The sequence below is a fragment of the Toxotes jaculatrix genome, chromosome 12 (assembly GCF_017976425.1).
Source record: "Toxotes jaculatrix isolate fToxJac2 chromosome 12, fToxJac2.pri, whole genome shotgun sequence".
NCBI lineage: Eukaryota > Metazoa > Chordata > Actinopteri > Toxotidae > Toxotes > Toxotes jaculatrix.
Genome location: NC_054405.1, coordinates 9,586,620 through 9,730,798, shown reverse-complemented (window position 1 = coordinate 9,730,798; position 144,179 = coordinate 9,586,620). Strand labels below are relative to the sequence as shown.

At 38.0% G+C, this 144,179-nt stretch overlaps 2 protein-coding genes across 2 annotated transcripts; one reads left to right on the top strand and one right to left on the bottom strand.

The window, feature by feature from the left end:
- Nucleotides 1-12,061: 12,061 nt before the first annotated feature.
- LOC121191181 (protein phosphatase 1D-like) lies at nt 12,062-19,815 on the bottom strand. The gene is made up of 6 exons (XM_041052301.1): nt 19,156-19,815; nt 16,971-17,199; nt 16,639-16,763; nt 16,334-16,515; nt 15,840-16,067; nt 12,062-14,383 (listed from the first exon to the last, which is right to left on the bottom strand). Exons 1-6 carry the CDS (start codon nt 19,670-19,672, stop codon nt 13,943-13,945), a joined length of 1,722 nt encoding a protein of 573 aa, XP_040908235.1. The 5' UTR covers nt 19,673-19,815; the 3' UTR covers nt 12,062-13,942.
- Nucleotides 19,816-25,681: 5,866 nt separating this feature from the next.
- Nucleotides 25,682-112,843, top strand: LOC121190774 (roundabout homolog 1-like). The gene is made up of 32 exons (XM_041051770.1): nt 25,682-25,765; nt 30,915-31,051; nt 32,970-33,062; nt 56,366-56,692; nt 92,170-92,327; nt 95,957-96,077; nt 97,055-97,193; nt 97,296-97,423; nt 99,410-99,418; nt 99,725-99,849; nt 99,927-100,098; nt 102,081-102,286; nt 102,390-102,471; nt 102,560-102,728; nt 102,841-103,007; nt 103,172-103,293; nt 104,236-104,470; nt 104,692-104,813; nt 104,993-105,164; nt 105,397-105,594; nt 106,342-106,368; nt 107,193-107,232; nt 107,427-107,581; nt 107,768-108,133; nt 108,216-108,335; nt 108,429-108,564; nt 109,322-109,474; nt 109,587-110,032; nt 110,736-110,876; nt 110,980-111,201; nt 111,311-111,465; nt 111,593-112,843. The coding sequence occupies exons 1-32, from the start codon at nt 25,749-25,751 to the stop codon at nt 111,605-111,607; spliced, it is 4,875 nt and encodes a 1,624-aa protein (XP_040907704.1). The 5' UTR covers nt 25,682-25,748; the 3' UTR covers nt 111,608-112,843.
- The last annotated feature ends 31,336 nt before the right edge of the window (nt 112,844-144,179 follow it).

Below are 144,179 nucleotides of genomic sequence, written 5' to 3'. Positions count from 1 at the left end.
TCAACACTTTGTGTGTGTTATTTTTTTCCCCCAAAGCAGAAAGGACCTTTCATAGCCAAACAAGCCCGCTTCCATGCCTAAGGGCATCTGACAGTGGTGGATAGGCCCTGAGAGGACAAAAGGACTCCACAATGCTCAATATTACATGAAACTCTGAGTAGCTGCATGGCACTGCAGCTCACTTTACAGAGGAAAAGCTGCAATGATATAGTCTCTGATTATGCTGTACACTTTTGCAAGATTATTCTTTCAAACTTCTCTTTGTGATTCTTTGTCAAAGTACAAGAAGTTTTTATGAAGTAATACATTTATTCTACTTGCTGAGTTACAGGCTATAAGACTGTAAGACCAGGAAGACAACAACAGAAGTGCAATCAAAAGTGAACCCATTCAAAAAAAGGTATCCAGCAAAAGAACCTGTGAATGAACACGACCAAGAGTGTACAGCCATGCAGCTCTGTGAGGCAGCACGTGATCTTTTTCACGCGATTTTTTTCAGGTATTTGGTCCTTTTATCACTCACATTATCAGAATCAGAATCAGAATTAGAAAAACTTTATTAATCCCCGGAGGGAAATTCTTTGGTTATGGACAAACTCCCAATTGAAAATGAAGAAAATATTACGGACAAACTCCTAATTGAGTTATCATTCTCGTGTTATAATTCACATATCATTCAGAACCATAATTGTGAACCTCATGGAGCATTAGAAATAAAAAGTCAGGGTCATTAGAATTTATCCTCTTGGCACCATGGATGTCTGTACAATATTTCATGGCATTTGCTAGATATTTCAGTCTGGATCAAAGTAGTGGACCTATTGACCAAACAGCTTCCCCCACAGAGCCATGCTACTAGTGTCACCAAAAGAGGCAAAGAGATGAAATCAGATTGGAAAATAAATCTAAATCATATCAAAAAGAGCTGCCGTGAGTTGTAATGCACAGCAGAGGCTAGAGGACTGAATAATATGTTTTCCTCTGTCCTTGATGAGTGAAGTGACTTTGGAATGTAGTTAGCTGCCATGAGCAGCATCATCTGCTGTGCCACCCACTGTGCATGCTTCAGAGTGAGAGAGGCATGGATACAAACACATAGAGAGCAACACCACCTGTTTTAAGGCACCACATTTACATTTGCCTACCTTACTACCTTGTCCTTGATAATTTTCTTGTAACTCCTACAGCAGTATTGACCCAGAGCCAGGCTTGTACAGGTCACCCCCTCTTGCCTCCCGTCTGTCCCATCTTACCTGAAAGCCACGTGAAACTCTGAACCACTGTGAGCCTGTGATCACACAAACAATGAAGGTAAGGTTCAACCTAGCTTGCCCTGCATTGAGTGTGTGGGATTAGGGAATTGGTTTGTTGAGCTAAAGAAATTTGGGATGGCCAATCAGATGTCAAGGGTGACTTGCACCAGCCTGGCCAACGCATTGCATGAGCAGTGTTCTTGGAAAAATTCAGTCTTTCCTTGAACTTCAATTTAACAGTTCTGGTTGGTTTGCTAATCCCTCTTCCTGGCTTTCACACTGTAAAGACTATTAAGCTATTGGCATCATTGTGGCCTTTTGCTGAGTAACCCATACCAAAGTTGGTATAGTTGCTGTGACGCTGCTGTGGCACTCTGGCACTGACATATATTAGTTCTGGCACTGACACGCACTAATCTTATCTGTCACATGTATCAGATGACAAAACCGAATGGTTTGCATGCGTGGCTGTGTGTTTGAGCATGTGTGTTTTATCAGTTGGCTGGATAGATGTCAGAAGTGCAGAGGCTGTTTCGGGATTGGCTAAGTGCCTCTGCTGACTTGGCTTGGTTGGCTTTGTTTACAGTGAATTTAATCCTTTGTCACCGCTCTTTTGCCTGTTGCAGGCAGCAGGGTTTGGAATCACTACCCTTCCTAACAATCCTATAGGTATTATATTACTCAGAACTGTAAAATTATCAGTACTATGTGGAGCATGACAGTGCTGTTCTTAAGGTGTCACCTCATGCTGAATAAAAGAGGTCTTGTTGCTAATGACTTGTAGAACTGTGGAACTCTTTTTTTTATAGCATTAAGTGTGGAGACTTAATGTGTGGAGACCCCTTCATCAAAAACACCATGTAATGAAGCAGTTTTTCAAACCGACAAAGGGAGCAGCCATGCGGAAATATATTAGTATAGCCCACAATTGAGGCTGTGAGGCTAAGTGAAGCTAATCACAATGGGTCCCGAGATTAGGGCTGCAAGGATGCAGACGTATCAAACCACGGTGGGATAGAAAGAACTGAGCCAAGGAAAGCCTTGATTTAGCAAGGCAACTTAATTCGGACTTGGATATAATAAGATCACTGACACTGGCAGTTAAAATTAGGTGTCTTTGTAAAGTACCTGATCCTCCTGCTCCATTACAGGATCAAGAGCTCAGTAAACTGAGAGGATCTCAGAATTGAGTTGTTGTCTACATGGGTCATTTTAGGATATTTAGATAATGAATGGTGTATTGTCCTCGATTTTGAGGGAATTGGACTGATAAGTATTCAGTCGTTGTGTGACTTGTAAGTGTGCCATGAGATTATTTGTGTCGTGCCACGCCTAATTTCTGTCCCATTTTGACCCTTCTTAACTTTGTTCCACATTTAAGGTTACATCTGTGCTCCAGGGATTGACCATTGGCGACCTTATACCCCAGACAAGATTACCTCAAGATTCACACGAACGGCAAATATTCAGTCAGCTGCGAGGATGCGAAAAGTTTTGTTGCCACCAAACATTTGAAGTATTTTATCACAAAGTACGCAATTCCAAAAAAATATACTTCAAAATGGAGTATATTCAACCTGTAGTTTAGCTGAAGTTCAAACAGGCTGACATGAAAATTCACTTAGACCAATCTGATTTTGACACTTTGTTTCCGTTAAATTGTCTTGTTGCTGTCAAATGTCAAATTGTTTTCTTTCTGGGTCCATGTTAGATGTCACGTCCGTGCTCGATGCAACCCACCGCTACACCTGTACCTCTAGTGCTCCCAGCATGAGATCCTGCTCAGGTCCAGTCCAATGAGCTTCTCGGGAATCCCACTCTGGTTCACGTGTACCTCCAGGTCACAAGTCAGATGCTCCATCTGTCTCTAGACGTATGAGACTCATTCTGCTTTGTGTGCCGATGGGGTGGAAGGAGTGGACAATGTGTGGTCAGGGAATCATCTAAGCCTCTGTGATGCAGAGCCAGAACCACGCAAGTCTACAGAATTTCATGGCAAACCATCTTATAGCTGTCAAGACACGTGACCGGTTTGGATTTAAACACTGATGAATCTTGAAGTATCCTAAACTGTCAGGAATTGAATTTGTTGGATTATCAGTCAGACGTTCCATCTGGTTGTCTTATACATAACCATTTTCTCAGCTGATGTTGTACAAAATTTACTATATCACCTGATTCAATAAACCAGGATACGAAATTATGGTGACATTATATTTCAAGTCCCCCTAGTTAGCAGTTGTAAGGAAGTAAAACATCTAATTAAACATTTGATAAATGCTTTACAACACAACATAATGTAGTTATACACAGCTAGAAGGACATTTGTTTATTAATGTACAGTATTTGTCAGCATCTATAACTTATCATTTTCTTTATTTTGGCTAATCCAGCAAATTAATTACCTGGCAGATTTACTAATTCTTAATTCTTTCACTGAATTATTAGACAGATCAGGTATCCTAATGACTTGTGGTTCTGAGTGAAATGCCTTGACAACCACTTCACTCTTGTATGTGTCCCTTAACGTTTGTGCTTTCTCTCTTTTATGTGGTTTGTCCTTTGGGGCCACCGTATGTCACACATAAATTGCTCAAATAAATTTGTATCATGATTAACTCTGAAGTCATTGTCCTTGGCATCTTTGCCACTTTGTCAAAATCTTGTGTGAGGACATGTGGCACCAGACTGCAGTCCACACTCAGTCGCACCCTGTCACCAGCTCTTGGGCTAGTCTGCATTTGAGGCTGTGCCAATGTCAACCTCTTAGTAGTCTTTACAGGCTAACTGGAGTTGTGTGTGTTGTGTTTATGTTTGTTGTTTGGCTCTGTACAGCTGGTGTCTGCTTTCCTTTACAGGGGGTTGACTTGAGTATGTGAAAGTGTTGGAGTCAAAAGCAGCAGACACGCTGACAGTGACAGAGGAGGCATTGGCTCCCAGGCTTCTAGCACTTCCTCCTGCCTTCACTCTCACCTTAATCCAAACTGAAAAGACAACGCATTCTAGTGATACAAATTCAGTGACTTGAGAGCTGCCTCCATCGCCAGCAGGGAATTAGAAATGAGATGAGTCAACTGTTTCTTTTCAATAGTCCCCTCTGTGTTTTTGCATCTGTGAGTGTCTGTGTGTTTGCGCACGTACTCAGATTTGGCACAATGACAAAAACAGTAAAGGACAAACAAGCAGTAACAAGGAAGATCAGACAGTCCTGTCTCAAATCAGCTCCTCTGTACAATTATTAAACAGAGGCTTTAAGAATTGAAACAACATGATCATATGCCAGATTTACAGTAATACAGAGTACAGAATGAGAGCATTCATAGTTTGTTTTTTTTTTCATTTATACAAGTGCAATTCATAGTTTTACTTCTGAGAATCTGGTTACAATTTTCTTACGGACAGTTACACATGTATACACATGTATACACATGTATCATTCCCTTTTTCTTTTCCTTTAAAACCAAGACTTGCAAACTCCTGAAAGACAGGACACTGCTATATATTTTAGTCTTTCTATTTAATCAGCAAAAATCATGGTCTTTTTCTTGATAATCCTCAGATAACATAATCTAAAATAAATTTTAAAAACTCACTTATTAAGTAACACCATGACTCAATGGATCTAAACAGGAAAGGTAGCTGTGGTTAAGCCTGAATCCTTTAACTGGTTGATGGTCGGCTAAGTCGACTTGAACCCGAGCTATATAACAGCTTTATTGTGAGCCGGAGCTCTTTAAAGCTTTCATAGGCCCCTGGGCTTGACTAAGCCAGTAGGCTCTTTTGCTCCTGGCAACTACATATCCAACATGAAAACCACAACCAAACTTAGCACTGCACATAGTGATAAACGTTATGCCTCAACATAACAAACATACCATTTATTGATTCACTTTACTTATACTTTATTACATCTTTCTTTCAAATAAGACAAACTTCTCTCTCCTACAGTTTGACATGTCACACCACAAAATTTCAGCTCAACTACAAATACTATCTTCAATACATTTCTATACCACTTCAAACACTACAATCTATACAACAGACCACACCACACCACATACGATGTAAGGTACATATACAGTCTAGAACATATTTAAGGCCATAGTAAGAAGCATTAAATTAATCTCTGACTCACCCTTAGAAGTGTCTATTTCCCTGATTCCTGATTAACTCCTCTGATCGTAGAATGTCCTGAAGTGGGCCTACGTCACTCACACACGGGCATGGTTAGTGTATGGATCTTCTGGTTGTGTGCTTACAGCAGCTGAGGCACCCTCAGTGTCATCTGTGACTTCAGTTTGCTCATGCAGCAGCAGAAGCTGCCATTCACTGTCTTCAACAGCAAGCGAACCTGCTATGGACGTGGCCTACTTGTTTCAGTCGTTTCCCATCAACGTCTGACCCTGGCAGTGCCAGTATTTGGTCTTCTACACAATACGCATCACCAAGCTCCACATTAGTGCGAGCTGCCAACAGACTTGTCTGGACTTCCATTTGCCTTGCACCCGTTCTGAGCCTTTTTGAAAAACAGAATTCAATTGTGTGTTTCTTCTCACAAAATTTATCTCACTTTTTTTCTTTTTCTTTTTCTTTTTCTTTTTGAGCCTTTGAGCTTTTGAGCACCACTCTCATTTTACCCAAATTGCCACCGGCTGTTTAGAGGTCACCAGGGCAACTAATAGCGTGATAGTGCCATGACACCAAACTGACCAATTAATGTCAACAAATATCACCATACAAACACAGGCCAATAAATCAGTACAAATCAGTATGAAACTGTACTTCCCTAAAACTACCATCATTATTATATTATTAGTGTTGCTGAGATTCAGGAGTCTTCTGTAATTCTGTGCCCCTGAGTCTCAGCCATAGAAAGCCTTTGCATGTGTGAGGAATAATGGCAACAGCAGTATTGACAGAGTAAGGGTGAGTGAGTGTGTTCACCTTTTACTCTGGGAAGTAAGAAAGTGAAATGTAGGTCAGGGGAGTCAGTTTTAATTCTGCCAGCGGATCTATGAAACAAAAACTAAAATAGATTCATAATTTCCAGAAGCTTGTCGCCTCCTCTTGACACACAAAATGCGTTGCCACTGATTTGTGAGATTAAGGTCTGCACACTGTTTAATGAGGTCAGTGAGATTCCGAACAGAACTTTTGACAAAACACAGTGCTCTCACTGGGTGCTGGGCAGGATAACACTTCTCACTGCTTATTTATAATGACGACCCTTCATGGCATTAAAATCCAGGCTTTAAAGGTTTGATAAGAGTAAGAGCCTTATAAGCTATGGGAGGTCAGATGGACATCTGGCAGCAAGGATGGCCTAGGAGGTCACATTAGCCAGGGATTAAACACAGTTTTCTGCCATGTTTACATACGGTGACAAAAGTGCCTTGACAAAAAGAAGAGTGCTCCCTTCACAAGCCATACACTTCTCAGCAGGTCACTTCTAAGTGGCTAATCATTGTGTCACACCAATCTCCATGCAATCTCATTTGGTTTGACAGTTGAAAACTATGCCCTGGACTTAGCCTAGATAGATTCTATCTCATACAATTTCCTCAAAACCTGACAAAACATATTGGCTCTTGTTGTAATCAGTAAATAAAAAAATGAGTAAAATCTACCAGAAAGAAACTTTTGTTTTATAGCTTTTACATATGATTTTTTTTGTCTTATCCTTTGTTAAATCAATTAACAAAGAATTCAATTCAGCTCAATACACCAGAGACAAAACGTTTTATTATGTTTGTGCAATCAAATGTTTTCCCAAATGCTGGTAGAATGCCATCCTAAAACCATCCTTACACCTGGACATGTCAGTCTGTCTTGAACCTGCTCCTTATGTCTTTGAGGTGAAATAGATTTTGCGAGGAAAGGATTTAAAGACAGTTAAGAATCTTAACCTCATCAAACCTCTAAATCCAGCTCCAAAATGAGAACATACAACCTCTCACTCTAAAAATGCACGCTTGTTGTCACAACATTCGACTAAAATTTTCCAATGCAACGGGCTCAAAGGACCCGGGGAGATTGCTTTCGCTGTAGAGTTTTTGCCATTCTTGAAGGTTACTGCTTATACCTGTGCTTGACAAGTCCAAGGTCATTGTGTTGGCACACTTCAAATAGATGGAGTTATTGATAAATAGAGACAATACAAGTAAAATAGTCAAATGTAGTATGTAAATTGATCTCATGTGATTTAACATTTTCTGTTTAAAACTGAGCATTTCACAGATGGAGGTTTGTCCTAAACTATTAGTACCCAGTATTCACTGCAGTAATCAATTTCTTAGAATTCATCTAAAACCCATCTGATCCTAATATGATAAACGCATTGTGATTGTGATACTCGGGTGTCTGAACACGTTGAAAACCTGGCTCACAATTAAATGGATTTAGTGATCAGCAGGCAAACCTTCTTTCCTGTTCACTCATTCCTGGAAAAGGGAACATGCCCAGAGAGCCAGAGGATTGCAAGTAGGCCACTTGAAGCCATCTGTATCTTACTGGGTGTCCCCTTTAAGAGCAGCAAACCATCAGCTTTTGACATCAGCTGAATGGGAGGAATCAATTTTCACAATTTTTCATGTAGGAATTTTTATCAGTATCTATGATTATATTAGGTAAATGTCATTCACATGTCAAAAATGCATCCCTACAGATGCCAGTAAGTTGCCTTTTCATTGTCATGTAATGCTCATCAGATGTACTGTCTGAAAAAGCAAGTTCAAACACACAGTAAGTCTATTGAGTTGGTTTATTCAACAACTTGAACAAAAAAGAGCGGCAAAAAGGGATTTGCAAAAGTTATTTGAAAAGCATTTACATTTTAACACCATGGTGTACAGCTGCGCTCACTGGCATTTTTAACAAGATTGGGTCACTGCCAGTGGAGTGGCATAGTGGGAATAATCACCTTAATTAACAGAGTAATTAACTTATTACATTAATCCATGTCTGGAGGTCTGGTTTGCACTGTGATGGGATCTCAGCCAGGTGTCAATGCATTTCACACAACAAGACCATGTTCTTGAGAACAAGATCCGCTCAGCAAGTTGAAAGGTCTCACTCCAACTCTTCCTCTTAGCATAATCAAGCCCAGGAAAAGCTGATTTCCATCTCTGAACTAGGATATGCCCTAACTGTTTTGGCTAATTTGTATACTGAGATCTCATCAATGCAGGCAGAATGGAGATAACAAGGATGCTTATCAGTATCAGATAATATGTCGTTATCCAGATAATGTATCAAGATATAGAGCATGCCAGTATCTGGTGTAACTGAGGGCAAAGAAAATGTCACATCTCTGACCAAATCTTCATGGGCAGCTGTTCAGTAGGGTGCTCACCAAAGTCAAGTTTACTCTACCTGCCTGCAGCACCACAGCAAAGAGCAAAAAAGCATCTGGCTAAAGACCATGACTGTTTTTTGGTGAACCAACCAAACCTAAGACAAAAAGAGACTGAATATTGGACTTACACTCATCAGTCAGAAACACAACTCCAGTGAGATTAAAATGTCCCTTTGTGTGTGCTGGATGTTAAAGTAAAGACAATTGTTCACTAACTTGTTTCTTAGTCATAACAACTTTATAAGTCAGAGGAGATTTGAGCTAGCCCATACAGAGGACAGCTCTCTCACACTAACATCATTAGCATAGCTCCACCCAATTTCAAACTGGCTTTAGATCTACTTAGCTGGGTTCACTGAAAGGTCTGTGCAGCCATGCAGGGCCCTTAAAGACTGTATTCAATTATCAAAACGCAATGCCAAATTAAAATCCATAACATAATATAAAACTAAAAGAAAGAATGAAGAAGAAGTTCATTCCATAACACTTTCTCACATTGCGTTCACTTTATGGATGTGTTCTGAAAAGTGCAGAAAAGGGTGACTTTGAGCTGCAGGCAGTTGGGTTGAGTGTCTCTGTTTTTGTCCATGAACAAGTCCGTGACTAAGTGAGTGGACTGAGACACGAGAGAAAGAAGGAGATTGTGGAGGAAGACGCTGGACATGAAGCGTAAAACGAGGGTGATGACTGTATGAGGGCTGAAGGTGCCATCTGTGACCGTGTTGTCTGGAGGCGTTAATGTGGAGCCAGACCTCATGACCTACCACCAAGGGAAGTCATTGTGTTGCAACAAGTCCCCCTATTCATCAACTATCATCAAGATCAGTTAATGAACATAACTAGAAACATTCTGATTCACCACGAGATGCCCATAAACCAGACCAGTGCCATCAGCACCAGAAAGGCAGAATTTAATTACAACAGAACATTTGTCGCATAAATAAAATAATAATGAAAAGAGAATTGAAAGCCTAGGAACTGTTGTGAGTCTAATCTTTTATATAAGTGAAATATGTATTTACAAAAATAAAAAAATAAAAAATATTTTCATCATGAAAACAATTTTCATGATGAAAATAGTATTTGATCACAATCCTGCCTGCCTTATTTGAGTCACAGCAAGGGAGGAAAGGAGGGCACGTCACCTCCCATCATCTGGAGAAGTCTTTCTCTTCATAGCACTTACTCTAGAGCCTCCCAAGAGTGACAGAGGGCAAGCCATTAAAAGGCTGTGGAAACACTACTGATACTGTCAGAGGGAGACAGAAGAACGTCTCTAAAGGCTGTGACATGCTCACACTCACAGCCGTCACTGCTCCTATCTGCACTAAGACTGTGAAGGTGTCAGATGAATTTCAGTCTAATTTAATCATTGAAAATTTATGGGACGCTCTTACTGGGGAGAAGGAAGGCTGGAAGCTGCATGTGAATGTTGCTTGTTTAAGTTATGGAGACAGAAGAAAGAGTGAGAGTGGTAGTCAGAACAGGTGGGGGACAAATTAAAGGAAATATCTACATAAAGTGTCTAAAAAGATGTTAGGCCACAGGCTCTAAAACCTCTTGAATCTCATGTCTTTGACCTGTCATGTCCTGCGTGGAAACATCTGTTTGTTCACTCATTCATTCAGGTCTTTCCTTAAATTTGTCACCAGTCTGTATCTGCTTGAGGAAACATGGCTTGGATGATTAGAGGATGAAAGTGAAAACTTGTAGATGTAAACCTACTCAAATTAAAGCTCAGCACTTTAATTATTTTATTTCAAATTGACTGTGTGATCTTCTGATCGAAGGATGTAATCATCATCGTCATTAAACCTCCCAACCCTTCACACAAACACACAAAGTCCGCTGACCTCAGCTGGGGATATTTTTTGTTTGTTTAGAAACATCAAGGTGAACCAGGGGGCGTGGGCTTTATTTAGTGCATGTGTGTGAAATTCACCATTTAGCTATAAACTGAAAACACTGGGTATTCTGAAGCAGGGAAAGTAGAAGGCCATTAAACATTTTGCTGGGGTTAGTTGCTTCTCAGTTCCAACCTCTTCTGATCTGGGTTCTGATGCATTCGTCTACATGTATATTTCCAGTGAATGCATCATAATGTCATGAATATGAGAGAAACTAGAGATTTAACAACACTGGCATGTAAGAAACAGGGTGTCAGAAGCGTACGTATATTTGTCACATTCAGTTTGCTTTCCGAAGTCCCTACCAGGGTGCTGTGATGATTCTTATTTGTTGGAAAGATGAGGAGGGGGAGTGGAAGGAGAGGTGTTGGACACTGTGACGCTCCACTGGCTGATGTACAGTGACAGACTGTCTGCAGTAAGAGGGGAAGGTTGCATGTTAGGCAGGTCAGCTTGAAATATTCAAGTCAAGACATTGCAATCATAGACCTGAAGTCTGTACGTCTCATACAGACCGTGAGTAAGCACAAGAAACGTGTTCTTTAATTACAGTAAATGTCACAGCAAAAAAAAAAAAGAAAATACCAGGGAGGTTTTTCCTTTACCTCGAAAGTGAGTTTTAGATACAAAGTGGGGGTGAATGAGGGACAAACTTGTTAGCACTGGTGATAATGACAATGATAATACCTTTCTCTTTCGAAAGGGTACATGTTAAAAGAAGTACAACAGACAAAGATCTATTAGTGTTGCTAAATCCATCTCATCCATATCCTATAGTGGGTAATTAATAATCAGCATAAATACAAAACTCACACCACTATTCCTAGTTTGGGGTTGTATTTGAATAGAGATATGGCCAGTAGGAGGAATGTCAAATTTTAAAAATGGTCAGCAAATACTGAAAATTTTAGAAAACAATCTAAACCTAAAGTTAACTTACTTAGTTGATCTAGAACTTCTGCCCATTTCATATGATCTTCATCAGTAGATGGGGTTTGCTCAGTTGTCATGTAACTATAAATGTCAACTTTCCATTATTCTCAGCACTCTCTGGATTTCTCTCCCATGCTGGCCTAAAAGTTGAGCTTCACCATGGAAATGGTCAAGTGGTTTAGAAATGAGTCTCAACCCAACGTCCTCTTACTTCCTTGCTGAAAAAAATTATATAAACAAAAGGAAACAAGCTATGACTGATTTACACATTTTAAAGTTAAACTCATGTAATTAGTGAGTCATTTTCAACCCCATTTTATGTAAAAGTTTAAAATAAACTGCTATGTATGCTAATGACCTAGATCTATTAAATTCAAATAGCAGATGCTGGATTTTCTGATGAACTGAAAGCTAAAGCGTATTGAAGAAGCTAGTTATTGCAAACGCAACTGTTCAAACCCTTCACATCACTGCCATCTCCTGGAACATGCAAAAATTTGCCTCTATATTCAAACTGCACAGTAGCTCCATTTGCAAAGTTCATATAGTTACTGAACAGAAAAATGCTGAAACGAAAGTCGGGGCGTAGAACACAGACACCACGACAGACATGCTAGCACCAACTGGAAAATGAGAACTTTTATTACAACACACAGACACTGTATATCCAGTCACTTTCAAAGCATGTAACGTATATAGTTATACCTGAAAACTGGCTGCAGTGACTATGAAGCCAGACCCAAGTATTGTAACTGTCAAAACACACCACATGCTCTTTAATATCCATTACCTCTGGACACTTCACAACATACAGAGTAGATCTGAGCATGCCAGACTCCTGAAAAACAATTACTTTGCATAATAATGTACTGTACAAACTTCTATTGCATATTGACGTACTGTACAAAAATGAACAGACTGCTCCGTAGTATAGTTGGAAAACATTAACCACGTGGGGAAGGTTAAGTATGCTGTGGTGTGAATGGTAAAATGACACTGGTGTAGAACAAAAGGTGCATGACAAACGGTTGAGGCTGGGCCACGGCCACACTTACATTGACATATCCTAGAGGTTCTCACCTGTCTCGGTCCCAAACATGTAAAAACATGTGAAAAGCACCTCTGACTCATTTGTGCTAAGGCAACCATGACACTTTTATGTAAAAATAAGGCAAACAAATCAGCTAGAACAGTAAGTGAGCTGCCATATTAACATAAATTAGAACTTTCTGTAATTTGCTATATACCATGAATCGGGCACTTACTGTATTCCATATACGTGCCTTTTTATGTGTGGATTAAAACACAAGGTACAGATGCAAACCATATGAAGTGGAAGACATAGTTCCAATTGTGATAGTGCCCAGTGGACACTTCAAATGAGCTGGGTTATACAAATAACATCAAGGGCAGAGCAGACTCTAATCCACCTCCCACTGAGGTACAGGTATTAATCCCCGCTTTTACAGTACGTAGACACCCAATACAGCCAATAACTTATATTTTTCCCTCCACTACTTAAACAAATGTCCTTGTAGAAAGGCCCAAGGATTCAGACGATGAATGGAGGCGCTTGGAATGGAACAATAGGACTATCCAGTAAAGAAAAAGTATCAGTAAAGGGCCAGTTCACACAAATCAGATACCTATATGCATATGGATACATACCACTATGGTTAGTAAGTTGTATTTTTTTTTTTGATTTGGGTGAACTGACCCTAAGACCTCCTCACAACCTATGCATAAGATCCACCAAGCTGAGCAACAACTGTGACCATGACAGTACATAATTAGCCACCGATAAAAAAAAAAAAAAAAAAAAAAAGATAAAACAAGTGATACAAACTTAAAATCAATACCCGCATAATTACTTCAGACTCACACTATTACTGGGGGCTTCCATTGCAACTGAAAAATATGAGATGACAGTTAGCCATCAATAATAGTAGCATATTTCATCCAAGAGGAAAGATCCCAAACAACTGGTCTGAGTTATTATTTCACCCCCCCACCCCCCGCAGTCAAGGACAGACTGATGCTGTTACAGCATTCAACAAGTCAGAACAATCTAAATTAATTAATTCATTTAATAAAAATCTTGACTGGAAGATCGCGTGCGTCACAATTCTGGTGAGTTGATGCTAGATGTCAGATTGTATTGATCCATCTTCTTCAAAATACATATTTTGGATATACTGTACATACTTATAAGTATGAAAATAGATTGTGCAGATTGAACAAATCTAAAATTTTAACTTTAAATTTCCAAACACTAACAATTAAAGAGGGGGCTGGAAGAAGAGCAAGAGGAAAGGGTTAAAACATCAACACGTTTGCAATCTCAAATTTCTCACATATTTACAAAAACAAAGACTTTGTATAAAAGTATACATCTAGGAATAGGCCTGTGGCACACCCGGTACGTAAGCATAAGTTGACATGATGCAAATTATCCTTCTAGTCTCAGGGCTAAAACACTTTATATAAGACAAAATTCAGCACACACACAAGGCAGCGTTGTGGTGCTGTGAGAGGATACTGCGTTCCTCAGAGGAGCTTCTTTCTCTTTTCTGAGCACGAGTTTGGCGGGACTGTTCACTTGGTACTTTGCCATGAGGCGTCTTCTGGGGCAAACTTTTGATGGGGGGCCGGCCAAGCCGAGGGTGAGGACCTTCGAGTTCAGGGGACATGTGCAGAGAGCGACGAGACCTTTTTAACGGAGGAGCAGAGGTACCACAGTCCATTTGGGTTGTCGAGTCTTGCTTTTCGAAAACATTCTCGATACCATCTGAAGGGGGCAGCGTAGCCCTCACAGAGTCAACGTCAGGTAAGAGCTGCGCGGTGGCACAGAAGGCTGCTTCATACAGCCCAAATGCCTGCTCCAGAGTTGTGGAACTTTCTCTGAATGGGGAGGGAGCATTCACTGCATCGCCCCGCTGAAACAAAGAAAATCCAAATATGTCATTTTATTCAAACATCAAGTGAGTACATTTAGTTACAAATAAATTACACGTTTTATAAATATAAATTAATTGAAATTCCGCATTTTTTTAATGCCAAGAATAAAGAAACACAACTTGCCATTCATCAGTCTAACATTAAAAATGAGACACACAGATGAAAGCAGTTACAAATGACTCATGGACTAAAGTCATGGAAATAAACAATAGTTTAAAACAATACTGGATTAAGATATGTTCAAATGGTTTGACATTAAGTTTTAGATGTGCTGCATGCACAAGTGATCATGGGGATTATAGAGAATGTAGGCAGTAAATATAGACATATGACTTTAAACTGAAGAATGCTAAAGGTGGGTAAGGTTAGACACAGTCATAAAGTTCTCTGGCTTTTATCTATTCACCTTAATAATAATAATAAAAAAAAACGAAATCAACAATGTTCTTCTTTGGTAGAAACCTGTAATATAATTTCTTAGACTGATGTCAGCTATTAGGTATTGTACGTGGGAATAATAGTTTTATGTTGTGCATCAGTGAATAAGGCCAGACAGTTTGTGTTTTTAAATAAGCAAAGCAGCCTTTTCACTGTCTCCCTCTACTGGCACCAGTGATATTATGTTGCCTTTAGCCTTTAAATTATAAAGCGAGAGGAAAGTTCAGGGCACTTGTGGTATCTTTAACTATCAAAGATATTCAATATTTTTGAATTGTTATTGAATCACTCTGCTGAACAGTGGGCAACGCATTTAAAGAAGTAAATGATCTGCAGCTCTGTTGTGGGACTACAACACTAAGACGAATTCTAATAATACCAACGTTTCCAAGCACATTGGACGAACCAACTTTAAAAGGATTTTTTTTTTTTTTTTTACATCCCAACAACTGAATTTTAGCCACCAGGTTTAACAAGATGAGCCTGGCTATTCACCTAGTAAGTAATTTAAGTCAGTGGCTGGTCATGTTGCTGACACTTTTTTTTGTTACTGAGCAGTCACCTCACTACCACTCCAGGCATGTCCATCCCTCATGTTCTTCTCCATATATCTCATCTTCTTCATAAAACATGCCATCCTCATGCTCCGCCTGTTGGCCCCGAAAACAAAGAGTGATTTGGTGAACCGGTGGTCCACAGATGGAAATCGTTGGTGTGACCGTTGGGGTCTATGAACCATCATATTTTAACAGTGAAAAGTATTAAAATGACAATAAAAATGGGCTGGAATATATAAAGGACGATACAGTGAATAGCAAACAACAAACAAAACACACAAAAATATTCAGTATATGTTTCCATTGTCAGAGTGGTCCTGAGGTGCTTTGCCCAGCAGTGACCGACTCTGCGTTTGGAAAATATCTGTCATTTTGCTGTATGATTTATATGGTTCATCCTAATGAAACATTACAAATGCAACAAAGCCATGGCACTGACCTTTGGGATTTCACATGTGTTATAAGGAGTTCCTGGGTATGGAACATGGTCGATTCCAGTAGCCATGTCGACAACAATCTCATCTCGATGCATAGGGATAGGTGGTCCTCCACGCTCCTGCAGGGCCAGGACAATAACGGTTGTGTTGTCTGCGCGGAGCATGCGTTCTTTCCAAAACAGCAGCGCTGTGCATCCCAGCCGGCGGGCGCAAGACATTCCCTTTGGTCCCTTAAGAAATCAGAACAGAAGGAGAAATAAAATTCGCGTTTTCATAAATTCTTGTTGCATTTTGTTCATTTTGCAATTGATTCCAGCCTATGAAATATGAAAATCCAGAAAAAAAATCATTCTATTCTGATAAACATTGGGGACATTTTATTCTATCGAAATTGAAATTGTTTAAAACATAAAACCACATATGACACTGTGTGAAGAAATGCCCCCCCCCAAAAAAAAAAAAAATCATACTGTTTATTACTTGTGCCATTACGTACCACCATTTTGTCGTGGCTATAACACATATTAACAGCATTCTTGGGTGGCATCATATTCCATAGCCCATCGCTGCCGAGGATAATGTAGCGATGGCGTTTGGGGTCAAGGGTCATCACGGTGGTATCAGGCTCTGGAGAAACCACAAACTCCCCACTGTAGAAATCATAACTCCAAAGATCACCTGTCAGCAAATAAGAAAATATGTCACTTCAGGAGGAATAATCACACAAAGAAACATTAATTTCCATATATGCAGTGTAATTTTTTTGGACACTGATCCTGAGGAGAACGGTACAATATTCACCCAGGGATCGGGCCACAGCCAGGAAGGGGATCTGGTCGATGACTGTACTCCTTCTCACAGGGCCGTTATGGGTCAGTCTGGGCCTCTTCCACACGACACGGTTCACCCCAGATTTCTTCATTACACTACAGCCACAAGAGCAAAACAGCAAGCTTCAATGCAATCCAAAGCTTTTAAGTCTGACAGCAATATTAAAGAAAGAAGTTCAAGTAAATACCTGGCCTCCATGTCATCTTATTTGGCTATCAGCCATATTACCTTGTAATATCATGCAAACTTGAAAAATGCCACCACAGAAGAAGTCGTCTATGAAGTCCTCTCCACCAACTCACCTGCCACCCAGTCGTTCAATCCTTTCTTTCTCTTTAGGAAGTTCAGGTTTATGGTCTTGTGTTACTTCAAGCGCCTGGAGTGTGATATCAGAATCATTTTCTTTCACTCCAACCACGACTGCTGAATCTCCTACATGGGCGACATACATGTGAACTCCACGGATCACGATCACGCTGGCTGTGGTGCCTGATGTGCTGGGCAGACCAGTAATAGTCTTTGGCCACTCCGCTGAGAGAGAAAAAATATAAACAAAAACAATTCAGGATGATTAATGGTACTCATAGATCAAAAGGTCACAGTTCAAACTATCACTACAAACAACCAGTGACGAGGGTACACTGAAGATAAGTAGAAGGTAGATTTAAGGTGGAATTACCTTTTTGAACTCACGAACTTGACTTGCTACATGCAACACCTGTGATGACTTAAGAGACAGTTAAGAAGCCTTTCCATCTGTCATAGAGGTGTTATTTAACACTTCACTCAATTACACTGAAGCTTCTAACTGCATCAGGGGTTAAATAAAAGTTAAACAATTGCTATGGTTTTAAGTAAATGCACAAAGGGAAAGAAATCCAAATTAAAACAATGTGCTTCATCTAACTACAAACTCTGCTCCTATCACATAGCACTGCATGAGGACAGATTCTGCTGGTCACTGATCGGGGTTCTGTTTCATAAAACATGATAATCACTTCACCAAGCTTACTGGAATAATTTGGGCTTATTTTTGAGAAATTCTGATTCATAAAGCAGGATTAAATAGCTTTGACCCACGTTACCATAGAAACATATCCCTGCAGAGTAGCCTCGGGCTATTCAGGCTAGGTTTTTGACTTAGCTTCACCTCACGCTTTACAAGCATTTGCATTCTACCAGAGAGACTGAAACTGTGTTTTCTAAAATAAAAAAGTAACCCCAACTGTGCCTCACTGCTGCAGACAGCTCTTTTACACTTATCACTGGTGATCCAAAACATGCTCTCAAAGGTTCTCTTTGGGTTTGTGGTTCTGTCCATATTTAATTACCTACATCATAACAGGTTTAATATGTGCTGCTCTGTGGCTGTGCACAGTTTGCTTTACCTCTCTCTTTTCTTCATAGTGAACTGCTGTGATCTGAGCTTCATGACTCAGGTCTGTGTATTAAAGCGCTAAATTAAGAGTTCTTAAAGCCGGATTGAATTTGCGCCAAGTTGGCTATATTAGTGCCATGCAAAACTTTTAGAGACTTCAGAAGTGATTCTTATCCATCATGTGACACTATCCGGAAGGAGTCTGATCTGTCCCAAATCCATTCTGCAGCATGACAGTGACCCCAAACCTACAGCCAGAGACATGAAAAACTATCTTTAGCTACAAGAGGAGCCCTGCAGCAGATGGTATGGGCCCTGAAGAGCCCTGATCTCCGTATCATTCAGTCAGTCCGGGATTACATGAAAAGACAAAAGGAATTAGGGCTGCAACTAATGATTCTTTTCACTGTCAATTAATCTGCCAATTATTTTCTCCATTAATTATTTTTTCAGTCTATTAATCATCAGAAAAGAGTTAAAATGCCTGTTATAATTTCCCACAGCCCTATATGATATCTTCAGATGTCTTGTTTTGTCTGACGAACAGTCCAAAACTGAAAGATATTGCATTTATTACTCTGAAAACCATCAAATCGTCATGTTTGAGAAGCTGGAAACAACAATATATTTTTTTTTGCTAAGAAGATGATTATAACGCTTAGTTATCAAAATAATTTCCGATTTTTCTGTTGATAAACTAATTAATTAGTTGACACTTGATCACTGCAACTCTAGAGGCAACTGTGACAAGTCCTCTGAGATGCTTGGAACGACCTACCTGCCAAATATCTTGAAAAACAGTGTGCAAAGGTACTGTTTAACCTGGAGTCGACTCTTATGTACCACTGTGATAAAAACTCATCACTTGTATTGGTGGGGTCATGTCAACTCTGACCGCTGAGTCGTGGTCAGATGAGGACTCAGCGTGTTCATCTGTGATGGGGGCGAGCAGTGGGCAGGGGACCTGCATCGGATACTGTGACACAGTCATGTGACACAGCTTTCTATCGACAAACTATTTTGAGCAATAGGCAGCGATAAATATAGACAGCAATACATTTGAGGGTAAACAAACCCAATAACGGGTGAGCTTGAGTTTGATGACTTACGTAGCTCTTTCCACATCGCATGGTGACAGGCGATGAACCCTTTCCGAAGCGCAGCACACACTTCGCCGTGATCCTTCGACCAAAACCCCCGCTGCCTTTTCAACAAATCCCACAGATTTTCCCGTGCGAAATGTGCGGCTTCCCGGCCCCCGTGGCCGTCAAACACGGCGAAAAACGCCACAGACCTGCGAGTGTCGACTACACGCTCTGCGACTTTTTCGTCTGATACCGGCGCACTGTTGTTGCCACTGTCCTCATTTGATAGACTCTCCACCCACACTGCAGAAGCTGGACCAGATTCGGCAGCAACGTCATGCTCATGTGTCTCGTTTTCAGTCTGTTTGGTAGGTTCACTCTCCGTTTTTCCCTGTCCTCCATGTCTCTGCGACTTTGGATAATCTTCGGCTGGCGACGCCGTCGGCTCGTACTCGATTCGTATCTCGACAACATCCTCCATGTATTTCCTCCCCCCTTGCTCGGAAAATGCACTCATACGAAATATTATTGCCTCGTCCATGATTGTGAACGCCTACTGGTATTTAACTAAGCGATTAAATAGCACATGTAGTCGCTAACCGTTGCCAGCAACCTAAATTTTTGAACCGATTTTGCCGCGATTGTGTAGCCGAAGGCTTCCTTCCTTTTTGTTTATCTTCTCCGAGACGTCCCGCTGTACGTAATGACGTCCTGTTTTTCCACCTATCAATTTAGCAACTACGTATGGGACGCTTGACTGCAACGCTGCATTTACAGGCGTCCGAAAAGATAGGGAATGTATGCAGCGATCACGTTACAGACCACAGGAAAAAAAAAAAAAAAAAAAAAAAACTTCAAGTAGTCTTGAATATGGCCTCTTCCGTGTGTCACGTGATGATAACATGACCAATTTGCCACAGACGAGTCCCAGCTTCTGTTTCATGTGCTTTCTATATGATAACTCAAGAGAACTTAACCTAAACCGACTCTTGAAGAGACGAGGAGACATTAATGTAGCACATTTTTCACAGAATTCAGTCCAGTATGGCAGCACGACGGTCAAAGTAAGCAAACATCATTTAAATATTTTGTTTTGTGACCACAGACTGTATGGTTGTGACAGTTATGAATCTATCATCCACAAATGTATCCAGTATTATATAAGAAGCTGTACTACAGCTTGCACGCAGCTTTTAAATAATGGGAAAAATGACCATTTATCATGACGGTAAATTAAGCTAACTCAAAACCAAGCTAAACCTCTCTACTCAAACTCACTGTAATGGTAAACTCATTGCCAGGGCAACACGTTTTTGTTTAATATTTTAAAATTTATTGCAAGGTGTTATCATGTAAAATAGGTTTGAAATTAAAATGTTTAAAAGCCCTGTCATTCTAAACATGTAGGCACTTTAAAGACTTGCATCTTGATTTTCAGTTTGCTTAACCTGAGCTTGAGCCTTGACAACTTGCACTGAAAGAGTGTTTTCTTTTCACACGTCAGAGCAGGAAAAGCACAGGTGTAAATAATGAAATTTCAGGGTCCTGGTGTTGTGTATGCTGGCTTACTGTCACACTGTCATGGCTTTTGAGAGTACTTAAACAGAATGAAGCCATTGTTAACGTGGCTTGTTCTTTTCCTGTGCTGCCAAATTAAAAATTCTGTTGTGTAAAAGGCCAATCATGCTTCTCTGTTGTTGAGGTGTGTTGGCCTGCCTATAAAGCTATTTTGAATTTGCTTGTAGCTGTGCTTTTAATTGCACTCTTCTAGAACGGCATTTGCCTTCGATCTGGGGTTGCGTTTCTTGTTGGACTTTGTGGTAGGGGTTTGTGTCCGTGCGCGTGTATCTGTTCTGTAGCTGTGCAGTAAAACATCACATCCCACAAAGGGGGTGCATGAAACTCCACAGCAAATGACAACAGCACTTCAGCACACATATGAACCCACTGTGTTGTACATTTGCTTCTGTTGTAGATTGACATGGCGAACACCACTGTGAAGTGTTACAGTCAGCTGAAAGTAAACATTCATATAAAATCACAGTAATTCATTTTGACTGTGGAATTCAGCACAGGTGTGTTCATTTAACACCACACTTGTTGCCCTGTAGATAATGTTAATTTTTCATGTTTTAAGTGGCATTTACTGGGGAAATGCTAGCAGGATGAATATGATACATGCTATGTTATGTATGGAAGCGTGATTTACTTTGTTAAAAATTTGATTGTTTTCAGAAAATCACACCACAAGAACTGGCGTGCTTAATTTGGGAGTTATCATCACACATTTTGATTCATATGCATGAGCTCTTTATCAAGTAGTGCTACGGTAAAGCCAGATGGTGGCAGTGTTAATCCAGTCAAATAAACTTTTATTTTTAACCTTTTACCCCAGTTTTCACAGAACTTAGAACATACTGTATATTTTACTGTATGCTGTTTGTACATGCTGTTTATTTAACTTTTCATAAATGGCATGATGGCAGCACTCATACATCTATTTTATCATGCATAAAGCCATACCTATTAGAATTTTGTTATTGTAATGTATAGATTTCATATGGAAACAACATTTGCATTCACTATCATACCACACAAACTGCATTATGACTGGACAAGATAATTGCAAATGCACTACACATTGTTGGGTATATTTGTGTATGCGCTGTTAATGTGTGTGTCAGCAAGCAATGCCTGAGGTCACAAGTAACAGTATGAAAGTTTGTGCACTGTATGTGGAGATGTAGTGCAGTGTGAATGCCTTTTTAGACCTTGGGAGTTGTGGTTGTTGTGACTGCACTGAAATAGTGCTTTTTATCCCAGAAACAGGCTTTTGTGGATGTTCACAGAAATTTTTTAAATTTTTGGTTTGCTTTGTAATGACCACTACAGAGAAATGATTGATGTCTTACAAAATAAAATGAATGCGAGATAATCGAATCTCTTTCCAACAGAAAAAAAATTGTATTCAAATATTCCTCGTTGCGACGTAACATAATCCCGAAACCTATATGGATTCCTCTCAGCACCTACTCAGCGATGTGCTTTCCAGTTTTCTCTCTTCTGGGTTTCTCATCTTCTTTCAGGGAAAACCTTTACATCTCTTTCTCTTGGGAATGTGTGAGAGAGAAAGACAGAGAGAGCTAGAAAGAGTAATAGAGGGATGGAGAGGATACACATGTTTAAGTGGAGAAATCGGAATTTCTCACATTATGCTTTCCCTCAGTACCTCCATCCCTTCATCCCTTAATACCCAAGGCTCTGACCTTGACTTTAACCCCGAAAAACCCATGTTTTAGTATCCACTCACCTTTTCTTTTTTCTTTTTCTTTCTTTCTTTCTTTCTTTCTTTCTTTCTTTCTTTCTTTACTGTTTATGGCCATTAATAGTCCAGTCCTCAGAGAGGTCCTGTCTGCACACAGGCCACCATTACAGATGAAGAGGCAAAGTGATTTCCATGTAAATGGTGTCAGAATGTCATTTTGAAGTGAAGCTGCTGAGAAAATGAATTCCTGAAGACGAAAGAGATTACCAAGGGGCAATGACACCTGGATTGCATTCTCACAGATTCCCCATACAGCTCTTGTATAATGGTCCGTCCATAAAAATAGCTTTGTTTGGCTTCCTGACTGCGTAGATGCTGAACTGTCAGTCAGCCCAGCCAGAGACAGGAAAGGAAAAGCGACTCAAATATTACCATATAAATGTGTGGTAATATAACCACTGGTTATTCTTTGATATGAGCAAATCACAGTTCAACTTAATGTGTGTGTGTGTGTCTGTGTGGGAGACAGCAATACACTGAAGGAATTTGTTTCCTCATCAGTCTATAGGCACAGTGTAATGATTAATTGGTGAAGGTACAAGGTGTCCAGGCTAAATAAATTAAATTTGGAGCTCCGTAGACCTCAGGGCTGGCCATCAGTCTATGTGACAGATTCACCATACAGCTAAAGAAACAAATATTAAGACCACGGCCAATAATGGAACAGGGCAAAAAGCAGCTATAGGAAGAAGGGTCAACAGGTTGACATCAACCCAAACCTCTTTCTTTTTTTCTTTTTCTAACAGAGAGAAGACACAGCAGGAAAATGCCCATTGCCAACACTCTCACAGAGGTTAGTACAGTGTGAAGACTTAACATCTCACTGTTGTTATTCTTAAGTAACTTGCTTGTGAGAATTGAAATTAATTTGAGATTCTATTGGTGGATTATGTAATACTATTATCATTCCATACTAATGAGCCATATTTCTCTGCATAAATATGTAAGTAATATGAAGAGGTGATCTTCATTAGCTTATATAAATCATTTTATTTATGTTCTTAGAAGGTCATGGGTGATATAGGGCAAATGCTTAAGAATGGACTGTTTCCTTCATTTAATAGATATAAATATTTAAATTGGATTTTGCAAATGGAAAATTATTGCCACTGAATATCGCTGATAACACAACGTTTGTCCTCATCTAGAGTTTAATGTAAATGCAGAGCTATCATTCATGTGGCAACATGTTATTGTAGGAACCATGATAATGGGATACATTAAATAATGAAGGTGAGAATGAGAACGCATATGTCAAAGGTGACAGAGCAGAAATATATTAAGTGAAATAAATATATAATGTTGCTACTAAATTGATTTATAAAGCCAGTGTTTCATTGTTTAAACACTGGATAAATTGATATGCTCTGGTGAACAAGGAAGCCCATAGAAAGGGGGGTGGGGGTAATGGTCATTTGCTTCACAACAAAATATTAAGAAATATCCCGAATCCTCCAAATACAAAACACAAGTTTTTATGATTTGCAGTCACATACTGTTCGTCTTTGACTGTCTTACCTGAGATTCAAACCTCTAGTGACTTGGTCATTCTGACCAGTAAAGCAACATTCTCGCTACAGAAGACCATGTTTCCTCTTGAGATTATTATCTGTCCAATGTCACACTCAGAAGTCTGCTCCCGTCAGCATGATAGATGACCATGATATTGACTTGAGGTTAATTCAAAACCGCGCTGCCGAGTTAGATGAAGGATCTCGATAAGAGCGCTGCTGATAAGAATGCTGCTGAAAAGAAAATTGTTTTGGGTCACATGCCCTGATGCTCCTCCACTGCAGCAACAGAGTCTATACTTTTACCCATCATTACTTCACGGCACAATTACAGCTGAGAATACCTAAAAGCCAGACAGCTAAGTATTCCCCTTTATGAATTTAGAAACACTGTTAACCTTTCTGATGTGTGTTTGGAGTCTGCAGTATATAATAGCATAGACTGATCTCTCCACAAACTAAATACAAGAAGGAATTAGAAGACAGGCGTCTTGTTCTCTTTTATGCTGAGAACAGTATTGAAACTAACACAATGATACCTAGATAAACGGTGTGTTTGCCTGATTTGTGTAATCCATTGAGCCCCTCACACTGCTGTATGTGGTAGACTGCATTGAATAAATAGCTGCAGAGCAATGTTGCGGATCAATTCTCCTTTTGTTACACAGATCATTGCGCAGAAGAAGATGCGTTCATCAGTCATTGTGGACACTGTTTTCAATAAAATCAAAAATAAAACTATTAATTCAGTGTGAGCACAGGTGAACTGGTGGCGTGGATAGAGGGAGACAGTGGAGTTCCACAAACATGCAAGTCAGGTTGATGGAGAACTCTAACATTTCTGTTGGTGTAAATGTGTTTGTCTTCCCTATCTCTATGATGAATTGGGTATTTTATTTTTTTTGCACCTCCACTATATGTGCCTGAACAGGAATAAGGGCAACAACAATTGCAATCTCTCTCAGTGAAAGAGAGGGAGGCAGGCTGGTTTTGCTGCAGGTAACTGTAGACCCTGTGGGATACCTTTCTGCAGATTGTGAACCATAACACGGGGATGTTTCCCCATGTTGCAGTAACACACTGTGATTCTCTACTCATTGTTGTAGGGAGCTTGAGCTGTGTGACGCTTCGTTTAGAAAGCCATTGAAAATATACTGTATATAAAACATAGTATATACACATATGCATATTGTGTCAAGCTGTGCAATACAATGTTGGTGCTGTTACACAGACACAATAAATATTCAGATACACTGAAATGTACATTAACACACTGTTTTACCAGAACACTCAGTGAAAGCATTTAGGATAATCATGTTCCCGGTGACTGAAAAAAAGGGACAAACTGGAAAACGAGAATATTTCTTTGTTTTTTTAATCAAAATGATAATTTCTATTGTTGAAATTCAGCCTTTTCTCATGTCCTTCAGTGTGTGAGTTGTCAGGCTTAATCTGTAAGAGTAAATTGTCTGAGTACAGCCTTAGGACCCTGAGGATATTGGACCTAGGTTGCTGCAGAGGTAGGTTTGTGATTTGTATGCACCCCATCTGATAGCGTCTCCTGGATCACAGATGGATTATTTAGGCTTTTCCTTCGGCATAGGCTCCTTCTTTTGATTTTTTTTTTCTTTACTTGGGTTTTTTTTTTTTTTTTTTACAGGTCAACAACGTATCTTTTTCTTTTTCTTTCTGCTCTCATTGTTAGGTGCTTGGATTCCTAAAAAACACACACTGGGAGAGATTTGGCTTTACCAGAAAAAAAAATGGAACAATAATACTGGATGGATAACCAAGAGGGGTAAGTTGGAAACTTGTCCTCATTCATATTAGCGAGGCTTGGTTAGTAATTTCACCATTGTCAGTGCACATGTTTTTGCCATAGGTGGCTTCAGGAAGAATTGAATCCTTTCCCTGGCCATTGATTCTTGCAGGAGCAGATGCTGTCCACGTGCTGAGGTATTGAAAGTTATATGTGGCTAACACAAATTGCCATGAATGTTATTTGTACTCTGATGATTGAATGTTGCCAAACAAGCAGGAACTGCAGGGTGTACCTCTAATTCTTTAATGTTCTCAATCCATGTATTTACTACGATTGAAGAGACTTTTAAAGTCAAGTCCGGTTCATAAAATGATATGATGTTTTACTCTTTTCTGTGTTAAAGTTTAGAAAATAGCAGAATTATAATTTAATTTCATCTTATAAGATCTTAAATAATAAAAGTCAGTCATCAATTAATTTGAATTGGAGGGGTGAAATATGGTGACAGGGATATACTGAATGAATATAATAACCACATAATAAAAATGTGTTATACAAACTATAAATTTATTTTTAAAAAAGGTAAAATACTTCACAGTTCGCATTTCTACATAATCGAGATCTTTAGCTTCTTCTCCCTCTATGGTCTCTGTTTTTCATTTTATTTCTCTGGTTTCTGGTTCTGAAAATCCTTCAGTGGTTTTGAAAACCCTAAAGGGATTAAGCTACGGATGTGCACAAGTAACAGTCGCTAGAATTTTACATTCAAACAAATCCAACACTGGTGGATTTAGTGTGTTTGGCTAAACTATGAATTCAAAAACCTTCACTGTGAATGTGAAGTTGCTCTTAACATACTTGTCCAACCAAATAAAGGGAAGGTATGAAGTTTTTTTTTCTCAGTGAGCAGTGAGAACATGTGATGAGCATCCTGTAGTGCTGCACTATGGATGAGTATTATGAGTGCAGTAAAAAAAAATCACTTGTCAAGTTGAGTGGAGTCATTTTCTATCAAATGCCTTAATCTGTAAATGCCTTCAACTGACCCTGAGGTGTTTATCAAGGGGAAGAAACAGTGGTTTGCTTTTTCTTCTCCTTTATTTTCTCCTTTACTCCTGACACTCATGTTCTTTATGAGGTATTTATAATGCTATTTATACCACATACCAAATGTATTATTTTTGCTGTTTGTTGGTAGAAAGTTCAAATGCAGATAGCAGCCTCTTACATGTAAAGTTCTGATGCTGACATATGAGTGTTAGGGTTAGCCGTCCATCCTCTGGGGCCAAAGGTTGCTGCCCCTCGTGGCTGGTCTGTGGGATCATCTGTTACTCCTCAGGCCACTTTTTCTTTTCCACAATGCCTACTCAGCCGACAATGACTTGTCACTATGAGCCCTGACAGAGCTCCAGACATTTCCTCTCATACTTTTAATATCCTTTGTCTTGGTCTGATAGCTCCCTTAATGTATTATAGTGGCAGTGATGAAAGCCTGTACTTGCCCCCCCCCCAATCCATTTCCCCAAAAGACACAACCATATGTCAGCGATAACCGCCAGGTGTTGATAAGAACTCTTCAGGCTTACATGAGGAGACAGTGAGCCTCATATAATGTTGAAGTATGTGCCTTTACTCGATTGGCAGTAATTTATGCAGGTGGTTGGTGTGTACATCAAAAATCCGAGTCTGTCCGTCTCAATAGTCCAAGCCTCTTCCTCCACATGCCTCCCACTGTGGCCTTGATTTAGACTCCTGTTCCTGCACAGAGAATAGTCAGTGAATCATGCTTCCTGGTTGTGCCCCCTGCTTTCCCTCAGCATCCAGTGGTGTTGTACCACAGAGCTTTTGATTAACCATCACAGAGTTTACATTGTGCATATAGATGTACACAGATTTGAATAAGTTTGGCCTTAAACATGACCATGTATATAGCTAATACAGTATTACATTTGTAGTGGTGCGGCATGAAATATTTACACCAAGCATATAAAAATCCATAAATGTTTGTGGGAATAGGCAGTGTGTTAGTGTTATATTCCTGCAAATGCTACAGGTGCATTGAAATATGTCTGCTTTTTGTTGCAATTTGCGTCCAAAGTAAATATATCCACTTTAATTATCCTTCCTGCACCTTCTGAAATGGCACACTTAGTATGAAATATAGCATTGCACATGTTTGTCTCTATGAGTGCAGGGAATAGCACTTAGGAGGGAGAAAAAAATGAGGTGGAGAGACACTGAGAGCTGATTCTGTTCATGCTCCAGTGCTTTCTACAGTATGTGATCTGTCTGCGGTGGTATAGGCAGAGTTCCTGCTCTGGCTTATTGACAGTATGTTAGATGGTAAGCTGTGATTATTCCCCAGTAGACAGAGGAAGGAAGGGGAAATCAGCAGTCCTGTCTCCTTTGATCTGCAGACTCTCACCATTAGCTCAGAGCCTGTGCTGATGAGTCGAACAGATTTTCATGTCTTTCAGTGGAGGCAACTTTGCAAACGTTGGGTGCCAGTGCATGCACGTGTGTACAGTTAACATAGATAGTATCTCCATGACACAGTATGCTCACAGAGTGGGTGCATGTTATTTCCATTATACTAATTGGACAGCACGATCAGCACAAAATTAAATGGAAATTTACTGAAGTTACTGAACCGCATACAACAAAGAGGAGCATTATACTATGTGTTGACTACACATACTGCTAACATACATACTGCTAATCTTTTCATAGTCCATCCCTGATCTGATTTTCTTTGTTTTTACTAGAACCATTCCTATTGCACATTTTTCATTTCAGGTTTTATATTTCCTAGTGTGACAGTAACACTTCTCCACTGGAGATATCAGCATATTACGCATATGCTCAGGTGCTTTTTCTGTTTCACTCATATAATTTTTTTCTCCCACAGGCATATTGGATTTATTGTTTATTGTGTTTTTTCCCCTTCTACACATATTCTACACCCATTTGCTGCCAATATTCTATCTGTATTCCCCATAAGATATGTTAAATAAAACCAAACAACGCAATGTTATTAATTACCACCTACATTTAATATTCAGTGCTCAACAAAATGCAATTCTTCACTCATTATGTTGGTAATATATCCGTGAGAAGAGCTTTATAACCACAGATTTCAATATGAATGTTGTTCATATTGAAGATTATATTACTGTAGAATATTATTGTTTCTGGCTTTCATAGCTTCTGAAACATCAGCATCTTTTACTAGATTGAGCAAACACTGTTCAGTCTGTAGTAGAAGTTATTTTACCCACCGATCACGATAGGATAGTTTTAAAGTTTATTTACTGGCTTATAAGATTCAACAAATTAATATAAACCAGATCCAGATGAAGCAGATACAGAATAAATAAAAATAAAATTCAATGAAGCAAATATAATACAACCAAGCTCTTAGTCTAACAAGACTAAGAGTCAGCAGCAATTCCAGTGTCTCTAGACATTGAGATGTTCCGCTGGATTAGTGAAAACTTTGACGTGCTTGCATTGCTAGATGAAAAGTTAGAGAATTTCATGGCAATCCATTCAACAGTTGTGGAGATGTTTCACTGAAAATCAAAAATACCAACCTCACGATGGTGCTAGATGAAAAGTCAGGGGATCATCAAAGTCACTAGGACTCAGACTCACTAGGGGCCATGAAAGTGAAAATTTTCATGACAATCCAATTATTAGCCACTGAGATAGTTCAGTCTGGACCAGAGAGCGGGACTGACCAACTGACAGACTGTCATTGCCATCCAAAGAATACTAAATCACAGACCTTATATAATGAAATTTCAGACCTATCGACAGTAAAATTCATACCAGTGGATTACTAATGCAATATAATATTTACATAGTGTAATTATATATGATCTTGTAACCCTGTATGTATGTAACCTTGTTTTCCAAGGTTTTGCAATAATGCCAGCTGTCTTAAGCTTCAACAATTTCAATTTTTGATTATCTGTATACCACATTTTTTTTTCATTTCATTAAAGATTGAATGGCCCACCCCCTGTGAAGAAGACAAAAACCGAACCCAAAACTTTAAACATCTTGGAGTTTAATCTAAATCCCCTGAAAAATAAGGCTCCCTATCCATCTCCTATCACTGTGTGCAAAACACGTTCACTTTTTGCTCAAGTTTTGGCATATTTACAATTGTTGGCTGTTGGTGTACATTTCTCAGAACAATTAAAGTGGCGCATTGAGCTGGTGGCCACAGGGTGCCAAGCCATCCCAGGAATCTGGCTGTCCATCAGACAGCTAGGATGAGTTGCAAAGCTGTTTGTACCACAGATGGCTGATCAGTAGAACTGACTTCCTATTCCTCTCGCTTGGCGTTGTCACCGATTCTCATCAAAATTCCCACTTGAGAGCAAGTGTGTGTTTTCTGTTGTGTGCTTATGCATGTGTGAAGGTGTGTATTTGTTCGGGGGGCTTAGGTTGGGATGTGCAGCAGGTAAATGTGAGCATGTTTGCACGGTGTTTGACTTGGATTATGTATGAGCGCATGAAATTTTGACGGGGCACTTGAACACAAAGCATACACATACCCAGTTTTGCACTAGGCACACAGGGAGCATGTTTCAGATGTACTGTAAAAGCTCATGCGTGTGTTGGAATTTGGTTGGAAAAGCAGCGCTGAAGCAATAGTAATCTGCATTCCCTCGCTATGTGTGGATTGGATCAGACTGAAACAAACAGACTCAGAGTTTGGCAGCATGCTGGACGGGTTTCAGAGGAAAGTCCATCTGTCTGCCTTTCCTCTTTATAGTGGAATTTCACACAGGAACATGGTTTCATTTACTCGCCAGCAGGGCAGACAGAGTTTGTTTTATGGTCATAATGCAATGGTATTTCTGTGGAGTGACACAATAATTGTAAGTTACATATACAGAACAGAAAAACATTTACAAAACGGGCTTAATGGATCCTAACAATAAAGCTGATTCACAGCAAAATGCAAAACAGTTTTTTTCCTCTTTTTTGTCAAATGTCTTAATATAAAATAAAAAAATCGTGAAGTCAAAATAAAAACTGTTTTGCTGTCTTCCTAACTTTGAACTGTAGTGTAAAATGAACTCTTTTTTCCTGCAGCATGTCTCAAGCTCAGCTCACCTGTTCAAACTACGGTATATGTGATGTTTTGATTTCACCTGTCTCTCTCTCCCAGGTTTATTAAGGCCTTTTTAAGGCACTCTGAGCCATCAGGGACCATGAGGGCTGTACAGTCGCCCATCACAGTCCTTCTCATCAGCCTGCTTTATGTCAGCCAGCTGCAGCAGGGCCACACCATGGACATTTCATCAGGTGAGAATCTCTTGTGTGGATGAGAGAAGGGTGAAGAGAGGGAAATACATTTGACAATACTATCTTAATAGCAGAACTTCAGCACCTTGTAGGTGCAGTAATGCTGTCCTCTTGTGGCTGAGAAGTTTAAGACAGAACTCAGAGGATGTGTTTAGTTCTTTTCTTTCTTTAATTTAAAAATGTTCATAAAACAGAGAATCCAGATTATTCCTGAGGGAGAGTTTGCAGACCCAATGCCACCGGGATGTGAAATTACAGTTACAACTTAATCAATATGCATTACTTCATGCTCCTCAAAAACATTTTGTGCATGCAAACTCTTTTTTTGGACTTGCTGGACTTGTAGGACTTTGACTAATTATACAAACCTTGAGTTGGCTCTTACTTTTGGCTGAGTTCAAAGTTTTTATTCCTCTGCCTGCACTGATTTCAAATAAAATAGGCAGCAGTATTACAGTAATGTGTATGATGATACAGGGATATAGGGTAAATATCCATGGGCAACACTGAATGCTTTCATGAGTAGTTCATCAACATGAGTAGTTTAATAATGTCCCTCTTTTTTTTTTATTTATTTATTCATTTATTTATCTCAGTTTAGTCATTCTTTTAGTTTATTCAGGTCTTATCTGCAGTCAAACCTTTTGCCCTCTGTACTGAAGTCCATGTAAACCTTCACAGTCACAGCTTTATTAGTACTCTGAAATGTTTACATTTGCAAATATATAAATATAGTGTGAAGTCTTCACATTCCACTGGATGTATCAATAATCAGTATGGTTATTATTTCATAAGTCTATGTGGACTTTAAATTCAAACACATTTTTATTACCTGTACTCCAACAGGACAATGTTTGGTTCATCATGTCATTCCAGTGACATGATGAAGTGGTGGCACCCTCTAGTGGTAACATCATGGCACTTCACATTATGGGTGGTGCATGTTAAATGCTATTTTGGATTCATTACTTTAAAAAATAAATGAAAAATTGACTGACCTAAATTTCTAGTAAAGTTTACTGGTTGCTCAGCTGAATTTTCTTCAGCACTCTGTCATTTCAGAAGTGTGTTTGGTTTCTGCTTTCACAGAACAGAACATGTTCCTCTTGTGTCCAGGACATTAAGGCCTTCGTACATTTCACCTTTCTGTGACTTCATGATTAAATTTAATTTCACCTCACAGTATTGATGTTCCTCAAATATGCCTCCAAAGCAATATTTATTCATCTTCTGGCAAGGGAAATAACTCTTTAAGTTAATTTGTTTCTAAAAAAACTTCAAAACTTGAGCTCGGTGAGTCATCATCCAAGTTGTGATGTTTTTTTTTTTTTTTTTTAATAATGCCAAAAGAAGTTCATAAAACTGCTTTGTTGACACAAAGGGTACTCATACACTGCAGTATAATAAAATGTATTCGGGCAACTTCAGCAACTAGTTATGTCATTGTAATTGCAGCCATTCTGCAGCACTTTTCAGTATCTTTAGAAATTCTGTATTTCATCCATGTAACATGAAATAAGAATATCAGCTTGCAGGACGTGGCTGCATTGTCTGTTCCACTGCTGATACTGAACACATTTGCTAAAACAAATAAATGAATCAATGAAAATCACTGAAAACGTTTTCTTTTGCCTTAGTGGTTCTGAATTAATAATGAAGAAGTTATAAATCTGCTCGTCCAATTAGCCACAAATTATAGTACAGGATGATCTATCCACAAGCCAGCTGCCTGTTATTTGTCTGCAAATCCTACTAATCAAATACCCTTGTGCTCCCTTTATGTAACAGTCAGTCATTAGTGAGATTTACTTTGTTTCCTGTTGATAGTAAAACTTCCATGCTGCAAATAGAAAAGCTGTGCAGTTTGCTGTAAAACATTTAACAGCATAACCCACTGTTATTGTTCCCATACAAACAGATACAGATAAACACAGAGAGCACCTCGAGGTCATCACCCAAACACCTGCATCTGAACCTGCAGCTGAACAAGACAACAGCCTTGGGTACAAAGGTACGGTCCATTTGCTAAATGTGATTTGTGCAGACCTGGTCGATGTGAAGCACTAATGTTTAGTATAGTACACTACGCTGCTGTTACTGCTGTATGTATTATTAGTCAAAAGTGCCCTCCACTCTTGAACCTTCGAGTCAAAGAATATACTTGAGAGTAGAAGATGCTGTTTAGTATCTTGTTTCTTTTTTGTCCTTTCTAATTTTGCCATTAGTCAAAATGAAATGATCTATTTTATAACATGCATTCATCCTATTTCTTAGGTGTCTCGTTTTGTCTGGGTTTTAACTTGTGAAAAAGGTTTTAAGGAAATCTCTAAAGTAAGCCTCGACAAAGCCAGCAGTCAGTAAAGTGGTTCTCTAGGTTGTGCTGATTCTGTGTTTGTCCTTTGAAAGATACAATGTTGAATCCAATTCCCAAGAAGGGGACTATGTTTCCTTTTGCTGACAAAGACTCTAATACCACTTAATGCCAGTTCAGCAGCTGTAGACCTCAAGTGCTGTGTCCAAAGCCAACACACTTCAATGCCCTCTCCCTTTGCTTTGATATTTTATGGTAAGGGCTCTGACATGGGATGTACTGAGACAGAACAAAGATAAATGTTTAAGAGCTCTTCTCTCCCTGTGGCCTCCATGGTCCGGAGATTACAAAATCCAACTTATATGCCGAACAGTCTTTCTGACACCTGGAGCTCATTTAAGTTAACACAAAGAAAGAAAATTAGATGCTAAAATAATGACATCTTTGGCCTTTTATCTTTAATGGGCACCATAAAGATGTTTTCTTTTCTTTACCTTCATAGGATCTAAATTGGAGCTTTTTGGCTTCCATCTGATGTAGTTTATGTGAATTTAATGGTTGAAAGTTTGTTTCTTCATCTGTTTGTTTCCTCTCTCAACATAAAACGCCTTTATTTTTTTTCACATGTGAAATCTTTGTGGCCCAGTGGGGGGATAAAAAAAAAGAAAAGATGACAGTGAGATTGTGAGAAGTTGAAAGGATGTCCAAGTCTTAACGGCTAATAAGACCATCCGGGTGGCTGCCAGTTTGCCAATTTGGAGGGAGATGCATGACGGTGAATGTGAAGGCTGATTCTGATTTTGCGTCAACACTTTGTATGACCCTGAGCAAGTGTACTGATGTGGAGTGAGAGGCGCTGACAAATAGGAAAAGATGTCAACAAGTGGGGAGAAATGATAGAGCCAAAGAGCTTTCACAAATAATAGGAAATGGGGAGAGTGGACTATCAGCATGGAAAATAAAAGCTAGAATGGAGGACATTATGTAGTGAGAGAAGCCGCTAATGGCAATGATGTGTTACATACACACTTATCCATTAATACATCCACACAGTTCATACAGTCCACTTGCCTGATATTCTGATATCAGGTATGAAGAGATAATTTCAGTAAGGATGATTTGAAACCAGTCTGTATTTTTCATGGACAGAACAGTGACTAATAGAAGAGTGGCCGAGGCCAAGTTTGTTGCTCTGTGGAGATTCCAAATTATTTATTCCTTCATAAATGTTTTTTGGATTTGGCTTTGTGCTTTTTGGAGATATTTTCTCCCCTGGCTCAGAACCAACTGGAGAACTAATTTGGAGTGAAATAAATAAATAAAAATGGGTCTCAGCGCTTGGCACTGTCTCCTTGAAATCCTTGCCATTTTATGTGTTGTGTTGCTATGAAGCCGTGCATGTCTTTGTGTCCATTTTTTACCATCTGTTCCTCGAAATATTGGTGTTGGAAGAATTGGAAGAGTTGGAAGAGAGGGTCACTGGTAAACCCTCTCCTCTTGTTATTTGTGTTTTAGCCCCGCTGTTTTCGTAGCCAGCTTATTCCTATTAATTATATGAATTTAGACTAATTATGCAGTTATTGCATGACCAGGTCCATATTGTTCTCCACACTACTATTGTACCATTGCAGTCTTTCGGTCTCAGCCAACTGGGCTGCCAGAGAGTCGTATAGTGGGGATAATATTTACTTGGAAGGCATGAAAAAATGTGAACAAACAGAGACTCCGTAGGGAAAAATAAACACAAGAGCAATGTGCAGCGAAGATTTAAGACTGAATAATAGTGGAAATGGCAAGAACCATGGCACAACTGTACATATATTTCAGTCACTGTGTGGCTGCAGACATGATGAGTAGGGCATAGAAACTGGAGAAAAAAGAGGAAAATGCAAGAAGGCAAAGAGAGGAGAAGGTGTTCCTGAATGAAAAAAGGCAGTAGAGCGCTTGTGATGAAACTATAATTTCCCATATTTTACTGGTTGTTTACAAGCTGTGATGGCTCTGCTTAGAGAGCTGACTGGATCCAGCAGCACCAGCAGTGGTCCACAATGGCCAATTAAAGGATTTAAGGCAAGAGGGCCGAGAGGGCTGAGTAAGTAAACTTTGCTCAGTTTAAATGTGACTTAAAAGACCCGCGGCATCACTGTTTTTTTTTTTCTGTGGCGTGTCATTTAAACAGAGAGTTTGAATTTAAGTACATACATACAGTTTCAATACATAATTATTGTCTCTTTTCTTCTGTTGCTAACTTTGGTTGGACGTGTGAAGGAATTTTCAAGAGTATACTTTTCAATGTAGAATTTATGCATGTTCTAAACTTGGCAATTTTTTTTGTAGTATCATGCATCCTGCCTGCTTGCTCTTATATGGCCTTGTCGATCTTTGCAGTTCTGCGGAGAGGGAAGAAATAGGATGCAAAAAGAATTTTAAAAGTATATCAGTAATGTATTTCAAAACAAAAACCCACAAAGAATTTGACCATTTGTAACAGCAGTGGTTTTGCTACTGAAGACTCGGGGGATGTCATAGCAGGCCAAACTGCTAAGGAGAAATCCAGTTGTGTAGGCAATGCACAGTGAAAAAAACAGCCTTAAATGAAAGGATGAGCTTTTCCTATTACACCAGACTGTACTGTAGCTGTGCAGCCAGCAGAGGGAGTGCTGACCTGCTCAGACAACAAAAGACATGTCTTCAGGTTCAGTCTGTGATGGAACTGTTAACTAGTAACTTTAAAATGGATTAATCTCTCTCAACTCAAACTATATTTAATTTGAGTGGAATATCACAGAGGATTTGTGATTATTACTTCAACATGTTTGATGTAAGGACATAAAACGTTTGGTAGTTCATTTCTAATACACTTAAAATGTCATTTAATTTCCCAGTGGTATGCTGAGGGGTCACAAAGAGAAGACCTGATTGATTTTTGTCATGGAAAGAAGAAGCGCAGTGCTGCTGCTGCCCTGTGTGGATAAAAGCACACGTTACCGGCTCATTAAGAATACATTTTTCTTTTTTTGTGTGAGCTGCCTGATGTGGTCCCTTTAGGTTTTAATAAGGACACACTGAAAGTTCACATCTCTCTGTCTTGATAGGAAGATAAAAATAGTATAAACCATTTATCAAGGTCATACATTCACTTTCAGCAGTAGACACACATTAAATTATTAAGTAGGTTTTTGGTTGGAATCTGCATTGGCTATCATGGCTCTTAACACGCCTGATCATGATGATCATCTACAACAAAGTGTTTCACTGGCTCAGCCAGTTGGATTCATACTCTACTGCAGGCTGCTGCCATGCACTAAACTAGAAACGGCTTGACTTACATTGGTGGGACTGGACATTGTTACAAATTGCAGTATTTAATGTATCAGACATTAAACCACTAGCATCCGCATTTAGTAGTTTGCAGTACTTTGCAGTGCAATTATTAGGCTGCTGTAGCGAGTCTTATTCAAAATGCAAAACCTAGGAGAGCCTCGCGTTGTGAATGCATCCTTGTGCGGTTAAATGGTGCCTGACTCGCAGGAATCTCCTCTACACAGCAGAAAAGCCTCTGACTGGGTAGGAAAACCAAAGCAGCGCTGAGCGCAGAGACGCACGGCGCCTCATCCAACCAGCGCCAGTCCCACCAAACCGGGGGCAAAAGAGGGGGAAAACTACACATTCAAACCATTAAAGTGAGTGCAACTGGACGCTTCTGCTCTTTGGATTCTTGCTCTCTGCTCTTCTCCCGAAGTGGAACTAACTGCGTATCTGATGACCGATGAATTCCGCGAAGTTATCAGCAGTTGGAAGTGAGGAGCTCGACAGGAGTGGAGAAAATCCAAGTGGCGCTGAGTGGATTAGTTCTCGAGTAACCCGCAACGATGCGTCCGACTGATGTGAACTTTGGTTCCAATAGAAATCCCCTCTCCGAGGAGCAGTTCTGAACATTATTATCTGTATTGCTGCAGGAGTTCAGGAACTCTCCTCCAACCTGATCCCCCACACCATCATCGGCTCCGCAGTAAGAAGTTGCGATTTAGATGAAACAGGCACCAAACAAAGCGCATTCTAACTGGATTTACACCGTTTGCAGCTGCTCTTGAATGATGCCTGCCTGTTTGACGGCAATTTACTGTCTACTGGCATTTCTACAGATTTGTTCAGGTACGAGTTACTTATTACCAAAACATCTTTTCCTGTGTCTCGGGGCTGAGAAATGTCCAACTAATGTGCTGCATGTTTATGTGTAGAAAGAGTAATTTCTATAGCGGTAGTGGAACAGAGAGAAGTGAGAGGGGGGTGATACATTTTAAAGTTGTGATCACTTGCCGTAGCACCCTGTGGGTATCTCGGTCACATTTTCCTCTGTATAGCCAGTAGGATCAGTACGTGCCCCCCTGACCCAGGCTACTCGCTGCCTGGTTGCTGATGAGAGTGACTCATCTATCTGTAATTGCTTCAGATCAGTGAAGTACAGCCTTTATCAGCAACGCTTATCACACCAGTGGAAATTAATTGCCACCAGTGTCTGAAAGGGTAAAAAAAAGGGAGTCAGGTTTATGTTAGAGCATGGTGTTTTATGCATGTGATAAAATCAATTGCATCAGTAGGTGTATACATCACATGAGCTGCAGGTTAATGAGGAACAGAGAGACTTCACTTGGATTTTGCACCAGTCAGAGCAGTGAAGATGTGTTATTTTCATTGGATGAAAATAAGACTGCTTACACTGACAATGCTGCCATTCTGAAAATTGGGTTAATTACTAGACGAGTCTCATTGTAAGGGTTGAAAAATGAAAGTTACATTTTTGGATGTGCCAGCTCCAAATTACAAACCAGTATTTTCATTTAGTTTATTTATTTATTTTTAAGGACGAAACACATTTTGCAATAAATCTGTAAATGTTCCAGTGTTAACCAGCAGGCTCATTTTCAACTGTAGTCCTTGGGTTAGATGTTCTGAAACCTAGAAATGATGGTTTAAAATTACAGATAAAAAAACAAGAAACCCTAGAGACAGTAATAGCAACAAAAGCATTGTCAAAACAGGCCGTGCATGTTTAGATGTGACAAAAAAACTGGGACTTGTATGTTGGAAAATTTGCCTTTGTCAAATAGCATGCTTATTGAGTGAAATCTGAGACAGAGAAGAGCTTTGTGTTATACACATTGTGTAGTAGGTGCTATGTTTCTTTTGGAGGGTCACGGTTCACTCCAGGAAAAGTAACTTAAGCACAACATAGATGTAACACTAATAGCGCAGATGGAGGTTGGGGTGCACATCGAGCGCTGACAACATACTTACTTTTCACTAGGCTTAAATATGCTTGCACATATTTGTCATTAGCATTTTGTCACAGCTGATATTAGCCACTTTGTTCCAGTCAAGCACCATACTTTTCAGGCGTAGCCACTGAAGGAGCCCCAGGAGAAATCTTCCACCCACCACGACTTAAAATGCATACAAAGCAGTATGATTTAAAATACAGTGACACCAAGTACAGTCACATAGAGTAATAGTTTGGAAAGGCTGGGTAGCTTTGGCCCAGATAAGACTAGATAACAGCATTTTTCTATATGCACCTGGTGTTGGGAACAAGCTGGTTAAGCCTAGATGGTGTTTAGCGTTTTGAATGGCTCCACCAATAAGGGAGGAGTTTATTCATCGCCCACAAAAAATACATTAATTTCAACACAAGGTAGCAAGCTAACAGTGCACCAGATAGAGCATAATGACAAAATCCCCCCACCATTAAAAAAAAACAAAAAAAACCCCAATATTTTTACTACTACTATATGGATTTTAGACTAAAGTATTGTCTAATTAAATATATATATATATTTTTATATTTACCAGTAATCTAAGAAAAGCACATATTCTTAGAACTCCAGGCTAAGGTGCACAAGAAAACCCAAATGTTTTTAAAAATTTCAAGAGTCCCTCAAAATTCCCTACTGGCGCCAGTGTTGTTCACTGTGTAAGAAAAAGACAGCTGTCAGTAACATTAGCAGTGGCCACAGACTGAAAAAGAACAATATGCTTTTAGTACTAGAGCTTCCATACATGTCTGACACTGAGTGATGGCTTTATTTGGTAGTGGAACTGTGTTTGACAGTATAGAGAACCATGTTATGACAAGGCTTATTTATATTAACGCTTTACAAACCTTAGATAATGCACCAAATGTTCTTTCTAGCTTCTTTGACCAGAGCAGAAGTGGTACAGTTAACATGTGGGCATAATACAGCCTTTTACCAGCTCTTTTCTTAAACTTCAGTGGTGACTCCAAAAAGGAAACACTGTAAGTCTTGCCTATCCACATGAAGAGCACAAAAATACATATGACACCAATTTTCCAGTTCGTTGTCTCTAAATTTCCAAACTGACAAACTTGGTAACCACGGAATTCAGGGAGTTTCAAGAGGACTCGAGGGAGGTTTGTGCCTGTGTTGGAAAATATTGTCCTGTTTTTCTGCTTTTTAAGTACGGTGTCTGGTCCTTTACCATCATGAAATATGTTGATTTGCAATTGAAGTTGCACTGTAGGCACCTGCTCATCACATTTTGTCTCAAACTGCAAGCAGCAGACTGGAAACCCAGACTTCAAAGTTCAATAAAACCTTTAAATTACTCCCAACAATTATGTTATTCACACGAAGAGCCCTGACACGAAACTAACCCTTTACTGGAAGCCCGGAGAGTAAGAGTAATCAGTGCTTGTCTTTACCATTGTAAACTAGGCACTTTTTTTCTTTTTTTGACTTTTGACAACTGCCTAATACTGCAGTTTTTAGCCAAAATACATGAGGTGGTAGAGGTGATAAGGTGCACAGTAAATGTACGTAGCAATGACCCCGTTTGAACCTATGAGTATATGTGTGTACCAAATCCTTATCCCACCATAGATTACAGGGATTTCTAGACATTAAAGCTGGGATAGCTGCCAGGTTTTACATGCTCATCCTTGAAAATGATCCCCTCTTAACAAATTACAGTCAGAATGATTACATGTTTTTTCCACTGTATTTGTGTTTGATGTATACCAACTCATCGCCTTGTACAGTAACTGTAGCATAAAAAGTTACCGTGGTCCATCATTAAAACATTGAGCTCTAAGAGCTGCTCTGTTAAGTGACTCCATCATACTCAGAGCTAAGGGGAAGCTGGAACTCCCCTTTGTCGAGTTTAAGCTCTGCATAATAAATCTGTCAACGGTAATTGGATAATACATAATAATCTAAATGATGGCCATTAAAAGCATACGCTCGTGTCGAGATGGCTTTGTCCTTTTCATCCCACAGATCTTAATTATGCATCCCCAGAGTGATGCTGCAACTTGGCTCGCCATTCTACCTGCTTTGTTCGATGCTCTGTAAACAACAGCTGAAAAAGGAACCATGGGAGACTAAAAGAAAGGCCCATCCTGTTATTTGTTATTTGTCCCGTTATTCTTTCTTATGATGGTTGTCTCACAACTGCGCTTTCAAAAAAAAAAAAAAAAAAATCTAATATCTTTATAACTGTACTAGCTAAGCTAATAACTAGGCTAATTACTTCAGCAATAAGTGAACCACGGTCCTCTGAGGCTTATTTTACCTTTATAGACCCTGTCATCCATGTATTATCAGTAGAGAAGTACAAGAGGGGCTCAGAGACCAGGAGAACACAGCCTAATTCCATCACTAGTGTGTGCAGCAACCCCATAGGGAACAGTTTAACTGAGACATCTGGCTGGCCTGCTGGAGTTAGTTGTACACAGGTCAGAGTTCACGTGTACTTACTCAGGCTGCTTTGGCGACTGACACTCATGGCTTCAAGAGGTTGACTGTTGTGACCCAAAATACTACGGGACACTTGTTACAGAATGCTGGACCTTAAGTAATGATGGCTTGATTGGGGGAAGCTGGCCTGCTGTGTCGTCCCCTTAGCTAACAAGACTCCTTACAGTCTTTGTGATGGTGACAGTGATGAGCAGAGTCTCGCTACTAATGAGGACTTCTTCGCTATGGATGATGGGGCTGATAGGACATCTTTGTGTGCCGTTGAGGCTTCCTTTGTTTGTTGGATGAAATTGTCAGGTTCCCTCTGTTCTTCCTTAGAAATAATGCATCTAATAAGCTTCACCGGAGACCAGTATGGTAGGAGAGCCTCTCCAGTGAGTTTTGTTTTTTTTTTTTTTTGCTGGAAACACACCAACATGTCGGGCAGGAATAAGAAATAGAGTTAGAGAAATGTATTCACAGTGTAGCCCCTCACGGCTTCATTCATACTGATTGAGAATCTGCTGAAACCCCTGTTTTTTAAAGAAATGTGGCATTAAGGTTTTCGGTTTTCTCACCCATCCATGGGATCCATCAAACTTGATTTGAGGTTCATGATTGTATCTGTATTACTCATGTTTTGAAAGAGTCGGATGAACAATGAACACCTTAAACCTTAAATTATACGTTCATCAACATACAGAGCATCCACCAAGTCATAACAAATGAACATTGTTTGACATTTTGGTTTTTAGATCATTATGACCTGAAAAATGTTCATAACAACTGTTGAGGCAAAATAACTGAGACTATATCTCTCTTGTCTCTCAGACCCCTGCAGACGTTGCTGGCATTGTTTGATTCTGACTGAATGTGCATAAATGCATATGTAATGGTGCTAGCGAAAGCTTGTTTTTAATGTGTTTTCGAATTGTGTGCAGAAAGCTGTGATTCATGATTGCTTCCCTTGTTTACTCACTGTTTTCCTGTGGTGCTGTGAGGCTGAGCACGGTTGCCAACCCTGGGGAAGGGAAGCTACTGAGAGCTTTAACAAGTGCCTGTGGGCCCAGAGTTCACAGGTCATCACACCTTCACACAGGCATGCACATACATTCACACCCTTCTGCACACACATACACACATAATGCCTCATTTTGAGAAGGATCAATAACTATCTGCCTCGCCTGCAATGGTAGCAGGTTGCTTGCCTGAGGGATCCTCCCACACCCCTGCTACTTTCTTTAACCTTTTTTACTCATCTCTTAAAAAGAACCACAGCATAGTTAATTTATTCAGTCAGTATTTTCAATTCTTTAGATTGACACGCTCTTATTAAAGCACTGTAAGGTCTTGTTTGGGTGCAACAGCAACTCAAGCATGACCCGAAAACAGATAATATAATAAATATAATAAACAACTTGATTTTATTAAATAAGTATAAAAGCAAAAAGTTAAACTTAAACTATCAAACATGAAATCCTGTGGTCACTTCTGTGTTAGTTACACTGATAGGAATCTGGTTTTGTCTACTGTATCAGATCATACCACAGAGAAAACAAAATTAAGGTTGCAGACTAACACCACACATAGCTAAATTATTTGTGATCTTAAGAGATCCTAAATAGTGAACCTTTAGCAGTGCTCATCTGGACAGACGAGCTTGGAAGCTCAGAAATTCCCGTGGGTTTGTGGTTTTCTCCGGGCTGTTTGTTCTACTTTGGCCTTAGTTTCCAGTTCTGAGGTCAGTGTCCAGCTATGGCTGTGTGCTGAGGTACTTTGGATAATTACTTCTGTAAATAAATCTCTCCATAGTCTTGAGATTTTATAAGTAATTGCAAAGACATCACACATTTGAATTTTGTGGTTAATATGCAAATCCATGTTTTTTCATCATCTGATAAAGAAGATAAGCTGAGGCGGGCTAATTATTTTTTCTTAGACGAACCGTGTGTCTGAAACAAACTGTTGTACCCATGCAACCCTCCAACTTGTCCATCTGTGCTAGCAATGATTGAAGTGCTGCAGTGGTTGCAGTGCTTTTAGAGCGATTATGTATTCCTCAAGGATTTGGGTTTGGGAATAATTGGGAGAATTGCTGTTTTGAAAGGACGGCTTTAAAGGTCACTGTGATGGTATGACCTCAGAGATGCTTCTCAAGGATACGTCTGTGTGAGTCATCTCCTCTCCAGTCATGCGACTAATAATCAATATTATCAATATGCTCTCTGGTAGGTCTTTTGCAGTTTGTTTTTTTCCTTCACGCTTAAACAATCACAGAAATTAGATGTATCTCACACCTATCATCAATTAGGCAGGCTGTGACTATTAAACTCAAGATTAGCTAATAAAAGATTGGTATTGTGAGAGAACACATCAGTGGTGCACATTATCCCTCTGCTTTTTCCTCAGTCCTTCTCATCTTTCTCCTTCATTCATCTCCCATCTCTGCCCATCATTACTGACAGGGTTCAGAGCCCCCCATGTGAAGATTGCAGCATAAAGAACTGTTTTCCCACCAGAGCATCTCTCACTGAAAAGCCCAAAACATGCATAAATTGCTTTAATTAGCGGATCTATTATTAGCTAGCATTTGAAATGTTGTAGGATGGAATTCACTGATAAGCAGCAGGAATGACTGAAGCTGATGGTTTCGATAGCTTTGAATTATACAGCTGCAATGCCTTTATCTGAACCTGTAATAAGGCAGTATGGCACTATGGCAGCATTAGATAATTACCAGATAATATAATAATTACCTCAACTACTGAATAATTAGCGCAGTGGTAGCTAAACACTTCATGTTGTATTATTGTTTTCTAATGTATGTGGCATGTTGTTGCCATTCTTGTTATAATTCGAAAGTCTCTTTGCAATAAAAAAAAAGTTTGAATCGAGTTTGAAAAAAGACTGACATTTAAATGAAAACCGTATATTTGACATACTGTATTACAAATTGACCTAAGACCGTATGGACAATGCATATTAAAAATATCTAGAGCATAGATGCGGTCTGAAAAAGAGTTAGTGTCCCTTCGTGGTGATGAATATGATTATTCTCAAACGTCCTGGAAGAAGAGTTAAGAGGAGGCTCTCATTCTAATATTAAAATTGATTCTGACAGCCTTGATCTGAACACATCTAAACCAAACCTTCACTTGGCTTTTGACATCACAGTAAGCCTTTAGTGAAAGATAAAAAGAGCAGGTGGATCAGCGGGCCAATGTGATTGTGATGCCCACAGGACTGACCTTTTCTTATTACAGGGAGCGGACCTATCTCACTTTACCTTCATTAACCAGAAGCTCATGTTGAAATTCAAACGCTCAAGGCATCTCAAGAATTTTGACATACAGTCTCATTAGCCAGAGGGTGATATTTGTACTATACAGGAATCCCACTGATTTAAAGGGAGATTGTTCACCAAGACAGAGACCTGCAGTCTGGTTGTATCAGTTTGGTTTAATTCTTAGCATCTAAAGCTAATTTCTCTCATTCACCATGATAAATGTAGGAAACATTTCAGTCCCCTAAAAGGGATTTTTATGTTTAGCTTGTTTGATACAAGGACTGACAGCATTTGACAATTAATATAATATATTGTAACAGCTAAACATACAGTGTTTAACATGATTATTATATGCTGTTAAGTATGCCATTGTAGTAATGGCCATCAATGCAATATCCGAACCTAGTTTGTATAAATTTTGAGTCTGTCACAGTTTTTATTACTTTTTATTACTTTACCCTCATGCCACTTTTGATGTTGCACTGACCAGTTCATAAGAAAGAATGAATCTTTTTATTTTTGTCACACTATGATCAAGAATGTTCTAATTTTCCATCTACAGATTCAACTCCAGAGTTCATATAATTAAATCAATTCCAAAAAAAAAATGAAAAAGAAAGCATCTTGGCTCTGGCCTTCTTTTGGAAGCCTGTGTAAATGGAGGTTGCACAGTGGCATGATAGAAAATGAAATCTTGTCATATTTTAAAAAAATTGCCCCAGGTTAATAAGGGAGTAAGAATTGTGGACCTGTTAGGGAGAAGGAAGTACTGTGATATCTGCAGTCTTTGGTGGCTGTGTTTTGAATTACAGTAATTAATCAGAATCTATATGTATGAACACAGATAAAAAGAAACTTCAGACCGTCATTCATCTCACAAACATTTTGTGCTCATTGCCTATGATTTTCCTTTGGAATAAGAACTAAGGGAGCAGACTTAAGCTTTACTTCCAATCAACCAAAGTACCTGCACTGTTTCCTCACTTCAAACAGCAGCTTTATTGTGACATGCAAGATTGCTATCAGGTGTTGACTGTAGCCAGATTTTTAAAGCTGGTTTATTACAATCAGTGTTGGTTGCTTGTAGCCCTTGAATAGAACCTCTCTTCAACCAGCAGATAATCACAACTTTTGCCAAGATTTTCAAATTGAATGCAATATGTTGTATTCTTAACATATTTATTATAGCACACAAAATAACGATTTGCCTCAGAAACACCACTTAAAGCATTTTTTTCCTTAATAATCATGAAAGGCACAGAAAGACTTTTGGATCCATACCATCAAACTCATTCCAAACTACGTAGCAAATTAAGCTGGAAAGGTTTAACGGTATACTCTATGTCAACAACCAACAGAGCCCTGCCCCAGTGTGTGATCAACAGCAGCACTGCAAATGGAGCCAAACAAAAAGCTGTTCATACAGATAAATTCTCAAATGGCTGCCAGATGAGCGGCTTTAATCACTTTCTGAAAAGCTTATCGAAGGGTAAACTATTATCTATCCCTAGAAAAAAGGATTGAAGTCTCTTCATAAAGGCCTCCGTCCTTCATAGCAAAAAGGAAAAGCAATCTGTCAGGAACACAGCTAGAATGATATTTGCCCAGTGGAAGTGATTGACACAAGCAGGTTTCTAGTGAAAAAAGAGGTCAGGATATTATGGAGTTCCAGAAGCTGGTTCTCATCCATGTTGAACTCTGACTCCTTGGCTGCTCCGTTCCCAATGCTTCATTGCAACTTGTGGTATTACTGCTCCCTTCAGGTAGTGTTAGTGTCTGAAAAACAGACACACACTGTATAAGAATGGGGTTTCCTCTTAAACGATACATTTATGAATTAAGCTCTTGACTTTATGTATGTATTTTGTGATTCATGTGACTTAAATATTACCGTCAACATTTCAACATAAATCTTTGCAATAGGTAAAGTCATGAGCAACCCTCCCATTTGTTATTTCTGTAGCCACTGTGTGCTGTCACATAATTAGCAAACTGCATCAGAATTTCTTTAAAAAAAAGTTTTATACTTAGGCTTTGTAGGCACAAGTAAATGTCTTATCAAATGTACATTTTTCATAACAAATGCAATACATAACATTGTGGCATCAGCAGCAGCAGCAGCAGCAACGGCAGCAGCAACAGCTGTGTTTTGATAAGATTTGCATTTGGTTCCTTGGCTTGACTGCTGCCAATGTGTCAGACACCCGTTGCTGTTTTTAAAACAGTCAAACTGCTGCCTCAAGATCTGAAACCATTTTGAGAAACAACAGAACACATGTGAGCGTTCCTTTTTCATTCACAATGTTAGGTCGGAGTGTTAATTTGTGAAGATTCAAGTAACATGACACACTTTCATAAATCGATTTCTGGTTAATACATCTTGCAAATTACTTGTTAATGATAGAGTCTGATAAGCTTAATTGCAAGGACACTAAAAGAAGAAGAAATCAGTCAAACTAACTTTGATGTGGACAGAGGCATTTGTAAATAGTTTTTATCCTGCATAAAGTCTTTGTGCATTGATGTTACCAATAAGCACACATAAGTCAAACAGGTGGCAGGCAGCTCAGATAGCTGGACGTCAGTATTGTGAAAGGGACTCCGATTTGGTTCAGTATTTATAGTATTTTACAAAATATACGTAATGACTTTTTTACCAAGAGTTAAATGAGAAGAGTAATACCATTCACAACATGTCAGTTAGTGAGCTTTAGAGGTGCTGGTAAGTGAATTTTTGTTACCTTTGGACAGAACTGTTTCCCCTTGGTTCCAGTCATTATGCTAAGCAAAGCCACTTACGTCTGGGCTCTAGCTTTGTACTTAAGAGACACACATGAAAATGGTATTGATCTTCACCATTTCCCAAAAAATGGTGAACTATTCCTTTAAAGTCAGATGTAAATGTAATCCAACTAGATGGGTATTGATACCATCAAGTGGGTATTTTCCTTCTCTCCCACAGTGGACCTTTTTTTATTGCAGAGCTAAATGAAACCCATTCCTCTTTTAACACGCGGGTTATTAGCAGTGGCAGCAAAATCGGAGTGAATCTACACAGCACTGACCTTTAATCCCCTGTGGCTCAATGTACCCTTTTATTAATGTCCTCTCGAACTATTAAGCTAATGCCATGATTGCTTTTAGTGTCAGTGCAGTCCAGAAACATCCAGAACTGTAGCCACTTATTCCGCCTCTTCATTACAGAGATAGTAATCGAGAGTTAGGAGATTGGTTGAGAGTCAAATCTGGCTTGTGTTTGAGTTTTTGTTTATATTATGATATTATCTAACGGGCATGTCCAGTGCATGTTTCCGTATCTTGCGTGCACACATGTATGAAACTAGAGTTCAGTCCCATGAGAGGGCTTCGGTTTTGTAGATAGGTTCGGTGCTCAGGGCAAACTCTCTCTCCCTTCACAGTATGACAGTCAGTTCACATCTGGGCTGTCACTACCAGAGGCGCAATTAAGACAGAAAAGAAATTTAGGTCATGCAGACATGCCCTTGTGACATGCAATGACACAGCATGATGCTAATGTAATATTAATGTATCAAATCGGTTAGTTTAGCAAAAATGTTTTACATGTCAGTTTTATAACTTACAAGCCTCAGAGGAGATGAAGAAAACATGATAAACTACAGATGGTCAAACATACATTATACAGACTGTTTAACTGATTATACTAATGACTGTGGAGTTCACAGTGACTTGTAACAGCTTGCCGTACACTAAAACAGTAAATCACATATCAAACTAGTATACAAGATTAACCCAGGGTGGATTTTTTTTTCCTTTAACAACAAACAACCTCTTTGCCATTTCACTGTCTGCTCTATTCATGGGAAGTTTGACTTTCAAGCTCTGCCTGAGTGATAATCAATGGCCTATACAACCACTTTACTTTCCACTGAACATTTAATGGAGTGAGGATAAGCCTCTCAGATGGGCTGCTGGCCTTTCCAGGCAGTTGTGCTCCAAAGGTGTGTTTCATCACAAATGCAGGAGGTAAGCCCCTGACTGTCAGCAACCTCAGTTTACCTGTTCACTATGTCAGATCAATATACAGGATTTAGTCAGTATATAAAAAGCAAAACATGTGGAGTTTGCTGACAATATTTGACATAATCTGGCATTGCCGGCATTAGCATAGCTGGGAATATGCCATGTATACTAAGCTATTATAAGAATATTAGACGAGAGGTGCAATATGTTTAGCCCTCAATTATACAGTTCGTGTTTTGGGTTTTAAAAACAAAACCATGGCTTGTGTGTATTAGAGTCAGCCTGATGGATTTATTCTCCAGTTTAAGTGTCCTGGTGACCTAGTTGGCTCTCACCAGCAATGTTCTGGTTTGAGTGTGCCCTGGGGACTTTGTTGCTTGTTACCTTCCCAGTGAGCATTTAACAGATGGCAACCCAAAGTAGATTTTTTTTTCATAGTATTGTGCTATGACACTGTTTAACAGATAACAACAACAAAACAAAAATCTCAATCAGTATTTGCACAACTCTCGCTGAAATTTAATTAAAAAAATTAATCAATGATTTCATTGACAGTTAAATAACTGTCAACAATTTTAATTATAAAACTAGCTGACAGATTAATCAATAAAGAAAACAGTTGTTAGTCTACCTTTGTATTATGAGTTCTTCAGTCTTTTTTTAAGCATATTCCTCTTGCTTACATTTCCACTCAGCTCATATCTTGCCCTGAACATCTGGGTGCTGCAGTTAGGAGGTGTTATCATTGCCCATGACCTTGACTCTGTTTTCTGGAGACTGCACCAGTACATTGCACATTGTGTTGTTATAAAGGTGGCAGAAGAAAGAACCACAGACTGAATAACTTCAATGTGATTAAGATCACCTGTACAAATGCAATTTAAGGAGATTTGTTTTAGCACAGTGTAAGAGAGAGTGTGGTTGCGGACACCTTGTCCCGGCCACACACAGGCATAGAAACACACTCACATTCCTTCCCCCACATACTTGAGTGAATGACAGTGTTCAACTGTTCCACTTAATTGTAGTTTATACTGCCTGAGAAAGAATGTCTGGCATTTATTGGTTCCCTGTGTTTTACTTTACAAATGAATGAGTGTGTGTGTGTATGTTTGGAATACGTGTCTCCAAGAGATGAGCAACACAAATGGTTTATTTTCCAATGAGTTTTTTTTTTCTTTGTTACAGGAGTAGTTTGAAATTTTGACAAGTAGGCGTATTTGCTTTCTTGCTGGGAAGATCGATATCACTCTCACATATTTGCAATAAATATGAAGCTAAAGCCAGAAGACATAAAGACTGGAAAAAGGTGGAAAAAATGGTGGTTTTATGGGGGGACTGTATGCTGCACTGTTTCTATGCCAGGCAAGCTAAGCTAAGCTAAGCTAAGCTAAGCTAAGCTAAGCTAACTGTCTCCTTGCCTGTAGCTTCACATTATCATGCAGATGTGAGTTTGAGTGATCTTGATCTCTTCTTGTCTAACTCTCAGTAAGAAAGCAAATAAGCGCATTTTCCCCAAAAAGTCGAACCATCCTTTTAATGTGGAAACATAAAAGGCTTTTCACTCAAATGTATAATTTTGAGTGACATGGTGTGTTTCAGTGCCATCATTAAAACTACTGTTCTTATCAGGACTGTACCAACAAACAATAGCACATCTAGACCTAAGGCGCCCTCTAAAAAAAAGCATTCTGCATTTTTTGAAAACATCCTCCTAAAACCCGAAGGTTTTCTAAAAAAAACTTGTCAACGTTCAATAAAACCTTTATTTCTCTGCCTCTGAAGCAGAGAGAAACATGGAATATAAACCATTTGAGGGCTTAAACCTTTTACTTTTGTTGTGAAATATTGCTTTTTCCCTAATGTTCATCAACATAAAAAAAGACAATGTGTAAAAACAAAAAGAGTTGAACTGGACTGAAAATCATCATCATACAAAATGTGCTTATGTTACATCTGGCTCTATAGGGATATACACACACGTTGCATCCAATCTTAAATGACTAGCTGATTAATATGAATATTCACAATTGACACATTTATGGATCATTGTTGAACAACAGGGAAAGATGATGGTTGTTTGTTTTCATCATTGCAAGTTCATAATAATTCAATATGGTGAAAATGAGCTGAGCATGTGGATGGCTTTTCAAATAACTGTAACTTTGAGCATGATTTCATCGTGTACGTTTGTGTAACCTTTTATTGTAGAGTCTGCACAGTTTAATATAACAGGTCCCTGGTCTCTCTTATAGCGCCCTTTGATGTAGTGCTGAGTCCACATTAGTCAGAACTTGGCCTTAGCAGAGAGGATTTATTGGATGTTTTGCTGACATTTCTGTGTGATCAGATGTGCTTAAAATACCGAAGGTGGTGCAACGATGCACAGCAAACACTTGCATAATATCACCCACTTGTCACACTAGTACTTTGCTGCTGTGAGTGAAGTGTCACAGAGTCAGGCGGCTGTCTAGTCTGGGTCTGTGAAGTGTATTTTAGGATGGAAATGCTGACAGCACTCATTTCCTATTAGGACACTGAGTTCAGTCTGCAATTTAAATTTTTACTTAGTCCACTATTTTTTTGTGAAACTGAGGCTTTCACTGTATTGGTTCCAGCATCCTATCTGACACCTGCTGGCCATTTTCATTCATAATTCATCTCTAAATACTGGCTAAATATAAAATAACTTCAATAGTTTACTGCAGTACCCTTAGGTTCTATAAAGGTCTTTTGTTTCTCTGAGCAATTTGTCGGTCTGTGTCTTTTAGCCTCTAAATCTCTCTATGTTCTCATTTTGTTCTGTTCTCTTGATATCTGCCCTGTTGATCTGGCCTTGGATAGCTGTCTGTTCAAACATGTGGTGTCATTTGACTTACAAGAGCAATACTGTAAACTATGAAGCTTGTGGAAATCTCTGTCTCGCCATTAAAAGTGTGGACTTTGATCCATGGTCTAGGCCATGGGTCTTGAAAAAGAAAACCAAATGACTTTTACAGGCTGAAACAAAAGGATTGCTGTAACAAGACATAGCTGTTCCATTTATTGCACACTCTTAAGCCTCCCACAAAATCGGCCTGCCTTTATTAGCTGTGCCTGACTGCTACTCTTCCAGAGTGGCGTTGACACTCGAGCGAAGGTAATCCTACAGTACCACAGGTGGGGATTTACCATTTCCACCGCTGTGGCTCAGGTAGGCTTCGTGTCAGAGTCACTGACTGTGTCACACAGCTGTCAGCCGCACCAAAGGGTGGTACTAAGCCTGCAGTGTTCTACATTAATAAATGTCACCCACTGCTTTTCTAGTACTGACTTGTTTAGGAAAACCACTGAGACAATTATACACATTCTATAAGAAGTGAAGGTTTTTGATTTTGAGTGTGAATCTGAGTTGAAAACTGTAACCCAAGTATCCAAGGCTCTTTAGAGTGATGCCTCAGAAATGTGTGTTAGTGTGTGGGTATGTGTGTGTCTGTCAGCTGGTCTGAAGCATTATACCCTTGTATAGGGTAATTTTTCACATTGAGCTGACAGCTAGTGTGACTTTAGTGTAGCAAGTTAATCTGATTGTGATATTTGATATTTTCTCTGTATATTTCTTTGGTTTGAATCCAAACAGTCATAGTAGCTTCCTTTCATGCACTCTAAATACATACGGTATTGTACTGTAAATGACACCGGGGTAGGTCGATCTAAGACCACCAACGTTGCAGTAAATTACTCTCATATTTGTTGCATTGTGCTTTTACAATCTCAGCGCTCATGTTGCTTTAAGACCCCTACCTTCCTCCTTTATCACCTCCTTATTTCGTCCACTTTTTCTCCTATAATTTATCCCCTCATGCTTTCTTTTCTGCATCACACATTCACAAAGCCAACTTGAAAAAAATACAAAATGCTTTCAGCCCCTTTAGTGATTTTTTTCTTTCTTTTTTTTTTAAAATAGCACGACATGACAAATCTAACAACAAACCTTAGCTACTTTCCGTAGAAGAGAGTCACCAGAGTTGCCCTGCAAAGGCGAGCTTTCCTTCTGCGGGCACACCTCTTTATCCTCTTATTCAACTGACCACATGTTAATGAACTTCTAACTTTGAGTGATTTCACAAATAAATATAGCTGAAATCACAACACAGCTGTTGTCTTTAACTTCTGTGTATGGCGATGTTGTCAGACGACATCATGGTTATAAAATCAGGATCAGAGCAGAGCAGCAGCTTGGAAAAGGATTGGAGGTGATTGCTGGTTAACATTTGGTCTTAATGGACCACATTTCAGTCACTATTTCATACTGTTGTTTCTGTTGTCTGACAACAGAAACAGAAAAAATGTACATGAGAACAGCTTTATTGGGAATTCAGCTGCAGTAAATGACTGTTATGTGAGCACAGAGAGTAGGAGAGAAGCAAACAGGTGAAGGGCTGAAACCAGCTAGGCTAGAATGCAAATACAACGTGATGACGCCATGAATATGCTATTTACGTCATCGAGCGACATTTAGCAACTTTTCGAGCAGACTTTATCTTCTTTCCTTTGAAAGTAGTTGTTCACAGTCCACAACAGTTTTCAGTTGTGTCCTCATTTTCTCACAGTGACCATACAGGGTCCAGGCATATGCTAGGGTTCAACCTAGTCTTGTTTAATTCTCTAAGGAGACATACAGTTTGGAGAAAACAGACTATGTTCACTGACTGAGCCGAAACTACAGACATGCCTGTTTCCCTTTTGTGTTTGTTGCTCCTCGTTCCCCTTCTCTTCCTAGATCTTCACAAGACAACATAGCTGCCTCAGGGATGATTGACAGAAAGAAAACATATTTGTAGGGGTACAGGTGCTACAAATGACCTTTAGTGCGTGTGTACCATGTTCTCCATTATGCATCTGTGTTCATGTTTTTGCATATTGATTGTATGCTGGCTGCTGGCCCTTTGCAGATAAAGCCTGGTCTTCTGGGGGCCCACTTGTGGCGGGCTGATATTGCCTTTCTGTAATGCCAGGAAGCTCAGGGAGCTGCATGGACCCTTAGGCATCAGCCCAACACAATTAAGAACAAGGAAAGCAGCATGTGTGCCGTAAACAGGGACAGAAGGCCACAGTGGCCACCTTGTTTATATTGTTCTGCTTATAGGTTTAAATGTCTAGACAGTGTGTAAAATTGTGCATAAATTATTTTTTACGATATTTGCCCACAGCTAAATGAGTGATTTTGTCTTTAATTTTTTTTTTTTTTTTTTTTTTGGCACCTAAATGCTTTGTTTTCATGTGGTTTAAGATTATTTTTCCTTACGAGGAACTACTTGTTCATTCAGGCATCATTTCGCAATTCGGGGGGTTGCAATACATACTCTTACTGCATGTAAGAACCTGGCTTTGGGTGTTTCAGTTCACCAAATTTCCCCCCAAAAAAACAAACCAAAAAAAAACAAAACACACACACTAAAAAACTAAAAAAACATGTTTTTTTTTTCACTTGTTTTTTATCCGTAGTTTTGGTTTCAACGGCTCGCAGCACTGAAGAATGTTGGTTGGCCAGTCAGTCCACCACTTTAGTGCATCCTAGTAATCCTAATTATGATTAATTCTCGTAGTCCTGACTTTTCATTAAGTACATCATCACTCCTATTACTTTAGTTAATGACTAAGCACATTCAGAATTACTGGCATTCCCATCAGCCTCAACTGCACTTTGTGTTATAATGAAATAAATAATAAAACACGTGCTGAGGTGGAAGCAGAAATCTTCGAGGGATGGCCAAATAAACTCTATCTGCATGACCAGTGGCTTTTTTATATAAATGTATAAAAGGTGTTTTTTATGGGGTGGGTAATTACCTTGATTCAACTTTTTTTTTTGTCAGTTCATTAGCTTGTAGCCTTTTAGCTAGGTTGACCACTTAACAGCATTAAAGGACAAGGAGAAAAAAGAAGCAAATGGAAGAATAGGAAAAAAATGAATGTAAAAGTCAGGCAGTGGGAGTGCTTATCTCAGCAGTCCACATCCATTTAGTTTGACTGCTGCTGTTCAGGTGCTTTTGGATGCAAAATATGCAAGTGTCAGCATAACTTTAGTTTTTAATGATAAGCTTGTGCACTTATTATACGCCTATTGTTCCACACTTTTTGTGTAAGGGAGGGGGGTTGCACTCTACCTCTTAAATAAAATCACATTTTCCTTAATAAGCTTTTTGAAAGTACAGTTAATGCAAATTTGTGCGAACACTCAAAAATGAACCACACTACCTAGTGGATCAAATCCTCACCCACTCCACAGTGTGTGAGGTGCTCTATCTGGGTAAACACTTGTCTGTGTGGGATTTATTGGTTGCAGCAGCAGTGCAGGAGCTCATCACTGTCGAGCACGGTAGTGATTATCTGCTTTACAGGGCCATTGGCACATTAAAGCGTGACCTGCTGAAGGCTGTGTAAGCTAGTGTTTGCAGCAGCATGAAAGAACAGAAAAGTGTTCCCACAGCTATAAAACAGGTAAATAGTGGTTGCATGACTGACATTACTGTCACATTTCCTTCATCTTCTCCGCCTCTCTTCACTCTCTTCCTACACTGTGTTAGCAGTTTTTACCACAATGGCTTGTGCATTGTAGTTTCAGATTTATATGTGATTTTAAATCTGATATAGATTCTGCAAAACAGTAACACATGTGGCTGTTTTGTGGAATCCACAACAGCATTCACACAATACTGGAAGGAGAAAAAAAGAGAGAGAATGAGTGGGGGTCTGTGTGTGTGGACGTGGTTAGTGGTGTGCTAGCATTCATGCTTGGCTGTGTTGGGGGTTTGGAAAGAGATGGAGGGAATGTAAGATGTACAGAGGCATTGGAGTTGTGTACCTGGATCTCATTAGGGAGGTTTTTCTTTGTCCTCTGCCTCACAGGAACTCATTGTTACACAGTTTCTTTGAGAAGACCAAGAGGAGAGCATGATTGACATCTCAACAGTGTATCAGGGAGGTGATTTTGTGGTTGTTAGTGTGCGTATGATTGGAGGTATTGATTTGTATTTCTGTGGCTGCTTTAACAATTTCAGAGGCTGTGGTGAAATTGGTTCAAAATGGTAAAAATGTAACATAAATAAATTCACACACAGAAACACATGCATACTCTCACACAGACATCTGGGCATGCACACAAGCACACAAGTTACTCCAGCAGAGTGGAGGAGAGAGTGATGGCTCAGACTGAAGATGGGCATCCTTTCTCTTTTGCTCAGAATATCAGAAAAGACATCTATTTGAAAAAAAAAAAACACAGTAACACCACTTGCAGCTCTATAATTAGATTTTCCACTATATTTCTGTTGTCATACATGAATTGTACTGTGAAAATACATACACATTATACAAAGAAATGTATGCTCTTCTTGCAGTGTTAGCTGTAGTAGTAGATGTTTGAGTATGTTTAAAACTATTGAATATTTAAATCAGAAAAATGATCACATTGGCAGAGCCACACTATGATCATAATTAAAATTTAGCTTTGAAGCTTTTCTCAAAAGCTGTATAGTGCATGCATGATCTTTTCAAATACATGTTTTGAGGCGAGGCATGTTTTGAAAGATATTGCTTACAGAGGATTTCACATGTCAGCATTGTTTTTTTAATTTTCAGTACCTCACGAGGTTCCAACCGCGCAAACAAAAGCAAAACATTTTAGGAGTGGCACGTGATTGGGTGGTAATTATACTGTCAAACAGGATTATTTTTAATACAAGGCACTCGCACAGAAATAATAATGCACCATAACTAATTCCTTTAGAGCTGCTGCTGTTTTGATTAGGACTACTCTTTATTGCATGGAGGGATTATATGATAAATTTCACTGTGGCTCTTTGTGGTGTGTTCTTCGTGTTCCATTGGCATGTACAGTAAGTATTATACAACTAATCTGGCAGCAAAACTGATCTTTGTCTTTGTTCCCTCACCTTTATGCCCTTCTAACCCTCTAGGGTCTCGCCTTCGCCAGGAAGACTTCCCTCCCCGCATTGTGGAGCACCCCTCTGACCTCATTGTGTCCAAAGGGGAACCAGCCACTCTCAACTGTAAGGCAGAGGGCCGCCCGACCCCCACGGTGGAATGGTACAAAGATGGGGAGCGCGTTGAGACGGACCGCGACAACCCCCGCTCCCACCGTATGCTGCTGCCCAGCGGGTCCCTCTTCTTCCTACGCATTGTCCACGGACGACGGAGCAAGCCTGATGATGGCAGCTACGTGTGTGTGGCCCGAAACTACCTGGGCCAGGCGATCAGCCACAACGCATCTCTGGAAGTAGCCAGTAAGTTCTGTCGGTCTGTGTTGGTGTGGGCATGTCACGGTGCTGAGAACAGTTTATTTTGATAATTATATTAAAAATAATGCAACATACATGCACATACATAACTCTAGCAGGGTGAATTCATCAGCATATGCATCTAACATATAAATGACCACAGTGAAACAGTCATATAGACATCTACCATATAGCTAAACCTTTGACTAAGAATCGAGAAGCTATCTCTAATACCCAGACATAATATACAAAATATTTGCTCAATATAACCTTTAGACAATCTCTTGTATAGTGTCTTGAAGCAAGAATGATAAAACAAAAACATTCATAGGCACAAATAAATTTACACTTTATACTGTATTCACAATATGCATTGCATTGAGTGTCTTCACACTTTCAACTCCAATGATTGCATAATATGCAAATCTAAAAGTCTGTTTTAGTTTGTTACTTTTGTTCCAATATGGTTCACTTTTATGGCTGAGGGACAGGTGGAAGTTCACTGTGTGACCCACCTGTCAGACATGGCAACAGCTGTGTGTCTGCTTTAGTCCTCAGGTTTAAACGAGGGCTGAGCGTGTTCCTAACAGATGACAGTGTCTGCTTGCTGAATCGTAGAGTTGCAAGTGTCAAGTGTGTGCTGTTGCCATTTAAACACTCTCTCACTGCATGTGTCAGGCAGGTTGCATGCAGCAAACAAACGTATGTGTATACAAGTTAGCTGTGAGTGATGGAATGAACCCTGTGGAGAAGCAGACAGAGGGCAGAGAGCAAAAGGTCACGGCTTGCAGCTATCAGAATAGGGTAAGTGCAAATGGTCTACAAATCCCTATGGAGTACAGATTTTGCAAGTCCAAAAACACTGAAATCAGACTGGAAAACAACAGGAGTAAAGAATGCACTGAGAGGAGGAAGTGTTGGTGAAAAGGGTTAACAGCCACAGCCATGCCCTCACGCAATGCATTGCTCCCCAACCTTCACTGTCAATTCCCTGGTCTGCTCAGCTGCGTCAGCTCGCAGCGCTCTACCCAGGCTCCGTCTCCTGGGCAGATATTTCGCAAAGGTTTTAGAATAATAATACCCCTCTAGTATCCGTTTCACCTTTTGAATTATAATGAAAGAGATGGTCAAACGGTATGATGGTAATGCTAGATCAGCACTCCTAGCCTGAGAAGCTAAGCCCTCTAGGGGGAGAGTTTATTACTGGGAGTTCACTAAATTTACTGCCAGGTTTTAAGGTCGAGGGGGGAACACAGAGAGGACTTGTTGAAGCTGCCTGGATGAGTTATGTCTCCCTGCTTCATCCTTCAGGGGTCACACAGATTCATGGGTCACCCTGGGGCTGGAAGGTAAAACAGAATCCCCTTTGGCAAATGCTGCTGAGTTAAGGAGTTTAGGAGAGGACTGAGAAGCTGGGGAGTGTTAAAAGGAGGATTGACCTTATAGCCGTGTCAAATAATTTGTCTAGTCTTGTTAATATATTAGTTGTTAATTTTGTGTGGTGTTGTAATTCCACGAAGTTTCCGTTGACCAAAGGGAACTGTGTTCGAAAGGGTCACAGGTTTTTGAGCTGATGTGTTGGTTGCTTTTGTGTGAAGTTGCTGTTTTTTAATAATTTGCTTTGACATACACCCCGTGCACACACACACATTCTCATCAAATCACCATCATGTTTCACTTATTATGTTTGTCACTCAAAAACCACTCAGGCAATAATACTATGGGATGAGGATCTAATAATAGCGCAAAATTGTGGATGGCAATAATTTTCCAGCAGAGAGTTTGAAGAAGACTGAATAGCTCTAAAATTATGGTAGCACCATGTGCTGCATACAGAGGTGCGTCAGACGCACATAGTTGTCATTCTCTTATACTGTAACTATGTCATTACCCATGTGCTTCATAAATTATTAAGCCTTTGTTTCTTTGTTCACAAGATCTATCACATACAGTTCATTGTGATTCTTTACATTGAAGTGACTCTACAGTACCATGAAATATTTATATTTTATAGACTGCTTTTTTTTTTTTTTTTTTTTAAATCAGTAACACAACTCCAACACAACTGAAACCCATCATTTGAGTGAATGGCTTGACAGCTATTAGATGGATGGCCATGAAATCAAATACACACATTCATGTTCGCTTCAGGGTAAACTCTGGTGATCTCTTGACTTTCAAAATAGCACCATCATCAGGTTAAACTTTAAATTTGTCCAGTAGTTTGGTTAGTACCTGCAAAACCTGGCATTCCTATCAGCCTCATCTGTGCTTTGTGTTTAGCGTTAATTAGCAAATGTTAGCATGCTAGCATAACATGGTGACCATGGTTAATGCTGCACTTGCTAAATATCAGTATGTTATGATGATGTTAGTATTTAGGTCAAAGCACAGCTGTGCTTACACACAGCCTCACAGAGTTGCTAACATGGCTGTAAGAGTTTATTCTGTATGTAATGTAAAAATGCATTGTCATCAAGCTATAAAAAGTCCCGTGCTGTTACAAATACACTGTTTTCCCACAATTTTCTCTATAAATACAGCACACTGTGGAGCAATTACAAAACCAATTATGATCCAAAATCATATTAGTTGCTATTTAATATGTGATGCTCTTTTTCAATTAATAACAACAACAGATGCATGCTGGGATACTATAACAGAGTACATTACATTTATTAAAAAATATCCATATTGCGTTAATTAAATGTTTGCATAGTAGACAATATTTGCAGTTCACTGAAAATAAGGCATTCAGCTATTCAGTGAATACTCTATGCTCTGTACCTGTCCCTAAAAATAAACATTAAATAGTCATTGTCAATTTACATGATTGACTGTTGTGAATATTTGTCACTTCATATAATATGATGGACTTGGCTACTCAGGAAGTAAAAGACTCTGCAGCACATTGACAAGAATCCCTTAGAGCAGTAGACGTTTGATCTCTAATCGACAAACTAAATGCGAAAGCTACAGTGAAAAATTAATTACATATAAAAGCCTTAACTGAATTTCAGTTTTGAATTCACTTTAACTTTTTCTAATGCCGCTATGATTTAAGTAAAGTAAGGGAGAGATGATGAAAAGTCGGGAGACGGCTGACAAAAGACAGTGGTGGAGGTTTGACAGATGTAACGCGATGGGGGAAGGAAAGGAGTGACAGAGACAGATGGGAACAGAGGAGAGCGAGGAAGAAGTGTCTGTCCTTCAAGGCACAGAAGTGAAACTTGTTTGTAGAAAATTGAGGTGACGTGGTAGAGACAGTGACGGATGTAGTATGTGCTGGTGCCTGAAGCGTGATCTCTGAGTAGAAATACTGTGTAAGTACACACAACATGCTCCCAGACACGTACACGCACACACACAGACTAGTGGAACACTTTCTGAAAGTGAAAGAGATGAAATGAGAAAAAGAATAAAAAAAGACATATAACTTAGTTCCTATCCAATAAATGTCACAGAAGACACTCAGCATATTTTTTTTCCGCCTGCAGGGACCCTAGAGGACCCTGGGAAATGAACATATGTCCTATTGACCTCAGCCACTTGATTCAATCATGGAGCGCTTTATTGAGGTGAAGGCAAAGTCACAGCCTGTGTACTCTAAAGGCTATTGGATAGTAGACCTGTTTTTAGGTTCAGTAAGGGAGAGGAATAAATGTTACTCTTAAACTAATTGGACAATGCCATTTGCTAGAGGAAAGTGAGGCTCATGGCAGGGCTGAAGGTTAGGCCACAACGCTGCAGTGATGGAGTAATGAGCCACGGGAAAAGACAACTATGCATGCACACTACTTCTCATGTATATGAAACCCCCTCTGATTCCTCTGTCTGTTCATTTAATCAGTTAATTTTTTATTTCCATGACATGGCATTACATTTGGCCCATCCCACACCGGATTACAAAACACAGCTGCATGTCAGACTTGAAAAACACAGCATTTATCAGCAACAATTTAAATAATTATAGTCATTTATCAGTCTAGCTTATCCAGTGTGACAATTTGCTGCATTTTTCTGATCTATGTTACATTTTAATCTGGATCGTTGGACAAGAGACATGTAAAACTGAGCATGAAAGTTCTTATTTCTTTACCTTTGAGTTAAAAGAAAAGAAAAGAAAAAGTCTGTCTACAGGTCTTGGGGAGTGCCCCAGCACATGTGAAAAAGTTGTAAAAAACTTTTTGTGGCTCCAGAGGGAGCTGCCCAAAGTCTGATGAATTTCCTCAAGCAATGTCACTTGAGGCAGCATTCACACCAGAATGTTTGATCATACTGTTGATGGGAAAGTTGCATTATGGGTAATACAATCTATAGTTTTGACAAGGAAGCTTAAAGCTGCACTTGAAGTACAACGTGAGCTCCTCAGTCTGATTTTGCTTAGGCTGAGGAGCTTGAGTTAAGGCATTTTCTACCGTTTTCTGGCATTATATTGAATAAATAAATAAGTAATTGTTTTAATTAATAATGAAAATAGTTGTTAGCCCCTGCCCTGACACAGAGCCAAAAGAAAAATGTAAATCACATAGATTATAGATATCATACATATACATATAAATTTTATATTCTAAAATTTCAAGTAAATTGCACAATAGCAGATGGAGACGTAAGAAAGATCCACTATTTATTTATTTTTTAATCTCAGTACAAGGTCTTTGTTCTCATCTCACACACCTTCTCCTAGTAACTGGATAACTTAAATGTAAATGCTCTTGTCTTGTCCATCATCCATGTTTAAAGATTCCTCTAAGATGAAAGACACAATTCTCCATCCAGCATTTCTATTTTATCATCTCAAATATATGCAGTTTTGTTTTCTGTGTATATCTTGAAAAGGGGAAGCCAGTGGAAGACATGTGATGGCTTGTGGTAATTACATGAATGCATTAACATGACGGACATGTTCACTGTAACACCATACTCTCTGAAGTGGATCATGGGATATGCGCGGCTCAGTCGGACTGTGAGATTGACAGCTTGAGGTGGGACCCCTGGTCTGTCTCCATGTCTGCTTCTCTTTGATTGTAATCTTATGCTGGAAACGAGCGGGTGCAGGAGGCGTACGACGCAGTTAAGAGAGAGGCTGATTCTTCGAGGTCAAGTTCTCCCTCTGCCTGCCCCTATCCATTAACTAATGGCTCCTCACTTCAAATGGCTGTCACTGTGGCTGACAACATCCTGTCTGTAGTCACTCTGGATAAACGTTATAAAAGATCCTAAGTGGCAGTAGAGTGGTATGTCTCAGGAAAGTTGTCATTTTCCCGCCATATGGATGATGTGATTTGATAGACAAACATTGACACATTGTAAATACTCTTTATCCACAGCCACAAAGTCAGATATCAGTGTTTATTTCCAATTGCCTGTGACAGTCTGCGAACGCTGTGCTAGCTTCTTGTTCCTCATCTTGTTTTCCACTCCCTTGTTCTGTCCCTGTTGGCCTATGGTTAGATCAGTCAGTGAATAAGTATCACACTCTGGGGACAGCTGGATTGTGTTTACAGTCTGGAGACTGGGGCGAGTGCACTGCAAGTATTATCTAAACAATTTTAGTCACTATATTCCCCTAGGCTCAGCGTTTCCAAGAGCCAGATTTGTGCCAGAGTGTCAGGACGAAGGGAAAGAGTTTGTTTGGCTTGCAGCGGAATGGTGAAAGGAGAACAGAGGGGAAGTGCTCAAGAGTTTCTGACAAAGACCATATGGCTTCTGGGTGTGTGGCAATATTATCAGAACGTAAAGCTGTTCCTTTTGTTTGTGCCTGTGTGTGCACTGTGTCAGGATGGTGCTGTATACATATGTCTGTCAACTGAAACAACAGCTGCTTTTCCAGGGAAGAAAGGACTTTCACATCTCTATATTCTTTGGCAGGTAATTGGATTGTACCAGTAATTATAACCACCTTGATATAATTTCCCTGACAGAAAGAGTTTTCTAATAGAAAGATGCCATAACCTTGTTAAAAAAAAAACAAAAAAACAAAAACACAAAGAATCCACTGAATCTAGCTTTACATGTGTTAATAAGATGGCAGGTATTGTGAATTATCCATATTGTGGGTTCCTCTACATTATAGTTATATAAAGCCTTCTTTGTCAGTCCTGTGTGCATTTTTTTTTGTCCACTTCTTTTTGTGCTTAAATAAGTTGCTGATGAGGAGAGACAGATGGGCTGCAAGAAGAAAAAAAATAAAGAAGAGACTGGGGGAGTGAAATCAACAAATCTGTCTGTTAAAGATAGACTTTTCTGTATAGTATGCTGCAGTGTGCCCATATGTGGGGGACATTATGCATATGCATGGGTATCTCTCCATTTCTTCTGCACCCCACCCCACCCCTCTCCAAATCATGTTGGGTGTCATTTTGTTGTGGTTAATGTATTCAGCTCTTGATTGTTGCCAGGGAGATACTGTTTGGCTCGGGCCATTTCCCCCGACACTAAATCTTTTCCCGCTCAGCACTGAGCCTCAGTGCTGAGCGGTTGCGTTTCCCTGCAGCCTCGGAACAGCAATGCAGCTCGATTTTATCCATTTCCGATAAAACTCCATGCGTCCTTGTGTCAGGTTTCTCTGATGTCATAGGCACTTTATTCACTCATTTGCTGATTTGTAACATGGCGAGAGAAACTTCCCGGAGGGCCAAATAACCAGCACTCATGTCCTTAGCTGCAGAAGTGTTTCTAACAACTGAAATTAATTAACTGTGAAAACTCATCATCAAGTCACAAATTGCAAAAAGCCCTGTACTGACATAAACTATGATTTGCTTAGTGTGCCCTATATTTTACTTGTGAATTTGTCAGTGTGTAAGTATTAAGGGCTTACAGCATGGTTGAATAATCCTGCTGTCACTGGAGAAGAGGAATGATTTTGCATTTGCTGAGATATTAGCCTTATCCATCCTCTATCTGTCATTCCATAACGCCACAGTCAACAACATCCACCAGCCATCTGTGCTCAGGGTTAATGCTATTTTCCCTGGGGGTTAAAGGTTGTGTTGCTTTTTCATTTCAACCTTATGTCAGTTTTTATTTGCCCAAGCTTCCTGCCTGCTTTCTTTGAGTATCTGTTTTGTATTGTATCACATCAACCAGTAAAAGTTAAAAAAAAAAAACTGCCCCTCCAGGGCGTGAAAATGAAAAATTACACTCACTCAGATGTTCACTGTGTAATTGTGGTTTGATGATTGTTTGTTAGCGTTTATGATTAAAATCAAAAACTTTTTGGGCTATCATTAAGCAAATCAAAATTCTTATGTGATCTAGTACAGACAAACTCTTTACTTTGCCAACCATAATCAAATATTCTGAATGAATACCAGACAGTCAAATTGCTGCAGAGAAATTCAACTCAGTGTTTGTTTTTAAAACAATTTTGAAGCTATATGCTGTAGACAAATACATCTTTTCATTGCCATTCACTTTTTGCTTAATATATATAATAATAATGCCATTAGAATTAAGTGCCTTGCTTACTCTTTGTTTATGGCGACTGACTTGCTGTTGTATCCGCTACAGAGGCTCAGAGACTTTCACTTCTCGATTTAAACTCAAGTTGAAATGTCCAGTGTCAAAATCAAGACACTAATAATAACACAACTTCTTAACAATTTAAAATTTACTAGGCCAAGTAAGTCACATGTTCTGTGTTCTCTGTTGAGGAAAAAGTCAGAAATTTATACAGTCCGTTATATTTTTGACGGGGCCTCCTCGCTTAGCTCTAATCTGTACAAATACCGTTAGTTCTCTGTCTGCATAGAGGGAGAGTCTGTGTTAATATAGCCAGTCAAATTGCTTCATTTTACGCCATATTTGGATAAACTAGGAGTGTCACTATTCTATCATAGGCAGAGCATATGATAGACTGAATCAGGCAGTAGCTTGCGACACAACACAAGAAAACCAGGTCCCTACCCACTGATACAGCCCATAGGAGCGTCTCCTGAAGTGGTGCCCCCATGATGCTGGGTGTACCGGTTGTCACAATGGTTACAATAATAAACACACAGAGTGTACCGGCGGCAGCATACTGGATGTTTGTTCTCAGGGCAGCAATAATAAACACAGTTAAGCATAAGGTACAGACAAACATTCGCGGGGGGAAAGTGCACTGCTAACATCAGTTTACTGGCTACATAGCTCATTAGCTCTTCATCTGTGACATATTAAAAAGCATGTGTATTTCCCTGCAAATGTCACTTTGATCCATTTTGATGCCAGTGTGGTTCTTATTCTTCAAAACCTGCCAAGAACAAACTGTCTGTCAATGAAATGTACTACAGCGCAAGTTTGTTTACTCTGTCACTTCTTTCCCTACCAGGGCTAAGCTTGCCACCCACTGTAAATCATACATGGACATGACCCTCCAATAACTGAGAGGAAAAATGTTTCTGATATTTCCCCAAAGACGTGCTTATTCGTCCTTTCATTAATAAAAAAGGACTATAATTTTAAAATAATACTCACATTATTTTTGACTGCAAAAACTGGATGACAAAATGTTGATTTCAGTGGACTTTAAAATGACTTGCAGACAGTCACAAACCATAGTCAATATGTATTGCGTACCAGGTTTTCTGAGTTCATTAAATCAGTTGTAGCCAAACAGATATGTAGACAATTAACTGAAATTGTTTGGTTTATTCTGTTAGATAAAGCTAAATATCATCTGCATAGCAATGGACTGAGATGCTATTATGAAAAATGATGTGATGAGAACCAAATCTGGATTAACATTACATTCTAGACATGAGAATTTAAGCAAACCATGCACAAATAATGTGGCTGATGAAAGAAACATACCAGGGCAATCTGAGATATACTATACTTCACCAAATACTGTATCACAATACAGTACATTACACCACAGAGAAGCAGTGACAGACACTTAGAGTCTGAGATGTGAGCGGTTGCTGGTGCAGCAGCAGTGAGGTTGTTTGTGCAGTGTTGTTCCTACTGCTTACCCACCACAACCAAAGATTCTGAAATCTTCTCTAATAGACTGTAGATATGGTGATTTATAACATGCAGCAAAATAGGGGACAAAGAGTGAAAGAGAGAGAGGTGGTTCCTCAACGGAAAGCTGAATAATGAGACGAACAGTTCCAAGGCACCGCAGCCATTCCTATGCCTGGCTGTCATTTCTGAGTCCCCCTATTTTCTGCTATTTTCCTCCTCCTCCTCCTCCTCCTCCTCCTGGAGCATCGCTTCATCTCTCTCCTGTGGGAATACTTTGGAATGAGCAGACAGGTGATGTGATGGAGCTGCTGTTGTTGAAGCTGCTTACTGAAAGCTTTGGTGACCAGTGATGTGTTTCCCATTATAACACTGTCATACACGCTATACCGTGCGTATGTGTCTGTGTGTAAGGTGCATAGTACGCAGAGGCAGGCAGTAAAACAAGGGTGTGTCTGTGTGCTTCCATGTTGATGCTGCCTCGTCTGTAAATACCAGTGAGATTTCTATTTTAAATGTTAATATTGTACCACATGTCAAAAAAGCTAAAATTATTTCAATTAGATAAAATTTTCAGTACCTGTAAAATAACTGAATAATGCCAAACACTGTGTTCAAACTTGACATGTAGCACCGCTCTGCCACTTTAAGGGCTTGTGCTTTTTCTTTCTTTTATCTTTTGAACATCCACAGCCTTTTGTGATGTTGACATTGCAGAATTCAAATAGGTAATTTCAATATTTTTCCAATTAACTGTGTTGTTATGTGTGGATGTAATAATAATTCATATTCACAATCTCTTTGTTTGCTTAGCTGGCAGCTTCCTTCCACACCCACATACTAAATTCCCTCTTTCTCTGTCATCAAGGCCAATTTTCAAGGTCTCAGTTTTATTATGCGAGACAGAGACAATGAGATGAATGAGAGCCTTCTTCAGTCCACTACTGCCTAACATTCTAGTACGAGTATGTACAAGATCCATTACTGTAGATGTTGACAGGTAGACTTCCCATTTCCATTCATGCTCTCAAATATATTAAAGTATATTATCTTCAAGAGCGGCATAATATGAAAAGAAGGAATATTTCATTATGCAAAACTCCCTCTGCCAATAAAACCTCCTCCTCTCTGTTTGCCTAACCTCTCTCAATCTGTGTTTTTCTCTGTGGAAAACTCACTTTACTGTTTCTCCCAGACTTCCCAAGGCTATAGCAGAGATATAACAAAGGAGCAAAAATACAGACAGCATGAAATGAGGCACTGGGAGCTGACGGAGGAGATAAAGCTGAGAGGTAAAGGAAAACCAAGAGACACTGAAGAGGGACTGGAGATAATTAAAAGGATCTTTAGAGTGATATAGCCCTTAGCACTTACTCTTCATATTCATTTGCACACATATAAATGCCCTTCTAATGTGCTGATACTAGAGATGTGATGTTTTTATGTTTTTTATTCTACATTCATAAATCTGTGTCTCCTCCCCGCCCATATCTTTAATGTGAGTAATGCAAAGCACGTCAGGATTCAACTCATTTTCAGAACAGCAATCTACTGGCAATTTATCACAATCAAGCATGAAAAATAAGCTATTATGCAGCTGAAATTATTTTTTTTGTGGTTTAATATAATATTCTGTGTTTCTAGGAGAATAATGCAATAGCACATCTTTAGGTTTTAATGTCACATTGAAATATGTGTATGATACTAATGAAACAGTTTTCTCTTGGAATCCAGTGTTCCTGCCCTTCTTAACTTTCACTGTCTTTATCTGTAGAAACACTTGTGTGTGTGTGCACACTCACACACACACACACACACACAACCCATGAAAGTTTATAGCTCATCTGTCAGACTAATGTCATTGTAATATGTATTCATAATTGAGAATGGCAGGGGACTTAGCTAATTTTATCTATACTGTGCATTGTAATTGATAAGCTTCTTTCTAGTGACCTAATTTTCTCCTGTTAGAAGAACGAATGTCATGCCTAACTTTTAGCATTGCCACCCTGCAATGATGAAATGGTGCTAATGGCACTCTGCTTGTTTCTGGGGCCTGTGATCATGGCAGTTCTGCAACAGGTCAAAGGGATGAACAGCTGATTTGACAGTCTGACAACCTGTCAGCAACTGGGCTACCACCAGAATAATAAGAGTGTGTGTGTGTGTGTGTGTGTGTGTGTGTGTGTGTGTGTGTGTGTGTGTGTGTGTGTGTGTGTGTGTGTGTGTGTGTGTGTGTGTGTGCGCGCGCGCGCGCGCGCCAGTCAAAGAGTGAAAGATGAGACAAATACCACCTGTTTCAGTTTGAATGGAAAATTCTGTCTGACCACTGATATTCTTTTTCTTTCTTGATGGTTAAATAAATGGGAAAATGCTTTTTATGCCTCTGGCGACAGCTGTGGCTGGAGACATTACATTTTCTGGTTGTCCGTCCGTCCACACGTCCGTCCCATTCTTTTGTGAATGCAATATCTCAGGAAACGCCCTGAGGGAATTTGGCACCAACTGTCACTTGGATAGCATAAGCTGGTTAGAATTTGGTGGTCAAAGGTCAAAGCAACTGTGACCTCACCAAACACGAATTTGGCCATAGCAAGAATTCATGCACTAATTATGATAAAATTCCTTCAAACTCTGCACTGCATATATGAGTCTGGGCAAACATGTATGTAAACTGCAAGTTGACTGGTTGGCAGAAGCATATAATCATGTGGCAGTAATTCTTTTCTTTTAATCTCGTTTTTGTTTACCATTTCCAAACAGCAAAAATCAGAATTTCTCTGAATCAAAATAGGATTTTAAGATTTTTATAATCACACCATTACTGTCTGTGGAAATAAGGACTCAAAATGCTCATATAACCATAGATGTTTCCCTCTCGTTGATGCTATACACACACTCTATTAACATATATGTTACAGCATGTCACCTATTGATTTCCATTATAATTAACACACGTGTTAAATGAACTTATGTGTTATTGCCAGTAAATGAAGAGTAGCAATCAAATCCATGATCAGATTTTGTTAGTATTGATAAATGCACAATGAGGCTGGAAAGAAATGCACCCAGACACAAGTTACGTTTACGCCTCCACTCCAGGGACAACCGTGGTCTGAGGCATTATGTATTCGTATTGTCCGTCCATCTGTATGCACATGTGAAGGAATTTTCCTTCTTCTCCTTCTTTTGGTCTTTAGTTAGCATTAATCTTATAAGCAGACCCTAAAAAACAATAGTTCACTGTCTGTCTCTAGGACAGCTGTCTGATAGCATTCAGCTGGCTCATTCCCATCAGCAGTGGCCATAGCAACCAAGGTTATAGTGGGGGCCCTCAGAAGATAAGATGTACAGGGTGACCGGTTGAGGGATTAAATAGCCATAACAAACAGCCCGTGTCTCTGTGTCTCATGGTCAGTTAGTTATGTAAGGTCTGTTTTAGTGAGACAAAGGTAACTGGGATGTACAACGTGAGGTAGCATTTAGGATTAGCTACTCAACAGAATCTTCACATGTGTATGGATGTGAGGTGGTGCCATGACTACCTCACATCCATACTTACTTACTTGGCTGGCATTTCACTGGTTAACTTGTTAGCATTTTTATAGCTCATCACTTTTCTCCTTGATGCATTGAGCATCCATAAATGCCTTATTTATGTATCCCTATATCACATAGTGTATTATTCACCAGAATCATACATGTCAATATAAGTGAAAGTCAACACAGTGATAACTTCACTTTTACTAAAAATACACTTAATATCTTAAATTCCTTCTTCAAGTCTTCATGGCATATATTACGAGTCTGTACAGACATGGATGCAAATTGCAACTTGACTGGCTGGTGGAGGCATACAGCCACGAGGCGGTAATTCTAGTTTTGTGATAATATGAAATAATGACATAAAACGTCTGTGTCTGTGCAAAACTGACATGAGTAGAAGCAGCTTCATAAGTGCTGTGCTTAATGGCAGCTCCATTTTCTAGAGCTACATTATGTATAGCAGCAGCAGGTGAATGACAGGTGTGCTCTCCTACCCTAATGCACAAATTGCCATGGCTGTAGAGTGCTCACACGGTTTGCTTTTAAGCATAACCACACATGTATATATTTAGATATATATGAGACAATTCATACCCAGAAACACACCCTTCTAAACAGTGCTTTTGTAATTTATTAATTTATTAATTGATTGCAGTAGGACTGATTGCAGCAAGTCTTTCCAGCCTTCCAGTTGATAGATACATTCTTATTAATTTACCCAGCTGCAGATGTGAGGGAAGAGAAGCAGAACCTTGTAGATCAAGTGATTTTCTGATCCTTGAGTGTTGATGGAGAAATAATTAGCTGGCGCTGGATATGTTTGATAGTTTTAGGATTTCGTTGAGATGTACATATAGTATATTCTGTCAGATCTCACCATGCATCAGTACATTTCAGGTCTGATTCTGCCTCATGCTGCAGTCGAGTCTGATTTCCATCAGATTGATTTATTGACTAAAAGCAACCTGGACCCTGCTCCTCGCTGTCATGGTTCTTATTCCATCTTGTGTTTCTGCCAGTTCTGCGTTTTCATCGACACTAACTCTTAGGTCATTTCAGCTATAGCCACTCCCCTCTGCGTGGTTTCCCACTTGCTGGCTGCTCGGCCCCTGCACACACCTGTTCCAATTTACCTAATTGTCCTCTCTGTGTATGTACATCCCTGTTTCCACTCACCAATTCTCAGATTTTCTTGGTGCTCATTGCCAAGCTCTCCAGACCTTAGACTGCATACCTGCATGATTCCTGCTCCTGACTGTTGCCTTGTTGTGAACATTCCAGTAAAGACTTTATCTGCCAACACTGACTTTGTTGTGCTTTTGGATCTTAAGTTTCTCAGAATGTGATACTGCATCTTCTCATGAAAGATTCACAGAATGATAATAAGGACGTATTTTTCCAGGCTCCATTCCTATATGTTATCCCAGTGGCGTCCAAGCACGACTGGCTAATTATAGGCTCACTGAATTCATTTGAAGTGAGAGAAGTGAGCCAGACTGATAATTGGATTGATCGGGTACTGGGATTGCTGCAAATCTCCCTCATCTAATTTGGTACTGTGGACATTTAAAATCATCCAATAGCCCCAACAAATTTAAAGTGTGTGTGTTTTTCCAGTACGCATGTATGTGTTTGTGTCCATTTTTTTTCCCTGAGCTTTAAATAAATTGCTTTCACTGGTTAAATCATGGTGCACGCAACACTCCAAATCCCCACTGAGACCCTCATGATAAACAAGTGAAAATTCTTGCAAACAACAACCAACTGTCGTCCATTTTACTGCCTGCTGAAGTTTTGGTACAAGCCCTTTTCTCGTGGCTGCTATCAAATACCCGTATGTCATATCTCCCGTGAGAAATGTCTTGCTAAAGGTCTTGCACCAAAATGTCGACAGGCAATAAAAAACATTCACACCCACCACAGACAGACACACACACACGTCTTTTTTTGTCCACTCTGTACTTTTGACTGTGAGATGCCTCTCAAGATGAGTAGTTGTTTAATTGACAGCTGGTTCACTAACTGGTTCCCCTCACTGACAGATGAGGGAGTTTTTACACTAATAGCCATTGGACACCTGCGTACCTTGTCAGTTTTTCCTTGAGGTTTGTTGACAGCATGTGCAGAGACAGCGAGTGTGATGTAGGAGCACTGTCAGTCTGATGTCTTATATTCTCGCTGTCACATATTCTCTCTCACTCATGCAAAGTGCCATTTATAAATAGACTATACCGAAGCCATGTGTTGTTTTTGTTGGCGTGTGTTTCTTTCAGCATGTGTACCTCTAAAAAAAAGAAAAAAAAAAAAAAACAAGCAGAAAAGCATATCAGGGACAGACTGAGACATTATATCTGATTTAATTAGAGGTTGTCACACATTCTTTTCATGCACTTACTCACTTGTAGTTTTATCGTCTTATTTTTTGCTTCTTGGTTTTTGTTTATCTCAAATGCACAGTGTCTTGCTTCCTGTATTTGTTATCTTTTTAATAAGCTGATGTACAATAAACTATGCAATCTGAAGAACTGATATGAAATATACTGTACACAGACAGAAGAATTGTAAATATTTTGGGTCAGGGCACTCATATTGCCTCTTCTCTCGGTATATTTTCTCTCTGGGTTTTGCGTGTTTGAGTAGACCTTGGCCCTGGGTCTGCCTCTCTCCTCCCTCTCTATCTGCTGCTGCTCTGTTGGCATTGATTATCTCAGACCTGCACCATCCAGTATGTGTGTGTGTGTACACGCTTGCGTGTGTATGTGTTTTACCGTCTCTAGCTCGACTGCATACTGAGAAGGCATATATCTCTAGAGTTTCCTTAATAGAGTGGATACTGTTGCCTGCCTCACATTGCCATGGGGGATGGAGGGAATGTTGGGTAGTGGGGAGAAATGGAGAGGAAGAAATAGGGGAGAGGGCAAAGGATGAGAGTATCCACAGCTTACTTGAAGATATGAGTGAAATCCTATCTGTTTGATTAGCCCTTCGACTCCACTGGTCAAACTGGTTTTAATTGAATTGTGTTTCTTCAGGAGATATCATACAGAATGTACTGTACTTGTGTTGGACCAGTTCCATGGTATGTTCGGAATTACTAGTTTATCCATTTTAACCATATATTATCATTAGAAATTAAAGGGTCTCATGGCCAAAAAAAAAAAAATAGCAAAGATGTTTCCTCATGTACTATGGTATCTAAATATGCAGAATTTTGGGTTTATATGCTCAGCACGGAAAGATATTTTGTGTATTTTGTCATTTAGGTGAACCAGCCCTTTAATATCACAGTTTTGGAAGGTAACAGCACAAAGTCAGCACACATAGTAACATCTATTTCCAGAGTCAGTGCTCTGTTCTACAACATGCTTTCAATGTTACCCACATAGGCACTATTACTTTACTATGTAGAAAGGGCCCAGTGAAAACTGTTCAAGGCAATGTTGGTGAATTATCCACAGTAATGGGACCTCTGGTTCTGGAAGGATATGCTTCATGTCTTTTTCAAAGCTATGAACACCAGAAATGAAATTCCATTCACCTCTGTTATGTTGGGATAGCAGAAGAACTCTTACAGTCAGATATCTCAGAAGCTGGGCAATTAAAACCTAAACTACCTGCAAACCACCTACCTGAATACCATTAAGTGAGTAAACCTTTTTTTTGTAATTTCTGTGAATTTGCCCTTTAATAACTCAAAGTGCAAAAACAGGCAAGGGTGGTTACTGATGTCAGATAAATGTTCTTTGTGCACCACTTTGTTTCCAGTTTAATCCTCCTGGATGTGCTGGGACCAGACACAACCAAAATAGATATTAATGCTTCCTCTCAGAGTACGTGTGCGTGGTGTGGAGCAACAGCACAGCTAGATGACTTCTGTACCAAATTGCTTCTCGGTGCAGGGAGCTTCACACTCCCGTGAACACACAGCGGGGGAATGTGCTGTACATTGTTTACAGTATACACAGTCTGCCATGTTTAATAGCCCACCCTCACTCTCCCATTTGGTTTCTGAACAGAACGACAAGCTCACAAACACTAGGACCTCAACGGCCCATGTTAGTCCGTACACTTCAGTGGATGCTATTAAACACAGGCTACCTTCAGCAGAGACACCTACTGCGTCTAATCAGGGGTTTCAGTCCCAGTAAACCTCACTGTTCCTTGTCTTTTAAATTACCATAAGACTTCTGCAAAGGTATGTTGACCTCTCTCTTTTCATTCAAACCCCAGAGCAGTTGCATGTTTATATCAAGCAGAGCGGAAAAAATAGTGCATCAACAGACCAATTAATTTGGACACATGCTGCCATATGAGACAGTGAACTGAAATCAACCCTTGGGGTCCAAGGGCATTTTCTCAATTTTTACATGTCTTCTTCTTCTTAAATTCACCTCTTAAAGGTAGTTGCACATAACATACCATGTGTTTTACATCACAATTTGCAGAAAAAGGCTCTGCTCTCTCTATAATAAGCCACCCATTTGCCCCAAATCTCTGTGTAAAGAGATAACTTGGCCCTAAAGCTCAAGAGGTGAAGTCCAATTTTTGAAATTCTTCCAGCTCTCTTGTGAAAACTTTTACTCATGTGTACGATTTGCTTTGGTGCTTGAAATGGGTTTATGAAAGTCTTAGGTTCACACACAAATCCACCAATGACACATGGTGAGTGGCAGACAACGCATGTTTCAGGCTTTGTTGTCTGCCTCTTAGCGCTTGGCTGTGAGTCAGGTATAATCTTGGAAGCATAGGAACCTGGAAGTGGAGAGTCTACAGATTTGGACAACATCTGAACCATATTTCTGTGCTGTATTAAATCAGATTTTAAAGAATCATTTTAATAAAAACTGAGTAAATGCATTGCCACATTTGTCTAGATTTAAAAAAAAATGTATAATGTCTAACTCACTACTTTGTTGTGTGGGATGTGGAGATGGTAACACCACAGACAAGCGGAAGTTATAGTCAACACTGACCTCAACTTGACCCCATTTCCATCTTCTAAATGAGAGTTTTTCTCTATCGAGCCTATACAGGCATGAAAGAAACTCTTCCCTCCACAGATTGTGAAGGACAACTTTTCATTTGAGTCCACAAATGCCAGAAATGTCTTCCCAGAAAAGGTTATCCCTATCCCTAACTGCCCTCTTTCTCATTTCTTCCTATTTGGATCCAGACAGTGCTGAGTCTACTAAGAGGGAGACAGCTGGACAGATTACAGTGAGCTAATTATAAGCTATCTATCCAAATTGCAGCGGATTACGCTATTATTCATACAGAGCTTAGCTGGACAAAATTCCTTAACCACCATTAGATTACGTAGCATACATCGCTACGTATTATTCATTATTTATACAGCTGAAACTAAATACCACATTTCAGTTTAAGTAGCCTTGGTAAGGGTAAAGAATAACCAAACCCTATTACCCTATTACAGCTGCTTTTTCAGTCTGTAACACATCATTGATGACTCCATTAGGTTTGTGCATTAAGGGTATTGTTGGACAGAAATGAGGAAATGGCATGGTCCATTCAGGTATCAGATCAATCACTGAAGCTAATTCTAGGAGGAGTGCATGATTTGACTTCTGGGCTGATCTTAGGATGACAGACAGACACCTTAAATGGAGGAAATCATTTGAGCAAATGCCAGAGCTTCACTGGTCTGATGAAGCAGTCGTGTCTTCCCCTCCACCCACTCACTCCTTTTGCAATAATAATAGAAGCACATATGTGACTATAAGGAAATTATTGTGAAATTTCATCTTGTAAATCTGTTTTCTCCTCTTCGTTAATTAGCACTAGTGTGACATTGAAACAGAAAAAAGGTGTGAAAGCTCAGTCACATTTGAATTTTAGTCCAACTGATCCAACTGATTTTATTTCTGCTTTGCTTTCAAAACCAGATGTGATCTTACATCCTTGAGCCCTTGAGCCCATGAGCCTTATGCCGTAGCTGTCACACGAGAGCATGAAAGCCAACAGCATGCTGAGCACTGAGTTCTACTAGATGTATATCAAAGACTTATCCTCCCATCCTATCTCCAAATCCTAGTGTGGCTGTGTAATCATAGTTGAACAAACGAGATAAGAACATCTGCCATATAACAACTCATTTACTGTCAATTCTATTCTAGTCTCACAACCAAAACTCATAATAAATATTTGTCACTTGTACTGTATGTGTCCTATGCAGAGGTGGGACTGAAACACATTTGGTGGCACACCAAAAAAGCTTCTACATTTGTGTACCACATTTTTAAATGCCTTATTTGCATTAGATTTGGTAGAGGCAAATGAGAGGCAAAGTGAATGTTCACAGAGGATGGTGCAAGTGTTTGAGTGTCCTTCAGTTCATCTACATCTCTCTGTTGCCAAATTGACAGTATGTTGTTTATCAACCTCGCTGGTTTTTAAAATAATCTATTTAACAATATGTTCACTTTGCTCCCTCCTGCCTCCTGCCGATCAGAGCAGCTGTCTCTGTGCACATGGTGCAGCAAGCCAACCTTAACGTTTTCTTTGCACTGCTGCTAAAACCAATTAAATTTACGGCAAAGAAATCACCTGATTACAAAAGCTGCTCAGTCGCCCCCCCCCACCACAAACTCCTCCTTTCCATCTAGTGTGTATATTCATGTGTGAATCTGTGTATGCATGCCACCAAGGGCAATGTTAAGAGCTGATGAGGTGGGAATGTGACATACTTTCAGCTTGTGCGTGTGCCTGTCTGTTTGCTAATCCATATGGGCGCAGCACTAATTAAATCCAGCGGCTCAACCATTCACACCACTGGCTGCTTGGCAGTGAGCAAAACATTCTGTTGGTGTTCTGTCAGGTAATATGACAAAACCAGCAGGGAGAGTTTATGCGGGTGTGTGTTAATGTCAGTGAGAGAGAAGGGGGTGTGATTAAAGCTGTAAAGTGAGTTTGTTTGTGTGCAAAAACAAGAGGGAGGGAGCTGGCCTGCGGAGAAAGCATTATTAATTCTCGTCTAGTGTTTGCAGATGGGACAGTCAGATTGGCTGCTGATGATGTAGATGTCAGTGTACGAGGCGAGCTTTTGTCATCAGGGGTAATCGCAGAGGGGGACATCATGTCATGCGAGGCCTCCTCACTGAGCCAACCCTGCTGGAGTCACTGAGACAGCCCGGCAGGCTGCTTGTCTCTCCAGGACTGGGTGCCTCTCTCAGCAATTTCCAGGACTTATCAAATCTAAACGGTATAAATGGGTGCCTCACCTCAACCCTGACCCCATCAGTCCCCATTGCTTTCTTCCAGCCCCTTCCACATCCACAGCAGAAGCTTATTATTGGGTTATAAATAAGGTGGCTGTGGCCCCATATTCACTCTCTGAGTGCATCCTTTCCGTTCTGCTTTCCAGAATTGTTGAGGAGCAAATGTTATTTTTCATTATTTGTGTGAGCATGAGGGAGATCAAATGTCTGCAGTGGTTCTCTAATTGTCCCCTTGATGTGTGTTTCCCAGTAATTTCACAGTAAATGTGTTGAGGTTCTTTATGCATTGTGTGATGGTATGCTTGATCAGCCTGTGTTGCTTGGGAGGGCTGATGCTTTGGTTTATTGGTGTTGCGTTAACAGGATAAAGATTTATAGAGGGCAGAGCAGCATGTGTTCTGCGGTCCTTGCAACAGATAGATAAATAAATGGAAATTGGGTCCATTTGTCACTGCCTAAGCTTGCCTGGGAGTCCACGTACCTGTGGAGCGTAGAGTCCAGCATAGATGTGACGGTTTGTCCCTGTCAGTCCCTTATCGGGTCCTCTGTCACAGTTCTTCCGGTAAGCCTGTTCCAGCCCCCTGCACATACTACTACTGGCTCAATCCTCCACCAAACCAAAGGAGAGAAAAAGGCCAAGAGTATTACCTCTGTTTGTTTGAGTTAAATAAATAAATAAATAACCTTATCACTGAGCATGTTGCCGTAATGAAGCTTGCGAGGATAACTGCATCTTGAAAGAGTGAAATCAGACTGTGGAATCACATGACTGTCATCAAGCCTCATATTTTGCATTGATTTGGAAATTATAATTTGCAGTCTTTTATCAGTGCACACTACTCAGTGCTGTGATAATGAGCCTCAGTTCAGTCAGACTACGGCACACTGTTGATGAAATTAAAAAAATTGATTGTCTAATGGATTTTCATTCAGTTCAATCATACACTTAAAGGTATTATTAAAAAATAAGGGAGACAAACCACTCTTCTAAAGGCATGCTTTATTTCTGAAAATTAAGTAGCTCTTTGTGTCTCAGAATGTCTCACATTGTTGTGCCACAATAGGGCCACTAATACTCAGAAAGTGACAATGACATTGTTGGGTAACTTAAAAACCGTATGACTAATTTGAAGTAAGACCTGGCAACATGAGAGACCTTGGTTTGAGTTCCACTTGTGGTTAGGTTTAGGCAACAAAAGCGCTTTGGTTAAGGTTAGCAAAAGAACTGTGGTTTCAATATAATGTTAACAAAGTAAACATGTTCTGTGTCTAAGTGCTTGAAGTCATTGTTGACTTTTTCAATATTTAACCCAGACCATGATCCTTCCCTAACCTTTACCAAGTGCTTTCAGTTGCCTTAACATAACCATAAAGTTCAGCCTTTAGTTACCACAAGTAGATATTGTGTTACAGGAGCAAATGTTGTAGGACAAACAAGTGATAAATGCCTGTTAATGCAAATTAACAGCAATTAGTCATGTTATGCTGATGACAAATATAGTTCAGGCGGCATTATGTTTCTAACAAAATATATTTGTTGTTGCAAATTAGTAGCATATAAATGTAATTTCTAGGAAACAGGATTGTTTATTAAGCATGTTTCCCCTATAATTTCCTCAGAGTTGCAAGTTGTGGCACAAAATGGGGGAAAAAAATCCTCTCATGCACAATAAGTGCTGACTTTACCAGAAGCAACAGCAGTTTCTTTGGAACACAGAAGAAGTGGGTAATTACCATGTTTAGTGATAGTGTTATAGTGCTTCCATGGCTACACGGACGAAAGAAACTCAAACTTTAACAATATGAAGCCAAGTAAAATGTAAAGACATTCCTCTGACCCCTTCATCATGTGACAGAATGTGCACCTGTAGTGTCTTGTCTGTCAGGTACAATGTATGTAGAATTGCATTTAGGTTATTTTACTATAATGTTGAGCCATCAGGTTTTTTTTTTTTTCATTTTTCTCTCTCATTTTTTGTCTTAAATAGAAGAGAGAGACACTGAGGCAGAGACAGAGACATGAAGCCACAGTGCAGTTGTGTGGTTTACTCTGGTATTCTGCTGACATGGGATCCATTAGCAGGGTTTGAGGGGCTGGTGGGGGGGGGGGGGGGGTGGAGAATGCACAACAGGACTGGGAGAGAAAAAGAGGGAAGCTTGGGCCTGGAAATCAGTGAGGCAACCCCAGCACTGCTGAAAGACTTTACAGCAGGTTCGAAGGCAGGAGAGAAGAAAAGAAGATGGGGAGGAGCAAAGCCTTGAGAGATGGTGAGATATGCTTGGAGGAAACAAAGGAGATAAGAGTAAGCAGAGATTGAAGTTAGGAGACAGGAAAACACAAGGGAGAATGAAAAGTGATGAGGGTGTACAGTACTGTACACGCAGGAAAAGACAGAGAGATGAGAAGAGGCATGGTGGGGGGCTGATTCAGCTTACTTTGCACTGGTGGAGAATCAAAGCTGTGCAGTGGAACCTAAATGAGAATAGCAAAAGTACTGCAGAGCTGCGTGTTTTAGTGTCACTAAAACATTTGCAGGTGTGCACTTGTCTTAACCAAAATTGTCGGTGACACCTCATTTTGGTCTGCTAATTTGCTCCCATCCAGTCAGGTGAGTCACCTAATGTTGCAGAGGACTGAGTCAGGATAGGTGTACGTATTTCGACAGAGCTTATTCACAGAATACCTCATGCTAATGATAAGGCAGGGTGTCTGCACACAAACTCAGTGATCTTTCCTGTGGTGCCCAAATGATACCCTTCGCCCCTGTCATCACTGGAGCCTCGCGTGCCAACCAATGGGAGTGTCATCGTCAAGGAGATTGAAAACACCTGGAGGCTGCCATCGTCCAACAACGCACCGGTCGTATTTGCGTGGAATCAAACATTGACAGATGAATGTTTGTAGCCTCAGGGCTGCAGCAGTGTTTGTGATAGGGATTTACAGAAATAACACAGAGAGGATGGAGGACGAGGATGACGGGGCGCTGTATTAGCTTCATTTTCCAATGTGCTTCACGAAAATTACAGATGCATCTCAGGGATGTGCTTCTCTCACTTTGCTCACTTTTCTAGGAACATTCTCACATGCAAATGCCCACTCTCCCCAATTGTGCCCCTGACCACAACATCAAACGGAATGAGGTATCAGACACAAGACAGGCGATGCATCCAATATCTTTTTTTTTTTCCTTTTTTTTTTCCCCGTATAATCAAGTATTTCTCTCTTCCTTTGCATATCATTTTTAGCCCGGTGCTTTTCCCTCCCCCACACCTATCCGTGGACTCTCTTCGTCAGAAAGACAAATTACCCAGTGGGCTGCTCTTTTAGCCGTGCTTTCTGTACAATAATCAATTTGAGGACGAGAGAAAGAGAAGGCTACAGAAACGTGAAATTATTCATCAGGGTCTCTCAGTAGCGGGGCTGTAGAGGTGTGGGGGATGGTAGGGGCTACCTCGTCCTCCGTGAGATAATTAGGTAGAAGACCAAAAAGCAGACATATGGGGAAGACTGCAGGCCAGCAGTGAGAAGGGGAAAAAAAAGGAGAGAGACAAAGATGGAGAGTGGAGTTAGGGGATCGTAGCTACTCTGAGAGCAGTTTGTTGTTATATTTGGAAATCTTGAGATGGTGTTTAGTTTGTCGTCCCAGCAACAGACAGATACACAGGAGAGGATGGAGGACAGACAGCTGGGACTGGTGACGAGTGAAGGGGAAGTGCAGGGAGGAGGAGGAGGAGGAAGAGCTTTGAGGGGAGCATGACTCGAAGTTAGGTTCAGTTAAACTACTCAGGAGAAAAGAAGGATAGTGCAACGAGAGGAAAAATGAGCCAGGCTCTCTCTTGTGGTGGGTGTTTATTCAGAGACCTCTTGTTTCCTACCAATTAAAGGGGCTGGGGACTGCTTCAGCACAATCCTCCTGGTCTCTCTCCCTCCTCTGCTCAGTCTGTCTTCACTCTCTTCTTCCCTTCCCCTGCAACATTTGCTCCATGTGCAAGTTTTTGATCCTTTAAATATCTCAGAATAGATATTTTAACATGTGTTTTTACCTTCTAAATTCTCCCATCTGAATTTGTCGTTCGTTTGACATTTTGACATATATACTTGATATTTACATTTGTTGAAGGGCTCTTTAACTGTATTTAGTTATCACTAATATGTTTATCTTGTGTTCCTTAATTGCGTTTTCTACAACAGCCTGCATTTGTTCTGTTCTTATCTATACTCTTCCCTCTGCTGCTGCAATGACCCAATTTCCCCAGAGGGATCATTAAAGTTTCATCTTTCACCCCTCATTCATTTCTCTCCCCATTCATTCCTCCCTGGTGCAGCTCATTCCAAACCAAACAAGCTTGTTGCTATACTCGATTTCTCTTCCCTTTCCTACTCTAAATCACCGGTCTTTAGCCTCTCCACGATTTTAAGGGATTACAAGTGCCAAAGACTACTGTTTATAGGCCATTTCGTAACATAAAATAGTGCATATGCTGCATTTGTGGATTAGTTTTGTGGATTAATTCAACTTTTTAAATTTCATTTCTAAAACCCCTCTGAAGTTATGGTGATAAGGCGTGTATATATTTAATGTTTGCACAAAGATAATATTTTTTTTTTGCCTTTGGAGAATAATAAATGAATGAGAAGGAGAAATACAGCAGAATGAAATGTGGCTGTTTCACACTAGAAGCCATAATGTGGTGTTGTGCCTGTTTGTACATATCATTATCAGTATCAAACACCTGATATGATGTACTAAATGGCTCAAAATCAGCTGGTCATTCACAATATATACATTTTTTTTACCTTTATGCTGCATCTCTTCACATACCCATCAGCTGTGAGGAAATAATGGTGTCAACTGCAGCCTCTATACATGCCTTGGAGTAATGTGATTCTGCCATCTGTATCTGCACTGTCAGCATCTTTCTCTGTCACGACAATGTAATTTTCCCCGGTTGAATAAAAGCATTGTTGTGTTATGGTGTGTATCTCGCTGCAGAATGTATGGGCATCAATCGGCATAATATACCTTGGAATATGAAGCCATGGTCTCCAATTTTTGTGTGAAAACAGACCATAATATTGTCTGGTGTCTTTGTCTGATTTATATTGTCCCTTTTTTTTTCTTTTTTTTCTTTTTTTTTTTTTTTTTGTCTGTCATACTGGAGAGTGTTAACATACCTGCTCATAGCCTCTTTCTCTCCTGGGCCCTGAGTTGTCTCTCAGATTGATGACAGGGGAAGGACTAGGGCACCTCAGGGTGCATTAGGATGCAGAACATAGCTGTAACTGTGAGCGTGTGTGTGATTTCCACGCATGTGTGTGTGTTTTTTAAGGTGTAACTTTGCCTATTTTGGCACACGCCTCTCCATAAAGCAAAAACCCTACATTGCAGTGACTGTTGAGTCGTCTCGTTCAGTGTTGCGTTCGCTGTGGCTCTTTGTTTCTTTGTGTCTGTATCTCTACTCCTACTCGTGCTTGTATTTCTTTGTCTTGCTCACTTTTCTCTTTGTTACAACACATCGCCCTCCCCACCACCAACTCTTCTTCATCCTCCTCCTCCACTCCATCGCCTCTCTTTCTGACCTGGGTGCACTCCTCCCATGGAGCATCTCTCCTGGGCTTCGCTCTTTATTATTTCTATCTCTACCCACTTTGTCTTCCTACACAAACAAAGGCCAGGTAGGAATTAAGGTAGATGCTCATTTAAACAAAGACTACCCCACTAATCATCAGATTTCTGCCCTGTGTGTGATGTGTAATTGCACATACCCTGAAGTTTGACCCTCTTTGCTTTCTGTGTACAGTTTATAGAAGGTGCTTATTTAGAACTCAGCCTAGCCTGAGGAGATTTTTCCAAACACCATTGCTACGGTCATACTGCTCAAACAAAGGTTTCTATGGGCTAGTATACTGGAATAAATCTGTCTCAAGGTCTGACTGCTGTCTGCTTTCCAGTTCTTTTGTTTTGTCAAACAAAGCCCGCAAAGTCTTTCTCACCAGTCTCTCTCCTTCAGCAGGATTCATTGGCCTTATTAGTGGAAAAATCTAGACATGTGTTTTTTGTCTGTGCAAAAAAAAAAAAAATTAATTGACACTCTCAAACACATGCACTTATGTACATGCTTCCCTCCGCTAGCCATATTTTATCTACTCGTTAATGTTCCCCAATTACTCTGTCAAACACTGCCAACGTTTTGCAGCGTAGCACGCTTATTGAAATGGTAATGCAACCATCTCAAAGTGAAACTCTTTCATTCACTGGCTTCTAAGTGGATTTATTCATGACAATTTACTCTTCTCATGCAGGATTACACTAATGAGAGGGTTAAAGGGTGATGTGTGTGTGTGGCTTTTCTCTGCTTTCATGTGAGGGACTCTTGCCCTGGAGAGAAAGGGCCACATTTCTACTGCCTCCAGCTCTCTCCATTATTCAGAAGAAGAGGGCTTGATTTGGTTTTGTTCCGTTTCTCAATCTCACTGACATATACTTCCTGGTATCTAAAGAATTCAGGTGTCTGCTATAACTGCCACAATTAACAGTGCAAACAGCTTAGCTTTTATTGTGAGGTTTTATCTGATTTGAATCATAAAACCAGTTTATATCTTGAGTGTGTCTTTTTAGTCAGTGAATTACTTCACACCTGGAACAGGCCTTTAAATGTAATAAAGCAGGGCTAGAGAGCCACGGGACCAGATTGTAAGTCATCTCCTTGCAGGAGGTCAGGTCCCAAAGGGGATGTGTTGTTAGTACAGATCTCAGTATGTAGGTCATTGTGCTTTGAGTTCAACAATCCCCAGGTATTGGCTGTGCTCTACCACTATTTCAACCTGCTACTGTCAACACCCTGTCACACACCCCTCTTTGTCCCCTTGCATATCGCTCATTAGTGTCATCCACCCAGCATCCTCACTTGTTTGCTCTTCCGCCTCCTGTTATTACTCACACCAGGAGGAATTCCAGTTTTGTCCGGAATAATTAAAGGGTTGTTTCTGTGTGACTGGAGATTGTGTTTAGGTCACAATCACACTTTTTAATGTAACCTATGGCAGGAGCTTAAAGAATTTGCATAATGAGTCACAGCCTACAGTCAACACTGTTTACCTGAAGGGGTTATATCTTCATTTATTGCAATGGGTTTAAGAGTTCATAATCTACAAACTATAGGCTACTTACAAAATAACCGGTGGCAAGAGCAGACACCACCTACACAAATAAACATTTTATTTAGACTTCAAAAATATTAGGTCACATAAGCCTTGCATCATCAGAACACCAAGAGTTCCCAGGACTTGAAAATTTAAGACTGTGTAGAAAACACAAAGGCTGGATACCTTCAGTAAACTTTATTTTGTTAACACTTTTCAGAGAACTGTGCCTTTCCATGTGCATGTTGTGCCCTGAGGAAGGAGACACTTCCTCGAATGCATTTGCAATGATTAAATGGACCAAGCTTCTATCTTGAGTCTAATTTATTTGCTATTCATTTATTTTGCTTAATGGAAGCTTGATTTAATGAAAAAGTGAAGCCTTAGTCAAATGAATTCGAAAATATACTTAAACTTGATTAGCATATGGGATGTTTTTTGAATGACTGTGTGCTCAGTTGATGCTAGAGGAAATAATATAACACAAATAATATTTAGAGCAGCTATTTTTAATTTATTTATTTTTCCTCTGTTACTGCAAAGTAATCACATTTTAAAGGTCACCAAATTTAACAGAGCCCCTGTGGATTTACTCCCACACTCCAAATACATACAGGTTGGTTGTTAGCAAAGGTAGTGATTAGCCATGTAGCCGTTCACTGTTGCAAAAATGTGAGGTAACAGATTGAGATACTGTAACCCCGTTTATAATGTAGTAGTAAAATAGTTGTAGTTACACACAATGTAACTTGGTTAACAGACAATGTAAATTGGTTAAGTGATGTTTATGATAAATAATGAACAAAAAATTAAAGGAAAAAAAAGATTAGATTCTGGCATCCACAGTGATTTGGAATAGATTTGTGAGTTTTGCAGAAATCGTATTTGGCTTCAGTTCAGTTGCGAGGCCAACAAGTCTTTTCAAATCTAAGTGCAATCTGATCAGACCGTAGTTCGTAGATAAGTTAATCATCATCCCCACTGGTGTGACACTGGGCTGCTGTACAGAAGTTGGCAGGCAGCAACACGGTTAATTACACATTATATACCGCACTTTCACTATAGCGTTACACTTTCGCACCAGTATGGTGCTTTGCTATTTGCCGACCTTAAAAATAATAGTTTGATAATCAGCAGGTGTGTCCAGTATAACGGATGATTTGGTGTGAACAACAGAGCTTCAAGGGCAGAGCGGTTTTGCCTTATGTTGCCTGCTCCAGAGTAAGTTATGTGTGGGAATGTTTTCAATAAAAACACTATGTTTCTCATAAACAAAAGAGCAAGTGCGTGTGTGTGTGACTTTAACATGTAACAGCTTGTATAGCCTGTATTTCCTCAACCTCTCACAAAGCCTTAAGTTGATAAAATTCTCTACCACTCATAAAAATGTCGACAGCGCTGGTTCGTAAATCTTAAAACACAATGCAATGTCTGTGCACTGTTTCTCATTTGATTCTCAAATGATTCAATATTTGACAGTGGTTTTGTTTTATGCTGTACTAGCATGCGCTCCAGTGCATACTGTTGGCAGGATGAAATCATAGACAGTAAGGAGTCACAGAGAAGGTCTCTCTGAACCTGTACCACCAGTGTTAAATCTAGTCCATACAGTGATCACCATCCTGAGAGCTGATGCAGTGCCAGTGTTGTGTTTTTGGGGGGGTTTTTTTCAACATTTTGTTGCTGCTCAGACTGTGGACCAAAATAAATGTAGCCTTTGAAAATACAATTTTATAGTTTGTTTTGATTTATTGTCATTATGGAGATGGAGAGAAAAACCACACTTTTGAGGAAACAACAGGAACTAAGAGTAAACCTTTTGCACTTTTGTGTGACTGACAATTTTTCTAACCCTATCAGAGCAGTTCAACCTCTGTTTCACCCTGCACTTCTGCCACTTCACTAATTCTCCTAATCTGCTTCATGTCCATCTTGTCTTTTTGTATCTGCCCGCTCCTTATTCATGCCAGTGCTTTTTCCTCTTTCTCATTCTCCTGTCTTCCTTCTTACCGAGGGATGGGATGAGTGGAAGAGATTAAAGTGGAGGTTACACAATCCTTTCAGCTGGTTTTAATGTCTACCCCTCACGAGTGATATGTTCTGCACGTCCATCAGCGGGATTAGAGTGTCAGAACATCCAAGAACTGATGAACCAGTGCATCCATCCTTACACACACACTCACACACCATTATGGTAGACGTAAAGCCCCTGTCAGAATGCAGTTACCTCTTAACATGTTGCATGCATGTTTAGTACACATGTACCATCATTTCTGATGTCACTGTGTTTGTTAATGGTACAAAACACCATAACTTATAACAGACTTAGTGAATAGAGTAACACAAAAGCATGACTGTAAATTCTAATAAAGACATGGAAAACAAGACACAAAACAAAACCATAAAAAAGCTGAAAAATAAAATAGTGCTCTCATACTTTACACATACGGTGCCGTAAGGAGCAGTAACAAAATATTAAGTGTCACATGATAAGCTGAGAAATAAAAAAATAAAAGTAAATAAACCCAGACAGCACGGGTCAACGTGGGGCTAACATTCCTTACATGTCTTACATAAAGCCGTGCATGAGGCTGTAGCCATGGCCTGACAGAGATACACACAGGGAAAGGCCCATTAAGTTAAGAGAGAAAGAAACACATTTTTGCCCAACAAACAGTATAACTGGGAGCTTTAGCCTGGTAAGAAACCCCCTATGTTGAGTTAATTGGCTCACCAAACATTAGATGGGTGTATGGTCCTGCATGTAAAAAAAAAAAAAAAAAAATATCTGTTTGCCCTGGGACTTTTTTTGAGTAATGATTTCTCTGCAGAAAATGAAATTCAAATAGGGGAGCTTGAGGAGGACAAGCAAGGAATTTTTGTATCCTTTATAAGCACTGTGTGGTGTCTTGTGGATTCTGCAAATCTCGTGTGGCATAGTTATGATACTGAGCTAATGCATGTATCCTAATTTGTATGTGCGAGGCCTTCATTTTCTATTGGATTTGCTTGGTTGCAGTTCATATCATGTTATTGGCTTTGGTATCTGCTTGCAAAGAGGCACAGAGCCCATCGGACCTCCTGTGTAAGCGTATATGTGTGTGTGTGTGTGTGTGTGTGTGTGTGTGTGTGTGTGTGTGTGTGTGTGTTTGTGTTTGTGTCTTTTTTCGATCTATCTGACCAGCTACTATACGTGAGCTGCACATATTGGTTTTTCTGTGGAGCAGCTGTTTCTCCTGCAGCTTTCTGTCTCTCCAGACAACAGCTCTATAAGAGCAAGGAGAAAGGGGGTTGGGGGGGGTGGTTGAGGATAAGGGGGGAGGTGGGTAGAAGCAGAGAGGTAGGGGGTAAGGAGAGGTCAGGAAAGAGATTGTGAGAAAAGCCAAGGATTTCATACCTGCTGGGGTTGGATGATGCCTGTATTTTTAAGGTTAGCTTTGGGTATTTATTAAATTTATGTATTTTCAAGTTGGTGCTCAGGGATATTTTGGTCAAAGGAGGCTGGTTTGTATTTGAGCTGAAATGGATGTTTTTAAACACTGGGAAACATTAAGACTTCTGGACAGTGTAACTGATGCCAGTACTTATTTTTACTACTTACTCTTGGAATAATTTGTTTTAGTGCGGTTTCAGTCCAAAGTGCCACGGAACAGAGAAGGAACCATAATTCCAGCTTCTGCCTCTCTTTTCCATTTTAGTATTTACATATCACTGACATGGTCTGATGAAATTCCTACAATATATAAGGAATAAGACTATGGGCAGTCATTTGCCTTTTTTTTTTTTTTTCTTTTTTTTAATTTAAATTGATTTTCTGGAGAGCATTTCATTGAACTTTTCATTTTTCTTCACTCACTATTGAACCATCTAGAGGCCAGCATGTATGATTATTAGTTGAATAAGTAACTGATTAAATCATGCATATATTAATTAACAAGCTACAGGATTCCAAAATATCAAGACTATGATGGTGTTCAGAGAATACTTTTGAATAATGCTCACATAGTTTTAATAACATTCAGTCACTGACAGTCAGTATTTTAGCCTTTAAGTCGTATGTTAAGCTGCCAAACTGCTTGATCTGTTTCTTTTTGGGGGGGGGGGGGGGGGGGTGTCACTTTAAGCCTATGGTAACATGTGATAGGCATCTTTACTGTTTCATGGGCATTTTATTCCAATATTCCAACCCATCCTGAAAGTCTTTTCATCATCATGATGATGTCAGGCAACCAGCAGAGACATATAACCATCCTTAAAACCACAACTTGTCATTTTTACACTCTGGTTTTTGTACAGATCAAACAAACAGGACATAAGGTGTTACTTAGTGAGCTTTAGAAGTGCTAGAAGGCAGTTTACCTGCCCCCCCCCCCTCCATCCCCTCCCCGGTTTTCAGTCTGTATGCTTCTGCAGGCTAAGCTAAGTGGCTGCTGGCTGTAGCTTCATGTGTAGAGTAAAGACATGAGAATAGTATTGATTTTTTCATCTAACTCCCAGCAAGAAAGGGAACAAGCTTATTTCCCGAAATGCCAAACTATCTAATGCACCTAATATCACAGATAAAGAAGGTTTTATCCGTTGAAGACTGTTCTACCAAATGTGAATCTACTATTGAAAAGACAGTGTGAAAAGTCCTTTCATTTCAGTTTCTCACAAAGAAAACTATATTCATTATACAGTCAGCAGCTAATTATGCTCATCAAGACCTTGCTGACAGTAAAAATGTGATCCCATTCTTAATATTTAATTCCTCGAGTCAACGGTAACTTGACATGTCATGGCATGTTTCCCTGCTTTCATTTCTGTTCTCCTTTGTATATCATTTGAAGGTTCTGTTAAATTATAAAACATACGAAAATATAAAAGATCAAACTAATGATGTGGAAATTCCAAAGTGTTTTTCTCTATTATTCCTGAAAACCTAAAAATCTGTTAGTGGTCTCTAAACAGGGATTGGGATAAGCTGATTTCTAATTGTATTCATCTGATGTGAACTGGAAGCAGAAGCCCGCACAGCTGCTGTCTGCTTTTAGCAAATCTTAGCTATAAATGATATAAAACCATCAGTGTCTTACAGTAGTGTTGATGTTGACTTTGGAACATGCAAATGATTGCTGTACCAAAATAGCTGTACAGCTGGAGCTGCAGTATGTAAAAGCAGTTTGGCTACAAAATGGAGTAAGAAGAGAGGGTTAGTTTTGACTGTGGTGACTAAAGGTGCCTCTGGCTGTCTCATGTGATGATATGGTGTGATAAGGTTACAGCGTGTGTCCCATTCCACCCCTATCTGTGGGGTTAGATTGTCTTCCTTTTTGGTCCAGTTGGACTCTGCAGAGAGGATTATTGGAGCTGGGCTTCAGTAGGCCTTTCAAGCTCCGGCTCAGGCTCCAGAGGACTAACAACAAGTCAGACACTGTCAGATCCAGGGAAGGAAGGCCAAGGGCTGATGCTTTGAAGTGGCCTTTGAGATTCTCATCTGGAGGGATCAGATGGAGGGAGAAAAGAAGACAGCGCGAGGTGCAAAGCTTCAGCTAAACAGGCAAGCTGGGTTGGCTTCAGGCGCTGCAGAGGTGGGTTTCACTGTTATGAATGGCTTTGACTCAATGAAATCTTGTGAAATTCACACATGCACAACTTCTGAAATAAACAAGTACGACTTGAGAGTAACAACCGAGGCGTGCTAGTGTGCAAAATCTTAAAATACAGATGCAAGAGGGAAAGAAAAGAAGGCAAAGCGAGATTAAAGTAAAGAAAAAGACTTAGCTGAAGTTTTTTGAAGTCGACAGGGAGATACAGGAGCAATATTAATGATCCTGCAATCAAAGCATGCTGAGAAAAAAAGGTGCCTGTGTTTTTATAGCTCAGGTAAGAAAGTGAGTTTAATTTGTGGTGATTGTCCTCTGCATAATTCTTCAAACGTCCTTAAAATCAGGGCAGTCATCTGAGGGTGTCCGCATTTTATTAATCAGCCTGCAGCGTTTAAAAATGGACGTATCCAGAAAAAAGTTTTCCCTCAGTCTCTTGTTTCGCAAACGCCACTAACTTCAGGGATTTAAAGCTAGACATTGATGTCAGCAACATCACTCTTAGGACGTAGATTGTCAGGACATGTTTATAGATGAGCAGAAATTATATGAATTATGTAGATGACAAGAAAAGACACTAATGCAAGAAAGCAGGAGGATCTGAAGAGTGTTGAGAGACTGGAAAGAAGAAAATCTTAGCATAGTTCAGGTTTTGAGACAGAGTACTCGCATTTGTGTTTGCTTGTATGGCTTTTACTTGGGCATGCATAATTTCCTATTTTAATGTAATAAGCAGATACATTTTCCCTTCTGAGAATATAAACAGTCAGTTTCACAAACACATGTTCCGGATTATTCGTGTGCTTACCCAGCACAATAGTATATCGCACAAAAACCTTGCCAACTTTGTCTTGTTCAAATACATAAACATGCACACTTATGAGAAAATTCTTCACTAACCTTCATAGGCTTTCTCTGCTTTTAACTCTTATCTCTTCTTGCTTTATTTTGTACACTGACTAAGGCTATCACCAAAAAATAAATCTTTAAAAAAAGGGGGACTTGAGGAAATACTCCAGGCTTTCAAGTCCTATAGAGACATTTGGATCTCACAAGATAGTAAAAACAGATGTGTAATCGGATTGCTATTGGAATTATACGATAGTATCAGTCAATCAATCAATGTGCACACACACAGACACACACACACACACACATTGTACAGGCAATTGCGATGGTCTCACTTTCTTCCTGTCTGAAGTAACCTCAGCCATGTTTTTGTGTCCCATGAGGAATGCCTTTTATCATGTGACATGGTGGTGTTGTTGGCGGCGGCGGAGAGGGGGTGGGGGTGGGGGGGCGTCAGACAGCTGTTTCCCATCAGCACTCAGCTACAGTCAGCCAGTCGCAACCCTGCTCCGAGGATCAGAGGGGCAGAGCAGCGGAGTGGAGCTCAAAGAGATGCGGGGGCCAGAATACCTCCAATTAGAAGGTCATCCCAATTTGTTCTCCCACATCCACGGCGCTCATCAGCCATCTCAGGCCCGCTTGCCCAGTGTTATGTACAAATCCGTAGCCAGAGGTGAATGGGTTGCCGCCATCTGGGAGTGATTATGCCTTTTCCTCATTGTTTCCTGTCTTTTCACCCCAACCCAGCTCTACTGAGTCCTGCTATTCTGCTAGCTCTGTGTTGGCTCAGCTCTCTTGGCTTGTTCAGGTTCTAAGCCCCCCCCCGCGCCCCCTCTGTAATTTAAGACTGGGAATATTTAACTGCAGTCACTCATGCACAGGCGTCTACATTAGCACATGTTGTTCACCTCATCAGCAGCAGGAGTCTGCTCAGCGATATGTAAGAAAAGGTTTTCACTCACAATGTACTGTACACACACCTTTCTGTTTTACACACCCCATTTCCTTGTATCTCACGTCCATCCTCTGCTGTAATCTTGCAAATTATTTTTCTGTAAATTGATCTTTTTGACACATTTAAGATTTTAGAGTGCTTTATCATTCTAAATGTGCTCGTCCCTGTGCTGTTTGGAGCTTGAGTCAGTCAAGACTTTTTTTATACAGTCCATGGTGGAGACAGGAAGGAGCTGCCTGTGACCACTAGAAATCACACTCTTCTGTTGGGCTCCTTGGAGCTGATGTGAATTTGCTTTGTCTCCAGTTCAGCTTCTGGCTGCAAGCTCTTTCTCTGTGCTCAGGCTACTCCTTGTGGAAAGATGATAAATTGCTGTGGTAGCTTTCTGCTGCCTGCTCGGGGAGCCGTCTGGATCTCACCTTTCTGCAGTTCTCTGTAGCACTGTATCTTCTCGCCTTGCTGTCAGCCATTAGGACAACCAGTCTCCTCAGCTAGGGTCAGTTGTTCTTATCCCACATTTGAGTAACGAACATGGGGCATTTTGTCAGTTATATTTCATTGTAGAGTGCATAAATTAATGTTAGACTGATGTGTAGATGTATAGATAAATAGAATATTAACAGCTCATCGCAATGAAGGTATTTTGGCCAAGTGTTTGTGTGCTGCTCTTTAAAGTGTGATGGACAGAGCTAGAGAACAACCCTTTATTATGCCGCCTTCGAGTGGAACTCGTAAGGTCGTATGTTCGACATCAAGTACACGATATCCTGATGTTCAAGTGGTTTAGGTTCTTATGAACATTGTTGCTAGGTGACTAACAATGAAACTGGACGTGGCCTTGTTCTCCTTACAACAGTGGCAAGCATTTTGTGTTTTGTGCATTTAATTGATATGCTAGGAACAAGAAGATGTTAGACAATTGAAAAAAATAATAAAATAATGAATAAAGAGCAATTTCCCCGTGCTCTGACATTTAAAAAAGAACAACAGCAGAAAGTATGTCACAACCTCTGGATTCACAGCTGTAAAATTGCCACTTGTGAAAGCTGTGAATACCACATCAGTCAGTCATGGAAATGGGCTCTTCGCTCTGACACAGTAAATACAACTTCACTTGAAGGCACCAATATGAACAAAAATAAGCCTTTGCCGTTGTCAAATCCTGGTCAAACATCATTAAACTCCACTCTGTTCTGCTTTTCTGTGTGTTTTTCCAGTTTTGCGTGACGACTTCAGACAGAACCCCGTAGATGTAATGGTTGCAGTGGGAGAACCCGCGGTGCTGGAGTGCCAACCACCCCGTGGGCACCCTGAACCCACAATCTCCTGGAGGAAAGATGGAGCCAATTTAGACGACAGAGATGAACGCATCACAGTAAGAGATGCCATTTTAAGCTCAGACATTACACATTACTCTAACTAGTGCTGCAACTAATTATTATTTTTATCTTCATTATTGGTTCATCTATTTCAATTATTTTTTCAGTTAATTGTCTGGTTAATAAAATGTCAAAACACAGTGATGAATGCTCATCACAAGCTCCCAGAGCGGAAGGTGACATATTCAAAATGTTCATTACTTTATTTTTGTTTACTTAGTGTATGAGTTAAACTATAAATCTATTATCTAAATCTTTGCTGATTAATTGGCACTCAGTCAGCCAACTGATTTATCATTTAATTGTTCTAATTCTGACCTTAAATGACTTATTCACCAAAAATGTTTTTTCTGTGGTATTTACTTGCCCTTTTTTGGAATGCTAAAGAACCAATTACCTCTGACCTCATTCATTTTGAGGTGTGGAAGAGCAAGAGTGTTAAGTCAAGATCAATTTGTGATTATAAGAACTCTAAATAACAACTTAATCTTTACCTGTGTCTACACAGAGCTGAAAATATCAGCAGAAAAAAATGCTGACCATAAAACAGTGCTTTAAAAATCAGTGCATATACTGCTGTTTTATATAGTTTATGATTATGAAAAATACACAATACCCCAAAACGTATATAACATATATTAAGCTGTCATGTGGCATTTAGTCCACAGTTATTCTCTTTTTATATTTTTGTATAAACTGAATTGATTTTGTGCCTGTTTGGTTTGGGAAGCAAGAACAGGTCACTTATTCATGACCAGGTTTGAGCAACTCTCATGATTTTGTATGCGTGTGTATGTGTGTGTTGATTTGTTTATTTGAATGTCTGGGTGCACTCCTGGGGACACACTGCAGAGAATTCAAAGCCCGTGTTAGTGTGGAGTGACAGGTAGTCTCTCTGGGAGACTGTGATGGACAGAGCAGCTATCTCTGATTTAAGGAGAGGCATGGATCAGAGCTGGGGGGGGGGGGGGGGGGGGGCTCCTCTGAGGGAAATACAAAGGCTGCTTTTTGCTTTGTACTTTCTGCATGCCAATCTTTGTCCTCCTTAATCATCTTTTCTATATGGAAATATGTCTTAGCCACGAGAGTACACTCAAAGACATCACCTACTGTAAAAAGACCAAAGGAGTCCATCACAAGTGATTCATGGCTACTTTCAGTCCTTTTGAGAGTTTCCCTTGTGGCCTGGACCATAATTTATTGATACTGATACGTAGATAAAATTGTGAGTAACTTTAAGTTTTTTTTAGAAGGTTCCCATAGGCATAAGTGTGATTTACAGATTTTAATTAAAAAGTTGAGTGCCTTGACACAGCAAAATACATGTAAATCACACTACAAGCAACTTGAGACTGCGTGTGCCTTTAGGGCATCTAAGGCTATGTGAAGAAGAAAAAGAATATACTGAAACATGGCAGAGATGAAAGTTGAGGTTTCAGTGTCCGAGATGGAGGATAGAAAAACCACATTCGGATTTCTTACCAATGGAATTGCTGCTAAAAACGAGGATCGGTCAGTGAAGAAAAAAAAAAACGTGCTCTTTAATCAGCTGCTAAAGTTTCTAGAGCAGCAGTATTTACAGCAAACAGCAAAAAGTTGCACAACAGAAGTAGAGCATTAGTCAGAGTAAGATCATCTTTGCAGTCATGAAGGCATCCTTTGCTGACATCATTACACTGGCACAAAATTTCATCAAGGGACAGTTATAACAAAGGCTCAGCAGGCCATGTGCCCATGTATGCCCAGTGAATCTAAAACACAAATCTCTTTATCCAGGGTTCAATTGGATAACCTCATTCACCTGGATTTAATAACCATTTGATGAAAATATTAGTGCTTACTCTGTGAAATGGAAAACTACAGTACGGGCAAAGATTATGAGCCAATAATAGCTCTCTACACCGACATTCAAGTAATTAGAAAAGACATTTTTCATTGTGTGTCTTCGTGTTATAGGTTTCTTTACTTCATATTTGCTGCTATATCATGCAACTTTCCTTAATAACTGTGTTTTAATGCAATGCAATTCTCTTTCATGTGCAAATAAGCCACACAAAAAAATTAAAAAATTAATATATTCTATTTTTTAATTTTATATAAATACTGTTATATATATATACTGTTGCTGTCTGCAGTCCTGCTACGACTCAGATATCAGATATCATTCAAAGCTCGTTCATGACAGTATAAACACCCCTGTTACTGTATGCAATCGTGCAATTATGTTTTAGTCATATATAAAACATTTTGCGCCGGCTCTAATGTGAGTCTAAACATCCAAACCTAATCCATCTGCAGTACCAGTTCCCACAGTCCCTCACTTTCTCCTTGAAATTACCAGTGGTTGGTACTGTGTACAAAAAGTACATACAACCACAAGTCACACCACAGTTTGTTGAATCTTCCTCTTAAAACCACGTCATTTGCAACAGATCTAGAATGTCAGCAATAGTTAGGCCACTCATGGTTGTTATTTACCCAGTGGACAGTGCAAGCTGCTTGTGGTGGAAGGTTACCCTGGAGGAGGATGACTAATAAATGAAAGGCTGTTGGTTTCATCCTTGCAGCAGCAATTTAATGATGTATTCCATCTGTGAGCTGGTGAGTGGAGAGTGCCCACCAACCAAGGTCCTGTCTAGCATGACGCTGAATCCCCTGCCTGCATTATGGACACAGAACCATAGGCAGCCTTGACCTCTGACCTCTTTTAAGAAATCACGGAGCTGTGATAGCTGTGTGTGTCTCTAGCAGGCCAGAGACACACACAGCTATCTTAAATCATAATAAGGGGGCTGAAAGTTTAATTGAAGCTGATGCCTGGGAGAAGGTTTTAGATGGCTGGGTGCAGGGAATGGCCTTGTGTTTGTTTTGAGGTCTTCATATCAGTATGTTTCCCTGCTATAGTTTCACATCTGCCCACTGATGCTCTGGTATCACCTCTAACACTGCGTATCTGTGGACTATCAATAAGTAGCTTCCATTCAAAGCGCTGTAAAGACAGCTACCACGGTCTGTGGGGGCGTATGGTGGATAGGAAATGAAAAGACTGAAAACAGCATGGAGAGCATATATCTTCCGCCTCTTTGTTGTGTGTGTATGTGCAGATATCAGTGAAGAGAAGCTAAAAAGTTTGGGAAAGGCAAAGCACACTGACTGAACATCTGAGGAATGAATCTACAAAGACACAATGTCTTTGTTCCCAGGGTTCTGTGCTAATGTAGCACTAGATATGAATTATGTAATTTTATAATGGGTGACCTTCTGTGCAGCTTGAAAGGCACCGCAAATTATATTCCTTAGATAAAGAGATGCATACAGATGCATAGACATACACTACACTACTTGATGTTACGCCATCAAGTGCAAAGAAATGTACTGTACATTTTCAGATAGAAGATGTGATTATATGTGGGTGGTATCACATATTAAAGTAAACGCGTCCACAGAGGAAATTTTAGCCGTGGCACATTTTATTACAAAATGTACAAACCTTGGCCAGATTATTTACACTCATTATGAATGTGCCACACTCACTCAGTAACTCGCAAACACATCCAGCACACATAAGGGTACTGAGGTCCTGTGCAAATACAGCTGTACAAATATGTTTTGTGCTTTCTTTCAGATCCGCAGTGGCAAGCTGATGATCACCAACACCAGGAAGAGCGATGCAGGGAAATATATCTGCGTAGGAACCAACATGGTGGGCGAGAGGGAGAGCGAGACCGCCGAACTCACTGTGCTAGGTAACATTTGCGGCTTCGTGATTGCGTTGTACAATGCTCCAGTGCTTCAGTTAGTCCAAGTACCCTCTCAGTTTTTTTTCGTGGTTTAGTTTGCCAGCCCGCTGTGTGAGGTCTTTGTCACTGGGGTATAATAACCCATTAATTACGTTGATTATGCAGGACAACCATCCAATCTGCCAGCTGTAGAGAGGTTTCCAACCAAACGTGTGCTGAGCATCTACCGCTGATGCATCCGGTGCTACAGCCTCTCAAACCTTTCAATACAAGAACTCCCCATGCTACCTCCGACACCTCCCGCCCCGAATGCCTGCTTCCAGCCTCTATTCTCCATCCGACTTTTATGTTCCTAACATTTCCCATCAGAATAGAGCTCTTATCAGTATCACACAGTTCGATGACCTTGGTGAAGGTTGGGAGTATACAGTATAGTGCCTCATAGAGCGATTCAAGGCTATGAGAATAATCCTGCTGAATGCAGAAACAGGTCAGAATACGATGTTCTACAGGTTGTGCATAATAAATGACTTTGGAGACTGTCAGAGGATTATCACTAGAATATTATTTTTCCAGACAAAGATAATTGCATTATGTAGTTGACTTTGCCTATATTGCTATAGGCAATATACAGATTATATTGCAAGATTTTCCTTATTTATTAGAAGTTTATTTATTAGAAGTGTTTTTTTCTTGTCTAGTTTGTCTTCTGGTTGAAGCAGTGGGAGCAGACACTATTGGTAGTTTCTGCCTGTACCTTATTACACTTGGTACAGTAAAGCTTACATAATAATTAGCAACTAGACAAAGAGGTTGAAAAATCAAGAGCAATTTCAATTTTAAAATGCTTTTTTTTCTCAAGAAGAGACAAATCAATGATGTATGGTAAATAAGGATAACATGAAAAAGTGTAAGGACATAGATGCTTTTCACTGGATAATTATACTGATATTTATACTGCTTGTTATTGTGCCGCCCTCCAGAGCGCCCGACCTTTGTGAAGCGGCCCAGCAGTGTAGTGGTGTTGGCAGACGAGAGCGTGGAGTTCCACTGCGTGGTTCAAGGAGACCCTGTTCCCACTATCCGCTGGAGGAAAGATGATTCTGACCTGCCTAAGGGCAGGTAATGCACAAAGGGCCTCTACATGCAGTCATTTACCATGCAAACATGGTGTTTCAACTTTTCCTTTCATCTCTTGATTGTGTGTGTCCGTCCTGCCTGCAGATTTGAAATCCTAGAGGACCATACCTTGATTGTTCGCCAAGTGACCCCTTCAGATGAGGGCTCCTATACATGTGTGGTGGAGAACATGGTTGGGAAGTCTGAAGCATCAGCCACGCTCACTGTACACGGTCAGTACAACTTCAGCATTCACATGTGATGTCCTCCAACCCTAATACCACCCTCTTTTCTATACAGTATACTGTTCACACAGACACACACTGTTTTTTCAGGGCCTCGGATTTTCTTTTCATGGATGAAGTATTTGCAAAACAGCTGCTTCTAGCCTAACAGGAAAACTAATCCTGTCTTGTAGTGTCACAAATTAGCAGGCAGTGACTTTTACCCTGCCTTTTATTCAGAGATAGTTTTCATTATTGTGCCTTATGCTGCTGTTTCTCTCAACACAGTACTGTCAGGCAGAATTCTCTCTGGGGTATTTGTGTTTCTTTTTTTTTTTTTTTCTTCTTACTTCCTGGCTGGCGGTCTTATAATGTCTGCAGCAGTCACTAGTTCAAAATAATAAGCAGTATGGGACATTGCAGCAGTTTGTTTACAGTACGTTTCATAGTAATGTCCTGTATAAACTGAGAAGAGCATGCAAAGTAAATGTTTACGTGACCACGGAAAATGGATTGATTTGGTCTAAGCTGTCCTGCCACAATGACACCCTTTAGCTTTTAAATCAGTCACAGGAAATGAGCAGTAAGACACCTCTCATAGCTGCACTCCCAGACCCATATCTATAAACATAAACACACACACACACACACACACACACACACACACACACACACACACACATACAGTAGTGACACAGTGGGTGACACAGACTGAGAGGATAGTAGGACTTAATTAAAGATAAGGCTGGTCTGGTTACATGCTGGGGAATGACATGGTTCCAATTACAACGTCTTCCTCTCCCTCAAAAAACCTGAGAAACCAAGCATCATGGGGGACCAGAGCTAATTTGGGCTGTGAATGGAGGACAAGAATAAATGGCAGAGGAGTATAAGTTTTATCATAGGAGGAAACAAACAAAAGCCTCTCTGCCTTAACCTCTGGCTAGCTCAATCATAGCTGTAGTCTTAACCACAGAATCATTTTTACTGACTTAGAACATTTGGTTGATATTAAACAGTTGCCATTTGAAACAGATGTAGCAGGCCAAGGAGCTTACTCATTTTAAGGTTTTGCACAGGTTCCAAGCATGAAATGAAATGGCTCTTCAGCGTTGCACTCATTAAAATGATCTGTAATCTTTCAGACATTAACTTGGGAGAAATGTTTAGATAAATGAAATAAAATTGCCTACACATGACACATGTCTTTCCAGACGGGGTGCTTAGAACGCAGCTTTTCTGCATTATGCAAAAATCATGTGCTTTACTTTTCTAAAAGCATTCTTTGAACACAAAAATGTTGAGCAATAACCGCAGTCATCCTCTCACAGTAGTTCCAAAACCAGCTGGTTTGCTAGCCATTCATTTCGCTATAAATCTAGTTTACAGATGTCAAGATGTACAGTTGTTCCCATCTTAAAATATGTCTTTGTGTATCACATTTAGGAGAGCGGCAGCAGCTCCCCCTTCTCACCCTCTATCCAGACACAATGCTCCTTCCTCAGCCCTCACAGGTTTATGTCCTCATCAGGGGACTGTATCTTTGTCTTAGTGTGTCTCAAGGCCGACTGGCTATGTAACTCAAACAGGAAATTACATATGCTTTTCACACCTCACAACCAACAACGGCTGGGTGTAATTGGGGCTAAACAGTGTGCCTTGTCTTTTGACATCTTTGACATGTATTATCTCAATATGAGGTCATCCTTTGTTTCTTTCCCTCCCCTTTTCCTCTCTGCCTTTCCAAATTTGTGTATAGAAGAATAATAGTAAAATAAAATAAATATTCTCATAAACATCATGTTAGGGAAATATTATTCAGATATACAGATATTAATAGAATAAATTTAAACCAGCATTATTAATGTACTTGTATTACTGACTGTTTACAGTTCTTTTAAACCATTTCCATTCATTTCTCATTGCCATTGCATATATGTCTGTGCACTTTAATTACTCATTACACTGCTCTTTCTTTGTATTTTTCCCCTGTAGTTAACACTGGTAAGTTGTCATCCATCCTTCATCCACCACCAGACAGCAACAGGAACTCATGAGCCCCTGTCACTGTCCTATCTGCACTGTAATTCCATCCACCAATACAGTATGTAATTCATGTTATGTGTGGGTAAATGAATGAGAATGTGCTATTTCTTTCATTAAAAGAGGTAAATAGTGACTGCTTCTGCTTCATACACATTTAGCCCTCTATCTTCCTTGAGCTCTCTATGCATGCTGAAGTGTTCTAAAACTGTGAATGATGAAAACGTATCAGGCTGCCAGGTAATTAGTGCTTCTCCTCTTCTGCAGTGCCCCCAGCGTTTGCCGTACGCCCCAGGAACCAGGTGGTGACAGTGGGCAGGACGGTCACCTTCCAGTGTGAGGCCACCGGCAACCCACAGCCCGCTATCTTCTGGCAGAGGGAGGGCAGTGAGGTGAGACTGACACTCATCACGCTAAATCACTGCTCATGAATGGGTCTCTAACTCTGTGATCTCTGTCTCCACTCCAGAGTCTACTGTTCTCTTACCAGCCACCGCAGCCCTATAGCCGCCTGTCTGTCTCCCAGATGGGCAGTTTGACCATTACCGATGTTCAGCACTCTGATGGCGGTTTCTACAGCTGCCAGGCTCTCAACATCGCTGGCAGTGTTATTACCAAAGCACTGCTGGAGGTCACAGACTGTGAGTAAAGGGATGGAGTGATGGATGGCAGATTGGGGTGGGGCGGGGGGGGGGGGGGGGGGGGGCTGACTTTTATTCAGCACAGTTCTAACTCCACTGTTTAGTCTTTTGGCTAAACAGACTACTTTTCTGCTGCAGTTTTCCTTTGCTGAGCAGGTTTATTAGGCTACAAATTGGCCCTGGTTGCAGACTGGTGAGAGCTACCTCCCTTAGGTGTGGTAGTTGGCCATGGTTACTAACTGTCAGGAGAGGGATTTCAGAAGATGTTGTTCACACGTTGGACTCAAAACCCTGTCTGTTCCCATGGTGACCGTGTGTAAAGAGTGTCTACCCTTATCTCTCTTACCTCTACAGATATTATTTCTTAACGTGTATAGTATATAATCTGAATAGAGAGAACTAGGAGAAATAGAATAATTATTATCCATTGTAACTCTAGTTTCCATTGATATGTGTTCTATTCTACTGTAAATATTTATGAATTAAGACTGCAGGATTGACACATCATATCGTTTATTGGCACCTATATGGAAAGTGGTCTGAGGAACTGTAATCCAACTCCTAGGTAAAGAAATAACTGTTTTAATTGTTTGAAAAAAGCAATTTAAATATGCTTGGAGGCCCACATCAGTAATTACAAACCACCAGGAAAGTCTACAGGCTCCCAATTAAATGACCTGTGTGATCATGAATACATGTGTCTGGGTAATGTTGTACTATGTACATATATTAAATTAAAGAAGATAATTGCTTCAGGATTAAACAGACATTTACTGCATCCGCACATTGAGTTGTTCAGTGCAGCCTTTTTAGTTATAATGGATAATCTGCTGCTCTTATTGGCAATGCGCTTTGTAGCCACCTAGTAAGGAAATGAGAGGCATCCACTCAGTGAAAAATTTGTTACAGGTAATGGAAGTAGAAAAAGATGGGGTTCTGTTTTATGCTATTTTTTTCATTGGTCTACAGCACTGCACTCTCATCTGTACTGGTTTCTCTCTACTCTGCCCTCCCCCAAATTTTCTCCATCCCACCACACTCCTCTCATCCCCATTTGGAGTGGTGCATTTGTATGGAAATAACTGGTCCGCATTACTGTCGGCAGTTTTCAAGGTGTGTTTCCATCACCGTTTTTTTGTTTTATTTATTTATTTATGTAGAACCCCTGTCCCCATCCACAGGGTTCTAAAATGTAAGAGACAGAGAGAGAGTGAGCTCTGTTATCTAAGTGGGATTGTTATTAGTTGGGCTTTGCCGTTGTGATTGGAATTGGCTCCAGCAGCACCTACTGCCGAATGAACGATTAGTTGCTCTCCGCTGGAGGGGAAAAGTTGATTTCTTTTTCCTTCACTGCCTGCGCAGCCAGCTAAACCTATTGTTCTCTCTCTTTACCAATTTTCCTCGCAGTATCTTTCACATCTTATCTGTCCTTCATTTTTTTGGCAGCATTTCATTTTCATTTTCTCTACTTTCATCTTTCTTACTCTTATTTCTGTCTCTCTCTTCAGCTTTGATCTTTGGTGAACATCAATTCCCAATTTCCAGTTCTACATTGTACTGTTGACAGTGTGCTTACTGCTTTTTCGGAATTTGGCCTTTATTCAATAGTGATAGAACAGATACAGACAATGCAGGGAGAGAGCAGGGGGTGACATGCAAAAAGGGTCCCTGACCGGAATCTTAACTGGGGACGTTGCAGTTAGGTGGTATGTGCCTTAATCACTCAGCTACCAGATGCTGCTGCTGTTTTGAATATTAATGCTGTATTAACCCCAGTAAAGTACCTTTTGTACCAACAGGAAATTACTGCATCCTGTGGTGGACATAAATCAAGAAACCCTGTTTCCTATATATAGGGCATCCAAATGTGTTTTAGCTGGAGTGGATATGGGGTGTTTTATATGCAAGAGAGCTACGGGGTAAGTTTTAACATTGTTGGTCTTAAACTTTTCTACATTTTTTTTAAATTTTTTTTTTTATAGCTGGGTCAGACCACCCTCCTCCTGTGATTAGGCAGGGCCCAATCAACCAGACTGTTCCTGTGGACAGCACAGTAGTCCTTGGGTGCCAAACTGTTGGCCCTCCACCTCCTACAGTCCACTGGAAGAAGGATGGTGTTCTGGTGTCTCCAGTGGACTCCCGCATGTCCCTAACAGACACAGGATCGTTGGAGATTCGCTACGCTAAGGTAGGGAAGCGAAGTTTTACAGCAGTTAGAAGGTAGCAGTTACAGTAACAGCGCTGAGCTAAGCCAACCCACAAATGTCTGCTCCTGTACCTTCTCTCCTCAGCTGGGAGATACAGGCTTCTACACTTGTGTAGCTTCTAGTCCAAATGGAGAGGCTTCCTGGACAGCATACTTGCAAGTGGAAGGTAGGTTATTCATACTGAGACAGAAATATTGTCAACACAGTACCTGCAGAAGAGTCAGAAGTAACATTTGTTGGTCTCTCTTTGGCAGAGTTTGGCGTTATTGTCCAGTCCAGTTATCCCACAGACCCTAATCTGATTCCCAGTGCTCCATCTAAACCTGAGGTGACTGACATCAGCCGCTCCTCTCTCACTCTGTCGTGGAAAACCAACCCCAGTGTCGGTGCAACACCTACATCTTACCTAATCGAGGCATTCAGGTTAGGCATATGAAGTATCCGGCATGTTTTAACTGCATATAATACCATTATATAGCAAGTTTAATGAAACAATTTTTCCACTTTGTTTGTATGCCCTCTCCTCTGCCTGCAGTCCTACATTAGGCAGCAGATGGGTGACCCTGGCTGAACATGTGAAGACACAGACCTTTGTCCTGAGGAACCTGAAGCCCGGAGCTGTCTACCTCTTTATGATCAGAGCGGTGAATGCTTATGGCCTCAGTGACCCCAGTCCAATCTCTGACTCTGTCAGAACACAGGGTCAGTGTGGACTTTTCGTTCCTTTTTTTTTTTTAATTCATATTGAAAAGATGCCAGTTAAACTACAAAGAAGCTGTATGTTTATTTCAGTTCAAATTACTTTATGTGTTCATTTCAGTTACATTGTTGCTATTTAACTTCGCTCCTTCGTTTGGTACCAATAGACAGCACTTCCACAATACAGGGAGTGGATCACCGTCACGTCCAGAGGGAGCTGGGAGACGTAGTGATCCACCTGCACACACCAACTGTCCTGTCATCTTCTGCTGTCAGGCTGCAGTGGATGGTAAGGAGACTGTACCATGTGGGCTGTCCTGCAGGCTGCATACATTTCTGTCCTACATATACACAGAGTTGTCAGCGTTAGGGTAAATATGGGAAAAGGTCAAATGTGCAATTTTTCCAATAAATGTAAACACATACTTTGCATTAACAAATGATTTAAAAGCCAAGGGGTCAGGCCTTAAAAAAAAATCACCACTGCCTATGTCTATGCTGTCATAGTTTTTAGCTTTCAATGGTGCCTGAGGAAATACACTTTGAACAGAGATTCAGTGAAACACGGCTTTGTACATAGCTCAGGAATAGCATCTATGCTAGAACTGTCTTGTGTGAAAGTGAATGGTTTAAATGATTTATTTTATTCTGAAATGTATCTAAGCATATATTATCAGAGGAAAAATCCACTGCACAGTGGTGAATTTATCTTTGGTGCGATACATTGTACTTAGTTCCAAACACCTAAAATTGTATTTGCAGCATGTGTCTGTGTGTGTACGTGGGTGCATGCATGTGTGTGTGTGAATGCACCAACAGATGTCTTTTAAGGCATCCTCAGTCATAATTGTGTGGTTTCAATGGAAAGTGCTTGGTCCTCCCCTGGCTTGATTTTAAGCAGAGTTTCCTAAGAGGAAACTATTAATGACCTCATATCGCGTAATGTTAATCTGCATCGCCCTGAGGGCAAAGAGAATTAACACACACTCATAGAAAAGATTCCTCCTGCAGGATGTTCCCAAGACAAGGCTATGACCACCTAAATGTATGTTATTTTAACTCACACGCAGATATTATTGTGAACCTCAAACCTTACTTGCATTAGAGCAATAGAAGCTACAGTACATTCACACATCAGACCCAGATGTTTAGTTGCTCATGATAAAAGTGGGTCTCACTGTCACGTGCTATGACATTTATGTAGCGTGTTTTATCTCTACAACTCCATTAGGTCGAGCAGCAGTCCCCATACATCCAGGGTTACAAGGTGCTTTACAGGGCCTCCGCTGAGCACGGCCAGCCTGAGGGGCAGTGGAGCGTCCTGGAGGTACGCAGCCCACGGGAGGACAGTGTGGTGATCGGTCAGCTGAAGAAAGGATCCATCTACGAGTTCAAAGTGCGACCATTCTTTGATGAGTTCCAGGGAGCTGACAGTGAGGTGAAGGTGGTTAGGACATTGGAAGAAGGTGAGTGAGAACTTTTTTTTTCTAAGTATTCAGAGTTTCTATAAATAGCTGATGTGAATTGAATAACACTGCTGCAATTTTTTTTATGTTTTTCGTTATATATCTAGATAACAATACAGCCAGGTGTTGTTTTATTTAGTGTGCAACATCTAGGATGCATATAGCAGCAGATGAGATTGTGTTTATAACTGTGTGGTTTACTGGATGCTGCATTGTTTCAGCCCCTAGTAGAGCACCCCAGGGTGTTACAGTGACAAAGAGTGATGCCAATGGAACTGCCATCCTCATTGCTTGGAAACCGCCTCCAGACCTGGAGGAGACTGGAGCCATTCAGGAGTACAAGGTAAGAAAAGAAAGGCTTCCCTTCCCTCTCCCGTGCTAATGCTCTGAATCACGTGTACCCCAGTTAAAATGTAAATTGTAAATTGTGTCTTTGTGAGACTGTTGATGACTCTTGTGTTGTTGGATGTGTCCCTCAGGCAATCACTGTCATCTTGTCTCCTCCTCACCTTCTCTTGACAGGTCTGGTGCCTGGGTAATGAGAGTCGCTATCATGTAAACCAGTCAGTCGATGGCTCCACCTTCTCCGTGCTCATTTCCAGCCTGGCACCGGGAATTCGCTACAGTGTAGAGGTCGCGGCAAGCAATGGTGCTGGACCTGGGGTCAAGAGCGATGTCACTTTCTTTCAATTAGGTAAAAACTCTCCCCAAAAAAAAAAATTAGTAAGAGTGACAGTATCTTGTGGTGAAAACTTCTATAATGTTTCATAGCAACCTTTTCATTGAACAGTATTCATAAAAATTTTAATAAAGCACCATGTTGTGCATACCCTTATTACTAATCAGTTATGCTTCTTCTTCTTCATTGCTGTCATTTTCATGCACATATAATCTCAGATTTCCCTCTTTCCTCTGTCACTGATCAGACTCTGCAGGCCAGATGATGGATATCAGTGAGGAAAGAGACACGTTGTCTCAGATCTCAGATGTGGTGAGGCAACCAGCATTTATTGCTGGCATTGGTGCCACCTGCTGGCTGGTCCTCATGATTTTCAGTGTGTGGCTCTACCGTCACCGCAAGAAGAGAAGCGGCCTCAGCAGCACGTACACCGGCATCCGCAAGGGTGTGTTTTCCTCTGTATATTTTAGAAAAGCAGATGTGCAGATGTATGTCTCTTTTATAAATGTACTGTATGTGTGTTCAAAATGCTAATTTTACAACCTATACTGTAGGCCAAGTGTGCAACTGCCAAACAGGTTATCATGTTACTTTGGAAGGTGTGTTTGAAGGTGGTTGATGAAGGGATCAAGTCACAACATGTTGCCGCCACACTAAACGGTAGTCATCATCTCACTGATATTAAGGAATATTTTCAGAGGCTAATAAGCAGATCACATCACATGTTGAAAAATACTCTGGTCTAATCTCCCTTTGACACAAAGACTTCAGAAACAAATTTGCATTTGCGATTATTCAGACATTCAAAGGCTGACCTTTAGTCGCTCGTTTGTAGAGTGTCATTTCCTCAAAACGATGCGGTTCTTAGAGGCACAGGCCTGTCAACCTGCCATTTTTATGTCTGCTACAGTATCACAGTTATTTTCTCCTCTCCCTCTGGTTGCCTGTCACCCCCATTAACCTTCACCTGGACACACCTGTCAAAGACTGAGGCAGCAGTAAGGCAGATGGCATGTGGTGATTTAATTGTTTGTACACATCTGATTTTTATATGAAGAGATGTCCGTCACACAGCAGAGGTCACATGCACAGACATGAGAAAATCTCTTAGTCTGAAACACATAGCTACAATAGTACTAATGTATACTGAGCTGATTTCAACCTCTTTCTTCTTCTTTATCTGTCCCTGCAGTCCCGTCATTCACCTTTACACCTACAGGTATGTACAGCTTGGTTCATCTGATGCTGTTTGTGATCTTTTACGTATGCAGCAAGTCCACATGTAAACATCTCAGTCAGTTTTTCATAGTCAGTTACATATATGGAAATGGAAAGTTATGGAAATGCAACTGACTGGTCATATCAAGATTGTACAATTCTAACATAAATAAATAAATTTAATATATAAATTGGTTTTTACAAACATCTAACATCTAAGAATACAAAAAACAAAAACAAACTGACGTGAGATTAAATTAACATCATCAAGAATATGAGCTGCAACGGAAAATGATTAATTAGTAATTTCTCTTAAGTGGGAACTAAATAAGAAAATGCTGCTACTGTACCTGTGCTGTATATGCAGTACTGGCATATTTGTTGAATAAATTGTAGAATTTGTTGATTATTATAATAAAGCAACAATGTGCTTTTGCATAAACATCTACATGCTCACTAGACCAGATTTATTTGATTAAATAAGGAAAATGTGGAATGCAGGGCAGACAGCACAAGAGATGTTTTATTTGTTTCGTGTTTTTACGGGTGGTGGATGAGAAACCGTCTCAAACTGTGTTTCTAAATTAGTGGTGCAGTCACGCTGAGATGGATAAAGGTGCAGGCAATTATTTGTGTTGTCTTCATATAAATTAAACCATACAGTCAGACTTTGTGCCCTATGGATAGAAGTATGTATTGAAGTCAGTGTAGACTTTTGACTGCTTAGCCTTTCTACCTGCCTTTCATGGTTTTCTCTACCTTTGGCGCTTTCTCTTTTTGACAGCTCATCAAGGTGTAACTGTTTTTTTCTGTTTCTCTTTGCAGTTGCGTATCAAAGAGGAGAATCTGTGTGCAGCGCTGGCAGGTGAGTGATATTTTTGTCCCTTTGAGTTATATAAAGACAGAACAGAGCAAATGCACTGACATTGTGGAAACACTAGGGGGCGGTGTCTTCCTGCTCTAGATGATAAGCCGTATGATTCATCCCATGCTCATTCCTCAGTGATTTATGAAGGAAGCAGGCTTTGATTGACAGCACTGTGGTCCTCCTTGTTGCAGACCTGGCCTCCTCGGCATGGGTGAACCTCTAAACCAGCTGTGGCTGCCAGACAATTGGCCAAACACGTGTGCCAATCACAAGGACTGTAGCATCAACTGCTGCAATAATGGCAATGGCACCAGTGACAGTAACATGACAACGTACAGCCGACCAGGTTAGTGCAACACTGAGTTCATGTTAGTTTGTATTTTTCTCTTTTTTTCAGACACATATATTGTATGTGTGTGTGTGTGTGTGTGTGTGTGTGTGTGTGTGTGTGTGTGATAAAAATCAAACAGCTTCCAGTAAAGCTTTGTGACTTCATGTGTCCATGTGCTGCTTTGTTTCACGTCCTCCTCAGCTGACTGTATAGCCAACTATGGAAACCACCCAGAAAACAAACAGGGGGGTCAGCTTGCTTCTGAGACGGCCATTTACAGTGACGTGAACCTCTCCAACAAGCTCAATGAGATTAAAACATTCAACAACTCCAACCTGTGCTATGCAAGTCCAGGAGGAGATTCAACAGCCACATATGAACCCATCCCGTACGCCACCACACAGCTCATTCAGGCCAGCATCAAGAATAAGGCAGCCACCGGTGGTGCTATAGCAGAGCCCCTGGACATGCCCTGCTGGAAACAGCCCCCCAACCCTCCTCCAATTCCAAAGGAGATGGCAGCACAGATGCAGTACAACATAATTGAGCAAAACATGCTAAATAAAGGTAAAGTGGGGTTAAATTTGATTTGCTTTCTTATGAGAAAAAGAAAGATGCTGCACATTTGCTTTTTACATTGTCTTGTCAGATCATGTGCAAGGAAATGAAGGAATGACCCATCTCAAAACCATCGCCTACAACCAGACCCGTGATCACAGCACAGGAGGCTCACACCACAGTTCAGACAGAGGCAGCAACAGCACCTCAGGTAAGGCCAGCAGCTACCTCTGCCCAGTGATGAATTTTGATGAGGCAAGTCATAAGTCTGTGTTTATCTTGGTGTTTTCTTCTCATTTCTCAGGGAGTCAAAATCAAAAGAGAGCAATGCGGGCTCAAAAGATGCCAAAACATAATGCAGTAAGCTGGGGAGAGGCACTCTCTCCTCCTCATGCTAATGCCTGGGACTGTGATGAGTATAGCTTACCCATGGAAAGGAGGTATGGGGAAAAAAAAACACACACACACACACACTCATAGATGTCTGTTTACAGCACACACAAATAAACACAGACAGCTTATAGCAACTGCAATCATTACAGCTGAACTGAGATGTCTAAATCGCAGAAAATGCATTCGGTAGTACACTTCAAAATATGCCCCAGTCTGTGTCAAATGCACAGTATTGCCAGTAAACCAGTGCACAAGATAAAATGAAAAAATACTGCTGAATATGTCATGTTAAACTACAGCTACTTCACAATATGTTGCTCATTAGCAGGCTGTAGCCCACTAGGTTTAAATGACTAAAAAAAAACATTAATATGATAAAGTTATCAGACTCACACATGCTTAATTGGAGGTACGCTGTGAACACCTGCAAACCTTCTGTCAAAACATGGCCTTACTGTCACAGCCAACACTTAACCAAACTAATTATACAATTTAGATATCTGTAGTTGTCAGACAGTCACTTTACTATGACAGTACGTTTTATGTAATTGAAAGTACTCAATGAAATGTACAGCAGACAGAACAGCAACAAGCGTGCATTCAGCATTTCAGCAATACAAACCACATGGTGCAGAAAACGTTTTGTTCACCCTTGTACATTTTTCAGTAATGGAAGTTGGTGTTTTGATGGAGGAGCGAGGCATTTGCATTCATGTCTAATGGGCTGTGACTAATGTGTCAGGACTGCTCGCACACCTCATTCCTTTAGCCATTACCTCATGTCAGTTGCCCTTTTCTTATAAGTTTTGACCCAGAGGAGAGAATAGAAAGCTGTCCCACTCCACCGGTTAGAGGGGCAGCCTCATCTCTCACTGAAGTGTCCTGTAGTCACCCACCTACCACACCACCGCAGGGTGACCTGAGCAGCGGCCTGCACAGTGGAGCCGAGCACCAGAGGTAACCAGATTAAACATTCCAGACACTACGTTCAAACATTTTTAACTGATTCTGCAAAAAATGTTTGTTGTGACAAGACTGCAAAGATTTTTTTTTTTAATGCACTTTCCAGCCAACACATCACCAGCCACCCTCGTCCTCTCTCCCCAATGCACACCTACACCTCCATACCCGTCTGCACAGACACTGATGAGCTGCAAGAGGATGAGGAGGAGGCAGAGGAGGACACAGACGCAGAACTCGCTGACAGTCAGTACAGCCAACACCACAACCGGCAGATGCACAAACACCAGCTGCACCACCCCTCTCCACACAAGCTGCTCTACCACGGGCTGGACCAGACCCCAGCCTCCAGCACCGGGGATCTGGACAGATCAGTCACAGGGTCCATGGTTAACAGCTGGGGCTCAGCATCTGAGGACAACATCTCATCAGGCAGGTCCAGTGTTGTCAGCACCTCAGAAGGATCCTTCTTTACAGATGGCGATTTCAACCAGGCGGTAGCCTCTTCACGGGATATTGTAGGCCTGCGCATGTGCAGATACCCAGAGGAGTCAGGTGAGCAGGCTTTTGTGGGAGGTGTTAAAACTTATTTGATTATATTTGTCTACTTTGTTTGATTTCTTTCTGTATATGTTGCTTATTTGTCCATTTTTCCAAATTAGTCACAAAATTAAAGCTTTAAAATATTCATGACAAAATAAGCAACAATCAGATCAGGTTAGTTAGTTTAGTTAGTTTGTCTGGAAAAAAAAATTATTAAGGCAAACTGCTTCATCATGACTGGGTGGGTGTGGTTTAATCATATCGGCGTGTTGGCCTGGCAACATAATCAGACAGCCTGGATAACATCACATTTTGATTCCAAATCAAAAAGCTAAATAAATTGGTGCTGAGAAAAAAGTGAAATCACCTTCTTCACCACCTTTTGCCTTTTACCCTTAGTTAGAAAAGCTCAGATATAAATGGCAGACAGAAGTCTCTCAACTGAAATATCCAAAACTGTTCCAGCTATGGCAGAAAATGTGTTTATCTAGGACCAAGCTGCTCAGAGAAAGAAGATAATGGAGAAAATATGTTTTCAGAACCTTTGAATTTACCCAGTGAATATTTGACTAAATAAAATTCTGATTTCCTGTGTGAAAAATCACTTAGGACACTTAAAATGACAGTAGAAATCTATTGCAAAATATAGTTTACTGTTAAAAGTAACATTTATTCAAGCGACATATTTAATATTTGTCCTAAATCTGTGTGACAGGCCGGCGGCACCAGCGTCCCAGCAGCCCCATGTCCACAGACAGCAACATGAGTCCTGCAATAACACACAAAAGGCCCAGGAGGCATAAACAGAACCAGTCTGGTCAACAGGGCTACCAACCCAAAGACGTCTTCAACGATGGTAAAGATTAAACCAAGAAAGAGGTTAAAGATTTACTGCTCTATATTTCTTAATAACGCTTACATCTGGATCTCTGTGCTCTGCTGTGCCCCCATACCCCCAGATTCTTGCATGCCTCTGAATTTCTCCAGCCAGCTGTCCCATGGTGACTATAAAGTGAGGGGGGCCACATTGCCTCGTATGGGCTCTGGGGAGGCCCGGGGTCGACGAGGCAGCACCGGGACTCACAAAGTGAGGGAGGGTACATTTGAGCAGAGGGAGAACCAGGACAAGCACAAGACTCCACTAGGAGGAAAAGGAAGTAGCAAAAGCCGACAGCACTCAGGTACTGGGTGAATCATAATGGCTGCTATGCAAAATGTACAAAATTTTAAATAAGAAATATAAAAGTGTCGAGCCAATTAAAATGTTTTCCTTTCTTGTCTCTCCTTCAGAATTTGGGGACATCCTTCTGTACAGCCGTCCCTCTTTCCCATCAGGTCAAGCTCAGAGGGAGCCTGATGAGCCTAATTCATCCAGCTTTATGTCATGTGGAGACTCAAGGACCAAACAGGGAGGACAGGTGGCCTCTACAGGACAGGTGGAAGAGGTAAATGAAAATTTGGATTTGTCTTTGTGTAAATGTATTTTCCTTGAATATCTGTGACACAAGCTCACTGACAATTAACTTATTTTAAGTGCAAGGAGAGAAGCATGACTCTGTTCTGTTTTCACAGTTCCTGAAAAGCTAAGAAGCAATGCGAGCACAGAAGGATTATCCTACAGTTGCTTCGAACGAAGGACTCTGACCTTTACTATACGGAAAAAGACTAAAAATACTGCACAATACATGCTATCGTTTTCTACTTTGAATTTCTCATTAGGTGTTTGAAAAGAAAAAAAAGAAAAAAGTGCTCTCATGTTTAAGTCTGTGGACTTCAATTTGATGCACTGTTTATTGTTTGCTTTTTTGGGTGACCAGCTTCCAGGAGCCCGAGCCACCGGTTGCTCAGTAAAGTGAGATGAATGCACATTTGATGGCGGTTGTGAGTGTCTACAAAAATATTGTCCATGACGACTGCTTGATGCGGTCCACATGATCTTTGCTTGTCAGTTGTCTTGTTATTTTACTGTAATTAATATTCAGTCATTACCAGCCATCTTGTAAACTGTTGAAATTGTTTACTGCCACAGAAGTGCTTCAAATTCAAATTTTATAGAACAGTGTTAATGTTTTTTTTTAAGTGATGTACATCTTGTCTTTGTATTATTTGTTCTACTTTGGTTATAAAAGCACAATCACTTAATTTTATTGTAAGTCATTATTATATGAATTTCACTCTGGAGGAAATCAGTCTTTGGAGTCTTGTTAGTCATTTCATCAGTTCAGTTCAGGCTGAGAAAATGAAATTGTTGATTGTGGTTGTGCGTTCAGTTGTGTTCATTTGAGCTGCTTTCATTCAGATTTGAACTATCTGTTGTGTGTACTGAGAGAATTGCATGCAGATTCACCTGTAGGAGGTTTTACTTAACACCTTGACTGCTTTGTTCCCCCTCTGTGAAGCTGAAAAGTCATGGACTGGTTCCATTTATTGTTTCCCTCCACTTAGTCCACTTCATCTAAACCCGTGTTCACTTGACTCTGGACGTAACTTCTGGATTAGGGCTGGACAGTGTACCGTATTTATTGAATTACTCAGTATGAATTCCTTACCAGCCTAAATTCATTCATATAGCAATGTTCAAGAAATAAAATTTCCTGTGTCCTATGTAATTAAAAGGAGAACAGTTATAACACCTGAGGTTCAGTCAGCCAGTCTACAATCCCTTCCAGAGGTCTAAAACCTTAAACTGGACACATACCAGACGTACGTCAATGCAAAAAAAATGAGTATTATCCGGCACTGATTTATTGAGAAAATTATTATTGTTTATTTATCTTTGGAAACTTAAATGTACATTGTTATATAAATTTTGGTCATATTGTCCAGCCCTTTTCTATAAGTTACATATGGAACAAATATGTCACTTTAACTTCTCTGTTTGAATAAATATTGCTGTTCCTTAATCAACAACAACAAATAATCTTTTTATCTCACCTCTGTAACCCAATCTATATAACCTCTCCTCTTTCCAGGTTCAAATGAATCATTGATTTTGCACCACAGAGAATCAGATACAGCGAAAACCACTTCTATCCACTACTTACCGTGAAAACTGCAAATGACTCTTAAGCCTTTCAAACATTTTAATCAAAGTTTTAACTTTAAAAATCTGAACTTTGAAAAGAAAAAGTGATGAGTTTTCTGGTGGTGTCATGACACAAAACTCAGCCATCGAAAACCTCTTTTAAGAATGAGACCTTGAAAACTCTGAAGCATTTGATGCACACACAGCACATTCAATAAGGAAATAATGTCAGAAACATTTTTTTTTTGTTGAATCCTCATTGTGTAATATTCAGTCTACAGTAAATTCCGGACTATTGAGCACACCTGAATATAAGCCGCACCCACTATATTTAAAAAGAAAAAAAAATTGTACATATATAGGCCTGACCTTGTCTATAAGTCGCAGGTGTCTACGTTGTAACATGAGATATTTACACAGAAAGATGGTACACTGAAAGATTTTTTTAAACTTTTAATTAAATAAATGCTTTTTTTCCGAACAGTGCCTGTAACACGGCAGTAACATGGCAGTAAAACAGCTGGTTAAAAAAATTAAAAATACCAGAAAAGTCAGAAAAGGCATTGATGCTATCTTCCTCTCACTCCTGTGCACTAAAACCACTGAAGTCGTCTTCTTCAGTGTCGGAATTGAAAAGCCTCAGAATTACTTTGTCACACACTGTCTCAGACTCTCTTTCATTGTTTTCGTGGTTCTCTCTCATTAGCCCATAAAAATATATAAATTAGCATCATTTTGTTTTGTCTTGTATCTGTACTCCTACCACTTAGAGTGGAAGGAGCTTAACATTTGAACATTGCCAAAAAAAACAATTGTGTTAGCTTGGGTGTGCAAACGAAGTTGCACAGTGAGTTACTTCATGGTATCATCTAAAATGATACCATGTTGGTAGAAAGCTTTAAGTAACTGGGTGTTCACCTCAATAACAATAAACTGGACTGGATGCACAACACTGATGCCCTGTAAAAGAAGGGCCAAAGTCGCCTCCACCCTCTGCCATCTTTTTTGGTATATCTTGAGGCCATACTGAAGTATGACTTTTTTTGGCCTATTCTGAAGCCTTACATTACTATGATGTTTTTTTTTTGGCATATTTTGAGGCCATTCACCTGTATGACCTTTTTTATGACATTTTGAGGTCGTTCTGAAAAATGACTTTTTTTGGCCGATTTTGACGCCTTACTATACTATGACCATTTTTATGACATTTTGAGGCCAAAAAAAAGTGACTTTTTTTGGCCAATTTTGACGCCTTACTATACTATGACCATTTTGATGACATTTTGAGGCCGTTCTGAAAAATGACCTTTTTTGGCCGATTTTGACGCCTTACTATACTATGACCATTTTTGTGACGTTTTGAGGCCGTTCTGAAAAATAACTTTTTTTGGCCGATTTTGACGCCTTACTATACTATGACCATTTTTATGACATTTTGAGGCCAAAAAAAAAATTGACTTTTTTTGGCCGATTTTGAGGCCTTACTATACTATGACCATTTTTGTGACGTTTTGAGGCCGTTCTGAAAAATAACTTTTTTTGGCCGATTTTGACGCCTTACTATACTATGACCATTTTTATGACATTTTGAGGCCAAAAAAAATGTGACTTTTTTTGTCCGATTTTGACGCCTTACTATACTATGACCGTTTTTATGACATTTTGAGGCCAAAAAAAAATGTGACTTTTTTTGGCAGATTTTGACGCCTTACTATACAATGACCGTTTTTATGACATTTTGAGGCCAAAAAAAAAGTGACTTTTTTTGTCCGATTTTGACGCCTTACTATACTATGACGTTTTTTCTGACATTTTGAGGTAAAAAAAAAATGTGACTTTTTTTGGCCGAAAAAAACGCCATACTATACTATGATGTTTTTTATGACATTTTGAGGTCAAAATTTTTTTTGACTTTTTCTGGCCGATTTTGACGCCTTACTATACTATGACGTTTTTTATGACATTTTGAGGTCAAAAAAATTTTTGACTTTTTTTGGCCGAAAAAAACGCCATACTATACTATGACGTTTTTTATGACATTTTGAGGTCAAAAAAAATTTAGACTTTTTTTGCCTGAAAAAAACGCCATAGTATACTATGATGTTTTTTATGACATTTTGAGGTCAAAAAAAATTTAGACTTTTTTTGCCCGAAAAAAACGCCATAGTATACTATGACGTTTTTTATGACATTTTGAGGTCAAAAAAAATTTAGACTTTTTTTGCCCGAAAAAAACGCCATAGTATACTATGACGTTTTTTATGACATTTTGAGGTCAAAAAAAATTGTGACTTTTCTTGGCCGATTTTGAAGCCATACTATACTATGACGTTTTTTATGACATTTTGAGGTCAAAAAAAATTGTGACTTTTTTTGGCCGATTTTGATGCCTTACTATATTATGACGTTTTTTATAACATTTTGAGGTCAAAAAAAATTTTTGACTTTTTTTTCCTGAAAAAAAACCGCCATACTATACTATGACATTTTTTATGACATTTTGAGGCCACAAAAAATTTTGACTTTTTTTGCCCGAAAAAAAGGCATACTATACTATGACGTTTTTTATGACATTTTGAGGTCAAAAAAATTTTTGACTTTTTTATGCCGATTTTGAGGCCTTACTATATTATGACGTTTTTTATAACATTTTGAGGTCAAAAAAAAATTTGACTTTTTTTGGCCGAAAAAAACGCCATACTATACTATGACGTTTTTTATGACATTTTGAGGTCAAAAAAAATTGGGACTTTTTTTGGCCGAAAAAAACGCCATACTATACTATGACGTTTTTTATGACATTTTGAGGTCAAAAAAAATTTAGACTTTTTTTGCCCGAAAAAAACGCCATAGTATACTATGACGTTTTTTATGACATTTTGAGGTCAAAAAAAATTTAGACTTTTTTTGCCCGAAAAAAACGCCATAGTATACTATGACGTTTTTTATGACATTTTGAGGTCAAAAAAAATTGTGACTTTTTTTGGCCGATTTTGACGCCATACTATACTATGACGTTTTTTATGACATTTTGAGGCCCAAAAAAATTTTGACTTTTTTTGGTCGATTTTGACGCCTTACTTTACTATGACGTTTTTTATGACATTTTAAGGCCCAAAAAAATTGTGACTTTTTTTGCCCGAAAAAAACGCCATACTATACTATGACGTTTTTTATGACATTTTGAGGTCAAAAAAAATTTTGACTTTTTTTGCCCGAAAAAAACGCCATACTATGACGTTTTTTATGACATTTTGAGGTCAAAAAAAATTGGGACTTTTTTTGGCCGAAAAAAACGCCATACTATACTATGACGTTTTTTATGACATTTTGAGGTCAAAAAATTTTTTGACTTTTTTGGCCCAAAAAAACGCCATACTATACTATGACCTTTTTTATGACATTTTGAGGTCAAAAAAAATTTAGACATTTTTTGGCCGATTTTGACGCCTTACTATACTAAGACATTTTTTATGACATTTTGAGGTCCAAAAAAATTTTGACTTTTTTTGCCCGAAAAAAACCCCATACTATACTATGACGTTTTTTATGACATTTTGAGGTCAAAAAAAATTGTGACTTTTTTTGCCCGAAAAAAACGCCATACTATACTATGACGTTTTTTATGACATTTTGAGGTCAAAAAAAATTTAGACTTTTTTTGGCCGAAAAAAACGCCATAGTACTATGACGTTTTTTATGACATTTTGAGGTAAAAAAAAATTTAGACTTTTTTTGGCCGATTTTGACGCCATACTGTACTATGAAGTTTTTTATGACATTTTGAGGCCCAAAAAAATTTTGACTTTTTTTGGCCGATTTTGACGCCTTACTATACTATGACGTTTTTTATGACATTTTGAGGTTAAAAAAAAATTGTGACTTTTTTTGGCCGAAAAAAACGCCATACTATACTATGACGTTTTTTATGACATTTTGAGGTCAAAAAAAATTGTGACTTTTTTTGGCCGAAAAAAACGCCATACTATACTATGACGTTTTTTATGACATTTTGAGGTAAAAAAAAATTGTGACTTTTTTTGCCCGAAAAAAACGCCATAGTATACTATGACGTTTTTTATGACATTTTGAGGTCAAAAAAAATTTACACTTTTTTTGCCCGAAAAAAACGCCATAGTATACTATGACGTTTTTTATGACATTTTGAGGTCAAAAAAAATTGTGACTTTTTTTGGCCGATTTTGAGGCCATACTATACTATGACGTTTTTTATGACATTTTGAGGCCCAAAAAATTTTTGACTTTTTTTGGCCGAAAAAAACACCATACTATACTATGACGTTTTTTATGACATTTTGAGGTCAAAAAAAATTGTGAATTTTTTTGGCCGAAAAAAACGCCATACTATACTATGACGTTTTTTATGACATTTTGAGGCCCCAAAAAATTTTGACTTTTTTTGGCCGATTTTGACGCCTTACTATACTATGACGTTTTTTATGACATTTTGAGGTTAAAAAAAAATTGTGACTTTTTTTGCCCGAAAAAAACGCCATACCATACTATGACGTTTTTTATGACATTTTGAGGTAAAAAAAATTGTAACTTTTTTTGGCCGAAAAAAACACCATACTATACTATGACCTTTTTTATGACATTTTGAGGTAAAAAAAAATTTAGACTTTTTTTGCCCGAAAAAAACGCCATACTATACTATGACGTTTTTTATGACATTTTGAGGTCAAAAAAAATTTTGACTTTTTTTGCCCGAAAAAAACGGCATACTATACTATGACGTTTTTTATGACATTTTGAGGTCAAAAAAAATTGGGACTTTTTTTGCCCGAAAAAAACGCCATACTATACTATGACGTTTTTTATGACATTTTGAGGTCAAAAAAATTTTTGACTTTTTTTGGCCGATTTTGACGCCTTACTATACTATGACGTTTTTAATAACATTTTGAGGTAAAAAAAAATTGTGACTTTTTTTGGCCGATTTTGACGCCATACTATACTATGACGTTTTTTATGACATTTTGAGGCCCAAAAAAATTGTGACTTTTTTTGGCCGATTTTGACGCCTTACTATACTATGACGTTTTTTATGACATTTTGAGGTCAAAAAAAAATTGTGACGTTTTTTGGCCGAAAAAAAACGCCATACTATACTATGACGTTTTTTATGACATTTTGAGGTCAAAAAAATTGGGGCTTTTTTTGGCCGAAAAAAACGCCATAATATACTATGACGTTTTTTATGATATTTTGAGGTCAAAAAAATTTTTGACTTTTTTTGGCCGATTTTGACGCCTTACTATACTATGACGTTTTTTATGACATTTTGAGGTCAAAATTTTTTTTGACTTTTTTTGGCCGATTTTGACGCCTTACTATACTATGATGTTTTTTATGACATTTTGAGGTCAAAAAAAATTGTGACGTTTTTTGGCCGAAAAAAACGGCATACTATACTATGACGTTTTTTATGACATTTTGAGGCCAAAAAAAATTTTGACTTTTTTTGGCTGAAAAAAACGGCATACTATACTATGACCTTTTTTATGACATTTTGAGGTCAAAAAAAATTGTGACTTTTTTTGGCCGATTTTGAAGCCTTACTATACTATGACATTTTTTATGACATTTTGAGGTCAAAAAAAATTTTGACTTTTTTTGGCCGATTTTGACGCCTTACTATACTATGACCTTTTTTATGACATTTTGAGGTTAAAAAAAATTGTGACTTTTTTTGGCCGAAAAAAACGCCATACTATACTATGACGTTTTTTATGACATTTTGAGGTAAAAAAAAATTGTGACTTTTTTTGCCCGAAAAAAACGCCATACTATACTATGACGTTTTTTATGACATTTTGAGGTCAAAAAAATTTTTGACTTTTTTTGGCCGAAAAAAACGCCATACTATACTATGACGTTTTTTATGACATTTTGAGGTCAAAAAATTTTTGACTTTTTTTGGCCGAAAAAAACGGCATACTATACTATGACGTTTTTTATGACATTTTGAGGTCCCAAAAAATTTTGACTTTTTTTGGCCGATTTTGAAGCCTTACTATACTATGACCTTTTTTATGACATTTTGAGGTCAAAAAAAATTTTGACTTTTTTTGGCCGATTTTGACGCCTTACTATACTATGACCTTTTTTATGACATTTTGAGGTCAAAAAAAATTTTGACTTTTTTTGCCAGAAAAAGATGCCATAATATACTATGACCTTTTTTATGACATTTTGAGGTCAAAAAAAATTTTGACTTTTTTTGCCAGAAAAAGATGCCATACTATACTATGACCATTTTTTATGACATTTTGAGGTCAAAAAAAAAAAGTGACTTTTTTTGGCCGGAAAAAATGGCATACTATACTATGACCTTTTTTATGATATTTTGAGGTCAACAAAAATTTAGACTTTTTTTGGCCGATTTTGACGCCATACTATACTATGACGTTTTTTATGACATTTTGAGGTAAAAAAAAATTGACTTTTTTTGGCCGAAAAAAACGTCATACTATACTATGACGTTTTTTATGACATTTTGAGGTCAAAATTTTTTTTGACTTTTTTTGGCCGAAAAAAACGCCATACTATACTATGACGTTTTTTATGACATTTTGAGGTCAAAAAATTTTTTGAATTTTTTTTGGCCGATCTTGACGCCTTACTATACTATGACGTTTTTTATGACATTTTGAGGCCAAAAAAATTTTTGACTTTTTTTGCCGAAAAAAACGGCATACTATACTATGACCTTTTTTATGACATTTTGAGGTCCCAAAAAATTTTGACTTTTTTTGGCCGATTTTGAAGCCTTACTATACTATGACATTTTTTATGACATTTTGAGGTCAAAAAAAATTTTGACTTTTTTTGGCCGATTTTGACGCCTTACTATACTATGACCTTTTTTATGACATTTTGAGGTCAAAAAAATTTTTGACTTTTTTTGCCAGAAAAAGATGCCATACTATACTATGACCTTTTTTATGACATTTTGAGGTCAAAAAAAAATTTGACTTTTTTTGCCAGAAAAAGATGCCATACTATACTATGACCTTTTTTTATGACATTTTGAGGTCAAAAAAAAAAAGTGACTTTTTTTGGCCGGAAAAAATGGCATACTATACTATGACGTTTTTTATGACATTTTGAGGTCAACAAAAATTTAGACTTTTTTTGGCCGATTTTGACGCCATACTATACTATGACGTTTTTTATGACATTTTGAGGTCAAAAAAAATTTAGACTTTTTTTGCCCGAAAAAAACGCCATAGTATACTATGACGTTTTTTATGACATTTTGAGGTCAAAAAAAATTGTGACTTTTTTTGGCCGATTTTGACGCCATACTATACTATGACGTTTTTTATGACATTTTGAGGCCCAAAAAAAGTTGACTTTTTTTGCCCGAAAAAAACACCATACTATACTATGACGTTTTTTATGACATTTTGAGGTAAAAAAAAATTGTGAATTTTTTTGGCCGAAAAAAACGCCATACTATACTATGACGTTTTTTATGACATTTTGAGGCCCCAAAAAATTTTGACTTTTTTTGGCCGATTTTGACGCCTTACTATACTATGACGTTTTTTATGACATTTTGAGGTTAAAAAAAAATTGTGACTTTTTTTGCCCGAAAAAAACGCCATACCATACTATGACGTTTTTTATGACATTTTGAGGTAAAAAAAAATTGTAACTTTTTTTGGCCGAAAAAAACACCACACTATACTATGACCTTTTTTATGACATTTTGAGGTCAAAAAAAATTTAGACTTTTTTTGCCCGAAAAAAACGCCATACTATACTATGACGTTTTTTATGACATTTTGAGGTCAAAAAAAATTTAGACTTTTTTTGCCCGAAAAAAACGCCATAGTATACTATGACGTTTTTTATGACATTTTGAGGTCAAAAAAAATTGTGACTTTTTTTGGCCGATTTTGACGCCATACTATACTATGACGTTTTTTATGACATTTTGAGGCCCAAAAAAAGTTGACTTTTTTTGCCCGAAAAAAACACCATACTATACTATGACGTTTTTTATGACATTTTGAGGTCAAAAAAAATTGTGAATTTTTTTGGCCGAAAAAAACGCCATACTATACTATGACGTTTTTTATGACATTTTGAGGCCCCAAAAAATTTTGACTTTTTTTGGCCGATTTTGACGCCTTACTATACTATGACGTTTTTTATGACATTTTGAGGTTAAAAAAAAATTGTGACTTTTTTTGCCCGAAAAAAACGCCATACCATACTATGACGTTTTTTATGACATTTTGAGGTAAAAAAAAATTGTAACTTTTTTTGGCCGAAAAAAACACCACACTATACTATGACCTTTTTTATGACATTTTGAGGTCAAAAAAAATTTTGACTTTTTTTGCCCGAAAAAAACGCCATACTGTACTATGACGTTTTTTATGACATTTTGAGGTCAAAAAAAATTTTGACTTTTTTTGCCCGAAAAAAACGCCATACTGTACTATGACGTTTTTTATGACATTTTGAGGTAAAAAAAAATTGTAACTTTTTTTGGCCGAAAAAAACGCCATAATATACTATGACGTTTTTTATGATATTTTGAGGTCAAAAAAAATTTTGACTTTTTTTGGCCGATTTTGACGCCTTACTATACTATGATGTTTTTTATGACATTTTGAGGTCAAAAAAAATTGTGACTTTTTTTGGCCGATTTTGACGCCATACTATACTATGACGTTTTTTATGACATTTTGAGGCCCAAAAAAATTTCGACTTTTTTTGGCCGAAAAAAACACCATACTATACTATGACGTTTTTTATGACATTTTGAGGTCAAAAAAAATTGTGAATTTTTTTGGCCGAAAAAAACGCCATACTATACTATGACGTTTTTTATGACATTTTGAGGTCAAAATTTTTTTTGACTTTTTTTGGCCGATTTTGACGCCTTACTATACTATGATGTTTTTTATGACATTTTGAGGTCAAAAAAAATTGTGACGTTTTTTGGCCGAAAAAAACGCCATACTATACTATGACGTTTTTTATGACATTTTGAGGTCAAAAAAATTGGGGCTTTTTTTGGCCGAAAAAAACGCCATAATATACTATGACGTTTTTTATGATATTTTGAGGTCAAAAAAATTTTTGACTTTTTTTGCCCGAAAAAAACGCCATACTATACTATGACGTTTTTTATGACATTTTGAGGTCAAAAAAATTTTTGACTTTTTTTGGTCGAAAAAAACGCCATACTATACTATGACGTTTTTTATGACATTTTGAGGTAAAAAAAAATTGTGACTTTTTTTGGCCGATTTTGACGCCATACTATACTATGACGTTTTTTATGACATTTTGAGGTCAAAAAAAATTGTGACGTTTTTTGGCCGAAAAAAACGCCATACTATACTATGACGTTTTTTATGACATTTTGAGGTCAAAAAAATTGGGACTTTTTTTGGCCGAAAAAAACGCCATACTATACTATGACGTTTTTTATGACATTTTGAGGTAAAAAAAAAATTGTGACTTTTTTTGGCCGAAAAAAACGCCATACTATACTATGACGTTTTTTATGACATTTTGAGGTTAAAAAAAAATTGTGACTTTTTTTGGCCGAAAAAAACGCCATACTATACTATGATGTTTTTTATGACATTTTGAGGTAAAAAAAAATTGTGACTTTTTTTGGCCGATTTTGACGCCATACTATACTATGACGTTTTTTATGACATTTTGAGGCCAAAAAAAATTTTGACTTTTTTTGGCCGATTTTGACGCCTTACTATACTATGACGTTTTTTATGACATTTTGAGGTCAAAAAAATTTTGACTTTTTTTGCCCGAAAAAAACGCCATACTATACTATGACGTTTTTTATGACATTTTGAGGTCAAAAAAATTTTTGACTTTTTTTGGCTGAAAAAAACGCCATACTATACTATGACGTTTTTTATGACATTTTGAGGTCAAAAAAAATTGTGACTTTTTTTGCCCGAAAAAAACGCCATACTATACTATGACGTTTTTTATGACATTTTGAGGTCAAAAAAAATTGTGACGTTTTTTGGCCGAAAAAAACGCCATACTATACTATGACGTTTTTTATGACATTTTGAGGTCAAAAAAATTGGGGCTTTTTTTGGCCGAAAAAAACGCCATACTATACTATGACGTTTTTTATGACATTTTGAGGTAAAAAAAAAATTGTGACTTTTTTTGGCCGAAAAAAACGCCATACTATACTATGACGTTTTTTATGACATTTTGAGGTTAAAAAAAAATTGTGACTTTTTTTGGCCGAAAAAAACGCCATACTATACTATGATGTTTTTTATGACATTTTGAGGTAAAAAAAAATTGTGACTTTTTTTGGCCGATTTTGACGCCATACTATACTATGACGTTTTTTATGACATTTTGAGGCCAAAAAAAATTTTGACTTTTTTTGGCCGATTTTGACGCCTTACTATACTATGACGTTTTTTATGACATTTTGAGGTCAAAAAAAATTTGACTTTTTTTGCCCGAAAAAAACGCCATACTATACTATGACGTTTTTTATGACATTTTGAGGTCAAAAAAATTTTTGACTTTTTTTGGCTGAAAAAAACGCCATACTATACTATGACGTTTTTTATGACATTTTGAGGTCAAAAAAAATTGTGACTTTTTTTGCCCGAAAAAAACGCCATACTATACTATGACGTTTTTTATGACATTTTGAGGTAAAAAAAAATTGTGACTTTTTTTGGACGATTTTGACACCATACTATACTATGACGTTTTTTAAGACATTTTGATGTCAAAAAAAATTGTGACTTTTTTTGGCCGATTTTGACGCCATACTATACTATGACGTTTTTTATGACATTTTGAGGCCCAAAAAAATTTTGACTTTTTTTGCCCGAAAAAAACGCCATACTATACTATGACCTTTTTTATGACATTTTGAGGTCAAAAAAAATTTAGACTTTTTTTGGCCGATTTTGACGCCTTACTATACTATGACGGTTTTTATGACATTTTGAGGTCAAAAAAAATTTTGACTTTTTTTGCCTGAAAAAAACGCTATAGTATACTATGACGTTTTTTATGACATTTTGAGGCCCAAAAAAATTGTGACTTTTTTTGGCCGATTTTGACGCCTTACTATACTATGACGTTTTTTATGACATTTTGAGGTCAAAAAAAATTGTGACGTTTTTTGGCCGAAAAAAACGCCATACTATACTATGACGTTTTTTATGACATTTTGAGGTCAAAAAAATTGGGGCTTTTTTTGGCCGAAAAAAACGCCATACTATACTATGACGTTTTTTATGACATTTTGAGGTAAAAAAAAATTGTGACTTTTTTTGGCCGATTTTGACACCATACTATACTATGACGTTTTTTATGACATTTTGAGGTCAAAAATTTTTTTGACTTTTTTTGGCCGATTTTGAAGCCTTACTATACTATGACGTTTTTTATGACATTTTGAGGTTAAAAAAAAATTGTGACTTTTTTTGCCCGAAAAAAACGCCATACCATACTATGACGTTTTTTATGACATTTTGAGGTCAAAAATTTTTTTGACTTTTTTTGGCCGATTTTGAAGCCTTACTATACTATGACGTTTTTTATGACATTTTGAGGTTAAAAAAAAATTGTGACTTTTTTTGCCCGAAAAAAACGCCATACCATACTATGACGTTTTTTATGACATTTTGAGGTAAAAAAAAATTGTAACTTTTTTTGGCCGAAAAAAACACCATACTATACTATGACCTTTTTTATGACATTTTGAGGTCAAAAAAAATTTTGACTTTTTTTGCCCGAAAAAAACGCCATACTATACTATGACGTTTTTTATGACATTTTGAGGTCAAAAAAATTTTTTTGACTTTTTTTGGCCGATTTTGACGCCTTACTATACTATGACGTTTTTTATGACATTTTGAGGTTAAAAAAAAATTGTGACTTTTTTTGCCCGAAAAAAACGCCATACCATACTATGACGTTTTTTATGACATTTTGAGGTCAATAATTTTTTTGACTTTTTTTGGCCGATTTTGACGCCTTACTATACTATGACGTTTTTTATGACATTTTGAGGTTAAAAAAAAATTGTGACTTTTTTTGCCCGAAAAAAACGCCATACCATACTATGACGTTTTTTATGACATTTTGAGGTAAAAAAAAATTGTAACTTTTTTTGGCCGAAAAAAACACCATACTATACTATGACCTTTTTTATGACATTTTGAGGTCAAAAAAAATTTTGACTTTTTTTGCCCGAAAAAAACGCCATACTATACTATGACGTTTTTTATGACATTTTGAGGTCAAAAAAATTTGTGACTTTTTTTGGCCGATTTTGACGCCTTACTATACTATGACGTTTTTAATGACATTTTGAGGTCAAAAAAAAATTGTGACTTTTTTTGGCCGATTTTGACGCCATACTATACTATGACGTTTTTTATGACATTTTGAGGCCCAAAAAAATTGTGACTTTTTTTGGCCGATTTTGACACCATACTATACTATGACGTTTTTTATGACATTTTGAGGTCAAAAAAAATTGTGACGTTTTTTGGCCGAAAAAAACGCCATACTATACTATGACGTTTTTTATGACATTTTGAGGTCAAAAAAATTGGGGCTTTTTTTGGCCGAAAAAAACGCCATAATATACTATGACGTTTTTTATGATATTTTGAGGTCAAAAAATTTTTGACTTTTTTTGCCCGAAAAAAACGCCATACTATACTATGACGTTTTTTATGACATTTTGAGGTAAAAAAAAATTGTGACTTTTTTTGGCCGATTTTGACGCAATACTATACTATGACGTTTTTTATGACATTTTGAGGTCAAAAAAAATTGTGACGTTTTTTGGCCGAAAAAAACGCCATACTATACTATGACGTTTTTTATGACATTTTGAGGTCAAAAAAATTGGGGCTTTTTTTGGCCGAAAAAAAACGCCATACTATACTATGACGTTTTTTATGACATTTTGAGGTAAAAAAAAAATTGTGACTTTTTTTGGCCGAAAAAAACGCCATACTATACTATGACGTTTTTTATGACATTTTGAGGTTAAAAAAAAATTGTGACTTTTTTTGGCCGAAAAAAACGCCATACTATACTATGATGTTTTTTATGACATTTTGAGGTAAAAAAAAATTGTGACTTTTTTTGGCCGATTTTGACGCCATACTATACTATGACGTTTTTTATGACATTTTGAGGCCAAAAAAAATTTTGACTTTTTTTGGCCGATTTTGACGCCTTACTATACTATGACGTTTTTTATGACATTTTGAGGTAAAAAAAAATTTGACTTTTTTTGCCCGAAAAAAACGCCATACTATACTATGACGTTTTTTATGACATTTTGAGGTCAAAAAAATTTTTGACTTTTTTTGGCTGAAAAAAACGCCATACTATACTATGACGTTTTTTATGACATTTTGAGGTCAAAAAAAATTGTGACTTTTTTTGCCCGAAAAAAACGCCATACTATACTATGACGTTTTTTATGACATTTTGAGGTAAAAAAAAATTGTGACTTTTTTTGGACGATTTTGACACCATACTATACTATGACGTTTTTTAAGACATTTTGATGTCAAAAAAAATTGTGACTTTTTTTGGCCGATTTTGACGCCATACTATACTATGACGTTTTTTATGACATTTTGAGGCCCAAAAAAATTTTGACTTTTTTTGCCCGAAAAAAACGCCATACTATACTATGACGTTTTTTATGACATTTTGAGGTCAAAAAAAATTTAGACTTTTTTTGGCCGATTTTGACGCCTTACTATACTATGACGGTTTTTATGACATTTTGAGGTCAAAAAAAATTTTGACTTTTTTTGGCTGAAAAAAACGCCATACTATACTATGACGTTTTTTATGACATTTTGAGGTCAAAAAAAATTGTGACTTTTTTTGCCCGAAAAAAACGCCATACTATACTATGACGTTTTTTATGACATTTTGAGGTCAAAAAAAATTGTGACGTTTTTTGGCCGAAAAAAACGCCATACTATACTATGACGTTTTTTATGACATTTTGAGGTCAAAAAAATTGGGGCTTTTTTTGGCCGAAAAAAACGCCATACTATACTATGACGTTTTTTATGACATTTTGAGGTAAAAAAAAAATTGTGACTTTTTTTGGCCGAAAAAAACGCCATACTATACTATGACGTTTTTTATGACATTTTGAGGTTAAAAAAAAATTGTGACTTTTTTTGGCCGAAAAAAACGCCATACTATACTATGATGTTTTTTATGACATTTTGAGGTAAAAAAAAATTGTGACTTTTTTTGGCCGATTTTGACGCCATACTATACTATGACGTTTTTTATGACATTTTGAGGCCAAAAAAAATTTTGACTTTTTTTGGCCGATTTTGACGCCTTACTATACTATGACGTTTTTTATGACATTTTGAGGTCAAAAAAAATTTGACTTTTTTTGCCCGAAAAAAACGCCATACTATACTATGACGTTTTTTATGACATTTTGAGGTCAAAAAAATTTTTGACTTTTTTTGGCTGAAAAAAACGCCATACTATACTATGACGTTTTTTATGACATTTTGAGGTCAAAAAAAATTGTGACTTTTTTTGCCCGAAAAAAACGCCATACTATACTATGACGTTTTTTATGACATTTTGAGGTAAAAAAAAATTGTGACTTTTTTTGGACGATTTTGACACCATACTATACTATGACGTTTTTTAAGACATTTTGATGTCAAAAAAAATTGTGACTTTTTTTGGCCGATTTTGACGCCATACTATACTATGACGTTTTTTATGACATTTTGAGGCCCAAAAAAATTTTGACTTTTTTTGCCCGAAAAAAACGCCATACTATACTATGACCTTTTTTATGACATTTTGAGGTCAAAAAAAATTTAGACTTTTTTTGGCCGATTTTGACGCCTTACTATACTATGACGGTTTTTATGACATTTTGAGGTCAAAAAAAATTTTGACTTTTTTTGCCCGAAAAAAACGCTATAGTATACTATGACGTTTTTTATGACATTTTGAGGCCCAAAAAAATTGTGACTTTTTTTGGCCGATTTTGACGCCTTACTATACTATGACGTTTTTTATGACATTTTGAGGTCAAAAAAAATTGTGACGTTTTTTGGCCGAAAAAAACGCCATACTATACTATGACGTTTTTTATGACATTTTGAGGTCAAAAAAATTGGGGCTTTTTTTGGCCGAAAAAAACGCCATACTATACTATGACGTTTTTTATGACATTTTGAGGTAAAAAAAAATTGTGACTTTTTTTGGCCGATTTTGACACCATACTATACTATGACGTTTTTTATGACATTTTGAGGTAAAAAAAAATTGTGACTTTTTTTGGCCGATTTTGAAACCATACTATACTATTACGTTTTTTATGACATTTTGAGGTAAAAAAAAATGTTGACTTTTTTTGCCCGAAAAAAACGCCATACTATACTATGACGTTTTTTATGACATTTTGAGGCCCAAAAAAATTGTGACTTTTTTTGCCCGAAAAAAACGCCATACTATACTATGACGTTTTTTTATGACATTTTGAGGTCAAAAAAAATTTTGACTTTTTTTGCCCGAAAAAAACGCCATACTATACTATGACGTTTTTTATGACATTTTGAGGTTAAAAAAATTTTGACTTTTTTTGGCCGAAAAAAACGCCATACTATACTATGACGTTTTTTATGACATTTTGAGGTCAAAAAAAATTGTGACTTTTTTTGCCCGAAAAAAACGCCATACTATACTATGACGTTTTTTATGACATTTTGAGGTCAAAAAAAATTGTGACGTTTTTTGGCCGAAAAAAACGCCATACTATACTATGACGTTTTTTATGACATTTTGAGGTCAAAAAAATTGGGGCTTTTTTTGGCCGAAAAAAACGCCATACTATACTATGACGTTTTTTATGATATTTTGAGGTCAAAAAAAATTTTGACTTTTTTTGGCCGATTTTGACGCCTTACTATACTATGACGTTTTTTATGACATTTTGAGGTCAAAATTTTTTTTGACTTTTTTTGGCCGATTTTGACGCCTTACTATACTATGATGTTTTTTATGACATTTTGAGGTCAAAAAAAATTGTGACGTTTTTTGGCCGAAAAAAACGCCATACTATACTATGACGTTTTTTATGACATTTTGAGGCCAAAAAAAATTTAGACTTTTTTTGCCCGAAAAAAACGCCATAGTATACTATGACGTTTTTTATGACATTTTGAGGTCAAAAAAAATTTTGACTTTTTTTGCCAGAAAAAGATGCCATACTATACTATGACCTTTTTTATGACATTTTGAGGTCAAAAAAAATTTTGACTTATTTTGCCAGAAAAAGATGCCATACTATACTATGACCTTTTTTATGACATTTTGAGGTCAAAAAAAAAAAGTGACTTTTTTTGGTCGGAAAAAACGGCATACTATACTATGACCTTTTTTATGACATTTTGAGGTCAACAAAAATTTAGACTTTTTTTGGCCGAAAAAAAGGCCATACTATACTATGACGTTTTTTATGACATTTTGAGGTAAAAAAAAAATTGTGACTTTTTTTGGCCGAAAAAAACGCCATACTATACTCTGACGTTTTTTATGACATTTTGAGGTTAAAAAAAAATTGTGAATTTTTTTGGCCGAAAAAAACGCCATACTATACTATGACGTTTTTTATGACATTTTGAGGCCACAAAAAATTGTGACTTTTTTTGGCCGATTTTGACGCCATACTATACTATGACGTTTTTTATGACATTTTGAGGCCCAAAAAAATTTTGACTTTTTTTGACCTATTTTGACGCCTTACTATACTATGACGTTTTTTATGACATTTTGAGGTCAAAAAAATTGTGACTTTTTTTGCCCGAAAAAAACGCCATACTATACTATGACGTTTTTTATGACATTTTGAGGTAAAAAAAAATTGTGACTTTTTTTGGCCGATTTTGACGCCATACTATACTATGACGTTTTTTATGACATTTTGAGGCCCAAAAAAATTGTGACTTTTTTTGGCCGAAAAAAACGCCATACTATACTATGACGTTTTTTATGACATTTTGAGGTCAAAAAAAATTGTAACTTTTTTTGGCCGAAAAAAACACCATACTATACTATGACCTTTTTTATGACATTTTGAGGTTAAAAATTTTTTTGACTTTTTTTGGCCGATTTTGAAGCCTTACTTTACTATGACGTTTTTTATGACATTTTGAGGTTAAAAAAAAATTGTGACTTTTTTTGCCCGAAAAAAACGCCATACCATACTATGACGTTTTTTATGACATTTTGAGGTAAAAAAAAATTGTAACTTTTTTTGGCCGAAAAAAACACCATACTATACTATGACCTTTTTTATGACATTTTGAGGTCAAAAAAAATTTTGACTTTTTTTGCCCGAAAAAAACGCCATACTATACTATGACGTTTTTTATGACATTTTGAGGTCAAAAAAAATTTTGACTTTTTTTGCCCGAAAAAAACGCCATACTATACTATGACGTTTTTTATGACATTTTGAGGTCAAAAAAAATTGTGACTTTTTTTGCCCGAAAAAAACGCCATACTATACTATGACGTTTTTTATGACATTTTGAGGTCAAAAAAAATTGTGACTTTTTTTGGCCGATTTTGACGCCATACTATACTATGACGTTTTTTATGACATTTTGAGGCCCAAAAAAATTGTGACTTTTTTTGGCCGAAAAAAACACCATACTATACTATGACGTTTTTTATGATATTTTGAGGTCAAAAAAAATTGTGAATTTTTTTGGCCGAAAAAAACGCCATACTATACTATGACGTTTTTTATGACATTTTGAGGCCCCAAAAAATTTTGACTTTTTTTGGCCGATTTTGACGCCTTACTATACTATGACGTTTTTTATGACATTTTGAGGTTAAAAAAAAATTGTGACTTTTTTTGCCCGAAAAAAACGCCATACCATACTATGACGTTTTTTATGACATTTTGAGGTAAAAAAAAATTGTAACTTTTTTTGGCCGAAAAAAACACCATACTATACCATGACCTTTTTTATGACATTTTGAGGTCAAAAAAAATTTTGACTTTTTTTGCCCGAAAAAAACGCCATACTATACTATGACGTTTTTTATGACATTTTGAGGTCAAAAAAATTTTTGACTTTTTTTGCCCGAAAAAAACGCCATACTATACTATGACCTTTTTTATGACATTTTGAGGTCAAAAAAAATTTAGACTTTTTTTGCCCGAAAAAAACGCCATACTATACTATGACGTTTTTTATGACATTTTGAGGTCAAAAAAATTTTTGACTTTTTTTGGCCGATTTTGACGCCTTACTATACTATGACGTTTTTAATGACATTTTGAGGTAAAAAAAAATTGTGACTTTTTTTGGCCGATTTTGACGCCATACTATACTATGACGTTTTTTATGACATTTTGAGGCCCAAAAAAATTGTGACTTTTTTTGGCCGATTTTGACACCATACTATACTATGACGTTTTTTATGACATTTTGAGGTCAAAAAAAATTGTGACGTTTTTTGGCCGAAAAAAACGCCATACTATACTATGACGTTTTTTATGACATTTTGAGGTCAAAAAAATTGGGGCTTTTTTTGGCCGAAAAAAACGCCATAATATACTATGACGTTTTTTATGATATTTTGAGGTCAAAAAAATTTTTGACTTTTTTTGCCCGAAAAAAACGCCATACTATACTATGACGTTTTTTATGACATTTTGAGGTCAAAAAAATTTTTGACTTTTTTTGGCCGATTTTGACGCCTTACTATACTATGACGGTTTTTATGACATTTTGAGGTCAAAAAAAATTTTGACTTTTTTTGCCCGAAAAAAACGCTATAGTATACTATGACGTTTTTTATGACATTTTGAGGCCCAAAAAAATTGTGACTTTTTTTGGCCGATTTTGACGCCTTACTATACTATGACGTTTTTTATGACATTTTGAGGTCAAAAAAAATTGTGACGTTTTTTGGCCGAAAAAAACGCCATACTATACTATGACGTTTTTTATGACATTTTGAGGTCAAAAAAATTGGGGCTTTTTTTGGCCGAAAAAAACGCCATACTATACTATGACGTTTTTTATGACATTTTGAGGTAAAAAAAAATTGTGACTTTTTTTGGCCGATTTTGACGCCTTACTATACTATGACGTTTTTTATGACATTTTGAGGTAAAAAAAAATTGTGACTTTTTTTGGCCGATTTTGAAACCATACTATACTATTACGTTTTTTATGACATTTTGAGGTAAAAAAAAATGTTGACTTTTTTTGCCCGAAAAAAACGCCATACTATACTATGACGTTTTTTATGACATTTTGAGGCCCAAAAAAATTGTGACTTTTTTTGCCCGAAAAAAACGCCATACTATACTATGACGTTTTTTTATGACATTTTGAGGTCAAAAAAAATTTTGACTTTTTTTGCCCGAAAAAAACGCCATACTATACTATGACGTTTTTTATGACATTTTGAGGTTAAAAAAATTTTGACTTTTTTTGGCCGAAAAAAACGCCATACTATACTATGACGTTTTTTATGACATTTTGAGGTCAAAAAAAATTGTGACTTTTTTTGCCCGAAAAAAACGCCATACTATACTATGACGTTTTTTATGACATTTTGAGGTCAAAAAAAATTGTGACGTTTTTTGGCCGAAAAAAACGCCATACTATACTATGACGTTTTTTATGACATTTTGAGGTCAAAAAAATTGGGGCTTTTTTTGGCCGAAAAAAACGCCATACTATACTATGACGTTTTTTATGATATTTTGAGGTCAAAAAAAATTTTGACTTTTTTTGGCCGATTTTGACGCCTTACTATACTATGACGTTTTTTATGACATTTTGAGGTCAAAAAAATTGGGGCTTTTTTTGGCCGAAAAAAACGCCATACTATACTATGACGTTTTTTATGATATTTTGAGGTCAAAATTTTTTTTGACTTTTTTTGGCCGATTTTGACGCCTTACTATACTATGATGTTTTTTATGACATTTTGAGGTCAAAAAAAATTGTGACGTTTTTTGGCCGAAAAAAACGCCATACTATACTATGACGTTTTTTATGACATTTTGAGGCCAAAAAAAATTTAGACTTTTTTTGCCCGAAAAAAACGCCATAGTATACTATGACGTTTTTTATGACATTTTGAGGTCAAAAAAAATTTTGACTTTTTTTGCCAGAAAAAGATGCCATACTATACTATGACCTTTTTTATGACATTTTGAGGTCAAAAAAATTTTTGACTTATTTTGCCAGAAAAAGATGCCATACTATACTATGACCTTTTTTATGACATTTTGAGGTCAAAAAAAAAAAGTGACTTTTTTTGGTCGGAAAAAACGGCATACTATACTATGACCTTTTTTATGACATTTTGAGGTCAACAAAAATTTAGACTTTTTTTGGCCGAAAAAAAGGCCATACTATACTATGACGTTTTTTATGACATTTTGAGGTAAAAAAAAAATTGTGACTTTTTTTGGCCGAAAAAAACGCCATACTATACTCTGACGTTTTTTATGACATTTTGAGGTTAAAAAAAAATTGTGACTTTTTTTGGCCGAAAAAAACGCCATACTATACTATGACGTTTTTTATGACATTTTGAGGCCACAAAAAATTGTGACTTTTTTTGGCCGATTTTGACGCCATACTATACTATGACGTTTTTTATGACATTTTGAGGCCCAAAAAAATTTTGACTTTTTTTGACCTATTTTGACGCCTTACTATACTATGACGTTTTTTATGACATTTTGAGGTCAAAAAAATTGTGACTTTTTTTGCCCGAAAAAAACGCCATACTATACTATGACGTTTTTTATGACATTTTGAGGTAAAAAAAAATTGTGACTTTTTTTGGCCGATTTTGACGCCATACTATACTATGACGTTTTTTATGACATTTTGAGGCCCAAAAAAATTGTGACTTTTTTTGGCCGAAAAAAACGCCATACTATACTATGACGTTTTTTATGACATTTTGAGGTCAAAAAAAATTGTAACTTTTTTTGGCCGAAAAAAACACCATACTATACTATGACCTTTTTTATGACATTTTGAGGTTAAAAATTTTTTTGACTTTTTTTGGCCGATTTTGAAGCCTTACTTTACTATGACGTTTTTTATGACATTTTGAGGTTAAAAAAAAATTGTGACTTTTTTTGCCCGAAAAAAACGCCATACCATACTATGACGTTTTTTATGACATTTTGAGGTAAAAAAAAATTGTAACTTTTTTTGGCCGAAAAAAACACCATACTATACTATGACCTTTTTTATGACATTTTGAGGTCAAAAAAAATTTTGACTTTTTTTGCCCGAAAAAAACGCCATACTATACTATGACGTTTTTTATGACATTTTGAGGTCAAAAAAAATTTTGACTTTTTTTGCCCGAAAAAAACGCCATACTATACTATGACGTTTTGTATGACATTTTGAGGTCAAAAAAAATTGTGACTTTTTTTGCCCGAAAAAAACGCCATACTATACTATGACGTTTTTTATGACATTTTGAGGTCAAAAAAAATTGTGACTTTTTTTGGCCGATTTTGACGCCATACTATACTATGACGTTTTTTATGACATTTTGAGGCCCAAAAAAATTGTGACTTTTTTTGGCCGAAAAAAACACCATACTATACTATGACGTTTTTTATGATATTTTGAGGTCAAAAAAAATTGTGAATTTTTTTGGCCGAAAAAAACGCCATACTATACTATGACGTTTTTTATGACATTTTGAGGCCCCAAAAAATTTTGACTTTTTTTGGCCGATTTTGACGCCTTACTATACTATGACGTTTTTTATGACATTTTGAGGTTAAAAAAAAATTGTGACTTTTTTTGCCCGAAAAAAACGCCATACCATACTATGACGTTTTTTATGACATTTTGAGGTAAAAAAAAATTGTAACTTTTTTTGGCCGAAAAAAACACCATACTATACCATGACCTTTTTTATGACATTTTGAGGTCAAAAAAAATTTTGACTTTTTTTGCCCGAAAAAAACGCCATACTATACTATGACGTTTTTTATGACATTTTGAGGTCAAAAAAATTTTTGACTTTTTTTGCCCGAAAAAAACGCCATACTATACTATGACCTTTTTTATGACATTTTGAGGTCAAAAAAAATTTAGACTTTTTTTGCCCGAAAAAAACGCCATACTATACTATGACGTTTTTTATGACATTTTGAGGTCAAAAAAATTTTTGACTTTTTTTGGCCGATTTTGACGCCTTACTATACTATGACGTTTTTAATGACATTTTGAGGTAAAAAAAAATTGTGACTTTTTTTGGCCGATTTTGACGCCATACTATACTATGACGTTTTTTATGACATTTTGAGGCCCAAAAAAATTGTGACTTTTTTTGGCCGATTTTGACACCATACTATACTATGACGTTTTTTATGACATTTTGAGGTCAAAAAAAATTGTGACGTTTTTTGGCCGAAAAAAACGCCATACTATACTATGACGTTTTTTATGACATTTTGAGGTCAAAAAAATTGGGGCTTTTTTTGGCCGAAAAAAACGCCATAATATACTATGACGTTTTTTATGATATTTTGAGGTCAAAAAAATTTTTGACTTTTTTTGCCCGAAAAAAACGCCATACTATACTATGACGTTTTTTATGACATTTTGAGGTCAAAAAAATTTTTGACTTTTTTTGGCCGATTTTGACGCCTTACTATACTATGACGTTTTTAATGACATTTTGAGGTAAAAAAAAATTGTGACTTTTTTTGGCCGATTTTGACGCCATACTATACTATGACGTTTTTTATGACATTTTGAGGCCCAAAAAAATTGTGACTTTTTTTGGCCGATTTTGACACCATACTATACTATGACGTTTTTTATGACATTTTGAGGTCAAAAAAAATTGTGACGTTTTTTGGCCGAAAAAAACGCCATACTATACTATGACGTTTTTTATGACATTTTGAGGTCAAAAAAATTGGGGCTTTTTTTGGCCGAAAAAAACGCCATAATATACTATGACGTTTTTTATGATATTTTGAGGTCAAAAAAATTTTTGACTTTTTTTGCCCGAAAAAAACGCCATACTATACTATGACGTTTTTTATGACATTTTGAGGTCAAAAAAATTTTTGACTTTTTTTGGTCGAAAAAAACGCCATACTATACTATGACGTTTTTTATGACATTTTGAGGTAAAAAAAAATTGTGACTTTTTTTGGCCGATTTTGACGCCATACTATACTATGACGTTTTTTATGACATTTTGAGGTCAAAAAAAATTGTGACGTTTTTTGGCCGAAAAAAACGCCATACTATACTATGACGTTTTTTATGACATTTTGAGGTCAAAAAAATTGGGGCTTTTTTTGGCCGAAAAAAACGCCATACTATACTATGACGTTTTTTATGACATTTTGAGGTAAAAAAAAATTGTGACTTTTTTTGGCCGATTTTGACGCCATACTATACTATGACGTTTTTTATGACATTTTGAGGTCAAAAAAATTTTGACTTTTTTTGGCTGAAAAAAACGCCATACTATACTATGACGTTTTTTATGACATTTTGAGGTCAAAAAAAATTGTGACTTTTTTTGGCCGAAAAAAACGCCATACTATACTATGACGTTTTTTATGACATTTTGAGGTAAAAAAAAATTGTGACTTTTTTTGGACGATTTTGACACCATACTATACTATGACGTTTTTTAAGACATTTTGATGTCAAAAAAAATTGTGACTTTTTTTGGCCGATTTTGACGCCATACTATACTATGACGTTTTTTATGACATTTTGAGGCCCAAAAAAATTTTGACTTTTTTTGCCCGAAAAAAACGCCATACTATACTATGACGTTTTTTATGACATTTTGAGGTCAAAAAAAATTTAGACTTTTTTTGGCCGATTTTGACGCCTTACTATACTATGACGGTTTTTATGACATTTTGAGGTCAAAAAAAATTTTGACTTTTTTTGCCCGAAAAAAACGCCATAGTATACTATGACGTTTTTTATGACATTTTGAGGCCCAAAAAAATTGTGACTTTTTTTGGCCGATTTTGACGCCTTACTATACTATGACGTTTTTTATGACATTTTGAGGTCAAAAAAAATTGTGACGTTTTTTGGCCGAAAAAAACGCCATACTATACTATGACGTTTTTTATGACATTTTGAGGTCAAAAAAATTGGGGCTTTTTTTGGCCGAAAAAAACGCCATACTATACTATGACGTTTTTTATGACATTTTGAGGTAAAAAAAAATTGTGACTTTTTTTGGCCGATTTTGACACCATACTATACTATGACGTTTTTTATGACATTTTGAGGTAAAAAAAAATTGTGACTTTTTTTGGCCGATTTTGAAACCATACTATACTATTACGTTTTTTATGACATTTTGAGGTCAAAAAAAATGTTGACTTTTTTTGCCTGAAAAAAACGCCATACTATACTATGACGTTTTTTATGACATTTTGAGGCCCAAAAAAATTGTGACTTTTTTTGCCCGAAAAAAACGCCATACTATACTATGACGTTTTTTTATGACATTTTGAGGTCAAAAAAAATTTTGACTTTTTTTGCCCGAAAAAAACGCCATACTATACTATGACGTTTTTTATGACATTTTGAGGTTAAAAAAATTTTGACTTTTTTTGGCCGAAAAAAACGCCATACTATACTATGACGTTTTTTATGACATTTTGAGGTCAAAAAAAATTGTGACGTTTTTTGGCCGAAAAAAACGCCATACTATACTATGACGTTTTTTATGACATTTTGAGGTCAAAAAAATTGGGGCTTTTTTTGGCCGAAAAAAACGCCATACTATACTATGACGTTTTTTATGATATTTTGAGGTCAAAAAAAATTTTGACTTTTTTTGGCCGATTTTGACGCCTTACTATACTATGACGTTTTTTATGACATTTTGAGGTCAAAATTTTTTTTGACTTTTTTTGGCCGATTTTGACGCCTTACTATACTATGATGTTTTTTATGACATTTTGAGGTCAAAAAAAATTGTGACGTTTTTTGGCCGAAAAAAACGCCATACTATACTATGACGTTTTTTATGACATTTTGAGGCCAAAAAAAATTTAGACTTTTTTTGCCCGAAAAAAACGCCATAGTATACTATGACGTTTTTTATGACATTTTGAGGTCAAAAAAAATTTTGACTTTTTTTGCCAGAAAAAGATGCCATACTATACTATGACCTTTTTTATGACATTTTGAGGTCAAAAAAAATTTTGACTTATTTTGCCATAAAAAGATGCCATACTATACTATGACCTTTTTTATGACATTTTGAGGTCAAAAAAAAAAAGTGACTTTTTTTGGTCGGAAAAAACGGCATACTATACTATGACCTTTTTTATGACATTTTGAGGTCAACAATAATTGAGACTTTTTTTGGCCGAAAAAAAGGCCATACTATACTATGACGTTTTTTATGACATTTTGAGGTAAAAAAAAAATTGTGACTTTTTTTGGCCGAAAAAAACGCCATACTATACTATGACGTTTTTTATGACATTTTGAGGTTAAAAAAAAATTGTGACTTTTTTTGGCCGAAAAAAACGCCATACTATACTATGACGTTTTTTATGACATTTTGAGGTAAAAAAAAATTGTGACTTTTTTTGGCCGATTTTGACGCCATACTATACTATGACGTTTTTTATGACATTTTGAGGCCCAAAAAAATTTTGACTTTTTTTGACCTATTTTGACGCCTTACTATACTATGACGTTTTTTATGACATTTTGAGGTCAAAAAAATTGTGACTTTTTTTGCCCGAAAAAAACGCCATACTATACTATGACGTTTTTTATGACATTTTGAGGTAAAAAAAAATTGTGACTTTTTTTGCCCGAAAAAAACGCCATACTATACTATGACGTTTTTTATGACATTTTGAGGTAAAAAAAATTGGGGCTTTTTTTGGCCGAAAAAAACACCATACTATACTATGACGTTTTTTATGATATTTTGAGGTCAAAAAAAATTTTGACTTTTTTTGGCCGATTTTGACGCCTTACTATACTATGACGTTTTTTATGACATTTTGAGGTCAAAATTTTTTTTGACTTTTTTTGGCCGATTTTGACGCCTTACTATACTATGATGTTTTTTATGACATTTTGAGGTCAAAAAAAATTGTGACGTTTTTTGCCCGAAAAAAACGCCATACTATACTATGACGTTTTTTATGACATTTTGAGGCCAAAAAAAATTTAGACTTTTTTTGCCCGAAAAAAACGCCATAGTATACTATGACGTTTTTTATGACATTTTGAGGTCAAAAAAAATTTTGACTTTTTTTGCCAGAAAAAGATGCCATACTATACTATGACCTTTTTTATGACATTTTGAGGTCAAAAAAAATTGTGACTTTTTTTGCCCGAAAAAAACGCCATACTATACTATGACGTTTTTTATGACATTTTGAGGTCAAAAAAAATTGTGACGTTTTTTGGCCGAAAAAAACGCCATACTATACTATGACGTTTTTTATGACATTTTGAGGTCAAAAAAATTGGGGCTTTTTTTGGCCGAAAAAAACGCCATACTATACTATGACGTTTTTTATGATATTTTGAGGTCAAAAAAAATTTTGACTTTTTTTGGCCGATTTTGACGCCTTACTATACTATGATGTTTTTTATGACATTTTGAGGTCAAAAAAAATTGTGACGTTTTTTGGCCGAAAAAAACGCCATACTATACTATGACGTTTTTTATGACATTTTGAGGCCAAAAAAAATTTAGACTTTTTTTGCCCGAAAAAAACGCCATAGTATACTATGACGTTTTTTATGACATTTTGAGGTCAAAAAAAATTTTGACTTATTTTGCCAGAAAAAGATGCCATACTATACTATGACCTTTTTTATGACATTTTGAGGTCAAAAAAAAAAAGTGACTTTTTTTGGTCGGAAAAAACGGCATACTATACTATGACCTTTTTTATGACATTTTGAGGTCAACAAAAATTTAGACTTTTTTTGGCCGAAAAAAATGCCATACTATACTATGACGTTTTTTATGACATTTTGAGGTTAAAAAAAAATTGTGACTTTTTTTGGCCGAAAAAAACGCCATACTATACTATGACGTTTTTTATGACATTTTGAGGTAAAAAAAAATTGTGACTTTTTTTGGCCGATTTTGACGCCATACTATACTATGACGTTTTTTATGACATTTTGAGGCCCAAAAAAATTTTGACTTTTTTTGACCTATTTTGACGCCTTACTATACTATGACGTTTTTTATGACATTTTGAGGTCAAAAAAATTGTGACTTTTTTTGCCCGAAAAAAACGCCATACTATACTATGACGTTTTTTATGACTTTTTGAGGTAAAAAAAAATTGTGACTTTTTTTGCCCGAAAAAAACGCCATACTATACTATGACGTTTTTTATGACATTTTGAGGTAAAAAAAAATTGTGACTTTTTTTGGCAGATTTTGACACCATACTATACTATGACGTTTTTTAAGACATTTTGAGGTCAAAAAAAATTGTGACTTTTTTTGCCCGAAAAAAACGCCATACTATACTATGACGTTTTTTATGACATTTTGAGGTCAAAAAAATTTTTGACTTTTTTTGCCCGAAAAAAACGCCATACTATACTATGACGTTTTTTATGACATTTTGAGGTCAAAAAAAATTGTGACTTTTTTTGCCCGAAAAAAACGCCATACTATACTATGACGTTTTTTATGACATTTTGAGGTAAAAAAAAATTGTGACTTTTTTTGGCCGATTTTGACGCCATACTATACTATGACGTTTTTTATGACATTTTGAGGCCCAAAAAAATTGTGACTTTTTTTGCCCGAAAAAAACACCATACTATACTATGACGTTTTTTATGACATTTTGAGGTCAAAAAAAATTGTGAATTTTTTTGGCCGAAAAAAACGCCATACTATACTATGACGTTTTTTATGACATTTTGAGGCCCCAAAAAATTTTGACTTTTTTTGGCCGATTTTGACGCCTTACTATACTATGACGTTTTTTATGACATTTTGAGGTTAAAAAAAAATTGTGACTTTTTTTGCCCGAAAAAAACGCCATACTATGCTATGACGTTTTTTATGACATTTTGAGGCCCCAAAAAATTTTGACTTTTTTTGGCCGATTTTGACGCCTTACTATACTATGACGTTTTTTATGACATTTTGAGGTTAAAAAAAAATTGTGACTTTTTTTGCCCGAAAAAAACGCCATACCATACTATGACGTTTTTTATGACATTTTGAGGTAAAAAAAAATTGTAACTTTTTTTGGCCGAAAAAAACACCATACTATACCATGACCTTTTTTATGACATTTTGAGGTCAAAAAAAATTTTGACTTTTTTTGCCCGAAAAAAACGCCATACTATACTATGACGTTTTTTATGACATTTTGAGGTCAAAAAAATTTTTGACTTTTTTTGCCCGAAAAAAACGCCATACTATACTATGACCTTTTTTATGACATTTTGAGGTCAAAAAAAATTTAGACTTTTTTTGCCCGAAAAAAACGCCATACTATACTATGACGTTTTTTATGACATTTTGAGGTCAAAAAATTTTTTGACTTTTTTTGGCCGATTTTGACGCCTTACTATACTATGACGTTTTTAATGACATTTTGAGGTAAAAAAAAATTGTGACTTTTTTTGGCCGATTTTGACGCCATACTATACTATGACGTTTTTTATGACATTTTGAGGCCCAAAAAAATTGTGACTTTTTTTGGCCGATTTTGACACCATACTATACTATGACGTTTTTTATGACATTTTGAGGTCAAAAAAAATTGTGACGTTTTTTGGCCGAAAAAAACGCCATACTATACTATGACGTTTTTTATGACATTTTGAGGTCAAAAAAATTGGGGCTTTTTTTGGCCGAAAAATACGCCATACTATACTATGACGTTTTTTATGATATTTTGAGGTCAAAAAAAATTTTGACTTTTTTTGGCCGATTTTGACGCCTTACTATACTATGACGTTTTTTATGACATTTTGAGGTCAAAATTTTTTTTGACTTTTTTTGGCCGATTTTGACGCCTTACTATACTATGATGTTTTTAATGACATTTTGAGGTCAAAAAAAATTGTGACGTTTTTTGGCCGAAAAAAACGCCATACTATACTATGACGTTTTTTATGACATTTTGAGGCCAAAAAAAATTTAGACTTTTTTTGCCCGAAAAAAACGCCATAGTATACTATGACATTTTTTATGACATTTTGAGGTCAAAAAAAATTTTGACTTTTTTTGCCAGAAAAAGATGCCATACTATACTATGACCTTTTTTATGACATTTTGAGGTCAAAAAAAATTTTGACTTTTTTTGCCAGAAAAAGATGCCATACTATACTATGACCTTTTTTATGACATTTTGAGGTCAAAAAAAAAAAGTGACTTTTTTTGGCCGGAAAAAACGGCATAATATACTATGACCTTTTTTATGACATTTTGAGGTCAACAAAAATTTAGACCTTTTTTGGCCGAAAAAAACGCCATACTTAACTATGAAGTTTTTTTAAGACATTTTGAGGTCAAAAAAATTTTTGACTTTTTTTGGCCGAAAAAAACGCCATACTATACTATGACGTTTTTTATGACATTTTGAGGTAAAAAAAAATTTTGACTTTTTTTGGCCGATTTTGACGCCTTACTATACTATGACGTTTTTTATGACATTTTGAGGTCAAAATTTTTTTTGACTTTTTTTGGCTGATTTTGACGCCTTACTATACTATGATGTTTTTTATGACATTTTGAGGTAAAAAAAAATTGTGACGTTTTTTGCCCGAAAAAAACGCCATAGTATACTATGACGTTTTTTATGACATTTTGAGGTCAAAAAATATTTTGACTTTTTTTGCCAGAAAAAGATGCCATACTATACTATGACCTTTTTTATGACATTTTGAGGTCAAAAAAAATTTTGACTTTTTTTGCCAGAAAAAGATGCCATACTATACTATGACCTTTTTTATGACATTTTGAGGTAAAAAAAAATTGTGACTTTTTTTGCCCGAAAAAAACGCCATACTATACTATGACCTTTTTTATGACATTTTGAGGTCAACAAAAATTTAGACTTTTTTTGGCCGAAAAAAATGCCATACTATACTATGACGTTTTTTATGACATTTTGAGGTAAAAAAAAATTGTGACTTTTTTTGCCCGAAAAAAACGCCATACTATACTATGAAGTTTTTTTAAGACATTTTGAGGTCAAAAAAATTTTTGACTTTTTTTTGCCGAAAAAAACGCCATACTATACTATGACGTTTTTTATGACATTTTGAGGTCAAAAAAATTGGGGCTTTTTTTGGCCGAAAAAAACGCCATACTATACTGTAACGTTTTTTATGATATTTTGAGGTCAAAAAAAATTTTGACTTTTTTTGGCCGATTTTGACGCCTTACTATACTATGACGTTTTTTATGACATTTTGAGGTCAAAATTTTTTTTGACTTTTTTTGGCCGATTTTGACGCCTTACTATACTATGATGTTTTTTATGACATTTTGAGGTAAAAAAAAATTGTGACGTTTTTTGCCCGAAAAAAACGCCATACTATACTATGACGTTTTTATGACATTTTGAGGCCAAAAAAAATTTAGACTTTTTTTGCCCTAAAAAAACGCCATAGTATACTATGACGTTTTTTATGACATTTTGAGGTCAAAAAAAATTTTGACTTTTTTTGCCAGAAAAAGATGCCATACTATACTATGACCTTTTGTATGACATTTTGAGGTCAAAAAAAAAAAGTGACTTTTTTTGGCCGGAAAAAACGGCATACTATACTATGACCTTTTTTATGACATTTTGAGGTCAAAACATTTTTTGACTTTTTTTGGCCGATTTTGACGCCTTACTATACTATGACGTTTTTTATGACATTTTGAGGCCCAAAAAAAGTTTGACTTTTTTTGCCCGAAAAAACGCCATACTATACTATGACGTTTTTTATGACATTTTGAGGTCAAATTTTTTTTTGACTTTTTCTGGCCGATTTTGACGCCTTACTATACTATGAC

Coding starts and splice junctions, on each gene's coding strand:
- LOC121191181 (XM_041052301.1), bottom strand. CDS start 19,672: ATGGACGAGGCAATAATATTTCGTATGAGTGCATTTTCCGAGCAAGGG. Junction 16,068..16,333: donor ATAGCCACGACAAAATGGTG/GTACGTAATGGC, acceptor TGATTTCTTAAG/GGACCAAAGGGAATGTCTTG. Junction 14,384..15,839: donor ACACATGTGAAATCCCAAAG/GTCAGTGCCATG, acceptor TCTTTGTTTCAG/CGGGGCGATGCAGTGAATGC.
- LOC121190774 (XM_041051770.1), top strand. Junction 107,233..107,426: donor TCTGTGTGCAGCGCTGGCAG/GTGAGTGATATT, acceptor TCCTTGTTGCAG/ACCTGGCCTCCTCGGCATGG. Junction 111,202..111,310: donor CAAAAGCCGACAGCACTCAG/GTACTGGGTGAA, acceptor TCTCTCCTTCAG/AATTTGGGGACATCCTTCTG.